This window comes from Barbus barbus (genome assembly GCF_936440315.1).
Source record: "Barbus barbus genome assembly, chromosome: 48".
Taxonomy (NCBI): Eukaryota; Metazoa; Chordata; class Actinopteri; order Cypriniformes; family Cyprinidae; genus Barbus; species Barbus barbus.
This window is the reverse complement of record NC_136726.1, coordinates 23,567,743-23,711,921: the sequence shown is the minus strand read 5'-3', so window position 1 is coordinate 23,711,921 and position 144,179 is coordinate 23,567,743. Positions and strand designations below refer to the sequence as shown.

The 144,179-nt window shown below is 37.4% G+C and overlaps 2 protein-coding genes across 2 annotated transcripts; one reads left to right on the top strand and one right to left on the bottom strand.

Annotated features, from left to right (window-relative positions):
- Nucleotides 1-54,905: 54,905 nt before the first annotated feature.
- LOC306866479 (uncharacterized protein) lies at nucleotides 54,906-74,783 on the top strand. Its single transcript, XM_079411715.1, has 10 exons — nucleotides 54,906-54,933; nucleotides 55,483-55,513; nucleotides 60,249-60,292; nucleotides 60,910-61,053; nucleotides 62,194-62,258; nucleotides 66,612-66,701; nucleotides 66,779-66,891; nucleotides 69,011-69,066; nucleotides 70,011-70,124; nucleotides 73,978-74,783. Coding segments are annotated over exons 2-10 (828 nt in total). The 5' UTR covers nucleotides 54,906-54,933; nucleotides 55,483-55,512; the 3' UTR covers nucleotides 74,179-74,783.
- On the bottom strand, nucleotides 74,683-112,849 carry prickle1a (prickle homolog 1a). The gene is made up of 8 exons (XM_079411714.1): nucleotides 112,621-112,849; nucleotides 84,610-84,792; nucleotides 81,902-82,015; nucleotides 79,967-80,104; nucleotides 79,684-79,887; nucleotides 77,755-77,941; nucleotides 76,801-77,649; nucleotides 74,683-76,130 (listed from the first exon to the last, which is right to left on the bottom strand). The coding sequence occupies exons 2-8, from the start codon at nucleotides 84,778-84,780 to the stop codon at nucleotides 75,310-75,312; spliced, it is 2,484 nt and encodes an 827-aa protein (XP_079267840.1). The 5' UTR covers nucleotides 84,781-84,792; nucleotides 112,621-112,849; the 3' UTR covers nucleotides 74,683-75,309.
- Nucleotides 112,850-144,179: the final 31,330 nt, after the last annotated feature.

Sequence of the window (144,179 nt, the reverse complement as noted above, 5' to 3'; positions counted from 1 at the left end):
TGCACACATAAAAAAAACACATATGCAGACATTTGTAAAAGCAAATATTTTGTCTAAAGCTTCAATAAACTGTTAAATTTCCAAACAAATAAACATTGAAAAACTCCAGAATTAGACAAAAACAACAACGGCATCTTTAGGGTTTACACAGTAAAGGAAGCCTATAGTGAAGAACTGCCTGAATTGTATTTTCTGTGGCTCATGATCTTGGTCTGGTTGCTGTTTTACAGTTGAACTTCTGACTTTTGTCCCTGTTTAATACAATATTAGGAAAGTTTCTTGTACACACTGTGAGATTTAGATTCAGAGGCTGTGAAGGAGAGCATGAATAAATAAACCCCTCTGAGCCGTGCGTCGCTCCCGACACTGAAGTTCCTCAAAAGTTCATCGTTTCAAAATATTTGCAGTTTAATGATTTCAAGTGAGATGTTCCATCACCCACAGAGACACATGTAAGAGAACGTGAATTATTCATGACTAAACAAAACAACAAAGTATACTATGAGATGTGAATGTGAAGATGCTAATGAAGAGAACACACTGAGCTCGCTGTTTATTTACATGTGAACTTACACACTTTCCAGTATTTAAAAGTGTATAATCAGGCCATTCAGAGAAAACATGTTTACTTGCTAAAACATTGGCTAAGATGGTCTGGTTTGATGATTTTAGAGTGGTTTAATTTAGGGAACAGCTAAACTGGTCTTCAGTTCATTCCTCATATTTATGAGAAATATAGATATTTTACTGTATCTCTTAAAACAATTAGGAAAAAAAAATCACCCCTGACTTATCTTTACCTCAAATCTGTATTCTGTTGTCTTTTTTCACTGGTTAGCTGCTAACAGACACTGTTCGGTGCTTAGACTACATTTAAAATATATGTAGGTTTAATTTAAGATTTATTTTAATTGCACATCAAATTCCCACCGATTATACCGTTTTAACATACACTAATAAACTTGATGCAATGCATATTTGTCATTCATAAATGAAACAAGTCAGATTTCTGTAATAATATTAATAAACTGAATGTGTTTGAAACGTGTTTGAATGTGTCATGTTTGTTTCAGTCTTATACATTTTAACTAACTGATTATTGCTTGTTCCACAGCTAGCCATATTATAACACATTTTTATACATTTTTAACTGCATAAATTTGATTGTTTTCGCTATGAACAGATTTATGCTGATTCTATGCAACTTGAATAAATGCATTTTTAAAATATGATTATTTAGATAAAATCATGCAAACAGTTAATAAACTAGGCCGTGATTTTTTGAGTGCAGAAATCGGACCTGTTTCCTTAAAGTATGACTGACAAATATGAATCACATTATTTATTAGTTTGTGTTAAAACTACTAATCTAAATGGATGGGAATTTTATATGTAACTCAAATACATAAAACCTCAATTTAGGCCTATGAACGGGTATTTTGCACAAATCTACTCACACTCAAAAGTCCCTCTGGTTCAAATTCTGGAGAAGCTCTGAATTTAAAACGCGATCATGAAGAACGTCTGACTGTTGAAGTGTCGCAATAAAGCCTCAGTTCTGTGAAGAGAAACACAAAAACAGATTAAAACATTCACAAGAACATGAAGTTAATCTGCTTTTCCTCATCAAACTGGTGCCAGTGTGAACATGCATGAGAGGAAAGTCATTTGACTGAGCTCTGAGGTGAAACTTCACAAAGACTCATCAGAAGGCTGGACGTCTGTCAGAGAAACTCTTGAAAGGCTCGGTTCAACTGCAAGCTGAAGAAACATGCTGATGTTCAAATGCTTCAGGTCAATGATTCAGATGGTGAGAATTCAGATCCTGCGGGTCGGTTTGAAGATGAAGTCAAAGGCTGAAGTGAAGGAGCTCTATGAGGAGTTCAGTTCATATTCACAGTCTCTTTATAAACTCATAAAGGATGCTGGTTAAGTGCTCAAACTGAGATGTGTGCTATGAATGATGAACTTCAGCTCATGACTCCCATCCTCCTCATGTCTTTTGTGTTATCTGACTTTTCATAACATGCCATTTCAGACTAGTGAAAAGAACATATCCAAAATATACATTTAAGTGTTTATTTCACTGCATTTTTTTTCTATTTGCATCTTTAGATTCGGTACCAATCCATGTCTTTAAAAGTGTGTTCCTCCACTTCAGCAGCACTTACAAACACCAATACTTAGAGTTTTATTCTTCTCTATATTCTGAAGATGTTTACTGAAGGGTTTGTTTATATATCATTCACACTGGTTTTATTATTGCACATCATCTATTGCGTCTAAATTATATCTTTAAAGGCTGTTTTCTCCAAATGAGTTTGTTCCTCCACTTCAGCAGCACTTACCAACACCAATACTTAGAGTTTTATTTCTCTATATATTCTGAAGATTTTTACTGAAGGGTTTGTTCATATATCATTCACACTGGTTTATACAACATTTTATGCCTAAAAACATGGTGAAAATCAATTTTTGTCTGGCTGTTGACAGTATTTTCTGATTTATGGATCAATAAAAAGAGAAATCCAAAATCCCCTCTGTAAAAACGATTAACTCTAATATGTCAACAAAATGAAAGAAAATTTTGAACTTGGCATTATCCAGTGTTCATATTTATTTTCTGGAAATGTATGCACATATTAATGAATGCATATTTAATGCTTCGTTTGTGTATTTAAACATGACATTTCAGAATACAATTTTTTTTTGCAATTTTTAATGTAATCAATCTACTGGGGAAGTATAGTGAAAATAACTTAAATAACATTAATAATGCAGTAATACAGTTTTTGACATTTAAATCTTCAGTACAACAAATACCACCATAACCGATCTTCCTGTGCAGAATAACTATTTACATTTACATATACATTCATGCATTTAGAGGATGCTTTTATCCAAAGTAATCTACGATCCGGTCTGTTTCTGATGAGGAACGGCTCTCAGAAACACTGTTATTTTCAGACATGGAGACTCAGAAAGTGAAAGCGCGTGACCATGGGCTCGATGTCTCTGCTGATTGGTTTCAGCAGCAGGTGTGTTTCTTCTGACCTCCGGGGTGAAACAATTTTACAAGGCTGTTTTGTAGCCAGGCCGACAGGATTGACTCATAAAATGCTGTATGTTCATGGACGCTGTTCCATAAAATCCTGACACCTAAATTTGTTTCTCAAATGACGTGCTTAGAGCCGCGCTTACGGCCGAGGGGGGAAATCATCCAGCCAGACTTTCTTCTTGACACGACAAAGAAACTTTAAGATCTATGAGAGACAGTGAGTTTCCTCAAATATGTCTTGATGAAATCACATGCATTCATCAGAAAAGGTTTGTGCATTCGTATGAGCTGATATTGGCTGTTTACTCTGAGTTTAATTTCACTATTTGACATTTATCCATCCATACTGATCAGAGTCAACATGAGACAACATTAAAATATTACAAAACGTCATCTACACACACACAGAGTAAAAAATGGCACTATATTACATAAAATGTCCTCTTTTTTTTTCTCCATTTGTTTTTGCCAAGTCTTTCGCAATTGTATATTGTTTGTCTTAAGTGCTGTTTTTTATATGTTTAAATATGCATGTATGTTACAGCACATACGAAAAAATTGTGCACATTTTAAAGCAGAATACAAAGTTGATTACAAATCAGATTTAATTCATTGTCCTGTCTGAAGGTTAATGAATAAATGAAGCTGGGGAATGAATACCAGTGATTCGTTTGCGTCCTCCTTCATTTTGTCTCTTTTCTTCGGTGACACAGTGATACTGATGAATGAGTTCTTGGTGGGAGAGTTTTGGCTCAAAGCGTTCAGCAGATCCCAGCGTCGAGCTGCTTTATTCCCATCAGCCCTTGCTTATGAGAGCAGGAGAAACTATAATTCATTTCAGATGAGGTTAAAGTCCAAGAGCTCTCACAGAAACGGTCACAGACCAGCAGATGAGATTCAACGCTATATAACCCAAACCCTTCTCACAGAGCGTTACAGACGCGGTTCACACACATATCCACATATCTGCAGAACAAAGACATGAAGACACGCTAGAAACACTGACTTGACCCATTTATTTTATGCTTTCTGCATTGCTGGAGTGCAACGCCAAGGTCACGGGTTCGATTCCCAAGCGATGCATGAACTAATAACATGTGCAGCTTGAATGCTTTGGATAGAAGCATCTGCCAAATGCATGAATGCAAATGTTTTCGTCCTGTGAGCCACTGATCATGATGAATATACTGTATTATGGCCCTGCTCAAATACAAAAGTTTAAACATTAAAAACGAATTAGGCTGGACGGGTTTGAGATTTGTGCACTTTACAGCTAATCAGACTAAACCAGTTTAACTCCAGCTTAACAGGCCATGTGTAAAATTGATGTATATCAAAACATCAAAAAAATGAGGATCGCTGAACTTCCTCACCACTGGTTAAACAAAGATCTGAGACAGCCAATAAACATCCAGCGGTCTCAGCAACAGCCAATCACAGGTCTAGGCTCAGTCATGAATATTTAAATGAGATGGTTTATCACTGGAAAGTGCAGCGGTGTTTCAAAAAAACAATACAAATAAATTTTCAGTACTTGAAATAAAACTGAAATAAAATATAAAGATGAAAATTTAAAAAGATGAAAAAAAAAAAGGAAATGTTGAAACTAACTGTTTTAGTTGAAGTACTACTATTTATATCTCTCACACACACACACACACAGTCTCTCTCTCTCTCTCACACACACAAACACTGTTTAAGAACAAACCATGCAAAACAGTCAACTAAAAAATAAATATAAAAAAAAAATATATATATATATATATATATATATATATAAATGAATAAGCTACAAACTGTGATAATGTGAGAAATGTTGAAGATGTCTGAATACATTTTGGTTGGACTGTATATCCTCTCATAGATGACTCCTTTATTAGGTTTGTTACTCCTTTATTTGTTCTGAATTCATTACAGCAGAGGTTATTCCTCTTCCTTTTTTCCCTTTTTTCCTTTCCTCTTTTGTAAAAATTAATCATTTACACTCCAATAAATGTGTATTTTTGGAGAAATGGTCTTTTTTACTTGACCTACAGCATACACACACACACAGATTGATCATGAAGCCGTTTCTGGCCTGCTCTAGATTTAGTGCTGCTGGTTTTGTCAGTTAATTGCCAGTGCGGAGCGGCCGGGGTCAGAGGTCACGCTCGTAGCGGTGGGGTCTCTGCCAAACGCAGCTAATCGCTCATAAAATGTGTCAACATCCAGATATAGCGCTCGGCGGCGATACGGAGGTCACCTCTGCAGCCGGACACTGGGCTGATGGGAAATCACACACGGTCTGTTTACAGCCCAGCATCACACTGAGAAACACTTCTGCCACAGATAAGAGAGGCCAGTTATATCACACACACACACACACACACACACACACACACAATTTACCAGAATTCAGCTCTGAGTTCATGCAGGATCATCTTAAAACTCAAATATTATCCCAGCATTCAGTTCAGATGAGACAAGCCAAGTCATATTTAAAGTCATTATTATTGTATCTCATGCTCTTAAAACATTAAACATCATTAAAGCAATGCGTTACAGTGATTATATCACGGGTACAGTATGAGGCGTTCATAAACTGCACAAAGAGCATTTTAACTATGTTTTCCAGTTTAGAATTGCTTCAAACAACATGCATTTACTTGAAATTTATTGCAAAATTAATTTCATTCATAAACCTTGTAAATTTATTTTTTTTTTAAACTGGTTTTCCAGGTAAAATAAAAACTTTTTCAAGATACATAAATTATTATTTTTTTCTGATGCCATCGTCAACTTGTTTCAAGCCTAAACCTTGCAAACAAAAATTAACTTATAGTTAAAAAGACTAAATATGCTTAAAATAAGATGCATTTATGAATTTACTGCAAAATTACTTGTATATATGCTATTAGAAAATTGTTTCTTTCTGGTTTCAAGCATAAACCTTTTTTTATTTTTTCGTTTTCCAGTTAAAAACTAAAGACACACAAGGTGCATTTATTTAAGTGAAGTGACATACTGCCAAGTGACCCATACTCGTAATTCGTGCTCTGCATTTAACCCATCCAACGTGCACACACACACACAGCAGTGAACACACACACACACACACACACACACAGCAGTGAACACACACACACAGCAGTGAACACACACACACACACAGCAGTGAACACACACACACACAGCAGTGAACACACACACACAGCAGTGAACACACACACACAGCAGTGAACACACACACAGCAGTGAACACACACACAGCAGTGAACACACACACACAGCAGTGAACACACACACACACACACACACACAGCAGTGAACACACACACACACACACACACACAGCAGTGAACACACACACACACACACACACAGCAGTGAACACACAGCAGTGAACACACACACAGCAGTGAACACACACACACCGTGAACACACACACACCGTGAACACACACACACACCGTGAACACACACACACCGTGAACACACACCCGGAGCAGTGAACACACACACACACACACACACAGCAGTGAACACACACACACACACACACACACACACACACACACACACAGCAGTGAACACACACACACACACACACACACACACACACACACACACACACACACACACCCGGAGCAGTGGGCAGCATTTATGCTGCGGCGCCCGGGGAGCAGTTGGGGGTTCGGTGTCTTGCTCAAGGGCACCTCAGTCGTGGTATTGAGGGTGGAGAGAGAGCGCTGGACATTCACTCCCCCCACCTACAATTCCTGCCGGCCCGAGACTCGAACCCACAACCTTTGGATTACGAGTCCGACTCTCTAACCATTAGGCCACGAATTTGAAATCTATTGTATAATTCATTGTATATATTTTTTCTTATGCCACCGGTCTTGCAAAATTTTTTCATCTTTAAAACTAAATTTGCAAAAATACAAGATTAATTTATTTTAAATTCATTGCAAAATTAATTTCTTATAAATTTTCTTAATATTAACCTTGCAAAATAGTTTTATTTAAATCTGGTTTTCCAGCTAAAACTAAAGATATTTAAACAATTTTATTAATTGTTTTATTTATTAATTTTTTTTATTTTACTATTGTCAACTTGTTTCTTTCGTTTCAAGCATAAACTTTGCAAAAATGACACCGCTTACATTAAAGCTGGAGTATGTCTCTATTTCATCTCATCTGAGCTGCAGATGATGAAGAACTCATCCTCATCCTCCTCTCTCGACTTCATCATCATTTCTGAATCTCGATGAATGTAATCAGCTCTATAGTTCACTCATCATCCGCCCACATCATTATTCTGACAGCATTTGGTCCATTCAAATAAATCACCGCTAGTGATGCTTGAGACAAACACCATTACTAAACAACATCTGATCTGCTGCTCCAGGATCGCGAGTAAATTGCACTGACCTCATGATCTTATCATCCATTATTATGTGAGAAGACACAGTTTTGAAGATGATTCTCCATTGACGCGTTTCATATTTTCATGATTTGTGACAAGTCCAACTTGAGTTCAACCCTCTATGAACGTCTTGTGAAGTCAAAAGGTGCCTGTTTGTAAGAAACAAATTCATCATTAAGATGTTTTTAACTCAAATAGTTAAAATTATAATGAGTCCATAATCCATAATAACGCTTCCTCCAGTGAAAAAGTGCATCTCCTGTTGTCTCTCACATCAAAATCTAGCCACAGATTAGTTTAGAGCTGTTTTGATCTGTGCAGATTTCTCTCCTGATTCAGACCAGAACACTTTTCACTGGAGGAAGAGTTATTATGGATTATGGACTCGTATTATAGTTAAAAACATCTTAATGTTGGATTTGTTCAGCTTTTGTCTTCTCCAGACATTAACTGATGGACTGGAGTGGTGTGGATTATTGTGATGTTTTTAATCAGCTGTTTGGACTCCCATTCTGACGGCACCCATTCACACCCATTGATGAGACAGTGATGCTACATTTCTCCAAATCTGATGAATAAACAAACTCATCCTGATCTCAGATGGCCTGAGGGTGAGCACATTTTCTTAATTTATTTTTCTATTCTAAAAAAAGTAAAAATCTAGTCCTATAAATCTACACTGCCGCTCAAAAGTTTGGGATCAGAAAGATTTTTAATGTTTATCAAAGAAGTTGTTCTGCTCATCAAGACTGTATCTATTTGATCATAAATACAGAAAAAAAATATTTTGTGAAATATTATTGCATATTATATATTTAATATGCAATATTATTTATTAATATACTTCCTGTGACGCAGCGCTGTATTTTCAGCATCATTACTCTAGTCTTCAGTGTCACATGACCCTTCAGAAATCATTCTAATATTCTGATTTACTATGAGTGCTCAAACTGTTGTTTTGCTTCATATTTTTTGGGGACCTGTGATATTTTTTTTAGGATTCTCTGATTAATAAAAAGTTAAAAAGAACAGCATTTATTTAAAAAAGAAATTCAAAAGTTTGGGGTCAGTACATTGTTTTCTTTTTAAGTAATTCATACTTTTATTCAGGAGGAATGTGTTAAATGAATAAAAAGTGATAGTAAAGACTTCTATTGTTAGAAAAGATTTCTATTTTGAAAAATGCTGCTCTTTTTAACTTTGTATTCATCAAAGAATCAAATAAAAAAGTATCACAGGTTCCAAAAAAAACAATATGAAGCAGCACAACAGTCTCAACACTCATAATAAATCAGTATATTATTATGATTTCTGAAGATCATGTGACACTGAAGACTGGAGTAATGATACTGAAAATACAGCTTTGATCACTGAAATAAATTATATTTTAAAGTATATTAAAATAGGAAACCAATATTAGAAATTGCAATAAGATTTCACAATATTACTGTTTTTTCTGTATTTTTGATAGAATAAATACAGCCTTTATGAGCAGAAGAGGCTCTCTTAAAAAACATTAAACATCTTACTGATCCCAAACTTTTGAGCGGCAGTGTATATCTATTCTCATATATCTACCGGCCTGTAAAGGATCCCTTCATTCAACATTTGCTCCATGAATGCTTGTCATCTCTTGTGTTGTTCAGATTGAGCTCTGAATGACTTGAACATCATTGCTTTGTGTTTCTAGAAGAATGCAGGTAGTTGTGGTTTCTCGATTGGTCTCTGCGCTCCTGAAGCATTACACAGGTTGAGCATCTATAACCAAGCAAAGTGCAAAGTGATTCCAAGATGGCGCCGTTGTGTGTGGCCTGCCGTCTGAGTTTTTTAGTTTGTTTATGTCTACGTGTTTCTGGCTTCTCTTTTTACAAGTCGTATCGCCTCTTTTTGTCTACGACCGGCAAACGTTCTTAGATCTTCGAATCTCATCTGAAGTGCTACTTAATCAAATTCAGAAAGGACCGCGGGACTCACCTCCTCCCTTCTTAGGATCCCTGCCGGCTTATCTGCAACGGTCATCGTATCATCTTCCTGTGAAAAAACACGGGAAAAGACGGGGTAAACGGAGAGGTGCGGTCGTCAACTCAAACTTCTGCTTCGGACAAGCCATGTGTGTAGCATTCTTCGGGATCTGCCTACGAGGGAAGGTGATGGCAACCGCTCCATCAGCTGGCGTTCATTAGTGGGGGTTTACTCCTGGAACGTACCCATTCTACCGAGCTTGAAGGATCAACGGCCTCTATACCGCTCACCACGCATCCATGCATCATCACGCCCGCTGCGCAGAACAACGCAGCTGCTTGAAGACTTTCTGCAGATAAAGATGGCGGTGGTCAGCACGAGGTCTGCGGTAAATATGACTTTTATTCTTAAAGACTTCTTTACGTCACAAGCCCTGGATTTTCTATTTATCACGGAAACGTGTTTTCCCAATGGAGATCTAGCTCCTCTCTCTGAGCTATTACCGCCCAAGTGTAAATGTTTTAATTCCCCCCGCTCTGGGAGAAGGGGTGGCGGTCTGGTCTCAATTTTTAAAGATTGTTATCAATGTCGGATCTTGCATAGAACTACATAGAACAGTTTTGAATTGCAGTTGCTAGTGCTGGACTCGGACACTCCTTTAGCTGTTGCTGTGGTCTACAGGCCTCCCAAGCCACATAAAGACTTCTTAACAGATTTAATCAGATTTCTTGGGGGGAATCATCCCCAATTTTGATAGGTTGTTAATTATTGGGGATTTTAACATCCATATATGCTGCCCCCAAAACTCATTTGCAAAAGACATTATTAGCCTAACAGAAGCCTTTGATTTGGTACAGCATGTTAAAGGACCTACACATATTCACGGACACACTCTCGATCTTATTTTGTCTCATGGGTGCTCTATGTGTGATATTGAGCTATGCGATCTCAGCTTTTCTGATTGCATTCCTATTTTATTCAACACATTATTGTCATTGAATATTGTGAAATCTCAGGTATCAGTCCATCGGACACGGAGGATTATTGCTGCTACCTCGGCCTCTTTTTTCTTCACTGTTTGAGGAGATTTCCCATTCTACTGCTCTCGCTTCATCTGAGCTTAGTCCTGAATGAATTGCTTTTTAGTTTTAATTCTGTCTGTACTACTATCTTGGATTCCGTGGCTCCACTGAGGACTAAACATCACAAGTTAACTCCCGAGCCATGGTTGAATAATACTACTCGGATTATGAGACAGGCCTGTAGAAGTGCTGAGAGGAAATGGAAAAAGGACAAATTACAGATTTCGTATGAAATGTTAAAGGATTCACTTATTAAGTATCAGAAGGCGGTGGGAGTGGCTAAATCAGCCTATTTTTCAACTCTCATAGATAAAAATCATAATAATCCTAGAACTCTTTTTAATATCATTAATGCTGTAATAAACCCTGTTGTCTGTGTGTATGCTACAGAGTCAGCTATGTGCGAGCAGTTCTGCCAGTATTTTATTAATAAGGTATCTAAGATCAGACATACCATTAAACCAGTTGCTGGCGATCCTGCAGATCATTTATAATATATAGGTGTCTTTAGTCAGTTTACACCTATTTCGCTCTCCATGTTAAATGATATTGTTAATCAACTCAAACCAACTGGTTCACCCTTAGATATAGTTCCCCCAAGGTTATTTAAACAATTGGTCAGTGTTATGGGTCCGACACTTTTAAACCTGATCAATAAATGCCTTGACTATTTAAAACATGCCTCGGTACAACCCAGACTTAAGAGGCCTAATTTAGATACCTCTGATGCATCTAATTTTAGACCCATTTCTAACCTTCCATTTTTAGCAAAAATTATAGAAAAAGTGGTTTTTCATCAACTACAAAGTTTCTTGATAGATTACAAATTTTTTGATGAATTCCAATCAGGCTTTAGGAAACTTCATTCCACTGAGACGGCTCTTTTAAAAGTGTTCAATGATATTCTTTTAGCTACTGACTCTGGAGATTCCGTAGCCCTGGTACTTTTAGACTTGAGCGCTGCTTTTGACACTGTAGACCACAATGTTCTCCTGTCCCGCTTAGAACAGGTAGTGGGCATTAGAGGCTCAGCCTTAAATTGGTTTCAGTCTTATCTTACGAACAGAAGTTTCTCAGTAAATATTGGCAAGTTTCACTCGTCCTCTGTACCTCTGACCTGTGGGGTCCCTCAAGGCTCTACTCTAGCTCCCATGTTATTTTCCTTGTATATGCTTCCTCTCGGATCTATCTTTGAGAAGTATGGTATAAGCTATCAGTGTTACGCAGATGACACTCAAATTTATATCCCTTTGAAACAAAAGAATGGATTAGACCTGGTGACCGCCTGCCTCATGGATGTTAAAGCATGGATGTCTCTACATTTTTTAAATCTTAATGAGAGCAAAACAGAGATTGTGGTATTTACCCCTTCAGATACACACGGTACACCAAACCTAAATCTTGGTGTTCTGGCACCTTATGTAAAGCCATATGTGAGAAACTTGGGTGTGGCGATGGACAGTGCTCTTAAGCTTGATAGACAAGTCAATCAAATTGTGAAGTCAAGTTTTTATCAGTTGCGAACCCTGGTTAAAATTAAGTCCTTTCTTTCTTTTAATGATATTAAGTCCTGACAGGAGCTTGTAAGTGTGAGCATATTACCCCAATCCTTCAGTCATTACATTGGTTACCTGTGCGCTACAGGATTAATTTTAAAGTGCTCTTACTGGTTTTTAAGTCATTAAATGATTTAGCACCCTCTTACCTCTCGGATCTTTTGATAGACCATCAACCTGCAGGAGCTCTTAGGTCTGCCAACTTAAGGCTCTTCCTAGAACCAGACTCAAGTCTAGGGGTGATCGAGCATTCGCAGTAGCTGCTCTGAGACTTTGGAATAGTCTTCCTACAGAAATCAGAAACGCCCCTACACTATCAATTTTTAAATCCAGGTTAAAACCGTTTTTATTTGAGCAGGCTTATTATTTGTGACTTGCGTCTGCCCGTGTCTTGCTGTTTTTGTTTTTAATTCTGTTTGTGGTTACTTTCTTTGTACAGCACACTGGTCAACGGCAGTTGTGTTTAGTGGTGCTCTGTAAATAAACTGAAATTGAAATTGAAATACTAAACCAGGGCTGTAATTGTGTTTGAGGGATCAAGCAGGGGTTGACCGTCTCATTTCTCAATCGCTGTCTCCTGAAGGAGACGCCGGTCCTCTGACGCTCAATCCCAGGGTTCACTGCTCCTGTCCGTCGCTGCGGTTTGCCCTCTGAAAGCAGAGGAGAAACACCAAACTAACGCCAGGAGAGACACGCTAATGATGACGGTCAGATCTCCAACATCCGTTACCACAGTCGCTCTCAACCCTGAACACAAATATATCATCATGCATGGATAGGAAGGTCAAATAAATAGACATACTGTATTAACCTTTAAAAGGGAGATGTTCAGTCAGCTTGTGGAAGCTCATCATCAAAAACAAGAGATGGGCAAAAAAATAAATAAATAAAAATAAATAAGGGGGTTGGAGAATAAAACTAATAAAAACAGTATTATCTCAAGTATTGAAAAGTATCAACAGACTCTACTGAATATTTATTTTACTCGATATTATGTTTATAATATTTTAGAATAGTTATTAGATATTTTTGAATTTTTATTAAATATGTCATTATTTATTATTATTATTATTATTGTCAATTATTTTTCATTTCATAGTGTCTATAGTGTACATACAGTATATCCCAGTGTCCAGTTTTACTTGGTGTTTAGAGTCTATATTTCTATTTTATATTTGTATCTAAAAGTTGTGTTTATAATTGCTTATTTTCTGCTCTTGACGATGTTTTAAGCTGAGAGTCTCATACAACATTGTGTTATGTGTGATCATAAATGACAATAAAGACTCTTGAATTAATGTGTTTTGTCCTGAAGGATGCATCTGATGAGTCTGACAAATGAGTAAACTTTTCACAAAATACAAATATTAAAAAGAAACTCACCATATAATTGTACTTAATTAGGACTGCAAAATAATTTTAGAAGGGAGAAGAAAACACTTAATAAATTAACGACGGAATGAATGAAAAATAATAAATGAAAAAAAATTAAAATGAAAACACAAAATAAAATGGAGAAATAAGACAAACAAATGCCATTTTACACATTGAAATAAACATACAAAATATTAAATATTTTTATAATAATAAATATATATATATATATATATATTCATATAATATTACAATATTTATTACATATTTAATGAACATTTTGTCCATTTGAACAATTTAATTATATTTATAATAAAAATGACTATTCTTATTATATGACAGATCTTACATGATATTATTTATACATAATATTATTATTGGAAATTAAAATTGGAAAAAAACATCAGTGGAACAAACTGAATAAAATTAATAAAATATTAAACTTTTTTTACTCAAATCTGACTTGACTCAAACTAAAGTCAGAAATCTCAATATAAACTCTTTAATTTCTCATCAAATTCTCCCAGGATTGAATAATCTGATCTAGAATTAAAGTCTGTGTCTGGTTTCTGGTTTCTGCGTCTGTATTTAGACTCAGTCCTGCATTAAATCTGATAATCAGATCATTTCTCTCAGTCTCTTATAAAGACGGATAGCCTGAATAAACGTGATTCCAGAAGAATCTATGCACCTGTTAACATTCATTTATCCCTGCAAACCAGGCTCAGGATACAGGCTTCATGAGCTACTGGATAAATCAAGCGTACACGAGTCAATCCAGAGCAGAACCTCCTCTTTATATATACAGATTAATGTGATAAAGACTCGTGGAAGACGACGATGTGCGTATATATCCAAACAGGATTGTACACATTTATAATTACCGATTTCAAAAATGACTATCATATTATAGATAGCATTTTATTTTATTTTATGACCAAAATATAGTTAACCCTTCTGTAAAAAGCTTTTGCTTAAACCAATTTCTTGATATATTTAAATTAGTCAAATTAATATAAATATTACAAATATTTTAACAAAACAACATTACAAATTTAATATTAAAATATTTTACAAAAATTGTGCATTTTTAAAATATACATATATTTATGTATTTTAATTTATGATATATGCAAAAATATTAATTTAATAAAAATACTACTAATAAAAATGTAAACAATTTTGAAATATTTAATTTATTTTTGTGTATTTTTAAAATATACATATACATTTACATTTGACATTTATTCATTTTGCAGATGCTTTTATCCAAAGCTACTTACAATTGGATTTATTATATAAATAATATTAAAGAATAAACATTATCACAAAAATATATTACAATACATTCCTTATTCATTTTGACCATTTTTATGTTTTTAAATACACATTAAATTGTGGGGTGGAATATTTAACCTGAGTCAGCTTTCATAAGCAGCTTTATCTCACACACACACACACACACTCTCTCTCTTTCTCTCCCACACACACACACACTCTCTCTCTTTCTCTCTCACACACACACACACGGTTTTAACTCACTGACACGCACGCGCACGCGCACACACACACACACTCTCCCTCTTTCTCTCTCTCACACACACACACACTCTCTCTCTCTCTCACTCACGCACGCACGCACACTCTCTCTCTCTCTCTCTCACTCACACGCGCACGCACGCACACACACACTCTCTCTCTCTCTCTCTCTCACACACACACACACACACTGGTGTTCATTGGTCATTCACTGTGACGGTTCAGAGATGTAATTGGTTATTTCACACATGTAAGAACTGAACTAGCAGGTCTAAGGGCCACACAACTAACCTGTCATCAGCTTCCAGCCCCGTCATCAATCAATTACTATCAGCCCATCTCACCACACACTCCAGCCTTCAGCACCGTGTGTGTGTGTGTGTGTGTGTTTCACTCCACATGCTTCAATGACAGGTTGAACAGAGAAAACAGGAGGGAAATGTTCAGAATGAAACACTAGTGTGCTGCATACTGTACATAAACTGCAGTCTGTTGCTGTAGAAATAATAGGTAAAGCTTTCCTGTAGCTTAAATAATAGAGTATGGTGCTGACAACACCAGGGTCACAGGTTCGATTCCTGCAGAATGCATGATCATATTTAATTAATTGTTTATGTCCTCAATGGGTGCATCTGATGAGCCACAAATTAATCTTGACAAATGCAACAAAAAAAAAAAATCATAAATCGCATAAATTAAAATTAAACTTACTATGTAATTAGGACTACAAACCAAATAGAGGTTTCAATTTTTAAAAAGGAGAAGAAAACACTTACATTATCTTCTCATCTGTCGGCTGGTAGAAAATAATCATCAAAAACCTGTAACAAAACTAAAAGAAGAATTTGAAAAATATTACATTTATTTATAAATGAAAAATATTATAATGTATAAATAATTATAATTATACATATTTATATATAAAATAAAATATAATAAAAGCACAGTTACAAAACAAGCAAAAACTGTACTGCAATATTAAAATGAAAACAGAAAAACTAAAGATAAAAACTAAACTAAAGTGTGTGTGTGCGCGTGAGAGAAAGTAAGTGTGTGTGTGTGTTGCGTTTCTGTGTGTGTGTGTGTGTGAGTGAGTGAGAGAGAGAGTGAGTGTGTGTGTGTGAGTGAGAGAAAGTGAGTGTGTGTGAGTGAGAGAGAGTGAGTGAGTGAGTGAGTGTGTTGCGTTTCTGTGTGTGTGTGTGTGAGTGAGAGAGAGAGTGAGTGTGTGTGGGTGTTGTGTTTCTGTGTGTGTGTGTGAGAGAGAGTGAGTGTGTGGGTGTTGTGTTTCTGTGTGTGTGTGTGTGTGTGTGTGAGAGAGAGTGAGTGTGTGTGGGTGTTGTGTTTCTGTGTGTGTGTGTGTGCGTGAGAGAAAGTGAGTGTGTGTGTTGCGTTTCTGTGTGTGTGTGTGTGAGAGAGAGTGAGTGTGTGTGGGTGTTGTGTTTCTGTGTGTGTGTGTGTGTGTGTGAGAGAGAGTGAGTGTGTGTGGGTGTTGTGTTTCTGTGTGTGTGTGTGTGTGCGTGAGAGAAAGTGAGTGTGTGTGTTGCGTTTCTGTGTGTGTGAGAGAGAGTGAGTGTGTGTGGGTGTTGTGTTTCTGTGTGTGTGTGTGTGTGTGTGTGTGTGAGAGTGTGAGAGAGTGAGTGAGTGTGGGTGTTGTGTTTCTGTGTGTGTGTGTGTGTGTGTGAGAGAAAGTGAGTGTGTGTGTGTGTTGCGTTTCTGTGTGTGTGTGTGTGAGAGAGAGTGAGTGTGTGGGTGTTGTGTTTCTGTGTGTGTGTGTGTGTGTGTGTGAGAGAGAGAGAGTGAGTGTGTGTGGGTGTTGTGTTTCTGTGTGTGTGTGTGTGCGTGAGAGAAAGTGAGTGTGTGTGTTGCGTTTCTGTGTGTGTGTGTGTGAGAGAGAGTGAGTGTGTGTGGGTGTTGTGTTTCTGTGTGTGTGTGTGTGTGTGTGTGTGTGTGTGAGAGAGTGAGTGAGTGTGGGTGTTGTGTTTCTGTGTGTGTGTGTGTGAGAGAGAGAGAGAGAGAGAGAGTGAGTGTGTGTGTGAGTGTGTGTGCGTGAGAGAAAGTGAGTGTGTGTGTGTTGCGTTTCTGTGTGTGTGTGTGAGAGAGAGTGAGTGTGTGGGTGTTGTGTTTCTGTGTGTGTGTGTGTGTGTGTGAGAGAGTGAGTGTGTGTGGGTGTTGTGTTTCTGTGTGTGTGTGTGCGTGTGCGTGAGAGAAAGTGAGTGTGTGTGTTGCGTTTCTGTGTGTGTGTGAGAGAGTGAGTGTGTGTGGGTGTTGTGTTTCTGTGTGTGTGTGTGTGTGTGTGTGTGGGTGTTTGTGTGTGTGTGTGTGTGTGTGTGTGTGTGTGTGTGTGTGAGAGAGAGTGAGTGTGTGTGGGTGTTGTGTTTCTGTGTGTGTGTGTGCGTGTGCGTGAGAGAAAGTGAGTGTGTGTGTTGCGTTTCTGTGTGTGTGTGTGTGAGAGAGAGTGAGTGTGTGTGGGTGTTGTGTTTCTGTGTGTGTGTGTGTGAGAGAGAGTGAGTGTGTGAGAGAGAGAGAGAGAGAGAGAGAGAGAGAGAGAGAGAGAGAGAGAGTGTGTGTGTGTGTGGGTGAGAGATCATGTTGCGAGTGTGAGCTGAAGCACATAATAGCAGTCGTCTCTGAGAGCGTCTCTGGTGATGGTGGTGTATCTCAGAGATTAATTAGAGTTTAATGTGACTGATGAAGAGCTGTGTGACGCTGCAGACTCACTCAGGAATCATCGTTCCCTCATCTCTGTGTTAATTGGCAGGGAATCAGTGGCATGCACTCGAGCCCATCTGACGAGTGTGTGTGTGTCGGTGTGATTTCACATTGTTCTCCTGCAGTCAGACAGCACAACGGCTGCTTGCTAAATTTATTATAACTTCTTGTTTTTTCTTAGAACAAATTGCAGCAACATACAGTAACTCCACACTTCAGCTTTAATGTACATTTACACATTCATCCAGCTTTGATTTATAACAATTAAATGAGTTTATAATTAAATGATCCTGGTTTAAATAATATTAGGTCACATTTTCATTCATAAAATACATGCTTGGAAACTTATTTTTTTTCTGGGAAAACAGAATTTTTTTTATCAAAAATGTAACTGAAACATTGTATATAATTGTTATTTTTATTTATATATCTATTTTTATTTTGTTTGCTTGTAAATAAATAATATGGTTAAATTATTGTATACAATTCATCAAATTGCTATTTTTAATCTTTGATTTTGTCATGAATATTGCCTTTGATGCTGATATGGTGTAAAATGGCAGGTAGGTAAATACGGTCTATAAATAGATAAATAAATAAATAATGTTTAAAACAAGAACTTATTTCTTATTTCTTATTTCAAGGGCTTATTTTTCCAAGCCCATTTGCAGATATTTGTTCTTGTTTTCAGCAAAAACTTAATTTGATGCATTTTGCAGAAAACAAGACTTTATATCTTCAGTTATTTTGCTTCTCCAGTAAATGTGTCTTGATTTAAGGATGTTTAGATATTTTTACAGGAAAACAAGACTGAAATACTGAGGAAGACCATCTGTTTAACAGTATGATGATTTACAGTAAATGCTGGTAATGCATCGTGTTTCTCAGGTAATATGCATTCTGATAAATGTCTGTGAAAGCATTGTTTGGATAAAATCAAACACACACACATGCATATATATATTTAAGAAAAATGTTATGTTTATATATTAAATATATTTATATATGATATAATTTATATGAATATATATACACTAAAGTGCACACACATGTACACAAAAACTTTTATTTCAGATGCGATTAATCATGATTAATCGTTTGACAGCACTAATAAAAACGTATGAATAATGTATAAATGTTTTTTAACGTTTTGATAGCGTTATTAAAAACCAGATGACAGAAGAAAGCTCTATTAATGTTACAGCTGGAACATTTGTTCATATCTTTGAGGGAACGATAGCTGGTAGATATTTAAGTCCAACCCTCAAGGTGACACGAGAAAGAGACATAAACGCCTGAAATGGCACATGCAACATTAATGAAGAGTGCAGACCTTTTCTTTCCTCGCATCGCGGCATTTCACTCTGAAGATCAGCGGATGAATGAGACGAGACAGAGAGAGAGAGACAGAGACAGACAGACAGAGACAGAGAGAGAGAGACAGACAGACAGACACAGACAGACAGACAGAGAGAGAGAGACAGACAGACAGACACAGACAGACAGACAGAGAGAGAGAGAGAGTCCTCGGCCCTCAGTGTGCGTCTCTCATGGCCTGGAGGTAATCTGCTCTTAATTGCAAACTTAGCTCATTTAACATCTGAAGTGGTGCCAGAGAGCAATGCATCAGTATTGGATTCACATCAATCTCACGCAGGAACCTTTCCAGGAGTTTATTGTGTGCCGATGGATTGTTTGGGGTCAGTTAATTCAAGCCGCAACACCGGACAATAGAAACAGCCTCTAAATGTCAGAGTATCTTCCAGGAAGATGATTGACTAAGCCAATGACTAAAAGCAAAGTTAAATGAGTCCGTGTGGAGACGTTAACATCGATCAGTGCACAGGAGCGTCATCCATCACACGCCACGCATTTGAGTTCATCAGAGAAACAGTCCTGCTGACGCCACACATCTGCTTTACATCTTATTACATATCAATATCTATACGGTCTTTACAGCAACATATCAAAACACTTCTTCAACTTCATGCATTCACTAATCACATATTTACACTGCAATAAAAAATAATTTATTCCCAAGTATTTCTGTTGTGTTTTCCTGCACAAATATCTAAAAATTCTTAAATCAGCATAGATTTACTGAAAAGCAAAATGACATAAGATTGTTTTCTATAAAAAAAAATGTATCAAAATCAAGTGAGTTTATGTTTAAGAACAAGTATCTGCCAATGGGGTCAGACAAATAAACAAGTTTTCCCTTCTGATCCCATTGACCGATATCTGTTCTTGTTTTAAGCAAAAGCTCATTTCAATATGATCATTTTTAAGGATTAGTTCACCCAAAAATTTAATGTGTTCACGCTCAGTTCATCTGAGATTATGAATTTGTTTCTTCATCAGTTTGGAGAAATTGCATCACTGTCTCATCAATGGGTGTGAATGGGTGCCGTCAGAATGAGAGTCCAAACAGCTGATAAAAACATCACTATAATCCACACCACTCCAGTCCATCAGTTAACATCAGGAGAAGACAAAAGCTGAAATCCAGCATTAAGATGTTTTTAACTGAAATACCATAGAGTCTATAATCCATAATAACTCTTCCTCCAGTGAAAAAGTGTTCTGGTCTGAATCAGGAGAGAAATCTGCACAGATCAAAACAGCTCTAAACTAATCTGTGGCTGGATTTTGATGCGAGAGACAACAGGAGATGCACTTTTTCACTGGAGGAAGCGTTATTATGGATTATGCACTTTATGGTTAAAGTTAAAAAATATCTTAATGCTGGATTTGTTTCAGCTTTTGTCTTCTCCAGATGTTAAGTGATGGACTGGAGTGGTGTGGATTATAGTGATGTTTTTATCAGCTGTTTGGACTCTCATTCTGACGGCACCCATTCACTGCAGAGCATCCATTGGTGAGACACTGATTCAATCACACATTTCTCCAAACAAACTCATCCTAATCTTGGATGACCTGAGGGCGAGCACGTTTTCAGCACATTTCCATTTTTGGTGAACGGTCCCTTTAATTGTGCCAGTGTTGTGGACTGCGTGAGATTTGGGTTCCTCTCACGCTCCCATTACTCTGCGCAGTAATGACTGTGGTGTTTGAGTGGATGTGAGTGTTCGTTTCCACAGCACTTACAGAGGTCAGCGCCACTCCACATAATGTCTGAGGACCTTAGGTTGAGAAGCTCTTAACTGCATGTACTTCATCAAACGCGCTTCTGAAGAGTCAGTTATGAATTCATGAGGAGATTCAGTTCAGTTTAACAGCACAGACGCTGAACAAAGACCTTCATCGCTCATACACTGATATAAAACCATGTACCTCTTTAAAACATCTGATACAAGACCAGAATCCAATGTTATCTTACATTTCACTGCTGGTTATACTCTGTATAATTGTGTATGTGACGAATAAAAATCTCAATTTTGAATGCGTTTAATTCATCTTGCATTAATTTATAAAGCATATAACTGCATATTTATTTAATTCAGTTGTATTTTGTACATACTGAGTGATTCTCACAAAAGCATTTGCATTCCTACTAAAGCAGTTAAAAAAAATAATGTTGAACAAAGCATAATATATATATATATATAATGCTTGCATATATACTGTGTGTGTGTGTGTATATGCAGTACATATTCTCTTTCTTACTGTAACAAATCAACTTTAATACAATGATTTTATTACTTTTATGGTAATAAGAATATTTGACTTATAAATGTATATGCTAAAACACACACACAAAAAAAAACTTGTTAAAGACATTTATAAATAAATATGTATTATGTATATTTATTTATATACACAGTGGTCCAAAAAAAAAAAAAAAAAAAAAAAAAAAAAAAAAGTGCTTCATGATCCTAGTAAATATTTTAAAGGCATTTATACATAAATATTTGTTTTTATTTTGACTTCATTTATTTATTATTCTAGATTTATCCTCAGATTTGCATTATTATAATGCATTTTTGTTTATTTAAATAATTATCCACGTGATTCTCTTGGAGTAACACACTACTTTAATATTTTTTTTTATGGTAATAAGAATATTTCTTTATAAAAACAAGGCTAAAAATGCAAAACCATAATTAGCCTAAAAACATAGGTTTTATTTTCTTAATAAATATGTTGAAGACATTTATACAAAAATATTTATTTTGCCTCCAAATTCTCACGACCATAATGCATTTGATTTATTTAGCTTATTATTCTCAGTGGTGATTCTATTTATTACAATAACAAATTACAGTAATTGTTTTTATGGTAATAAGAATATTTTCTTATAAAAGTAAGGCTACAATACAGAATCATAATGTTTCTTAAAAAACAGGCATTTTTAAAAATAAATGTGAAAGACAAATTTGTTCTTTAAATATTTCATATTTATTAATTTGCAGGGAATATTCAGTTTGATTAATGAATACATAACATGATCAATATGTGCTGATAGTATGTCATCATCAGGTCAGCTTTTTTCTCTGTTTTGAGCCTCGAACTGAACTGAATGTCTTTCTTCTGTCGCTCTAAAGCCCTTGTGGAGCAGATCGTCTGAGAAGACGCTCGTCTGCATTGATTGAAATCACTTACAGTATCTAGACTCACACAACAAACCCGTTTCCTGAGAGATCTGGCAAATCCAGCAGCACTGCATCAGTCCTGTTCACCAGAGTTTGTTAATAGTCCCGTCAGATCAAGGCCAGGCTGGTTAATAGCCATGTCAACTAGCAATCCTATTAACCCCTGACTGACAGATAACACTAGTTAAGGCCTGGAAGGGAAACAGCGAGCAGCATTATAAATGAAATCAAGCAGCCCCTGACCCCTGTGACCTGCTGGACACATCTGGGCTTTCTGGTCACATGACATGCCGGTAAACCAATAAAATCAGCTATGGTTTAGCTAAATGCTTTTTATTTTGAACTGCACATTAACATGTATGCATTTAGCAGATGCTTTTTATCCAAAGCAAATTATAGAGGAACAAAAGCATTTTGTCAAAGTGCCAATAATGTGTGTAATATACAATACAGGTTTATTTGACAACTATGTATGAAACAAGCTAGAAAAGAGGAAAATGTGAATAATAATAATAATAAATTAATAATTCTATTCAATTATTTTTTTTACATTTAATACAATGTATATTACAATATTTATATTTTAATTTGACTTATAATCTATTTTATATTATATATAATTATTTTTTAAACAATTATATGATATTAAATTATTAAAGCTAAATATATAATAATATTTATACATTTTATTATATATTTATTTTAATTTAACATTCTTACATAAAATATACAAAATAAACAAAAATATCATAAAATTATTTTATATTAAATTATTAATAAATTTTAACATGGTATTTATTATCTTATCATCTATTTCAATTATATTAATTTATATATTTCAATTTGACATTTATTTATAATGCATCATAATATTATTATATGAAATTATATATTTTATTAATTATTAGCTTCTTAACTCAAACCCCAGTTTGGGAACCCCTGATCAAGAGCATCTAAGCGCCTGCTATATTACATGTGAAATATGCTTCTGTGCCTACGTGAAAACCATACATCATGTGATTATGTAAATTATGCATGCATGCATATGCATCTCAGCTACAGATGAATACATTTCACTAGTTCATTCTGGACCCGTCACATCGGAGTTGAGGGATCCAGCATAAACACACAGACTAACAGGAATCTGTGTCTGAATCTGTGGCCCGATGGACTCCAGACAGCTGGAGACTGATGCACTCTTATTAGAATCAAGCGTCCAGCAGGAGAGGCGTTAAACACTCATTCATCACGGCCGCTCCTGATGTATTCCTGCAGCTCTGTGAATGCACACTCAGTGTTTCTGATTCTCTCGGGGCAAACGCAAGCGGCCCGCTCTGACGTGTAAACGCTGCTCAAATGAGAGCTATTAGCTGGATTAAACAGGACGGCTGTGACTCGTGGCAGAAACATGCACTGGGCTAATTTGTGTAATGCACACTGACAAAAGAAAGAGGCTGGAGCTCAGAATGAATCTGCCATCCATCATAGAGCAAACGGCCCTCCAGCATCCCAAACCGCATCCGCCATCGGCCATATACACAACACAACACACACAGAGTACAGACTCATTCATAAAACACACGCACCATAGGATCCAAACCTGATAAAAGTGACAAACACATCAGGATTCATAGCCTAAACTCTGAAATGCATACTTTTCTTGTGCTAGACTGTTTTCAGTGCACTACAGACTAAATAGCCTAGTAATAAGATTAATGAATGAATTTGAAACTGAGATTTATGCATGATCTGAAGCTGAATAAATAATCTCTCCATTGATGTATGGTTTGTTATGATAGGACAATATTTGGCTGAGATACAACTATTTGAAAATCTGGAATCTGAGGGAGCAAAAAAATCTAAATATTGAGAAAATCTCCTTTAAAGTTGTTCAAATGAAGTTCTTAGCAATGCATATTACTAATCAAAAATTAAGTTTTCATATATTTACAGTAGGAACCTTACTAAATATCTTCATGGAACATGATCTTAATATCCTAATGATTTTTGTCATAAAAGAGAAATGTATAATTTGATCCATACAATGTATTGTTGTCTATTGCTACAGATATACCTGTGTTACTCATGACTGCTTTTGTGCTGCAGGGACACGTATGGTTTTCGACCATTGAAAATCAGGGAAAGAATTCAACAATTTGCACATGGAGCCACACTGAGATGCCCATATCTCTGGGAATGGAAATTTTGGGGTCTTAAAAATGAAGATACCAAAATAAATATTTGTTAAAAACCATATTCTAAAAGGATATTAAGATATCTTTAATACTTCTTGAGTCACAGGCATGCAAACTTTGGGGAAAAAGCTGTGAAATATGCTTTTTCCCCCATTTTTGAACGGTCCCCATTGGCATAAAACACAACAAAGATTGCTAAAGTCAACAGATTTTACTAACAGACCTACCAATCTCCGTGTGAAAATAACATGATGCTGCCATTTTTCTGAAGTAGTTTTTACTCCTTTACTATTTGGCTCTGAATCTCAGGTGAAAATGGTCATTTTGACCCTCCTCAACACAATAGTGGATTACTCAGTTAATTTACATGCATGCCATTTCATATTTTGGCCTTCTTCATTTCATCAAAATTTAGAATTTTTATAATGGGGCTGAGTCAACAGGGAATGACCCTTGACTAAAAGAAAAATCACATTAATATCAGTTCTGTTTATTCGTCATACTGTAACCAGATGGTAAAGTTAAATGCATTGCATTATGGGATACAGTATCCCATGAAGCTAATTTGCATACTGTACACTGTATGCTTTCCTGTAGCTCAAATAGTAGAGCATGGCGCTAGCAACGCCAAGATCATGGGTTCGATTCCCAGGGAAAGCAAGAGCTGATTAAAAAAAAAAAAAAAAAAAAAAAAAAAAAAAATCTGTAACTTGAATGCAATGTAAGTCGCTTTGGATAAAAGCGTCTGCTAAATGCATAAATGTAAATGTATACAATACAAACTACAATTCATATGGCAATAACAGTAAGAGTATGGTCATTCAAAGGAACATTTAGGAAATTATTGTACATTTACATATTCAAAATGCACAGCTTTAAATATTACTTTTACTGACAACAAATATATTTCTTCACTAAATGATGTGATGCAGCATGAAGTGTGAAATTTGTAAATGCAAAGTCATGGGTTCAGCTCTCTCCGTGAAGACACTAATAGAATATAAACGCAAGGCCTATATCAATTCACTTTGGATAAAAGCACCTGCCAAAAGCAGAAATGTTTTATGCAAAACTCTACTTTGATAAAGCTCTGCATGCACAATATTTCATTCTTCCAATTGTCTTGGTGAATTATCCACGGTCAGCGCAGAAGCGGCGGTGTGTTCCTCCTTCAGAGAGTTGCATGAATTTATTCGCAAATACTTCTAGTGAAGTTGAACTGAACAGCAGCCTCACACACTGCTCATATAAATGAGATTCAGTATGCTTCCTGTGGCTCTTACTAACAATAATAGCATTTACAAAAGCAAAAGTCTCATCTCTCAAAATGCAAAGGAAGAGAATGTCATAGATGTTTTCTTACTGTTGCATTTGCTGCTGTATTTATGCAAACTAGTGCGGAAAACTGCTGGCATCAGCAAACACTGCAAAATAATGATTTTCTTTTTGAAATCTTATAATTCAGGCTTCCCCACCCCCCCACATGATTCTGAAAAGGAAAAGAAAAAACTCAGAAATACTAAATACAAATAAAAAATTAAAATTCTGAGTTTACAGTTCATAATTATGGCTTTTTTTCTGACAGAATAAAAAGTTGCAACTTTTTCTTGAAATTGCAATATTTTATCACACAATTCATGCTTTTATTCTATAATTCAGTTTATATTTAACAATTTGGAGACCAAAAAGTCAGAATTGTCTGAATTGCAATATTTAAACTTTTTATTTAATAAATAAATAAATAAATAAACACTAAAATGACTGAATGAAAACCCAAAAACTAGATTCCGGCTTCTTGTTTCTGACAAACAAAAACAAAACTTTTCATCTTTTCTTGCAACTGCAAGTTTATATCCCAATGCTCAGTTATACAGGTGCATCCCAAAAAATTTGGATATCATGAAAAAGTTCATTTTTTCTTGTAACTTATTTCAAAAAGTGAAACTTTTAGATTCATTACATGTAAAGTAAACCATTTCAAAAGTTTTTTTTTGTTTTAATTTTGATGATTAGAGCTCACAACTCATGAAAGTCAAAAATCAGTATCTCAAAATATTAGAATATTTCCTAAGATCAATCAAAAAAAGGATTTGCAAAACAGAAAAGTTCAAGTTATGTAAAGGTATGTTTAAAAGTATGTTCATTTATGCACTCAATACACAAAATGAACAAACTCCAGCATCAGTGAGGAATGGCATGGAAGCGATCAGTCTGTGGCTCTGCTGAGGCACTATTGAGCCTCGTCTGGATTGTTGGATTGACTGTTTCTCATCTTTCTCTTGAGAATATCCCATAGATTCCATATGGGGTTCAGGTCAGGCGAGTTGGCAGCCAGTCAAGGACAGTAATATCATGGTCAGCAATGCACTTGGAAGTGGTTATGTACTGTGGGCAGGTGCTAAAGCCCTGCTGGAAAAGGAAGTCAGCATCTCCATAAAGCTTGTCAGCAGAAGGAAGCATGAAGTGCTCTAAAATCTCCTGGTAGATGGCTGCATTGACTGTGGACTTCAGAAAACACAGTGGACCAACACCAGCAGATGACATGCAGCCCAAATCATCACTGACTGTGGAAACTTCACACTGGACTTCAAGCAACATGGATTCTGTGCCTCTCCTCTCTTCCTCCAGACTCTGGGACCTTGATTTCCAAATTAAACGCAAAATTTACTTTCATCTGAAAAGAGGACTTTGGAGCACTGAGCAACAGTCCAGTTCTTTTTCTCCACAGCCCAGGTAAGACGCTTCTGATGTTGTCTCTGGTTCAGAAGTGGCTTGGTAGCTCTTTTCCTGAAGACGTCTGAGCGTGGAGACTCTTGATGCACTGACTCCAGCTTCAGTCCACTCCTTCTGAAGCTCTCACAAGTGTTTGAATCAGCTTTGCTTGACAGTATTCTCAAGCTTGTGGTCATCCCTGTTGCTTGTGCACCTTTTCCTACCCAAATTCTTCCTTCCAGTCAACTTTGCATTTAATATGCTTTGATACAGCACTCTGTAAACAGCCACAGCTTTCAGTAATGACCCTCTGTGACTTACTCTCTTTGTGGAGGGCGTCAATGTTCATCTTCTGGATCATTGCCAAGTCAGCAGTCTTCTCCATTATTGTGGTTTCAAAGAACAAGAGATATCCAGAATTTATACTGTAGGGATGGTCATTAATTGAAACTCAAATATAAATATTCTAATATTTTGAGATACTGATTTTACTTTCATGAGCTGTAAGCTCTAATCATTAAAATTAAAACAAAAAACTTTTTAAATGTTTTACTTTACATGTAATACATCTAGAATATATAACATTTTTTAAAAAAAAAGTTACAAGAAAACATTTTACTTTTTCACGATATTCAAATTTTTTGAGATGCACCTGTGTGCGTGTATATATATATATATATATATATATATATATATATATATATATATATACACATAGTTAAAGACAAGATTCTTAGAAACCAGAAGCAAATGTTAGAGGTTTGTATCACCAACACTAACTGTAAGCAATAGTAATCATTTACTTAGCAAACAGAAGCATTAATTAAAAAATATTACACATGAATCTTGAATTGCACAGACAATAAACCATGACAATATTGTTGTAATATGTTTTCATTAAATCCCTTCAGTCCTGTCATTGAATTTGTGTCTCTGATTACAGCTGATAAGGAGTAAAATCAATGCGTCTTAAATCATTAAATGTCACTATAATCACAGCTAACAGTAAATCAATGAGCAAACACTGAATTATCTCTGCAGCGCATTGAAACGCCGTCCCTAAACAAGCAGGAGTGTGTGACTGACAGCTTCAACACTCACGCTTTATATCTCACACCGACACATCTTAGCATGAGGGCATAAGGACAGATACTTAAATGAAGCCTGATATGCGAGTATCACACACACATCACATCACATCATCATGACGGGAGTCACGGCCTTTAATATTATGCTAGATGGGCAGATCAACATGATGTGTGTTCACTCTGTAGAGCCCAAAAGACTCAACACATGAAAATCAATGAGCTGAGAAACACCAAACAACTGATCTACTGACCTAATAATTCATTGACTGTTGTGTTGTGCATCTGCTTAAAACACTTGAATATTTGGACCAATGATTACTTCTACAGAAGCTCAACAATATTCCCTGCCTCAGCGTTCTGGCAATGCTGGTTATAAACAAATGTGACCCTGGACCACAAAACCAGTCATAAGGGTCAATTTTCTGAAACTGATGTATGGTTTGTTATGATCGGAAAATATTTGTCTGAGATGCAACTATTTGAAAATCTGGAATCTGAGGGAGCAAAAAAATCTAAATATTGAGAAAATCTCCTTTAAAGTTGTTCAAATGAAGTTCTTAGCAATGCATATTACTAATCAAAAATGAAGTTTTGATATATTTACAGTAGGAAATTTACAAAATAGCTTCATGGAACATGATCTTTACTTGATTTTTGTCATAAAAGAGAAATGTATAATTGTGATCCATACAATGTATTGTTGTCTATTGCTACAAATATACCTGTGTTACTCATGACTGCTTTTGTGCTGCAGGGACACATATTCTTCCAGTTACATTAACAGAATGATCATTCAGAGTTATCTGGTTGTTAATAATTAGGCCATCAATATAGGCTGGACAAGCCTTCCCCTGGCCACGGGTCGGAAATTAACGGGCACTTGGGGCAAAAATGCCACCAAATTGGACAAATATGCCCCTGTACAATTAAACTAAATCTATTAAGGATGTCACAAAGTGAAAATATAATGAAAAGTGTCAATTGCAGCATCAAATTATGCGTTTTTACAGTGTTCTGCATTATATGGAAGAAGAAGTCTTCCATATAATGCAGTGGGGAATAAAGTGGGGAAGTCGTGGCCTAATGGTTAGAGAGTCGGACTCGTAATCAAAAGGTTGTGGGTTCGAGTCCCCGGCCGGCAGGGATTGTAGGTGGGGGGAGTGAATGTCCAGCGCTCTCTCCACCCTCAATACCACGACTGAGGTGCCCTTGAGCAAGGCACCAAACCCCCAACTGCTCCCCGGGCGCCGCAGCATAAATGCCCACTGCTCCGGGTGTGTGTGTTCACGGTGTGTGTGTGTGTGTGTGTGTGTGTGTGTGTGTGTGTGCATTTGTTCACTACTCACTGCTGTGTGTGTGCACTTGGATGGGTTAAACGCAGAGCACCAATTTCGAGTATGGGTCACCATACTTGACAATACGTCACGACTTTACTTTATATCCAATCACACACGATTCTGTTGAGCTTATGAATGCGATGGCCAATCAGAGGCGTTCAGATGAGTCACCGCTGAAGCACCGCATTGTGTTGAGCACGTGTGTGCTGAATGAACTCTAAACTCTCCTCAATTCTCTCATCGTAAACAACAAAGTGCACTTACAATGTTTTTATTGAATTATGATCACGTTATGTAAAAATTTGTATTAAAAATATTTTGTGACATGACACCCATATCTGGTACTTATGGAAGCCTTTTGAATAAAAAAATAAAAACAGGTCATTGGACTTTCACAACTCTGACTTTTCTTCTCGTAATTGCAAGTTTACATCTCACAGTCTGGCTGACTTTCTCAGAATTTTGTGATATAAACTTAATTTCTGCCTTTTGTTCTTGCAATTGTGAGTTATATAGTCAGAATTGGGAGTTAGAAACTCGCAATTGTAAAAAAATAGACCATTTTTCCTCAGAATTGCACTTTATACGTTGCAATTGTGAGTTCATATAAAAGTCAGAATTAGCTATGAGATATAAACTCGCAATTGTAGTGAGAAAGAGTAAGAATTGTAAGATAAAGTCACATTTAGCTTGTTTTATTTTTATTCAGTGGGTACCATATGTGCTTGCCTAAAAATGGGGCTATGATGTGCGTGTTAATAGATTACATTAGGCACATTTTAGCCTTTCCCTGGAGTTAGGCCTATGGCCTTCAATTAGGCCTTAAATTGGTGTGTCATGTGACCAATTCAGATGTGGTAAGTTTGAATGCGTGGTTCAAATCTGTGCTGGATTTCCACAGAGTTTCTGCGAAGGTTCTTTACTTTATCAGCGTTGATGGCTCCATGAAGAACCTTTAACATCTATGGAATCTTTCCAAGGTTCTTTGTAGCAGAAAAGGATATTAAAGAGGTCATATGATGCGATTTTCAAGTTTTTCTTTCTCTTTGGAGTGTTACAAGCTGATTGTGTATAGATAAGATCTCTGAAGTTGCAAAGACTAAAGTCTCAAAACCAAAGAGATATCCTTTATCAAAGTTAAGACTCGTCTACGCCTCCTAAAACGCCTCATTGCAATGACATGTCTACATCACGGTGTGGGAAGATTTGCATAACACCGCCCAAATGTATACGCAAAGAAAGAAGGCGTAGCTATTATTCTGGCTGTAGTATTGTTTCTGCCGCCGGCGTCATGTTGTGGAGACGCTGTGTTTCGTTGTGAAAGAGAAAATACTTTGTTTGGGCTTCCAAAAGAGGACACAACTAGAAATCAGTGGTTAAGTTGTGTTTAGAACACTGTTCCAGAACAGTTCAACCCAAATATTAGAGTGTGTGCAGCGCATTTTATGGAGTATTATTTCCTGAACCTGGGAGAGTAGCCTACAATGCTGGCTGCTCAAAGACTGTTTCTATAAATTGGAGCAATTCCAACTTTACTTCTGACTCACAGCCTGTAAGTAGTTTCTGCTACTGACGATTCAAACACAAGTTTTGAGCAGTGTAGAGTAGTGCTTGTTGTTTCTCCGATCACAAATGCAGACATGGTAATGTTTATGAGACGCGATACAATGCAATGCGTAAAAAGACAGTATAAGTCATTATATTCCCATCTGGATGCAACAAATGCCTTGTTTATAATGGGTTTTATTGTTGTCTCGTCACGCCAGGACACGGCATTACAATACGGTGAGGAGCATAACATTTCCGTCACACGCTTGAGGTATTCGGCCAATCACAACGCACTAGACAGTTGACCAATCAGAGCACACCTCGCTTCTCAGAACGATGAGCTTTGTAAAAATCAATGTGTTTCAGAACGGCGGAGCATAGAGGAGCAACAATAATGTACAGTATGTGGAAAATAATGTGTTTTTTGAACCTTAAATCACAAACACATTGCATTAAACCAAATACACAAAATAATGTTCTTTTTAGCAACGTCATATGACGCCTTTAAAACGAAGAAAAAAGGTTATTTTAAGAATTGGTCATTGGGGAACCAAACATGGTTCTTCTAAAGCATCAGTGTAAAAAGCCTTTTATGAAAGCTTAATTTTTTAGATCTGTTCTCCGCTGTGATTAAACCTGAACTCTCACTAGCTCTTTTCTTGAATTTTTAAAGAGGCGCTCCGCTGGGAATCACAATCTCCTGCAAGTGCGGCTGCTTCCATCATCCTGATGTAATGACATTGGGGAAAATAATAACTCAATCTCAGAATTGTTAAGATCGATACCTAATCCTGCAGGAGCTCTTCAGGAGCCCAAGCCAAGCTGTGGGTTTATCTCCACGACACGAGGCCAGAGCCGTTCATCAGCTCCAGATACCGGGTGCTGTCCGCTGACGGCCGGAGCGCGATAAGACGAGAGCCGAGCACATTGTTCCTCTGTCTGGACTGGCACAGGAGCGATGGGCCGATAAGAGCATCATGTGCTGGCAGAGGTCAGACACTGGATTTATCAGCTCGGGAATCAATATGACAAGCTCACACTGAAGCAGATGAATCTGTCATTTCTGCTGTTCAACAAGCTCCTCACTGAGTCTCATCTGCTGTAAAACACCAGTGAAAACAGATCATCACAATTAGACCAGATCAACTATAAAACCACTGACCTGAAAACCTGCTGAGATGTTGATTACTGCATGATTTAATAAACCATAAAGATGTCATAACACACCATTACACTAAACGAAAAGCTGGATATGAAGACAGACCGCCTCACATCATCAGTAATAATATATTTTATGCAGATAAAACCAGATGAGTTGAACTTTTAACGGTAATTTACATTAATAATGCCTTATAGTCTGAGTGTTTTGTAATAAAGACATAATTATATCAGCACAATCTTTCAGAACAAAGCATGATATTCACAATGAAGTTACATCGTGAAAATGTTTTACTTGTTTTCTAGTACAAACACCTCAACATACTTAAATCAGAATGTAGTAAAATGGAGAATATTAGAGATGACTAGAGTAGGATGGAGAATAGTATAGTTGAATGAGATGAATGGAGTATACAGGGTAAAAAAAAGAAGAGTGGAACGTATTAAAATGGAGTATTTCTTAGCATGAAAGAGTAGAACAGAGGAGTATAAAAATAAATTAGAGTACAATTCAGTAGATTAGAGTTGAAAAGAGTATAAAAGAGAAGAACAGAAGAATAAAGTAGATTGAAGAATAAAAGTATAGAACAGTAGAATTTATGTATCATGTTAGAACTGAATAGAGTAGAATGGAGTATACAAATGTAGAAGAGTGTAGAATGCAGTAATATGGAATATACTAGAGTTCAGAGAAGAATACACTTAGGATCAAAAGTGTAGAATTTATTAGAATGGAGTATACTAGAGTTGAACAAAGTAGAATGTAGAATGAAAGAGAAGAACAGAAAATAATAAAAATAAAATTGTAAAATAGTGTAGAATGTAGTAAAACGGAACAGAGTAGCTTAAAAAGAAGATCAGAGTAGAATGGAGTATATTAGAGTTGAATAGAGTAGAAAGGTATAAAAGTGAAGAATAGAGCCGAATGGAGTATATCAGAGCAGAATATATAGTGTATTAAAGATGAATAGAGTAGAAAGGTACATAAAAGAGAGGAACAGAGCAGATTGGAGTATAAAAGGGTAGAATATAGAAGAATTGAGTATATTAGAGCTGAACAGAGTAGAAAAGTATATGCTTGTTGAACAGTAGAATGGAGTAGATTATAGTATAATATTATAAGAGAGTAAAAATACTTTTTATCTTATGTCACGTTGCTTCTCCAGTAAATGTATCCGACAAAAATGACTCAGTAAACACAACTAAACATGTTTACTCTGATTCACAGGCTTCAGTTTCAGAAATATGAATCACAGTCCATGCAAACAGTAATGAAGCGCCGCTAATGAGCTGTCACACAGAATTCACACAGAGTCCCGTCCGCTAATTGCTAATTAGAAGATGCGGAGGAGTTCTAAATGAACTAAAGTCACTCGGGCCGTTTGTCACATGCAGCCACATCCTCTGATTAACTTCAATTAGTTCAACAACACGAGAAGAGCAGTGATGTTATCAGTGGCATGAGCTCAGATCTGCAGGTGATGTGATTGTGATTTCCTGCTTCAGGAAGACAATGAGATCTCAGCATCTGATCTCATCTGTCAGAGGATCGCAATGAAAACAAACGCATCCCAACAGGGTCTGAACACAGTCAAACTCAAGTAAACCATCACTGCTGTTACAACTGCTGTATTAAGTTACTACTTAAACAGTGAAATAAACAATAAAATAGAAAATGTAAGACAAGTAAATAAATAAGTTTGTATTATTATTATTATTATTATTATTGCTAATAAAATGATTATTATTATTATTGCAAAAACACATGAAAAATCACAATCAGGTCCCTTCACTTCTTATATACAAAACAGGGTTATTATTGTAAAAAAAATATATTACTTCAAATAAAATAAATATTAACTTAAATAAAATGAAATATTAAAAAAGCATTACATTTATTTTAATTTAGCTAGTTGCAAAGGCAAGATTTCTAATTTTTGTTTAATTTAAGAACTAAAATAACTAAAACTAGAATTATAGACACATTTTTAAAAATAACATCATAAAAATGACAAACACAACAAAATTCCTAAAACTTTAACTGAAATTAAAATCAAAACAGAAAATATTAAAAATAAAATATAACTCAAAATATGAGCAAAAACTTTATATCAATGATATTAAACTATTACTCTGATCTCAAAACGTCAACTAAAGATCCTTCACAAATAAAACATATATATAGCCCCAGAGCAACAGAAAACAGAAGAAAACAAGTATTTGACTGACCAGCCCTGCGTTTGTCCTCGACTCCTTCACGATTAATCCACATAAATGACTGTAAACCCATCAGACATCAGTCAAAGTCCTGCATCATCTGTACAGTATCATTAAGCATTCAGGCCTGGTTTCACAGACAGGGCTTAGACCAGGGCTGGAGGGCCGGTGTCCTGCAGAGTTCAGCTCCAACCCTAATCAAACACACCTGAAGCAGCTCATCAAGCTCTTATACTAGAAACTTCCAGCAGCTGTGTTGAGGCAAGCTGGAGCTAAACTCTGCAGGACACCGGCCTCCAGGACCGAGTTTGGACAGCCCTGGCTTAGACTAAACCAGGATTAGGCTATTGTTCAATTAGGACATTTAAGTATTTGTATAAATGTGCCTCAGAAAAAAACATTACTGGGGTGCATCTAAAGACAAAACAATGGCACTGATATGGTTTAAGATCAATCAGTGCAAGTGTGTTTCAGTTGAAGCAGCTCAGACTTACATTTTAGTCTAGGACTAGTCTTAAGCCTTGTTTCTGAAACCAGGGGAACATGTTTAGATTAACTGCATTCACTCAGGATGCACTTCCTGCTGTGAAGGAAACAGAAAAAAGACTCGCAGTAAACTTCACATTCAGCACAAACAGGCAAGAAACACAACAGAACATCACAGATACTTTTTTCTTTCAATTTTATTTAGTTTCTGTAGTTTATATATTATTTTTATCTAATTTAATTTTGTTTCTGTGTCTAATTTATTTTGATTTGATCTAATTTAGTTTTTCTTCTGTTTCTATTTTGTTTTATTTTATGCATTTTTATTTTGTTTCTTTGTCTGTTTGATGTCTATTTAGTTTCCCCTGCAGGTCTGAAGATGATCTTAATGCTTCTTTATGGTACATTTACACTTCTTGCTATATTTTATTCATAAAGCAGGAAGCATAATGTGGAATAACTGCTGAGTTGTCATGCGCTGAGTGAGATAAAGGCATTTCTGAACTTGCACATCTGAGAGCAATGAAAATGAACACGCTGTCAATTTCACAATTTCAAATGTTAGTAAATTACACAAATAATTGCAAAGAAAACGCAAGTAACACATTATATTGGGAAGTAGAAAGACAATTATCTTTGAACAAATCATTTATGTTTTTCATATTTTTGTTTCCGGGATTCCAGCAGCATTTCAACACAATGTTTGTTTGTAAACACTTCGTGCATTATTTATGAGGGGGCGGGGCCTAACCGTGAACTGGCGCCTGAACAGCCAATCAGCAGCCAGTATTACAAACAGCACAGCTTTATAACCAAGAGACTTAAATACTATGATGATGATGATGGGGCATAAAGTCGTAGCTTCTTTCTTTGTTTTTATCTGCTCTTCTGAACAAATAATCATCAAGCATATCAAGAAACTCATTGAGCAGATGTGTTGAGGTGAACTTTAAGCCACCGTAACCCTCATAACCTCCTCTCATATCAAACATATGCATGAAATCATGAGGAACCCGTCCAATCTTACTGTCCTGCCATGACAACCTAAAGCAATTAAATCCACATCTTATGAGCTTCTATCCATCTCTCTTTCCTCCCACGTCCGTCTGAAGGAGCGGCTGGTCGCTTGGCAACCTTCGCAATAAAACTCATAACTTAAGCAGATATTTGGTCTGTGACGGGGCCCTTGTTATTTATGATTCCAGTGGAAGTTTCCAGCGTGACCAAAACAAACAGAAATGGATGTGAAATGAATTTTTCTGCAGCAAAAGTGCTCACCTGTGCAGAAGTCCTGAAGCTCGAGTCTCCTGATGCAGAAGAGCACATGAACACATGCAAGTCAATAATATTTCTAACACCGCAGCTCTCAGCCTGTGAGACTCGCCGACAGGGGCATCATGCACTCATTAGTTTTGAGTGGGGGGGGCACTTTTTATTTATTTTTTCCTTTTTATTCAAAACATTCCCAAATGCATATATTTGTTACAAGTAACAAATATTAATTTTTTCTACAAGTAACAAATATGGGTGTCTGCCATAAACATATTTTTAATATGACTATGAATTTTATATTGAAAGTTAATGTGAATTAAAAACATTTTAAGTTAGGCAACTTATCATAACACTTTTATTTTACAGAAAGAAAGCAAAGAACATTTACATGATCAAAGCAGTCATTCTTGAGAAGTGGGACAAAACAGAATTGAAAAAAAATAAAACCTTGTACTCAGACAAATGAAACTATATTTATGTATCTTATATGTACTAAGCTACTGAGCTATGATTTGAAACAACCTCCCAAATTTTCTCTTTTTGTAACAAAATGTGCTTTTTACCTTGGACTGTGTAATATAATTTCATCTTTAACAGCATTCAAGATGTTTTAACATTTCAAAACACATTGTCATGTTAGCAGACTGATTCACATTCACACTTTCACATGTGACCAACAATTCCTCAACAAATATAAAATATCATAATGTTCATTATTCATATATTCCTCTGACAGAGGTGACAGGACTAACGGTGGTGATGAAAACCTGAATTTGTCGTCTTTTTAACAATAAAAAACATCGAATCAATAAATTACTGTATTAAAGCAAACACAACAAACGGTGAGTATGTTATTGTTTATAAAACGTTTATTCAAGAGTCACATTTAAGTATTTTGATATATTATTGGAACACAAAATCTGACGGTGTTGACACATTTGGCATTTCTGTCACAAAACAAATGGAGTTCAAGTAGTTCATGCATTTTATTTTATTTTTTCTGTTGATGCTAATGGAACCTGCTTCAGGAGAATAAAATTAACTAAATATTTCAAATAATTTCCTCAGAAATTGGAAGGTGGTGTTGACATATCATGGTTGTGACCAGGAAATATTAACATTAGGATTTAAAATATTCTAAAACTATGAAACTGGCCAGAGTCTGTCTGACAGTGATGTAGTCTGCAGAGGAGGATCGTTTCGAGTGACAGCTGCCCCTGATATTGCCTGACTTTATTACATGTTAATGAATGTCTGACGGTGTTGACAAAGAGTGGGGACACAATGTTTAAACCTTATGAAGCATGTGTCACTGAAAAACAACCTTGTTTTGATATGAAATATTATTAAGTGTTGCTTTTGATAAAACAAGCTCTTTTTTATCATTAAAAACATTTTTATCCATTTTATAGCATATGAATGATGAATGATTGGACACACTGTTTTAGATGTATTTTACATAATAATTATAAAATTAGCTCAAATGGGCTTTCCTGTAGCTCAAATAGTAGAGCATGGTGCTAGCAACGCCAAGGTCATGGGTTCGATTCCCAGGGAAAGCAAGAGCTGATAAAATGTAGAAACTGTAACTTCAATTCAATGTAAGTCGCTTTGGATAAAAGCGTCTGCTAAATGCATAAATGTAATTATAAAATTAAATTGAAGGGGATAATTGTGTTAAATACATTCTCTTATTAATCCCATAACATTTAAAAGTACTTCTAGACATATTAACTCAAGTAAAAGTAATAGTCTGAATAGTTACTTGAGTAAGAGTAAAAAAGTATCAGATAAAAATAAACTGCTCAAGTAGTTAGTTACTAGTTATTTTGGATCATATACAGTATATCTATAGCCTATTTTTATTTAGATATATTGATCAATTTATGTAATGTGCCTGTCTGTCTGTCTGTCTATATACACTCACCTAAAGGATTATTAGGAACACCATACTAATACTGTGTTTGACCCCCTTTCGCCTTCAGAACTGCCTTAATTCTACGTGGCATTGATTCAACAAGGTGCTGAAAGCATTCTTTAGAAATGTTGGCCCATATTGATAGGATAGCATCTTGCAGTTGATGGAGATTTGTGGGATGCACATCCAGGGCACGAAGCTCCCGTTCCACCACATCCCAAAGATGCTCTATTGGGTTGAGATCTGGTGACTGTGGGGGCCATTTTAGTACAGTGAACTCATTGTCATGTTCAAGAAACCAATTTGAAATGATTCGAGCTTTGTGACATGGTGCATTATCCTGCTGGAAGTAGCCATCAGAGGATGGGTACATGGTGGTCATAAAGGGATGGACATGGTCAGAAACAATGCTCAGGTAGGCCGTGGCATTTAAACGATGCCCAATTGGCACTAAGGGGCCTAAAGTGTGCCAAGAAAACATCCCCCACACCATTACACCACCACCACCAGCCTGCACAGTGGTAACAAGGCATGATGGATCCATGTTCTCATTCTGTTTACGCCAAATTCTGACTCTACCATCTGAATGTCTCAACAGAAATCGAGACTCATCAGACCAGGCAACATTTTTCCAGTCTTCAACCGTCCAATTTTGGTGAGCTCGTGCAAATTGTAGCCTCTTTTTCCTATTTGTAGTGGAGATGAGTGGTACCCGGTGGGGTCTTCTGCTGTTGTAGCCCATCCGCCTCAAGGTTGTGCGTGTTGTGGCTTCACAAATGCTTTGCTGCATACCTCGGTTGTAACGAGTGGTTATTTCAGTCAAAGTTGCTCTTCTATCAGCTTGAATCAGTCGGCCCATTCTCCTCTGACCTCTAGCATCAACAAGGCATTTTCGCCCACAGGACTGCCTCATACTGGATGTTTTTCCCTTTTCACACCATTCTTTGTAAACCCTAGAAATGGTTGTGCGTGAAAATCCCAGTAACTGAGCAGATTGTGAAATACTCAGACCGGCCCGTCTGGCACCAACAACCATGCCACGCTCAAAATTGCTTAAATCACCTTTCTTTCCCATTCTGACATTCAGTTTGGAGTTCAGGAGATTGTCTTGACCAGGACCACACCCCTAAATGCATTGAAGCAAATGCCATGTGATTGGTTGATTAGATAATTGCATTAATGAGAAATTGAACAGGTGTTCCTAATAATCCTTTAGGTGAGTATATATATACACACACACAGTGATTATAGTACAATCAAAAATATCTATCTATCTATCTATAATCAATCAATCAATCATCTATCTATCTATCTATCTATCTATCTATCTATCTATCTATCTATCTATCTATCTATCTATCTATCTATCTATCTATCTATCTATCTATCTATCTGTCATCTGTCTATCCAACTATCATGTCTATCCATCCGTCCATATACAGAACATTTATTTTATTTCAACCATCATTTGTGACCCTGGACCACAAAGTCATAAGGGTAAATTTTGCGAAATTGAGATTTATACATGATCATCATCTGAAGCTGAATAAATAATCTCTCCATTGATGTATGGTTTGTTATGATAGGACAATATTTGTCTGAGATACAACTATTAGAAAATCTGGAATCTGAGGGAGCAAAAAAATCTAAATATTGAGAAAATCTCCTTTAAAGTTGTTCAAATGAAGTTCTTAGCAATGCATATTACTAATCAAAAATTAAGTTTTGATATATTTACGGTAGGAAATTTACTAAATATCTTCATGGAACATGATCTTATATCCTAATGATTTTTGGCATAAAATAAAACTCAATAATTGAATATAATTGTATACCGTTAAGAACATCGACTCAGAATAGCATCAAAGTCAAAGAGGTTGTGCAGATCAGTTGATGTTGTGTATCATTATCAGTATGAAGAGAATAATTCTGATGATTCAGTGAAATGAGTCTCAGGGAAACACTATTATTCTCCAGCTCGTCTCTGTCCTCTGTGCACCGCAGTGTAAATGATTTGGCATTAGACAGGATTACTCATTAAAATCTCTGTTAACCAGCGCATAAACTCCATCTCTCCTGGATAAATGTGCGTCAGTAACCAGATGGGTAATGAGACTCGGTCTGCTCGCCGTTTAATTACACCGTCAGAAACACAAAGCCGTTCTCTCGTGACTTCAGGAGTTTAAACTGCAGTGTGAGACACACAGATGACCTCTGCTGACCTCTGAGTGTTTCTGAGGATGTTATGATTATGTTTGTGATGGAGACACAATGTCTGAACGTATGAATTTATGAATGTTGAGGAAGAAGCAGTGAGCGACGTTTTGACTTCTGTTTTACTTTCAAGGCATGAAAGGCTTTTGCTGGAGGAAAATTACTCGAGCAAACAATATAAAATCTAAACAAATCTTACAAAATATGTGATCGATTCGTGCGTAAGACTTTAGATGAAGTGTTGAGCTTCATTATCACTGTATTAGATTAGTGGGCGGAGCTTCTGCTAAATGCTCTAATGTGATTGGTCAGCCACAGCTTCTGAAAATATGATCACAGATGAGATGAACTGGTATTAAAAATGAGATCTCAATTTATCTGGACAAAGAAGCATTGTGGAGGGCATAACGTTTGCATATAAACTGCAGCATTTTAACATATCATTCAGTTCCATATACTCCATCACTGTACGTGTGCACTAACCAGAAAAATAGTCAAATATTATTAAATATTTCAATATTATTTGAAGTTTTGTATAAAATGTAATATATATATATATATTATTTAAAAATAGCAAAATCACTCACAGAGTAAACATCATTATCCACCGGACATCAGGAATTTAAGGGAATGAACTTTTCATGATCTCTTAGTTAATTAAAGCTCAATTTGATAACTAACGGTCTGTAAAAGAGACTATTAATAATAATAATATAAAAATAGTAGCAAATAAAAGATACATTTTTGTTGCTCTGTTATAATAGTTATAAATTGTTAAGCACAGAAAAAATAAAAACAAATAAATAAATATTTATATATATATATGGTTTAAATTTACAGTATAATAAATATAACATAATACAAATATAAAAATAAAAATTATATTGATTTTTTTGTTGATATTGTAAGATAAATGCTGTTTCATATGCCTTTCAGTGGGAAATAAATATAAATAATATTAAATAATATATATATATATTAGTGCTGTCAAATGATTGATCACGATTAATCGCATCCAAAATAAAGGTTTTTGTGTTCATAATATATGTGTTTACTGTGTGTATTTATTATGTATATATAAATACACAAACATACAGTATATTGAAAATATTTACATGTATTTATATGCATACATTTTATATTCATATAATTTATATTATATATATATAAATATATTTAATATATAAACATAAAAAAAATTCTTAAATATATGCATGCATGTGTGTGTATTTATATATACATAAACATATATTATGAACACAAAAACTTGTATTTTGGATGTGATTAATCGTTTGACAGCACTAATATTAATATTATATATACATATACATATATATATATATATGAAAACCATGTAAGAATGCAATTAAAAAATGAAATAATATAGCTGATGTTAAATGAAATATATTAATATAGAGTTGAATCTGTATTGATTGCAGAACTGAAGCTGAATTGCTATTAGACTAATATATCTCTGTGTGATTGACTGCTGATGGATGACGGGACTCCTTCAGAAAGCCTGACCCGGCCGGCCGGGCTCTGATCTGTACTGTACTGACAAATCACACGCCACTAAATGGGATCTTTGCTTTTATGGCCGGATCGCGGAGAGATTGATTTGATTGCTTTGTTAACCTTGATAAGGACAGAGCGGTGTCTCTGTATGCTTCATTCTCCTGGTTATTGGGTATTTTGTCATATTGCTGTTGTTGGCAACTTATAAAATCAATAACGCACTGGAGATCGTGTGTTTCTGAAACACGTCACATAATGCATCTGTCATAAAAACAGTGTTATTGCTTTCTTCTATCAACTAGTTTCACCAATAATCCAATGTTTAAGCATTCTTTCTTATTTGGATATCATTGTTTATCATATTAGCGGGTATTTGAAGAATTGCACACCATTATTCCAGTGAACAAGCAGGTTGTCTTCACTCTTTAACCTCATGAAGCATATGTATTTTAAAATTATAGTTTGAAAACTTTTATGCAAACTCTATGGACTCCCTTGACATTTACTTATGTTCTCATTTAATAACATCTAGTGATATTAGCCTTTGGCTTGTTTACTTGGGGTTTAAATACTTAATATGTTAGATTTCATGCACAATCAGATGAAAACAAAACTTGAACTGATCTGGATTATGACTGATGAACTTCACATCATTAACAGTTATTTTTCTGTTTATTACTGTGAAGCTGCTTTGAAATGATGCGTATCGTACAGAAATAAACGTGCTTATACTCAGTAAGTAGTATAAACATAAATAATCAGTATCAGTAATCTCTTAAAATCATAATCAATATCAGACGTGTTTTCTGATATTAGAATGTTTTGAGAATGAAACTTTATTTTAAAGCTAAATAAGGCTTTCAAAGTGATCCCAGCTGACAAATATGTTTAATAACATTCCCATGAAGTTATTAAACATTATTTCTGAATGTTCACTAAACGCTCATCCATGTTTTAAAACATTTATTTCTAGTTTATGTGAACATTAAGAGAACATTCCATTGTATTATCTTGCTAACATTGTTACTTCTGAATGTTCTCTGAAGATTCTAAAACAAATAGCAACATTTAAACAATTTACAACAAATGAAGACGAACAACTACAATGTTTCAGCAAAAATATGCTCCAAGAACAAAGATCACATGAGACGAGCACTAAAGCAAGCTCTATCAGCCTCTGTCTCGCCTCAGAGAACTAATAAATGTGCGTTATGTGTTTCATAAAACACTGGAGTCAAACGCACACGTGTCAAACGCACAATAAAGCCTCACTTTGCATGGAATCCTGCCTTAATGGCTGCAATTAATTTGATACAGCAATCTAATTACTGACTCTTAAATAGCAGCTTTATATGAGAGCGCTGCACACAGAGATGCTAGTTTATGACCGCTGCTGCTAAAGAAGACAATGTGGCATATTTTAAAGAGACTTTATGAGTTGTTTAATAAAATCTCTAAAATACAAAGCATTTAATTGTTTATCTAGAGAATATTTTTTATAACTTGAAATACACCAAGATCACATGTAGTCTACATTTATGCATTTAGCAAATACAACATAAGATATTCTACCAAACAAACTGATATTTAAGCTCAATAACCAGTAATTGGTTCTGGCCAGCTAGAAACTAAAATACATTATAGACTTAATGACTTAAAATCATTATATTGAGATATTGAAAATCAATAATGAAATGAATAAATTCAATAATGAAGTGAATAAATAAACAAATACATTTGATTAAAAAATAAATGAAATGAATAATTAAATAAAAATAAAGGGTATAAATTAATAAATTAAAACACAAGTATGGAGGCAAATCATTATTAGGCTATTTATTTATTCACTCACATCAGTGTTTAATTATTAATTTCGTTGTTTATTTTATTTAAAATCAAATAATAGCTAAATTTATTTATTCACTTATTTAAATTACTCATTTAGCTATTTTATTTTTATTATACTTAATTATTGATTAATTTTATTTATTTATTAACTTCATTATTTATTGATTGATTTTACTACTTCACTATTTAATTTTTATCAAATTTATGTACTTTTTAATTAATTTATTTCACTGAAGGAAACGTTATTATTATGGACTTGTATTTTAGCCGTAAGGAATGGTTTAAGTGAAAAACATCTTAATGCTGGATGTGTTTCATCTTTAGTCTTCTCCAGATGTTAACTGATGGACTGGAGTGCTGTGGATTATTGTGATGTTATTATCAGACTCTCATTCTGACGGCACCCATTCACTTCCATTCATTCTCTTGGATGGTCAAACTAATTTCTTTTTTGGCCGAACTGTTCCTTTAAAAACACCACAAAGTCAAAGTCAGCTAAAGATGAAGCTTTTGCACTAAAAGCTCTTTCCACAGCTCATGCTTTATCTCTGGCGGCGCTGAGAGCAGATGCTAACATGCTAATCTCCCGAGCGCTGCGGTCTTTAAACGGCCGTAAAGCCACGGCTCCAATCTCGCAGCACATAAAAACTCACCCGGAGAGTAAATCATAAGAGCTATCAATAAATAATTACCTTTAAATGTCTCTTAATGACCAAACTTTGCTGATGCTGCTGTAGTTTATGGCTCTGACGAGGCCGTGGTCGTAAAGAGAGGCCTAATGACACGCCGGCTTCATGATAAAAGCACAATAACAGCAGAAAACATCACTGCTGGGCCTCCATTAGATGGGAAAATAATGCTCTCTGGTCCCATGAAGACAAAACGGGCGTTTTTCAACCGAGAAGACAGAGAGCATCAGATCTGATCGGAAAACAAAGAAATTGTTCATTAAAGAAGTTCAGTCAAACCAAAAAGCTTTTTCTTTTTTTTTTTACTAGTGGGTGCAGGACACTATAGTTGATTTCTGTAAGTGAGGAGAGCAAAATAAAGTAAACTGTGACATATTACACCCAAAAATTCTTCATACAGTGGACTACCAGAAAAATTGATTAAAAAAAAAAATGGCACGTCTGTCCTCCAAACCCGTGTTGATGTTTCTGCTGTTTTAGAGGACATTTCTATTCTTTGCATCATGTTTTGTTAACTTCGAAGCACAATTAAAGCTTCTGAAAGCTGAGGCAGCTCTAATATTGCTCATTCTTCAGATCTGTGCTGCTAAAACTGCTGGACGGCACATAAACGAGGGGCTAATCGAGCCCGTTACGACCCAATAAACCCATCAGCAGACATGTAAGATGAGCGTGTGTGAATCCTCCAGGAGCCGCTGCGTGTTTGAAACATGTACGATTAATTATTCATGACAGCTTCAGTTTAATGACTGTCAAAACACACAGAAACAGAAACACAAGACGCTCGTGATCCTACAAACTCAGTCCTCCGCCTCTAATACAAGCCTGTTGGTAATTATTGAAGTTTTCATTAGATTTATTGATTCACTTATTTTTATTATAATTCTTACTTTTTTATTAAATCTATTTATTTATTCACTGAATTTATTTAATTTTTTATCACTTTATTCACTTCATTATTTATTTTACTTAATTTCATTAAGTTTATTAAATGCATTTATTCACTTCATAATTTTACTACACTTATTTATTATTACATTTATTAATTTCCTAGTTTTTGTTTTTATTAATTTATTTTGCTTAATTTTGTATTAAATGCATTTATTCACTTCACTTTATAATTTGTCACATATTATTTATTTTTATTTTGTTACATGTTATTTACTTTATATCAACTGTTTTCATATATATATACTGTATATTTATATATATATAGTATTATTTCTTTTTTATTCATATATTTTGCTTATTTATGCAAGTTATTGTTTATGGATTGATTTTACTTAGTGATTTCACAATTTAATTTATTACTTATTTTTGTATTTTATTACTTAGTTGTTTATTAATTCTATTTATTTATTCACTTCATTACTTATTTTTATCAAATTAATTTATTCACTTCACATATTTAGTTATTTTATATAAAAAATATATTTTTTTGTATTTTATTAATATATTTTGCTTGTTAATGCAAGTTATTATTTATGGATTGATTTTACTTGGTAATTTCATAATTTAAAACTTAATTTAATAAAATTAACAATTCACAATTGACTCCCAGCCACCCAGACCATGCTGAGCCTACCATCCTGGAGAGCCAAGTAAGAAGGGCAGTTACAACAAGCCCAAAAGCAGAAGCAGCAGGAGATGACGGTATTACAACCGAAGCCATCCTTGCCTGCGGTGAAAATGGCATTAAGTGGCTCACCGCCATCTTTCAGAAAGCCTGGGAAGAAAGGAGAGTACCAGAAGACTGGCAAAACGCAATAGTGGTGCCAATATGGAAAAAGAAAGGTAGCAAGAAAGACTACAGCACTTACCGTGGCATCTCACTACTCAGCCACGTAGGAAAAATGTAAGCCAAAATCCTAGAACAACGCGCTAGAGGAAAAGCAGAACATCTAATCAGTGACTCTCAGTTTGGCTTCAGGAAGGAAAGAGGATGCACGGATGCAATCTCTGCACTCAGACAAATCTCCGAGAAGACTATAGAATACAATCGCGATCTCTATCTAGTATTCGTAGACTAGGAGAAACATTTGATAGAGTGAACAGAGACGAGTTGTGGCAGGCCCTTGAGCAGTACGACAAGGGAAACTGCTGGATAACATCCGGGCCTTCTACGCAAACAGCAGAAGAGCAGTTCACACCACCAGTGGAGCATCGGACTGGTTCCCGGTAACATCTGGTGTCAGCAGGGCTGTGTGCTCTCCCCCCTGCTCTTTACCATCTACATGGACCGGATCAAAGGAGGCCAATCTAGACTACGAGGCATTCAACAAACTTCTGTTTGCTGATGACCAAGTAATTAACAAATCACAGCTAAAAGAGCACATAGACCAGCTCAATGCAAGCTGTGAGAAGTATATGAAAATCAGCGTCAGCAAAACTGAGGTCATGATTGCCAGCAGAAATCCTGACAAACTGGACATCAACATCTGCAGAACCCCGTTGAAACAGGTCAGGGAATTCAAATACCTCGGCAGCATCTTCACTGAAGATGGCAAGCTAGACCGGGAAATAGAAACCCGATGCCAGAAAGCTAACGCAATCACCTGTCAGCTTGCCCCGCTCCTTAAACACCCCAACATCTACAAAGACAAAACTCATCAACACCATCTTATACCCACTCTCACCTACCAGTGCCAGACACGGCCCCTAACAAATGTCTACAAGAGAAAACTGACCACCTGTGAGATGAAATGTTTGAGGAGAGCAGTTAAGACGAGACGAGACAGGGTCAGAAATGAAGAGATCAGAGACATGGTAGGAACAACAACAGTCCTAAACTGATGTCACCCAACCAGCTAGCACTCCGAGCTTACAACACCAGATACTCTGGAAGGAGAGCTAGAGGAAGACCAAGACTACACTGGATAGATGCGGTGAAAGACACACTAACAGCTCACCAGATGAGCCTAGCAGCTGACCGATGTCTATATCTCCCCACCACACCCCCAATATAAGAGGAAGAAAGATTCAATAAAATTTATTTATTTACTCGCACACTGTTTATTAATTAATCCTTCATTATTTATTTGTTTTATTTATCCATTTCAATATGTGATCATTGAACTTTATGTATTTATTTATCCATAACAGAACTGATGACTATTATCATGGCAAGATCTAACAAACATTCAGGTTTCTGCTGTTCTTGTGAATGACTGATCACTGAACATTATTATATGTATAAACATCTGATTCATGTACTTGAGTATTCTTCAAGCCTAGGGTCAGAGAGAGGACGGACAAACTCAATGGTTTTCATAATGTATGCCAATAAGTCAAAACAACACAGAATGCCATTAAAGATTATAAAGAGGAAATGTGTTCTTCAAGAGAAAGAGTTGCCTGAGAGAAAGCCAAAACACACACATTAAAATGACAGATTCTCCCACTGGAGACCATGAGTGTGACCTTAACTTTAAACTCAGCCTCACTCAAAGTGCTTCTGTGAAGTAAGCATTCAGTGTCAAACACCGTTTTGGACAATTCTAGCTTTAAGTTCACACACTGACCTATGACCTCCAGAATAGAGGTCACTAATGATGATGTATCAGCTTTATTTATGAGATTTGTGTTAGGCAACACACTAGAGTAACCCTCATCAGTGAAGCGCATCATGAAATCATCCTCGTTATTAATTAGCAGGTTCATTTAAAAGACAAAGATCTGTTGAGTAACGAATCAAATCATTCTGCATGAACACAAACACATGGAATAACCTCCACAGCGCCAGCAAACAGAGAGATCCGCTGCTAAAATCAGCTTCAGATGCTTTTATCTTTTCTGACACCTTTTAAAATGTAAAACCTCAGAAAACTACAGAAACTACCACAGAAAACATCCAGCATCTCCTTCAGTTGTGAAGCCTGAGGAATGAACTGAATCATATTTGAGTGAAAGACCAACACTGACATCTGCTGCTGAGACTCAAACACCGCAGGCTGAGCATTTCCTCACCGGACCTTCATAACCTTCTGAAGCTGTAGGAGCAGGGCCGGCGCGTGCATATAGGCCCGCAGCACAGTCAGGGCGGCAAAAAGACAGATATTTAATCTTTAAATTTTTTGGGCATTCGTTTGGAAATATTGCACACATATCAACAAGTTATCACCCCTAAGTTATTCTAAACCGAAATGAACTTTTCTTCATAGTAATGCCTTTTCTTATAGTGTGCTTAAACTATAAAAATCACGGTTATTTTATTGCAACATGTTTTAGTGTTTGGGTAGTTTTTGTGTAACCCAGAGTGAGTGCGAGCAGATATATATTCTCTTCAGGTGAGAGCAGTTCTCAGCGCCGCTCACTGACTTCTGTGGTCAAATATAGGTTTGTTTCATTTAATCTATAAAACAGTAAACCATTTTATTTTATGCAAAGCAAACCAAGTCACCTAAACGAGCCACATCTGTCTTTTTGCGACTATGAAATGTTTTATTTTTACTTCTAAAATGCTTGTTAAATGAGTTTAAATGTAAGAAATGTTGTATAGCCTTCATTTTAAAATGGTCAAATATGTTGTATTAAGAACTGTAGGCATATTTGACGAAAATATAGGCATTTAGGCAAGAAAGAAAGAAATAATAATGAAAAAAAATTCAAAATAAAAGAAAAGCTAAAACTAAACGAAACCAACAGCAACTAAATAAAATAATCAAAAATAAAAAAATCAATCTCAGCATGCTTTAATTTTGTGTCGCTAAATGGTTTGCGTCAATGAAGTGTTACCTAAAAACTATAAACTAGAAAACTGTTCACAAAATAAAAACTAAACTAAAATCAGACCGGGTTTGTTCAGATTAAGCCCTGAGTACTAATATATCTGTGCTGCTCACCGGGAATTCTCCCAAATCTTCCCATGGCCACAAAAGTCACATCTGCATTTATGTACATATGACCCACAAAAGAAAAAAATTAATAGTCTGTTCCTCAATTCATCAGAGATGATCTAACATTCAGAGTCATGAGAATCAGCTAGAAGAGAAACTTTTATTTTTCAAACCGGTTCAGAAGCAGATCACAGTATGGCCAGACAATGCCACCTCAGCACTGCAGGACTGCTTCCAGGACACAGACTGGAACATGTTTAAAGAGGCAGCCACCTACAACAACCACACAGACCTGCAGGAGTACACTGAAACTGTGACTGCTTACAACAAAAAGTGCACTGATGATGTGACAGTCACCAAGACCATCACCACACGTGCAAACCAGAAGCCATGGATGACAGCAGAGGTTCGTGAAGCATTCAGATCAGGAGACAAAGCAGCCCTCAAAACAGCAAGAGCCAATCTGTCTCATGGCATCAAGAAGGCAAAACATAAAAAAAAATCAAGAACAACTTCACAGACAGTAAAGACACTCGGACCCTGTGGCAAGCCATTCAGACCATCACTGACTACAAGCCCCCGCCACAGGCCTGTGATGATGACACATCCTTACCAGATGCACTCAACCACTTATACTCACTATTTGAGATACAGAACGACACACCTGCACAGAAACTACTCACATCTCCAAACGACCAGGTACTCTGTCTCTCTCCAGCCGACGTAAGGAAGACCCTGTCCCGGATTAACCCACGAAAGGCTGCGGGCCCTGACAACATACCTGGACGTGTTCTGAGAGACTGTGCTGCACAGCTGACGGATGTCCTAACAGACATCTTCAACACCTCGCTGAGCCATTCGGTCATCCCCACGTGTCTCAAAAAAAGTGTCTCACGTGCCTCTTCATTTCTCTTCAATAGGTAGGAAATGAAATGAAATGAAATGTGGATGATGTTAACGGTGACAAGATGATTGACAGGGCAGTTTAAACAGTGACAGAATGCATGTAACTAAGCAAAAGAGTGTCCGTTAAAGACGGAGCTATGAAGTAGTATGTTCCAATTTAAGCTTACCTACTACTCTGTTACATACTCAGAAGTATGTACTTATTATTCACAAACAGAGTACATACGCTCAGGACATAGTATAATAGCTTGAGGTGTAGTTATATACATGTATAGAAAATGCTCTAAACAAATGTGACATTTATTTTTTCCTCATAGTTTGTGCTTTTGCATCTTAAATTAATCTTTATTATTGGTAATGGCTATTTACACTAATTAGACACTATTTAAACTGTAAAAATAACATTTTCTTTGCAATAAGTGTAAATAGTATTTAGATGCTATTTATAGGCCTTCCTTTATGCAAATAGTGGCAGATATATTGGCACTTCAGTATTGTAGTACAGTATGTAATAATAACATATTGAGTGTAGCCTATATCATATTCTTGAAAATTATTAAAAGGATGCTGCCTTATTGGAACAATATAGCCCTCTCTATAACCCATACCTGATAAACACCTGTAAGCTGCCCTATTGCTACAGCTCTGTTTTGATGTGAGAGACAACATGAGCTTTTTCACTGGAGGAAGTGTTATGGTTTATGGACTCATATTTGAGTTATAAACATCTTAATGCTGGATGTGTTTGAGCTTTTGTCTTCTCCAGATGTTCACTGATGGACTGGAGTGCTGTGGATTATTGGACTCTCGTTGCATCTGCTGAGAAGAAAATATGTTCTTCAAGAATTCAGTGAAGAACAGGTAAAGAAGTATTTATCCAAAACAATACTTCCTAGATTTTTAATGACCTTTAACTGTCTGACCACTTCTGACACGCAAGACTGAAACGGGAAAACAATTCATGCAGGTTCATCTACAGAACATTTTCTTCAGGAGTGAACTTGTTTTGGCTTCAGTGCATGACGGACCGAAGTCTGTTTTAAACTTGTTATTGTTATTGAAATCAGAGCCTCGAGCCTTTGGTGTTTTCTCTTTCTCTCTCTCATCTGTTTTCTGAACTGTTGAGATGCGATACGTTTCATTATGTCACAAACGTTTGAACTTGAATTCTACATAAATAAATAAATAACTCTTGTATGGACTAATGCTAAACCATATTTTAATCAGTTTATAAATGAGATAAAACAATATGAATATTGAATGGTGTTAGAAACTATATTTTTTTCTTTAATTTGATGTAATTTATCCCAGAGACAATTTATAATTATTTTTGATGACATCAGTTATGTATTCAGTCTGTATACAGTTTACAAAAAGTCAACAAACCTATTTAATAATAATAATAATACACATATACATAATGATCCATACAATATTGGCACTACAAAATATTCAGTAATATGTACTTTGCTAGAGTATATTTATTTCTGTCCTCTCTTTTCTAGTTTAGAGCTGATAATGTTAAAGTAAACTGGATGAAATCACTGAAAGAACAAATGAAATCCTCACAAAATAAAAACATTCATGCATGTGTGATTTAATAAATGTAAGATAAAGAAAAGGCGTTGTACAATATTTACATATGAATGACCAGAAACAGGAGATGCATATAATCAAGCTCTTTTAATAAATGCATTGTATATTGTTTTTAGGAACCATTTTACATTAAGAGGCTGACATCAGAAGAGAATACATCTTTGAATTATATTACATGTGAACCCACTGCATGAATGTATTTATGTGGATTATTGTACTGAAATGCACTGAACTAAATACATCACTGACTCTGGTGCTGAGGCTTCTGCATTAGAGCCAAATTATCCATCGACTGAGTCCTGGAAATGTCCTTATCTTCTTCATCACCTCTATCTTCAAGATCAGGGTTAAAAGGCATAAACCCACCTGGAATGTTTTTCAAATGAAGGGTCAGTTAGTGTAAGACTATAACAAGTCTATAATAACTTCAAATAGTTGTGTAATGCATACATTTGCGGCTAGGAAATAAACAATCATCCTTCTCCTCTTTGCTGTAGAAACCTGATGAGGAGCCTCTAGCTGTGAAAGAAACACAACATGAGGAGCAGCAGACACCACTGAATCAGCTTCACAGAGAGATAAAGTATTCCTCATTAAGACTAAATGATGATTTTTCTTCTCAAATGCTTTAGTCTGAGGTTCTCACTTGATAAGTGAGATAAAATGCAGATTTTCTTCATGTTTATTTCACCATGTGATAAGATAATGATGTTTTTAAATGAATTACAGAAGAACATAACCACAGAAACAACACTGAAGTGCTCGACTTACAAGGCCTTACAAGTTTCTCCTCCTCAAAGACTTTTCTTAACTTTTTAACCCTGATGTTCTTGAATTCCTCCTTATCTTTGGGAACGAGTTTTCTGTCTGTTTCTCCAGTTCTGCTGTTCTTGAATTCTTCCTCTGCTGTTGACACAGATTCTTTTATTTCTGTACCATGCTTTAAATCTGCAGAATTGACCTGAAAACTCATTTTGAATGACCTCCAAACTTTCCAAATTGAATGTAGAATTAAAAGTGAGCGGATCTGATGCACACGGGCGTAACACTGAGGTTAGTTTTCCTTTCGTCTGCTTGAAGAATAATGCAGTATTCAGTAGTCTCCGTCAGCAGAGCTTTGGGTAAAAAGGAATGTTTCGAGACGCTCTGTCGCTTATTTTCCTGCACCCTGTCACAGTAAACTGACCTGACAATCATCTTATCACAGCCGCATCTCATGTAATTTAACTTCTACTGGATCAGAGAGAGATCTGCCAGCCGTGGGTCTTTATGAGAGAACTATGCTCAGATTGTTTTTGCATAATCATGCACTCAAATGTAATGGCCAAAGGGATATTTATAAGCTCACATTGTTGCTGCAGATGAATATATAACACAACATTAAATACATGTTTTTTTATTTTTGTTTGTTTTTTTACCAGGTTAAATGGTTATTAGTATTTATTTTTTTATTGAAGACAATCAACACATTCAATACAATTACATTTTTTTATTAAATGCTAGGGGGATATATAAACAATATAATAGGAATACATAAAAAAGAGTGCACAAGTTTGCAAAACTTAAATAGCTTTTTGTTTCTTTGAGGGCAATATGGACTCGATATAAAGATTCACTTCATTTTAAATGCTATAAAACATTTTCCTTAAATTTACATTTATGAGATTTAGCCATTAAAATGAAAAATTCAATAAAAACAAAAGTGTGGGTCTGTTTGTATTTAGAGTTTTCAATAATGCCTAAAAGAACATCTTTCTACTGTAAAGTAACATTTTCGTCAACATTGTCAACAATAAAATCAAGTAAACTTTGCCAAAAAAAAAATAAAAAGACACATAAGTGCGGTGCCAGAATACATGAACAGATGTCTCTGGCTTCTTCACTCACAAATTGATTCCAATATGCAAATACATTTGGTTTCAAAGCAACATCCTCTTATGGATCTGCTATAATTATTATATTTTATTATTATTACATATTATACCTAGGAGAGTGATTGGGTGAGAGTTGCGGAAATTGCTGATAAGTTAATCTTTTTTGGTGTTTAAACAACATACATATTTCAGGAGAGACGGTGCCAAAAACAGTTGTGAATTCCTTTGGTGGTATGGAAAATTATATTTTGCTTAGAATTCCTTGCATGCAGTGGCGGCGCTAGGGCGGGGCAAGGGCGGGGCTAGGGCGGGGGCAAGGGCGGGGCTATAGCCCCCCCCCCCCAAGGATTTCCAAATTATTTTCCTGTTTTTAACTCTATAAATAAACATTAAAAACCTAAAAAATTGCCTAATATGTGGCCTATAAACAATTGATATTATGGGGAAGGGGTCAAGCAAACTGCACAAGAGTTATGCCAGTGTTGTGCCCATTTTCAACCCCCTGCCAAATTATTACCCCTCTCCTTGAAATCACTGAAATCACATCTAATTGCCTAATCCTAACAAATCTACTCTAACATATGCTGATAACGGTATATAACTGTCTTAAATTATTCCCTTAATATTACTCTTGTGGCTCGTATAGTGAAAAACATGAGAAGAAACAGGTTGTTTTTGAAAATCATGAAATAAAGCTGATCTGAATTTTAATAGATGACTGTAGTGTTAATAATAATTAATAGACCTGTTTAAAAAATCTTTTAAAAACAATTTCAATGAGGAGTAAGCTAATAGCCTGTTTTATTATCCTCACAGTGCATCATGCGAGGCAATACTTTCATGCAATTTATGAATAAAAGTCATCTAATAATAATAATAATAGGCCTAATAATAATAAGAAGAAGAATGAAACAGGCCTACATTAATTGGAAATACCAAATACTCTTAATATTTAGCTATTTTTGATGCTCATCTCTGGCTATATCTACACATGATACCATGCAAATCAGCCCGTGTGGAATAGCTTTATGAATTGTAAAAAAAAAAAAAAAGTAGTTTTTTTGAACAATGATGAAACATATAAACAATTATTAATGTAAAGTTTTAATTTAAAATTTCTCCGCGCGACACTAAATAATCCAGACCAAAATACAGTATTTTATTATTTTATCATAGACTAAATGGTTATTATTGTAATGCTAAATGTCTGCGCTCCTGCAGAGGGCGACAGTGATTGGCTGATTCTCATTAATCACGAGTCCTTCTGAAGAACAGCATCATCAGGTTCGACACGTGTTTAAGATTAATTACGATTATTGATCGATATTAAAATTGACATCGAACATTGACGAGGGATATGCATGAAGTGAACTCATGTAGAATAAATGCATAGAGTTGTGAACTGTGTAGAGGATATAATAATAATAATAATAATAATACAGCCGCTAAACCTGGTTTAATTGTGTCATTAATCATCTAATTATAAATCATAGCATAATTTTATGTAATTCGCTGTCTGAGAACACGCAAATCTGACCGTTTACATTAAAATGACTGTCAAAAGTGACACATTTTACCTGAACTCATGTTTTATTGTTTATTAAATTCTCCAGTAAACATGTTTCAACACACCACAGATAATGCAGTCTCTGTATTAATGGATGTATTAAACCTCACCATCAGCTAAACACAAACTAATCTTAGTGGAACACAACATTAAAACTTCTTACAGTGTCTGAAGATATTAATGCATAACTGTATAATAGAATTAATACATTTGGTTACTATGATATGTGACGTTAAAAATGAATCCAAACGTGTCTTGTGTTCTAGATCAAGCTGTCGTTCACAGAAAGAAGAATCAGTGAGTATTGAGTGAATGCGGCTGAAATATGAGAGAGATATGAGTGTGTGATTATGAATGTGTTTCAGTGAGTATTGAGTGAATGCGGATGAAATATGAGAGAGATATGAGTGTGTGATTATGAATGTGTTTCAGTGAGTATTGAGCGAATGCGGCTGAAATATGAGAGAGATATGAGTGTGTGATTATGAATGTGTTTCAGTGAGTATTGAGCGAATGCGGCTGAAATATGAGAGAGATATGAGTGTGTGATTATGAATGTGTTTCAGTGAGTATTGAGCGAATGCGGCTGAAATATGAGAGAGATATGAGTGTGTGATTATGAATGTGTTTCAGTGAGTATTGAGCGAATGCGGCTGAAATATGAGAGAGATATGAGTGTGTGATTATGAATGTGTTTCAGTGAGTATTGAGCGAATGCGGCTGAAATATGAGAGAGATATGAGTGTGTGATTATGAATGTGTTTCAGTGAGTATTGAGCGAATGCGGCTGAAATATGAGAGAGATATGAGTGTGTGATTATGAATGTGTTTCAGTGAGTATTGAGCGAATGCGGCTGAAATATGAGAGAGATATGAGTGTGTGATTATGAATGTGTTTCAGTGAGTATTGAGCGAATGCGTCTGAAATATGAGAGAGATATGAGTGTGTGATTATGAATGTGTTTCAGTGAGTATTGAGCGAATGCGGCTGAAATATGAGAGAGATATGAGTGTGTGATTATGAATGTGTTTCAGTGAGTATTGAGCGAATGCGGCTGAAATATGAGAGAGATATGAGTGTTTGATTATGAATGTGTTTCAGTGAGTATTGAGCGAATGCGGCTGAAATATGAGAGGGATATGAGTGTGTGATTATGAATGTGTTTCAGTGAGTATTGAGCGAATGCGGCTGAAATATGAGAGAGATATGAGTGTGTGATTATGAATGTGTTTCAGTGAGTATTGAGCGAATGCGGCTGAAATATGAGAGAGATATGAGTGTGTGATTATGAATGTGTTTCAGTGAGTATTGAGCGAATGCGTCTGAAATATGAGAGAGATATGAGTGTGTGATTATGAATGTGTTTCAGTGAGTATTGAGCGAATGCGGCTGAAATATGAGAGAGATATGAGTGTGTGATTATGAATGTGTTTCAGTGAGTATTGAGCGAATGCGGCTGAAATATGAGAGAGATATGAGTGTGTGATTATGAATGTGTTTCAGTGAGTATTGAGCGAATGCGGATGAAATATGAGAGAGATATGAGTGTGTGATTATGAATGTGTTTCAGTGAGTATTGAGCGAATGCGGCTGAAATATGAGAGAGATATGAGTGTGTGATTATGAATGTGTTTCAGTGAGTATTGAGCGAATGCGGCTGAAATATGAGAGAGATATGAGTGTGTGATTATGAATGTGTTTCAGTGAGTATTGAGCGAATGCGTCTGAAATATGAGAGAGATATGAGTGTGTGATTATGAATGTGTTTCAGTGAGTATTGAGCGAATGCGGCTGAAATATGAGAGAGATATGAGTGTGTGATTATGAATGTGTTTCAGTGAGTATTGAGCGAATGCGGCTGAAATATGAGAGAGATATGAGTGTGTGATTATGAATGTGTTTCAGTGAGTATTGAGCGAATGCGGCTGAAATATGAGAGAGATATGAGTGTGTGATTATGAATGTGTTTCAGTGAGTATTGAGCGAATGCGTCTGAAATATGAGAGAGATATGAGTGTGTGATTATGAATGTGTTTCAGTGAGTATTGAGCGAATGCGGCTGAAATATGAGAGAGATATGAGTGTGTGATTATGAATGTGTTTCAGTGAGTATTGAGCGAATGCGGCTGAAATATGAGAGAGATATGAGTGTGTGATTATGAATGTGTTTCAGTGAGTATTGAGGGAATGCGGCTGAAATATGAGAGAGATATGAGTGTATGATTATGAATGTGTTTCAGTGAGTATTGAGCGAATGCGGCTGAAATATGAGAGAGATATGAGTGTGTGATTATGAATGTGTTTCAGTGAGTATTGAGCGAATGCGGCTGAAATATGAGAGAGATATGAGTGTGTGATTATGAATGTGTTTCAGTGAGTATTGAGCGAATGCGGCTGAAATATGAGAGAGATATGAGTGTGTGATTATGAATGTGTTTCAGTGAGTATTGAGCGAATGCGGCTGAAATATGAGAGAGATATGAGTGTGTGATTATGAATGTGTTTCAGTGAGTATTGAGGGAATGCGGCTGAAATATGAGAGAGATATGAGTGTGTGATTATGAATGTGTTTCAGTGAGTATTGAGCGAATGCGGCTGAAATATGAGAGAGATATGAGTGTATGATTATGAATGTGTTTCAGTGAGTATTGAGCGAATGCGGCTGAAATATGAGAGAGATATGAGTGTGTGATTATGAATGTGTTTCAGTGAGTATTGAGCGAATGCGGCTGAAATATGAGAGAGATATGAGTGTGTGATTATGAATGTGTTTCAGTGAGTATTGAGCGAATGCGGCTGAAATATGAGAGAGATATGAGTGTGTGATTATGAATGTGTTTCAGTGAGTATTGAGGGAATGCGGCTGAAATATGAGAGAGATATGAGTGTATGATTATGAATGTGTTTCAGTGAGTATTGAGTGAATGCGGCTGAAATATGAGAGAGATATGAGTGTGTGATTATGAATGTGTTTCTGAAATATGAGAGAGATATGAGTGTGTGATTATGAATGTGTTTCAGTGAGTATTGAGTGAATGCGGCTGAAATATGAGAGAGATATGAGTGTGTGATTATGAATGTGTTTCAGTGAGTATTGAGCGAATGCGGCTGAAATATGAGAGAGATATGAGTGTATGATTATGAATGTGTTTCAGTGAGTATTGAGCGAATGCGGCTGAAATATGAGAGAGATATGAGTGTGTGATTATGAATGTGTTTCAGTGAGTATTGAGTGAATGCGGCTGAAATATGAGAGAGATATGAGTGTGTGATTATGAATGTGTTTCAGTGAGTATTGAGTGAATGCGGCTGAAATATGAGAGAGATATGAGTGTGTGATTATGAATGTGTTTCAGTGAGTATTGAGCGAATGCGGCTGAAATATGAGAGAGATATGAGTGTATGATTATGAATGTGTTTCAGTGAGTATTGAGCGAATGCGGCTGAAATATGAGAGAGATATGAGTGTGTGATTATGAATGTGTTTCAGTGAGTATTGAGTGAATGCGGCTGAAATATGAGAGAGATATGAGTGTGTGATTATGAATGTGTTTCTGAAATATGAGAGAGATATGAGTGTGTGATTATGAATGTGTTTCAGTGAGTATTGAGCGAATGCGGCTGAAATATGAGAGAGATATGAGTGTATGATTATGAATGTGTTTCAGTGAGTATTGAGTGAATGCGTCTGAAATATGAGAGAGATATGAGTGTGTGATTATGAATGTGTTTCAGTGAGTATTGAGTGAATGCGGCTGAAATATGAGAGAGATATGAGTGTGTGATTATGAATGTGTTTCAGTGAGTATTGAGCGAGTGCGGCTGAAATATGAGAGAGATATGAGTGTGTGATTATGAATGTGTTTCAGTGAGTATTGAGCGAATGCGGCTGAAATATGAGAGAGATATGAGTGTGTGATTATGAATGTGTTTCAGTGAGTATTGAGTGAATGCGGCTGAAATATGAGAGAGATATGAGTGTGTGATTATGAATGTGTTTCAGTGAGTATTGAGCGAATGCGGCTGAAATATGAGAGAGATATGAGTGTGTGATTATGAATGTGTTTCTGAAATATGAGAGAGATATGAGTGTGTGATTATGAATGTGTTTCAGTGAGTATTGAGCGAGTGCGGCTGAAATATGAGAGAGATATGAGTGTATGATTATGAATGTGTTTCAGTGAGTATTGAGCGAATGCGGCTGAAATATGAGAGAGATATGAGTGTGTGATTATGAATGTGTTTCTGAAATATGAGAGAGATATGAGTGTGTGATTATGAATGTGTTTCAGTGAGTATTGAGCGAGTGCGGCTGAAATATGAGAGAGATATGAGTGTGTGATTATGAATGTGTTTCAGTGAGTATTGAGTGAATGCGGCTGAAATATGAGAGAGATATGAGTGTGTGATTATGAATGTGTTTCAGTGAGTATTGAGCGAATGCGGCTGAAATATGAGAGAGATATGAGTGTGTGATTATGAATGTGTTTCAGTGAGTATTTAGGGAATGCGGCTGAAATATGAGAGAGATATGAGTGTGTGATTATGAATGTGTTTCAGTGAGTATTGAGCGAATGCGGCTGAAATATGAGAGAGATATGAGTGTGTGATTATGAATGTGTTTCAGTGAGTATTGAGCGAATGCGGCTGAAATATGAGAGAGATATGAGTGTATGATTATGAATGTGTTTCAGTGAGTATTGAGGGAATGCGGCTGAAATATGAGAGAGATATGAGTGTATGATTATGAATGTGTTTCAGTGAGTATTGAGCGAATGCGGCTGAAATATGAGAGAGATATGAGTGTGTGATTATGAATGTGTTTCAGTGAGTATTGAGCGAATGCGGCTGAAATATGAGAGAGATATGAGTGTATGATTATGAATGTGTTTCAGTGAGTATTGAGTGAATGCGGCTGAAATATGAGAGAGATATGAGTGTTTGATTATGAATGTGTTTCAGTGAGTATTGAGCGAATGCGGCTGAAATATGAGAGAGATATGAGTGTATGATTATGAATGTGTGTTTCAGTGAAGAACAAGGATCTCAGCGTCAGACACGTGCGAGGAACACCAGTAAGATCATAACAATACATACATTTACTGAATATTAACTCTATAAAGCTACTCTATTATATTTGATACATGCATAATGATCTAAATGATCAAATAAACCTGTTTCTCACTCAATCTCCTCATATGTTCTGTTATCTTTATGCAGTAAAAGCTCTTTTAGTGTGACGGTCCAAACATCCAGCTTCTAATCGTGTCTTTCTGCTGGAGATCTTGTCTGATTTTCTCAAGAATAACTGCAGTCATATCTCCAGATGAACACTGTCTGCACTGAAGCAGCTCAGCTTTACTTGATTCTTCCTAAGGGGTTGCTATGCAGTTGCTAGGGTACTCTGGGTAGTTGCTAAGGTGTTGCTATGTGGTTACCAAGGTACCTAGGTCAGTTACTAGGGTTTTGTTATGTGGTTGCTAGGGTGCTCAGGTGGTTGCTAGGATACTCTAGGGTGTTGCTATGCGGTTGAGCTGTTTTTTCCTCCGTATTCTCCCTCTATCAGATTACACGAGTCATAAAAACCTGATGATCAAATATGATACTCAACATAAAACACATATGCAAACGTTTTTATATTGTGTCGAAAGGTTGAACAAACTGTTTGATTGTAAGAAACGGTCATTATCAGGTGATGTGTCGGACGGTGCGAGTCGTGCCCAAGCGTGCGTCCGGCTGCTGGCCGCAGGAGCGAGACTACAGACCAATCTGTTACAGAGGAGATCATGGATTAATTCATCACAGCAGGAAGCTGCAGGAACACCGGAAGCAGCGGGTGAGAGTTCAGATAATCTATAACAGCACACCTATATATCCAGCTGCAAGTTAGGAAAAATGATCAAAAAAGAGGAACTGCACAACTCTAATTATTACAATTCTAAGAATTTGATTATTCTGAAGAAGAACGTTTGCTATCATAATCTTTTATTGTAATGTAATATTTTGCTTCACCTCTAAAATGACTACGCCCAGTTATTTTAGTATTTTTTTATATACTATTATAATTTCATTCATATTTTGAATTGTCTTTCTTTTTTGTATTTCCAGTTGTAAATCTGTATTTGTTTTGTATTTTATATTTAGTTTTTATATAAAATATTTAAAAAAGCAGTTAGTTTTTTAGTTATATTTTTTTAAAGTTTTTATATATTTATTTTAATATTTTTATTAGTGCTGGGCAACGATTAATTGCATCCAAAATAACAAGGTTTTGTTTATATAATATATATACGTGTGTATATTATTATGTATTTATAAATACACACGCATACAGCATATATTTAGAAAATATTTACACGCATTTACATGTATATATTTATAATCATAGAATTTATATTATATATAAATATATTTAATATATAAACATAACACTTTTTTCTTAAATATATATACATGCATGTGTGAATTTATATATACATAATATATGTGTCTGTGTATATGTATTATGTAAACAAAAGCGTTTATTTTGGATGTGATTAATCGCGATTAATCATTGCTCAGCACTAATTTTTATATAATATGCTTATTTATATTTTATATATTATATTTTTAAATATAATTGTAGTTCGGTTTTTCGATTTTGATTTGTGCTTCTGTCAGTTTTATTAGTTTTTGCTTTTTATAAATATTATAATTTAGGTTTCATTTTTGTATTTTTTATTTCAGTTTTAGCTGATAATTTTAGTGCTTCTACTTAAACTTATTTCAGTTAATTGCCAAGGCAACATTTCCCATTTTTCATCCAATATTAAATTAATAATAATAACCCTGCCTCTTATTATCTAGCAGATTTATATAGAGACACTTTCACCATCAAATCGATTGCTAATGGATAAAATCATAGTCCCGACCTGGCTGAATGTCTGGTTTGATTGCAGCAGGTGTAGTCTGAGTGTGACCGTGTGTTTTCCAGCAGGAGGCGCTGTATTTCTGTAACACACAGCGAGAGGATCGTCCAGCAGGACCGCAGGTGCATCTCAGGTGAGAAACCAACCGGCTCTCATGACTTCTGACCATCAGCATGCTGTCTGATACACTTACACAGGGAGAGAGCGTCTGATTGACAGGTGCAACGACCAATCAGTTTGCTTTGCTTCAACTTCCCGTTTAAAGCTAAGTTGATCCGAACTAGTTACCACAATAATAGAGCAGCGTGTAAGAATCTAATTTAGATTTGTGTAATAATGCATGTTAACAGTCATACATCATCAGATACTGAAGTGAAATGAATAGCACAGCAGTGTCGGTCTGTGAGCAGCTGTACAGATAATAACTCCACAATAGACTAGTTTTTAATCTTTAATATTTTTTTAGTTTAATTTTAGTTAAAGTTGTAGTAATTGTGTTTGTTTTCTTGTTGTTGTTTTTAATAACTGTTGACATTTTTATTATTTTTAATGCAAGTCTATATGAATTGATTAGTTTTTATTTCTGTTTTAGTACTTCACAATTAACTGAAACTAACTGGCAGCTAATTCAATAAAATAATTTGAAGTTCTTTTTGTATTTTATTTTAGTTATGTAAAATATGTTAATTGTATTTCAAGTAAGGAAATGTTTTAGTTAATGATAATCACCCTGGGGGGGGGGGGGGGGTATGAAACTGTTCTATTAATTCTAATTAAACGGAAAATATTTTAATGTCATGATTTTGTACACATAGCAATGTTGCCAAAGCAGTATTACACAAAACAAATCATTTCAAGAACAGTAAGTATATTATATGTATGAATATATTTAATATCCAGTGTCTCCAGCAGGTGTCAGTAGAGCTCTGCTGTATTTCTGTGCTGTTCTAGTCACTGTTTTAACTGGAAACGGCTTCTTAAAAACTCTTACAACATGAGGCAGTGAAGAAAAACAAAAAACACTGAAATGTGAAGTCCATCTGAAACTACATCTGAGAGAACTGGACTATGAGCTTGAGCTCAAAGGGGCGTTTAAGGCGGGATTTATGTAAATTAATTTGAAGGGGTGGAGACTAAGCTCTATGCATCAGTTGTTGATTGTAAGTTAAAAGTATCTCAAAAGTGGAGGTGAATGAGTGTGAACTTGAAGGGCGGGGCTTAGTTATATGAGCTTGAAGGGGCGGAGTCTAAGGTGTGACTTAGCTCTTTGCGTCGGTTGTTGATTGGATGTTGATATGTGGGTTTGGCTCTCAAAATCGGAGGTGAATGTTTTAAGGCGGGGCTTAGTTATATGAGCTTGTAGGGGCGGAGAGTAAGGCGGAGCCTAGATATTTAAGCTTGAAGGGGCAGAGTTTAAAGTGTGACAGTTTTATTAGCTTAAAGGGGCGGCATTTAAAGCAGATCCTAGATATATGAGCTTGAAGGGGCGGAGTTTAAAGTGTGACTTAGTTTTATTAGTTTAAAGGGGCGGAGTTTAAAGCGGATCCTAGATATATGAGCTTGAATGGGCGGAGTTTAAAGTGTGAGTTAGTTTTATGAGCTGAAGGGGTGGAGTTTAAGGCAAGGCTTAGTTTTATGAGCTTGTAGGGGCGGAGTTTAAAGTGTGAGTTAGTTTTATGAGCTGAAGGGGTGGAGTTTAAGGCAAGGCTTAGTTTTATGAGCTTGTAGGGGCGGAGTTTAAGGCTGGATTTACTTATATGCGTCAGTTGTTGATTGGTTGTTGAGATGTGAGCGTGGCACTCAAAAGTAGAAGTGGATGAGTGTGATCTTTAAGGGGCGGAGTGTAAGGCGGGGCTTAGTTCTATTAATTTGAGGGGGCGGGGTTTAAGGCAAGACTTCAATAAGTAAAAAAAAAAAAATATTCATAAAATAGAAAATAAGTTTCATGTCGACTCATCATCAATATCTTGCTTCATCTAGTATAGTCACGTACTTGAGTGTTCAAAATAATTATTTATAACAGCTGTAAATAAGTGTGGGTTTTCAGATCTTCAGGGGTTTGTGATGGATTCAGTCCAGACCTCACACACAACTGCGCTTTATTCACCGATTCAGTCTCAGAGCTCTTACTGAGTCCTTTACCGGTGCTTTTGGGAATCGATTCGAGTGAATCATTCAGAATGATTCATTTGCTAATGGTTTACTGTGAAATGATTCACATGCATCCAAAAATGACGCGCTCTATCTTTGGTTTTAATGAATGATGAATGGCAGATAATGAGCCAAAATGGCATCCTGTCAGGATTGGTCTGCCGGTGTCCTGTAAAAAAGCAGCGTTTGGTGACCTCACCCTCTGCAGATAAACACTGCGGCCGTCAAACGGGCGTCTGATCGTTGCACGAAAGAAAAGAGAGAAGCATGATGAGTGAATCTCACAAAAGAAAACGCCCAAGGCACAGTTCACCCTGAAATCAAAAGGAACATTTTTTTTTAATAATATCTTACATTTTGTATAAAGAATATGGAGCCTGTTTTTAGGAAGATTTTCATTGTAACATTATTTTCATGAGGCATTCACACCTGTTTCTCAATGATCCTCGTTAGTTCATACTACTATAATAGCCCGTTTGGAATGTATCGTTAATATAAATAAGCAAAATATAAAAGATGAGAAAGACGTAGTTCTTGTAAAAATATTAAACACATTTAACAATTGATTTTCATTGTTTTAGCTCTACTTGAAAAGAAAAACAAACATAATGCTGTTATAAATTACAATAATAAACTACAAAATATATTCCTGTTGTAAATGTAAATTGTTCTATAAAATAAAATAAAAAAAATATTTATTTTAATTTATTTAATTTAATATACTTAATATCATAAATTCTTCAAACACTAAATTCCCCAGATTTTGTTTTTGTCGTAATATTGGAGAAATGCTGTAAACTTTGATCTACAGAAATGTTGTAAATGATGGGAACCTAGCGCACATTGCATTGCATTATATTTATTTATTTATTTGCTATTATTATATTACTGTTTTAACTCCAATTATAGAATGAAGGTATAAATGCAAATTGCAGTCGGTTACAATTATAAATGATAAATGTATTACAGCAAATTAATAAAAAATTAAAATTTCATAGTTGAATAATTATTTTTTTTTTTTCCAGAATTACAATAATATGTCTTAAATTCGTCATTCAAATCCTAAAGCTTTTATTTTGGTGAAATACCGGAGAAATGTTGTGAACTATTTGCAGAAATGCCATAAATTATGCAAATGTGTAAATAAACAGTGCACATTGTATTATATTTATATTTTATTAGGCCTATTTATTTGTATTTTTATAAATTTTATTTATATATCGTTTTAATTTGATTATTTTAGACAATTTTTTACAATACAGCAATTATAATATTTATTTATCATAAAAACAGAAGTCACAGTGCAGTTTCTGGTGTTGTGTCCTGATTGCGGGTGAATTATGAGCTGAGCATCAGGTCTGATGAGATCCACACGCTGGTTTTTGTGGTTTGGGAGTGTTTATACGTGGGGCTGTTTGTGGCTCGGACCCGAGCAGTTGTCCGTCCTGCTGTGTGTTAAAGAGCCTGATGTTTGCTTTACTGTGTGTGTGTGTGTGTGTGAGACTCCCTGCAGAGCCACGGCATTCAGATCCTGTTTGAAGTCTCCTGATTCATCCACACACACACACTCACACACACACACACACACACACACACACACACACACTCACACTCACACTCACTCTCACACACACACACACACACACTCACACTCACACACACACACACACACACACACACTCACACACTCTCACTCACAGTCACTCATGCAAAAACAAGAAAAAATGAAGCTAAATATAAAGACTAAGAGACAAAAGGGGAGAGAATGCATCTGGGTCCTGAAGCAAAACCGTTTGAGAAGCACAGATCTGAACAAGACCCAATGCAGACCAAGAACCTGATCCAGAGACGCCACATCTGCGTCTCATCCAGCACAGAGGTCAGAGGTCAGCGTCCCGGAGCCCGACAGACTCCACCGAAAACTTAAAGGCCTAAAACAAACAATTCATTTAGAGCTTGAGGAGAAATTGAGGGATTTCTCCTGCATTGGCCCTGCTTAACCTGCATTAGCCACAGACGCACCGCTCCTGACTCATTACACTTTAGCCACTTAAGAACTGTTATTCCTCACAGAATGCCTCAGCAGCGTCTGATTCACTGATTTGTCAATATTATCACTCGACCAAACACTTGTAATGAATGGCACAGATGCGTTCTCACATCTGGAGAAGAGTTATTCTTATTATTGTTAACTGAAACTAAAGCTATTAAGAAAAGAAAAATCACATTTACTATTAAATGAGCTCCTTAGAACAGAATGGAGATGTGAACATGCTTCACGAGCGTTTTTAGGAGATTTCTATAAACACTCACCCGGTGATTTCTCATTGTTCAGGGTTGGTGGCGCTGGGGTCAGAGGTCAAAGGTCATCCAGCAGAGCAGGAGAGGATGCGCTCCTGAAGGCCATCATGAATCTGAACAGAGAGTGAGCCGCACCTCAATATTCACTGATATGAAAGATGACGTGGTTTGAGACGCTAATGAAGCGCTGTGTGTGATCAGGGTCGATGGCAAAGGGGTCAAGCGCAGGACTGTGATGACCTCCAGAAACACCCACAGCATCAGCATCAGAGGGTCGCTCTCACCCGCTCCACCCAAACACTGCACTCCAGCAGGTCAGACAAAACCACATCACTTCTCAAACCACTCTTTACACATACATTCAGGGTTAATATTGTTAACTAAAACCATTAAAAATATTTGATTTTTGTTACATTTGTAATTATTTTAGCAGAACCTCAGTAATAAAATGACTAAAGTGAAATTAAAATTAATAAAAACTATTTAGACACATATAAACATAACAAAAGCATCAAAATTATTAAAAAATATATGTGAAAATAAATAAAATAATATTATTGTTAATAATATCACTGAAACTAACACTGTTTCAGTTTAAATAAAATTGAACAACTTATGTATTATTTAGTTTAATCATGTGTACAGAAAATAAAAAAAATTATCCAAATTATTAATTATAACTATAGTAGTATATTAATAGAGCATTGTTTCAGTTTAAGTCAAATTGGACAAATTAATTATTGCTTATTTTTTAATTTAAATAAATACATAAAAATAAAACCAGTTTTTTTAACAGATTGATTTAAATGAACCATCTGAGACATGAATCAGACTTCTTATCACTGTTAGTGAGCTGTTTGTTGGACCGATTCCTTGAAACAAACCGCCCAAAGCATCCAGGTCAGGAAAATGAATCGCTGTTAGTGAACGAACGAGAGATGAATTAACTGACTCTTCTGAACTGAGTCGATTCCCTTTGATGGAAACGATTCTAAAGATTCATAATGCCTCAGAATAGATTCTTTTTGGAAATTAGTTCAAATCAGAAAGCTGAAGCACCTAAAGCAGCCAGAAAGGTGTTCTCGTTGTGTTGTACTCGGCAGCTTTAGTGCTTCAGGTTGGTTGGAGTGGGTTTAATTGGAGACATCCAGTCGATCCGCTCCAGGCTCTGTGAACTTTAGAGCCATTATTTATTTGGTGTTAAGAGGGTCGGCTCACAACAGGCCTGTGATCTGTTCCCGTCGTCACTCAGACGGCTTCACTTTTACAGACACAATAAAAGCTGTTTCTTCTGTCAGACCTCATCACTAATGAACCAAACCTGATCTGATCAGGAAGCAAGAAAATACTGCTGCAAATATAATCTCTCTCTCTCTCTCTCTCTCTCTCTCTCTGTCTATCTTTCTTTTTTAGAAATAAAAATAACAAAATAAAAATTAATTTTTAGCTACATAATTTGATTAATAATGTTTTATTTATTACAGTGGGAAACAACAAACAAAATTAAATTTAAATTGTTTAATAATTATTCATTTAAAATTAATTTAAAACTCACAGATTTAGCCCATTTAACAATAAAACTTGCATGTAAATTAAAATCTTTACTGCTAAGAATATACCCTTGCAAATAAAATTATACATAAATTAAATAAAGTTTTCATCACCCTAAATGATCATGAATTCAATGGTAGTTAAAAAAATATATATATATAAACTTTATTAAATGCAAGTGTATATGTATGTATATATATATATTATTTTTTATATTTTTTTACATTTTATTTTACTACATTTAATATATATATATTTATGTGTGTGTGTGTATATATATTTATATACTTGCATTTAATAAAGTTTTGATCATGCCAAATTATCTTATAAAATATAGAATAAAAATTGAATGTCAGTGAGTTTCCTGGTTTTAATTTGACGTGTTGAAACCTTTTCCGTGCAGATAAACAAATTCATGACTTTAATATTTGATATTTGCCTAATGATTTAATGAGTAATAATAAGTGTTTCCAGACAGGTTTCTCAAGCACTCGTACAGCTCAGGCGAACAGCAGTTCAGTCAGAAGCAATCTCAACCCTTTCTTCTCTCTCAAGAGTTTTCTCATTGCCTATTCAATCTAATTAAACCAGAAATAAACATCATGCTGTTCATTGTACCTCGGAGCCTTCAACTGGAAACCGCTGGAATCCGAACGAACGTCGAGTTTGTTGTTTGTAGACAGAAACGTCTCAAAGCCGCTGTTGTTCATTTCTCCTGCGGGAACATAAACATGCTTCTCCTTCACCAGAACGTTTCCAAGATGACAACTGAATTAAACAGGGATGGATCTGATATGGTTTTGGGCGGATTGCTTTTCCATTCTGCTCAGTTTGACATTTAAAGTTCTTCTAAGAGCGCTTGTTTCTCCTCACGCTCTGCAGATGAACACCGTGATCTCTCTGGAGGATCTGCGCACGCGTCTGCATCACCCAGCAAGGTATCCATCACTTCTGATCCAACACACTGAGCTAGAACAACATCTTCATTAACACTTTCAGAAATAACCAAAGAGCTGGAAATCCTCTGATGTTCTCTCCTTCATGTGCTGGAGCTAGAACCCAAGCTTCAAGAACCCTAACAGAGCAAACCTGACTCTTCATATGCTCAGAAATAATAATAAATACTCAGATGTAGAGAATCTGAAACATCAGTCGACATGAAACACTGCTTTCAGTCCATTTACTTCTGTAAGTTACAGATTTCTTCGTCAAACTAGAATAAAATGCAATACTGGACTCGATTTGATCCATCATGAATTAATCAGATGGTAAACAATAGACACATGGACGGATAAAAAATGATAACTAAAATAATTATAATTTTAATTACATCAAATTTCAGAGAGGCACATCAATTACTTGTGAGGCTTTAGGCTTATTATAAAGTTATATAATTAATTAATTTCTTACAGTGGGGGAAACAACAAACAAACAAAACTAAATAAAATAAAATCCACAAATTTTGTTTTAAAAATACGAAGGATTGATTATGTAACTGTAAAGTTATTTTGACCTGTTTTCCAGTATAAATATCTAAATATTTTGAAATTAAAATACATTAACTTGATTTATGTGATACAGACACAAAATTACTGAAAAACGTCTCAATATTAAGAGAGTTTATGCTTAAAACCAGAATCTGCCAGTGGGGTCAGAAAAATGATTTTAATTCAAAGGGAAAACTATATTATAATATTATAGTTTGCTTAAGTAAATTTATTGTGATTTAAGAATGTTTTCTGAAAAGTGATCATTTGTCTTGGAAAAGTCCAAGTCGCACAAATAATGCTTCTTGAAATCACTAGAAACACAAACACGACTCTGTTTATGGCGGTGTTTACTGCCTTTAAAGATAAAACTGAACCAATCTCCTCTTCTGCAGATATTTTTCTCCGATCTGGATGAGATTCCAGGATTGGGCGGAGAACCGGAGGAACCGACACCGGAAGAGTATCGTACTCAAGCCATCAGTAACAAAGCTCTGGAGATCCAGAAGGTACGGCGAAGGAACATTACTGAGGATTACAGCCCATTACAGATTACATAATGAACGATATAGTTAGCAACTATAGATAATGAACTAGATAATGTAATCTGACTACATTTAGATTACTTTTAATCAAACTTGTTTTAGACTTACTGTAAATGTAACACACTGGTATAAAAAATATATTAAAAAAAAAAAAAACAGAAAGAAAATGTATTAAATTTTTGACCGTCATCATCATAAAAATGATATTTCAGGTAAATATTTTATTTTAAGGGGTTGGGCTGAGCAAAAACCATTTTGGAATCCCTGCATTATATGAATAAGAACTAATAAACATGAAAACGTTAATAATATTACACGACCAACATCTTCCATTTTTTAAATGTAGCTTTACATCACCAGGGTTTAGTAACTGATTTCTTTAAGAGGTGTTTTTCAGAAGCATGGGTTTATTTATTTAAACTACACTGAATGTGAACACGGTCCCTGCCAGTCGAGTCTTTCTCTTCTGCTCGCCAAGCCTGCATGAATTTAATCCAAAATACAGCAAAACAGTTTTATTATTATTATTATTGTCAATATTTAAAACAGTCATTTTTTTGTAGTGTAAATGCTATGACACACCATTTAGAAAATAAATTTAAATAAGAAAAAGGGTAACGCTTTAGATTAGGGAACACATTCACTATTAAATAGTTTTCTCTCAATAAAAAAACGTTTGATGTTTTACAGTGTGGTTACGTTATCCAGATTACATATAATCAGTTACTAACACTTAGACTAAAACTAAAGTGTGTTTCAGCTGCGTTTCATGAATGACTTCATCCATCTCTCCATCCACCCAGACCTATTAGACCCTCAGTGATAAAACGCCTCTAATATTCTCTAATGTGTCCCAGCCCTCAAATAATTGCCCCGTTCTGTGATTGCAACAGACCAGCGTTTGTTTGAGCACGACTCGCTGCCGTAGCTGTGTGTTGTGTTTGTAATGTGTTACAGACCATTGCCTTCCCACTGTACAGTTCAGCCCTGTTTGTGTGGTCCTCGGCTATCATACCTTCACATCACGTCTTTATTTCCCTCCAACTGGGGGTCGAAACGACCTAAACACTGCCACAGCAAACAAAGAGCAGCGGGGTCAAGCGTTTCCTCCACCTTCCCAGCATTCACTCGTAAATATCAGCACTATAAATACAGATCCTCTCGGGTGGAGAACTTCCTCCGACTGTCGCCTGTGCTTTCGTTTTTCTGTCATTGTGGCCTCACTTTGTGGTTAAGAACCTGTAATGTTGGGAGAAATAATTCTAATTTAAGTTGAGTTTATTATTGCTGGCGTTTCTAGACTTCTTTGGACAGAGAGTAACGTCATTTGGGGAATGACAGAGAAAATGCAATTAATGTCACATTTGAAGAGAGAAAGAGATTTTGCTATGAAGTTTTTGAGATAGCAGGCTATTAGATCATTTAAAATAGATACATTTTTGCCATCTGATGTTCATTGTTTAGCTCTTAAAGGGATAGTACACCCAAAAACTACAATTTGCTGTTCATTTACTCATCCTCAGGCCATCCAAGATGTAGACGTTTTTTCTTCAGTAGAACAGTAAAGAAGATTTTTAGCTTGGTGAAGTCAATGGCTTTTGGCACTTTGAGAGTAAAAACAAAAAGCATATCAGGCAACACAAAATGAATACCCATGACTCCTGATGATATGAAAGTTGATCTGTGCACAAAACTGAACTTTATTTACAACATCCCCCATCCCACGCCTTCGTCGCTTCATCCTGTCAGTGATAACGGGTCTGTGTGTTTGCGCTGTAATGGCTGCAGGCCGGATGGCTGTTTCGTCTGAACTAGGATTACTATGCAAGTTATGTTCCTGTGTTGACTGTGCTTTATGCTGAGGTTTTTGTCTGTTCTCACACTGCACTCTCGTCCAGGAGCGTAGTGTGAGGACAATTTTTTTCTCCTCTCTTTCCTCATGTTATGCTGTATTTCTTCTTCTTTATTGCATTTCGTTGCCTTGTACCTACATGTGCAATGACAATAAATTGAATCCAATCCAATCCAATCCAACATTATTACCTGTAATCAGAGTTGGGAAGGTTATTTTGGAACTGTAATAGGTTACAGATTACAGATTTAAAATGTTTTGGTCATATGGCCCACTCATAATCGTGTTAAATAATCCTGATTACAATATTGACCCAAATAATCATGATTATGATTTTTGCCATAATCGAGCAGCCCTAATGTTAGCCAACTACAACAGTTGTGCACAGTCACCGCTTGTATTTTCTACATTTCTAAGCATAAAGTGAGACACTGACTGCCAAAGATGTGCAGAAATATCAGTGTCTCGTTCATGTGCCGCCCCTTAATTATACGAGCTCCAGGACACAGCATTTACAGCAAACATGAGGATTTCAGCTCATGCAGGGTTACAAGGGTGTGTTTGTCAAACCTAAAGCTCCTGAGAGCCAAGCAGCATGGAGCATCTGAATGCTCGCTGGGATCTGGGAAGTGTAATAACTCTTCAGACGTCGCCAAAGGCTCCAAGAACAAATGTCCTCTAATTGAGTCTGGAGTCGTTATTGGCAGATGGGTGGAAACCTGCTCATTACGACCTTCTGGGACGATTGTGGGAATCTCCAGCATTTAACCAAGTTGAGACAAGTAACTATAAGTTCCCTTGGACGAGTGGAGAGATGTTTGCTTTGATGACAAAATTGTTAACTTTGTTGGAAATCGTTTTTAAAAAAAAGAACTTAATTTACTTTTAGAGTCCTATATTTACTAAAAGACATTTCTGATTATTCCAAAGGAAAGGTCTTCGCCACTGATCCAAATTTACAATCTTATCTATGAACCAGCTTCATATAGAGAAACTGTGACCATCCAGTCAAAACCTCAGTTCCTACTTTTATTGCTACAAAACAATAATAATAATAAAAAATAAAAAAACTCAATTGTAAGTTGTAGATCCAAGTTCAATAAACTTGCATTTGAAGTTTAAGTTACTATATACATTTATTTTTCCTGTTGTAAACCTTCATGTCTTCAAGAGCGAGATGATTTCTGCTTGGAACGTCTTCATTTGGACTGAAAAACAAGAGCAAACACAGAGGATCTGTTTTCACCGAAGTTATATGACGCTTCTTCATGCAGATTTATTGCAGTTCTTCTGTAAATAAATTGCGGTTCTAACAAGCTTCAACACTCTTCCTGCTTTTAGGTCTCCATGCAAACACCTCACACACCTGTTGCTGGACAGTTTCCCATAGTCTCTGGCCTCCAAACACACGGCTGTTAAGTTTACAGCCAGGTGACTTATTCGCTGGAGGTCAAAGTGTCGTTTAGTACACAGTGAAACTGCTTTGTCAAGCTCTTAAAAAGCTATGCTTAGGTTAGAGAAACCACAGCGAGACGTCATCACCTGCCAACAAACAGTTTATCATGTGACTTGAGTAATGATGCTAAAAATTCAGGTTTGAAATCACAGGAATAAATTACATTTTAAAATATATTCAAATAGAAAGCAGTTATTTTAAATAGTAAACGTATTTATCAATATTACCATTTTTGCTGTATTTTAGATCAAATAAATGCAGGCTTGGTGAACAGAAGAGACTTAATTAAAAAAATATTAAAAATCTTACCTCTCAAAAACTTTTGACTAGTAGTGTATTTTCACCTACAATCATCTTTGAAAACGCTGTTCATTCTGTGCAGGTCCATCATAGAAATGCCCAACAAATCGTTTCCAGACATGTAATAAACTGTAACTTGAGAGTTTTTCTGTTTAAAGTGCCTCACTTTCAAACCTCAGATGAGTCCAACAGCTGTTCGTCTCTTCCAGTTGTACAAACAGGACTGCGAGACCTTTGGAATAGTGGTGAAGATGCTTATATCCAAAAACCCAACTCTGGAACCGATGCTGCTGTCAGTGCTGCATAAGAACCTGGTTGAAATCGGGGAAAAATACTTGGAAGACCTCAGCCAATTCATCTCCGAGGTGAATGCATTGGTCAAACCGGCCAAACCTAACCATGATCCATAAACTGACCATGAAGCGCTTCATCATCATGCTTACTCAACACACTATCCAGAAGTAATGTTTGTTTAGTTTTTGCACATCTTGTCATGTTATTCAGCACAGCTGTCCTAATCACATTTGTTAAACGTTTAATTCTACAACCACACTAACAGTTCATTGTTTACCTTCAATTCTGTAACTATAATTAACCATGCTCAAAAAAGTTGGATTTTTGCTGTTACGAGATGAAAGAGTTTTGTAAGGAGACCTAAGAATGCAACATGTTCATCATTAAATAAAGTATATTCATTTCCATTGTTGTTTAGTTTACCTGTGTCACGCTGTATATACAGGCTCACTGTGCATATAGGGATTTGAAAGCTTTAAAAAGCTGTGCTCATGGCATGAGACACTAAAACAAATGTGATACAGCATTTAAAGATGTCAATCTACATGTGCCCAGCCTTTAAAATCCCAGATTAACAGACTCGGCCACACAATGCATTGATGTGGACACTAGATAGATATATATATAGATCTCATTTTTTATTATTAGCCTTATTGTTCCAGTTTGCATTTATACAGATTACAGTAATCTGTCTGTATGACCCATCAATAAAACGACACCTGAACAAGCTTGGGATAATACGTAACACAATGTTTTGTGATCAATGTTTTAATACAAATTGAGGGACAATGCTGACCAATGTTACATACTTATTTTTAAAACCCTGATTAACAAAAGTGGAGTTGCTGCAAACCTTTGTTCTTTAGTACTTTGTCCTTAAAAAAAAAAAAAAATCTTTTGAAACTCAGGGATATAAAAATATTAGCTTTAACTCAACATTTTACAATATATACACATTCATTTTTGCAAAGTTAAATTATTCTCTCCTTTAGTCTCTAAAAGCGGCTTCATAAATATTATATTCTTCTGGTTCTTTCAAAGACTATAGTCACTTGTCACCTAACATGCATTATTGCAGCAGTTAAGCGTGGTTTAGATACTGCGTTGGTCATCAACTTCACTGCATGGCAAGACCACTGCAATATATACAAAAGTTGTATTCTAATTCCTAGTAACAGCTCTAGAAAGGCAGCTTGAGAAAGGCATATTAAGATGCAGATCAACTGTTTCAAACTTCCTTCCCAGTTCTATGAAATGATACAGTTTTTGCCCTTCCGTCCTTTCTTCTGTTTGGACTTTGTCCTTGTGCCAAAAGGAAGTTCATCAGCGTAATATTGGTACCGAGGTTGTCTTGGTTGTGGAATAGGCTGGCCCAAGAAAAAGCCTTCCTCCTCTGATTCAGATGAAGAAGAGGAGCAGGTAGAGCACCAGTCATCTTCATCCCCATAAAGACGTAAAAACCTCTCCGCCGCCTGGTTGTGCAAACCGTACTCTGAGTTGGCGTGGGCATGGGATGGCTGTCCGTATTGAGAGTTAGGACTTGGCCCGTGCTGGCTACGGTCCTCCTTGAAACACATACGGGCCTTTTCTTTGGGCAACATGTGAAGTGCGTTGTCTGAACGAGATTTACGACTTCTTCTTCTCCTGTGGTGATGACGAGGACGCTGCTGGTCTTGCTCGTCAAAGTGGTACGCTCGTCTCCGAGTGCGTTCGCTCATGGGATGCTGCCGCACCTCAAGGTCGTCATATCGTCTGTTATCCACTACATCATCTGAGAACTTCACCTGCTGTGGTTTGGACTGGGACTTGGACCTCCTTAGAACAGGTAAGTGAGGTGGTTTGGGCCTCTCCTCTGGGAGCGGAACCACCTGCTCCCGTTTCTCCTCTTCAATAACCTCCACGCGCTCGAGCTCAGAGGTGAGGCTCTTCAAGGAGTTGGTGCTCCTGTGCAACATTGATGAATTCAGCGTCCCCATGTTGCTGGCGTTCCCGCAGCGTTCGAGCTCGGAGAACTTTTGTAAGGAGTAGAGCAATGGTTTGTCTTTAATATCCCCATCAACTGAAGCACCTGAAAGAAAGACACAAGTTCATCTTAAACAACAGCGCAAAATATACATTCAATTTAATAGTCCACCAAAGATGCAAAACTCTACAGAAAGTTTCTAGTTCGAACACTATTTACCATATTTACATCTATTTCTCTGATTCCCCCCCCCCCCCCCCCAACTCCCCCCAGTTTGCACTCAGTGTTGGGGAAAGTTACTTTTAAAAGTAATGCATTACAAGATTTCGTTACTTCATAAAAAAGTAACTAATTGCGTTACTTACAGTAGTTACATTTTATGGAAAGTAATGCATTGTTACTTTTTGTCACCTGGGCTGGGCACGATTATTTATTTTTAATAACAGAAAACCCAAAAATTATTTTTTTGGCGACTGTAAAGGCCCTTTCACACTAAGAGTGAAATTAATAAGCCTCAGGCTGAAGAAAATGCGTCTGCCCTTACTCCCAATTTCTCTTAACACAGGGACAGGAAAGGTATCAGTGAATAAGTACGAAAACAAAGTAACTTGCGTTACTTATTTGAAAAAGTAACTGATATTTTCTTGTTAATTTAAAAGTAGTGCATTACTAGTTACTTTAAAAAAAGTAATCTGATTACGTAACTCGCGTTACTTGTAATGCAACACTGTTTGCACTCAAGAATATCAATTGCACATTGATCCTTTAGTCTAACCTGTGATGTTGGAGAGTGCCAAGGAGTCCATCGAGTCTCTGATGTTCTGCTCTGCTTGCTTCAGTTCATCTGTGATGCACTCCAATGAATCATTATACCACTGTTTATCGTCATGTTTAAAGCTGGCTCCATGCTCCAAATCGAGCTCCTGGAGCTTTCTGCTGCTTGCAGGTCCAGGGTGGCTTCCGTACGCAGAGTCACCTAGTCCATCCTGGGACTGTGCCCAGTACATGTCTGCCTTGTATTTTTTACTGGCCAGATTGCAATTTCCACTACTGCCTGGGATCCTTGACTCAGTCTTTGTTTTGACCTCTGAGTCGGTCGTCCAGAGGTCAGTTGGCCTAGTGTCGTCCGGCTGCTGGAACATCCCATGTTCACAAAACTTGAGGAGGAGCTGGGTCATGTAGTCCTCATGCTCAGCCCATTCCTCGTGGTCCTCGGGTGCTTCCTGCTCCTCCCTGTTCCTCCAGAAGTGGTTTTCTGCAAAGCTGAGCTGTGACAGCTTGTTGGACAAGGTGTCTTCAGCGTTCCCTGAGACTCCGGGGAACTTGTAGTTGCCTGCAGGTGAAAAGAGAAGAGACTGTCGACACTGGTCTGCAGAGCGACTGCTTTTGCCCATCTTCACGCTGCGCCGTGATTCCCGAGATCTTGCGGATTGGAAGGCTGAATCGGAAGAATCCGAGGCATGGATGTCCTCCCCAATGCTGCAGGCCTTGGAACAGTAGATCCTGCCTTGTCTGGGTAGAAAGGGACAACCGAGCAAGGAGCTCTTGCACTGAGCACAGCTAAAACAAGCATCTGTGGCGTGCCAATGAAGGCCATCATACGTCATTTGGGCATGGTCCACCCCTACAAGAAAATAAACAGATGTTAAAGGTCAGCTTCTCAAAGGCAAAAGCGGAATGTGGTTTGTGGTAAATGACGTCGAGACATCAGAGAGACATTTGTGCTTACCGATGTGTTCACCGCAGGCCTCACAGTACTCCGCGTACAGACACTCGAAGCAACCGCAGCAGTAAGGCCGACCATCCTTCATGATGTACCGCTGACCACCCAGGACGGTCTCGCATTCAAAGCAGGAAAAGTGCTTCATATGCCAGTGACGACCCTCTGCTTCTGTGCACTCGTCCGCAAAAATGATCTAAAAGGACAATGACAGCATCAAATGAGTGAGGGTGTCTGCGATATAGTGATGTAATCAGGGTTTGAATTTACTTTTTCACTCACCAGCCAATTTGGGTACAAATATTTTAAGTTACTGGCCATTCATTACTACTACTATTTGTCAGTTATGTTCAAGTAAGCTAGATGTGCTCACATGCTGCGCAATTAGGCTGTATTTAATATATCATGATGACTCACGAGTTCAGTATTTGTGCTAAATCTGCACAGATTTGGCTTAAATGAACTTGCCCAAGAAATTAACGAGTGAACAATTTACGAAAAGTAACCTGCCAAATTGGCTAGTGATTTGAGAGAGTAACAATGTAATAAAGTAATAATACTTTGTTAGAGTACCTAAGTATTTTTTGGGAGAATCTGTACTTTACTTGAGTTTTTATATTCCTGTCAACTTTCACTTTTACTCCACTACGTTTCCTAATTAAAATGTATACATTTACTTCGATACATTTCCCCAAAGCATATTCGTTACTCACTACAAATAAACACAGACTGCAAGAAAGCAGGTTTGACCAACCGCGGATGATTTCATTTTCCACTCTAGTCGAGGCTGGGTGTGCGATAAACATTATATCGTCTGTGATAATATGGTAAATGTTGTTTTATCAATGTGCAAACCGACATGATCAAGTAACGTTATATCATATATAAAGCATATGAATTTATACAAGTTTAAACAGAATCAGAATTAGCTTTATTGACAGGTATGTTTGCACATACGAGGAATTTGTTTTAGTGACGGTAGCTCCACAGTGCGACAGAATGACAGCAACAGGACACAGATAATATAATTATATAATAATATAATAAAGTTAGCATTAAGTGACTTACATTTTAGATACAATATTGCATCAGTTTTACCAACGAAGATAGTTCCACACAAAGATCAGAGCACTGTTTTGTGTCTTGAGCAACACGCAGGACGGTGTTTCCTTATAGTATGAATCAGCTTTTTGAACAAATCGGTTGAATGAATGACTCAGTGACTCACTCATTAACACAAATGCTGAATTCCTGAATGAATCTGCCGTTTGAATGAATCATGTGAATCTCAAAGTCTCACTCTGTCACTTGCTGCCACCTGGCAGTTTTAATTTCACATTTCAACTATTTTTCCTGTTTGAACTCCTTTCAGATATCAGTATTCAGTGTTTTATGTTTAAAACAAAGCATTATTTATGCATCTGTAACTGCAGGTTAAATGCATCCTGAGCTACATTAAACTGTGTAAATGCATCTAAATGCCACTTCAGATGCATATTCCAGAAATATTTTCTTATGTTGGGATGAAAGAGACTAAATACCGGGTTAAGTGCCTCTTATGGTTACCCAAAGATACAAAATGGAAGAAAGAGTAAAAACCGAACACATCTTGCTGCTCAAACTGTTTAAAAACATTTTTTATATATATTTATTTGCCATTTGGTATTTACTTTTACTTTCAATACTTAAATGCGTTTAATATATTCAAAATATGTTTCATACTTAAATACAATATATGACACATACTTTAAAACTTGTACTCAAGTAATATTCTAAATGATGACTTCAAGTTCTACCAAAGTCATTTTCTGGTATATGGATATATCTGTACTTTTACTCAAGTGTGGCTTTTAGGTACTTCATCCACCACTGCTGCAATACGACAGGCCTTGTTTCATGCACAGAACAATGAGCATGGCCTGGAAAAACAAAACTCACCTCATCACAAGAGGAACAGCGTGGCTTTAGCAATTCAGCATGATGCCGTCCACAGTGGACCTTCCCGTCTTGGTAGAAGTAAATGAGATCAACCAGGAGCTCATTGCAGGTGGAGCATGTGAAGCACGCTGGGTGCCAACTCTGACTAGGTCCTGCCCGTGAAGCAAACACCACGATCTCCCCTCCACTGATGTTCTCTCCACACTGAAGAGGCAAAATGTATAAGCAATCAGCATCAAACAGTCACTTGCTTCAGTGCAAAACTCTTGGTTCAAACACCTACGTGTTCACAGGACGCATGAAGCATCGTCCTTGGCAGCAGTTTTAGAGTTCCTCGCCCGAGGGCCTCTTTCTTTCTCTGCACGCTAAACATGTGAAGCTCCTTCTTCTCTTCTTCGCTGAGAGACTGGCAGTATCGCACCTGAGGGAGACATTTAAAACGTGTTTGCTGTCAATTCAGAAAGAAGCCCTTGTGGACCACATGCAGATTTTTTGAGCAAGGAAAAAAGCATTGATGGAGAACTAGAGAAAGTATTGATGGAGTTGCATAAAATGTGTTTTGAGAGTGTGGAAAGAGACAGTCAGTTAGAAAATCAACTGGGAATAAAGTGAATACATTTTTCGAAAACTCAGCTGGATCCAATCAATCAGACTGCACTGCAGCAGAAGTTAAAATTCTCTTAACTGTTGGTTATATAACAGTGTGTCTGTTTGGCAAACCTTCTATGCTCATCCCCATTGAAATCCAAGCATTCTTAACCTTTTATCCTTCCCTCGCGTTTTGTAACAAATCTTTCCCTCACGGGTGACCCAAAGCCCTATTTTCTTTTTTGTCCAGAAAGCTTATATTGATCCATTTTTTAATCATTTTTTCCCCTTAATTTTTTGGTGATTTTATTGGTGATTTTTATTTTATTTACCGTGTCATGCGTGTTGTAATGTGTCTCTGTGTGTGTGCATGTACCATGTATGTGTGTGTACGCGTGTGTGTTTTTTTGGGGGGGCATGTAAGTGTTTTTTGCCTTGTGAATATTCTGGATTGTGTGAGATTTTTTTTTTTAATCTAATAAAAATGTTGTTTCGACATTCCATTCATTCCTATGGTGGGTCAAATTGGTTTTTTACACCCACATAAAGTCCTCCAATCCACTAATTTTTTTGTGTGTGATCTATGTTCAAGTGTGACAAAATGAACTTTAAAAAAAGTTTTTTGTTTTTTTTCTACATTTCATTAATTCCTATGATCTGGTCAAAATGACACACGAGGAAAGGAATTGTAAAGAAAAATGTAATAACACCCACATAAATCCTCAAATCCACTAAATGTATTTTTTTTGTGTGTGTGTTCCAAGTTCAAATGGAACAAAAGTTACAAAGTCTTGTACCAATCAGATGAACCCTCAATTTTTAAAAAGAAAATTGGGTAACACTTTACAATAAGGTTCATTATTTAACAACATTAGTAAACATGAACAATACTTCTACAGCATTTATTAATCTTAATGTTAATTTCAGCATTTACTAATGCATTATTAAAATCACAAGTTGTATGAATGCACTGTGAACTAGCATGAATAAACAATGAAGAACTTTATTTTCATTAACTAATGTTAACAAATAACACCTTATTGTAAAGTGTTACCGAAAAAAATAAAAAATAAATTCTGAGTCAAAATGACCCGAGGGAAGGATGGATGCTCAGAAACTTTTGCTAAGACCATCTCTTACTTTGGTGAGTGCTTTTGTTTAACAATACTTTAACATAAGGAAAAGGAACACCTCTTGATTTAAGTCGCATACTAAAAAACACAAGCAATGCATGTTCAAGCTGTGGTACCACAGATAACAATGAAACAGCATGTTATGTGACTCAGAGCAATGTCTCAAGGCGTTCAGACAGCAGCAATTCTCTGCGCCACATGTCAAATCGAATCTCCGCAAGCAGCATCATACAATCTTCCGCTCAAAAGTCTCATTGTACACGCACCCACAGAGATATGAAGTGACAAAGCTTCTTTCTGTGATGGCAGGGGATGTGGTGAAGCTCTAAACCCATGACGCTAAATACACCCACACCACGCTGAAGCTAAAAAGCTATTTGAGGGGGTTTTGAAATGTGATGCGTGGGCATTTTGGACTGCAGCGATGCTGGGGAAACAATAGGGGCTTTCATGGCTGCTGATGAAGCTCCTGCTTGCCTTTGTTTCTATAAACTCACCTCATTGTCATGAGGAGGGAGCTGGTACAGGAGCTGTTTGATGCGGTATTTCTCCCCGGGGCTGTTCACATAAGGGACTTTGTCCTCAGGTAGGCAGGAGAAGTACAGCTGGACCTGGAGGTGAGATGGAGACAGATCGGGTCAGTCAGAGTATGTGCAAAGTCCAAAAGGAAGTTACCAACAATGAACTAGCTTAGAATACACCTACACTACTAGTCAAAAGTTTTTGAACAGTAAGATTTTTTGGTGGCTGGAGGCGCGCTGATGTGGCACTGATTCCAGCCGGTGTCCCACACGTCCCCCGGCTGCCCTCGAGAGCACCCCTGAATAACTTCTGAAGTGACGGCTGAGGGAAAAGCTCTAAAGCAATTTGGAGACCCCTAAAATCCCAGTGCAGCTTTTGTGCTAAACAGTTATTTTAAATGGTAAAAATATTGTTTTTGCTCTACTTTGGATCAAATAAATGCAGGCTTGGTGAGCAGAAGAGACTTCTTTAAAAAAAAACATTACAAATCTTACTGTACAAAAACCTTTGACAGGTAGAGTACCATCATAAGTGATCAGATCAGAAAGTGTGTTTTTGTTGTGGGTCATGGAAGGTGTATCAGGTGTACCAGTCTGATTTTTTTGGTCTGTCATTCCTGTGTATCTGTCAACAAAACCCTGAGGACTAAGCTGACCCTTGAGACTTGAGACACCAGTTTTGGCTTTTTACTGTACTCCATTGTGCTTCTTTGACACTGTGACCTATGCCTTGTGAGTGGGATCTCTTTATGAGCGCTGGTCGTAACAGCCCACAGATGAATAGCTGGATTGAGCTCGTCTTTTCCTGCGTAAAGAGTGTCCTGCTGCTGTCGAGTCAGTCTACTGGAATGCCATTTAGACCCGTTGATAAGCGGCACCATAAATCACCCTCATATTACCTCTGCTACTGAGCCTTAGGCCCTTGAACAACACTATTCCTGAGTGTTTGTGTTCTTCCCCACAATGATCACCTATAATATGCAGGGCAATTCACAGAACGGCTGCTATAAAGGCATTACAGTTGACTCTTGCATTTAGCACAAAAGCTGCACTGGGATTTTAGGGGTCTTCAAATTGCTTTAGACCTTTTCCCTCACCCGTCACTTCAGATGTTATTTAGGGGTGCTCTCGAGGGCAGCTGGGGGAAGTGTGGGACACCGGCTGGAATCAGTGCCACATCAGCGCGCCTCCAGCCACCAGAGGACCACATTGCGGCCAGCGCCAGGAAAAAAAGTTGTGGCTGCGAGCTTGGCTGTTAGCGAGCCGCTTTTCCTCATCGTTTCAAGCCCTTTTGTCTGGCAGCTTGAGATAATGACTTGCAGATTTTCCATGAAGTAGTTTGTAAATAAAAAGCAGCATTTCCTGTTCCCAAATGCCTGTGGGGTGCTTCCTTCAGTGTTTAGCTGTGTCTGCAAAAATGCAGTCAGGTCCTCTAAATCTTAGTGACTATGACTAGCTCTTCTGACAAAATTATTGACCAACAGTTTGAAATTTTAATAAAGATCACATCTGGTGCATTTTTTTGTATAACAACTTACACATCACATCTTGAACTGCATGTTACGATTCAGTCAACACTGAGCAGAGTCCTTCCCTGAAACTGAAGACATGCGACCTCTTTGCATTTTGTGACACGGCTTTTCGTGTTTTTCCCCCTCAAACAATGACTTAATTTTTCTAAAGAGGTTTCCATGTGGCTTTAGGCTGCCTCTAACTATTTGCTAACCCAAATGTGTTGTTCTGACAAAAACACCAAAGCATTGAGGCAAGTTCTCTGTTAAATGCAACCTGTGCTGGCAAAATGAGTCACAATGAGCAAATTTTCAAAACCGAGTTATTTTTAGTTTCACATTCTCCATTTGAAAGACCTTCAAAATGATGTATGATTTGTTGGAATCGGATGTAAAATGACTGAGCTAAAGTTTTCTGAAGGTTCCAAAGCAAAATCACCTAGAAACGTTGCATTTTATCCTACAGTTCTTGTCTTAATTACTATGTTAATAATCACAATATAGGATTTTTTTTATTTTATCTTTGTTATTATAAATAAGAACAGATGCAAAAAAACAGTAGAACAAATAAGAAAAATAATGCATGACCTTTTTCATTTTACATTTAAACAAAAGCATTGACGTCAGAAAAAGAAAACAAAATCAAATTTAAAAATCCCTTGTAATCATTACAAATAAATTGATTATTAAAACTACAAAAGCAGTTCAATCGAGCAGCCCTCTTTTATTGTTAGGTTAACATTAATGAGACAGACGGCCTATATATTAATACCTACAGTAATACACTGATCTAATATAATGTTACACATCAGATGTTTTTTCCCAACAGTTAACCACACGTTCACTTAAGAATTGAATACTTTAATACTACAATTCTGTGTATATGTGCATATTTATTGCAATCGCGCACACTTCGGATGAGAAGCGAGCGGAGAAAAGGTACTCCTCTCAGAAAATGTACAAATAAAGAATTTTAGATGTTTACTATTTGGAGCATTGAGATCACTAGACGAGGGCTTAAATGAGCTAATTTTTGTGAAAACCTAAAACTTTTTTTTGCCTGTAGCTCAAAATTAGCCCGTGCCCCTATTTTGCCAGCACAGGCCACATATGTTGTAGAGGCAAGATTCTAGACTGTCATAGACTGTCATAAGCCCATAGAGATGGTTTTACCTGCTCTGGTCGAAGTCCCGGCGGCACCCAAGCGTACTCCTCCAAGGCGCAGCCAGAGTCGTCATCCGAGGTGGAGCTCCGCTGGAAGCCGAACGCCAGCTTGTTGACCTTCGGCTCCATGTCCAGCGGCCTGATGGCGCCGTGGAACCCGCCGCAATTCTCCAGGTTCATCAGAAAGACCTCCTAAAGAGGGAACAGTGTGTCATGGATCACAAAACCACATGATAAAACGCCTCGTAAGACGCATTGTATTGGGATGAGAACAGAAACACAACTGGAATAAAGCAGCATCCTAAAACATTTAATACCAGTTACGATGACTTCCAGCCCAGGGTGGAGGCCTGTTAAATAGATTCTGCTCATAAAACGATGGCAGTTTTATTGTTACTGCTATTGTGCCGAGTTTTGCCGTGATGTGGTCAGACATTCCCTTCAAACTTAAACCATCCTAACTCTTTTACAGTCTATTTACTTTAATGCATTTTCCTGACTCATCACCACCGTGGAAGCTTTCTGGTATTTTCCATTTCCTTCTACTGGGACTCTCTTCTGGTTAAGTTGAGCACTTATGCATACCATATATAACTTTTCCCAACAACAGTTTACTTCAGAACTCTTTCAGACTGAAACTTCTCAAGACAAGATCTCTCGCGTTCTTCCCTGTCACTCCTTTGAAGTCCATTCAGGACACAAAGCATAAAGCCATATGGTAATGCTTGGAAAGCATGTCTTTCTTCTGCTGTTTGTTGAGGACGGTGTTTTAGAAGCTGCCACACCGCATCACGTCCTGCTGAGTGACACATCATCTGACGCTTTGATCTCTGGAGCTGCTGCTTTTGGAATGAAAACAGGTGAGATGGATGGACTGAACAAGCTGACAGGTGTTAGTTCCTCATGTACAGCAATTTGGACTGCTTTGAGAAGATAAAGTGCATCAACACTGAAAGGATGAATCTAACAAAAAGTGCCAAGAAGTGTCAAATCATATTTCACACCAATGAGAATGAGTAGATCTTATTTATTTGGCAATGTTGTAAGATTTACTAAGAATTAGGAAGAGGGAAAATGTGCTTACTTTTCATGAAACTAATGCCACAATGTGGAAAACTGGCTTAATTATTAAAAAAAAAAATACTGCATGCACGCTTAAAATAATTAATCGTCCATGTTATGACTATCCAACCAGATCAGATGCATCAGTAAAATCCCTCAAAACTGATTCACCATAGTCAAATTTACTACAGTTTCACAAAAACACACATTATCAGAAGGCTCAACTATACATTAGTGCTCGGTAAGCGTATTGCACTGCAATTAAATTGATGTTTTATCTGTGCCAATTCACATTTGAGTTTTCGGAGCAAATGCAAGACCCCCTCATGATGGGGGAACAACTGAAACGACCCAACATGGTTTTCTCTGTTTAGGCTTTTCAGCTGGATTCTGTGGTAATCAGACACCCTGACAAAACCACCACAATGTGAAGTGTTTGTTACCCAATTTTGGGTTGTTAAATACCCCAAACTGTTCTCAGAATAACCTTTACATGGCTCCTCAATCAGTAACCTGGTTATGTAATTTTAGCAAAGAGATATATTCCCTGTCGTGTTACAAATGCTCAAGTCCTCCTTCCGGTGGTGCAAAATCCACTAGGACCTGATATTTTCTTCAGAGGAAGTCACTGATAGAGGAAAGGAGCTCAAAGTGGCAACACCCATTCTGCTAAACAGTCTCCTTAAGTATGCTAATTTCTGTCTTAGATGCCATCAGCATCACTTCCTGAGTGAAGAGAAACTGCAGTAATGTTTCATCGAAAATAAACAGCTATTTTACGATTGAGTGGTTCTGAGAGAATCGCAGGGACCTCGGGGAACCCAAGGCAGTTCCTGTCTGCGCCGCTCGCCCTGAAAAAGCCCTCCAGCCCCGAGTGTTTAACACCTGCTCTCTTGTAGAGCTGCTTGTTAACATGACTTTGGAGGTCTGAGATGCATATCTGTTAGATCCACCCACGGGAGGTCTGAATGGCCCTCAATAGGGGGTAGATGGGTGGAGGGCGAGTTGCCCGGGGAGGGGATGGACCCTGGGTGATCACATAGTGGAAACTGCCAGCAACTCATATGGTAATTTACCCTCAGCATAGCAAAGAACAGTCTGACTTTTAGGGAATGAATGCATTTTAAGCACCTTTATTTTTACTTTAAATTATGCATTACTTCACAAGGCTAATGAAAATCATACGACTGCTGAACACAATGCAAATGAACGCTCTGACAGAATCATTTGCATGCGTGTTCTGAGGATACCAGGTCAAGACCCAACAAATTGCATCTTGAATAGCTCATTTCCACAACTTTAGAACAACTGTAATTCTCACAGAAATAGCCTGTGTTAAACCAGGTTCGATTACTGTAAGCATAGTATTAGTTAGGTCAACAGAATCACGTTTTTAGAGACAGTAAATGAGACCATAACCTGACAACTATCGGATTTTTTTCAGCGAAATTAGTCGGAATGACGCTCATTATAGGTGCATTAAAAATGATGTGGTTGATGAGATGATTATGAATGGCGTGTGTTTAAAAACAAGCCCAGTAAATGTGGAAATGTTCATGTTGCTGCCAGTTCGGCAGATCCTCTGGCACCGATGTCGCTCCATTAGTCCGGCCCGTCAAGACCTGTTTGATTTAGCCCAGTCCAGATCTGAGCCAGTGCTAGAATTCTGTCTGTGGGTTTAATGTTAAGAACAGCAGAACTGGCAGACGATGAGAGCGATTCCTGCGCTCCACAAATGAGGAGTTTCTCTCCACGGCTGTTGTGCCAGTAATAAAACTGCAATCCAACAAATACAGACGTCTGTTATGGCATGCCACTTCCAAAAACACTTGAATACGCATCTTTGAATCTCCTCAAACAAGCAAGTCCAAAACTACAGCAAACTAAAACTTAAGATAGAACTAAAACCCTCATATGGGCAATTGGCAGCAACATGAACATCAAACTGGCAGCAACATGAATTTTTCCACATTAAATTAATTAGATCTGTTTTTTACTAGTGGCCAATAAATCACAGATAGGTAGAGTGGAGCCAAAATAATACTGATATATTATAAATGATCCAATTTAAAGATGACAAATGAGATGTACATAAAATATGTATTAAATTAAAGCACCATTTAACACTTAAAATATTTAGGCTACTCAAAATGTATTAATTACCCAAAGAAAAAGTTGGAAAACATTAAAAATTTAGTCTGCATTGACAAGACTGTCATTAGAATTGACCACTTCTGTTAATTAACCAACTAGACATGGATATCAGTCCAATTACCAATTATAGTAACTAATTACTAGCTTTTACCCCCTAAAGTCATACAACTGCTATCTGAAGAAGCATATTTATGAACATATTTCCCATTAAAATGTAATCATACAAAAAAAAAAAAATCCAGAAATGGGACAAAAATCCCAGTGAATGTTTTACTGAAAGTGCCATCAGAGAATACTAGATGTTGGAAACAGGAAGGATGGCAGTGTTGACTCATTTTTGAGCATTTGGGTGATCCTCCCAAACTTTTGGCCAAACTTTGTAGACCTTGAGTGTTATTCCAGGACCAAATGGTTTCAAGGCTTGTCCCAACAGACTGAAGACCACCTGCGTTCTGACCTGCTAGAACCAGATTACTGGAAGCGTCTGATATTTACCCACAACACACCTCATTGACACCTTTTTCTTTTCAACAGACCATGCAGAGTCTGAGCTGCACTTACAATTAGACCTAGATATTGAGAAGTTTACAAAAGCTTCCAAATATAACTAGAAGTAGGACGTGACACAGCAAAATATAGGTTAAATGATTCACTCCAAGCCCCAGTAAGAGAGACTTTCAATGTGATATACAAACCAAAATCCCAACAGTGACCTTACCTTCTCGCTCAGCAATGTCCTCAACCTGTTCAGTGCTTTCCAAATTAAACCGTGTTCGCTAAAAGTCCCATGCTTCCTTGACTACATGTTCTCAGTTTTAGCCTCATCCCATCTAAATCCAAAGCAGACGTCGTCTCGTAATTCTCATGCACGACGTGTAGAGAAGAGTGTTTGGAGAGCAACTCCAGCAGATGGCTCTTCCATTTACTGCAGTCCTGTGGAGACACTCCCCCAAAAACTCAAGCTCGGCCCTCAGCGTGGGCTCCAGACCCTCTAAACCAAACCCCCTTCACTTCAAACAGAACAGCAGTGGTCAGTTTCACACACCCCTTCCTCAGGTTCCTTGAGCAACTCTTTTTCTTCTTAAGTGTGAAAACACCCAACAAATCACTCATGTTCTTTCTTATACATGCAAATGTCATGTCAATGTTATCAAGATCTGGTCTTACAGAGTTTAGAATTTAACATGTTGTTGTAAGGGCTAGAAATGTTAAATAAAGGGCTCAAATGAACATTTAACATTTTCTTCCTCAGTATCTTTGACTTGTTTCCCAGTACACATTTCTAAACATTTTTAAATCAAGACACATAAGAAGTTGTCTTCAAAAAAATAAAAATAAATAAATATATAAATACATACAATCACAAGCATGTGAATTTATTGTTAAAATAGAATAAAATATTTGCTAGAGGTGTCCGAAAAATAAACCTGTTTTCACTTTGAATTAAGTTTATTTTTCTGATCCCACTGACAGATTTATTTCTTATTTTAAACATAAAAAAAATTCAAAATTAGCTGCGTTTATTTAAAAAAAAAAAAAAAAATCCACTGATGAAGTCAAAAGAATGAAATTAATTGAATGGAAAAACAAAGTTTCTTTTTTGGACACCACTGGATCATATTTGATCTTATTTTGATCATAAATTCACTTAATTTTAAATAATTTCTTAAAAGACCAGACTTATTATCTTATGTCATTTTGCATCTCCAGTGAATATATGCTAATTTAAAAAAAGTTTGGATATTTAATCTGGAAAAAAAAGAAAAGTATTGAGTGATAAAATCACTTTGCTGTAAAAAGTAATACATAAAAATTAATATTTAAGTATTTGTTCTAAAAAAAACCCAAAAAACAAAAAGCCAATATAGACAGCAAAAAAACCCTATTTATATCATCGTCTGCTAAAAATCTCAATTTTATTTTGTCATTTGGCACTTTTAAGCAAAAAACAAGTGACAAATCACGAAAAAGTGTTTATAAACTGAATTTAGCTGGAGTGGTCCTTCATGCATTAATACAGTTTCAGTCAAACGTCTCTCTTTCACTTCTCAAGTCAACAAAGATGTCAGTGGGTCCAGACCACAACACCTGAAAGACTCCACATGGTACCTTACAGAGCATTTACCATGCAAATTAAAAAGGCTGTCCCTATCAGAGCCAATCCACTTCCATACCAATGTTTTGATGTTAGTATGTGCACCATTTGGGGAAATACACTTTTTGGGAGGCTACTTCTGAAGTCCAAACTAGAAATGCAAGAACAGTTGCCAAACCACGAGGAGACCCAGAGGAACGAGGCTTTTCCTTCATACATGTGACAGAAAAACAAACCTACAGGAGTTGTTTGAATGAACACAGCTGGAAAATGACGATGACTGCAACGAAATGCCTTAAAGAATGGAAATGAATTATCGCTTTATGAGCGCCGTACAGTCAGCTGCCCAAGTACTGACCCCAAAAACCTCAGGGTCCTGCCTAGAGAGACAGTTTACCTCATTCTGCCTTCATTTCCTGTGGAATGTGCTAAAGGTGAAGACCTTCCTGATGTTTAAACAAACAAAGCCCAGAGTTTGCGCTCTGTCCAGGAGGACGAGGCCTTGAAGTGAAGTGAAGTGACACTGCCAATACTCGCCAATACTCCAATACTAATATGCCAATACCCATACTCGGAATTCGTTCTCTGCATTTAACCCATCCAAAGTGCACACACACAGCAGTGAACACACACACACACCCGGAGCAGTGGGCAGCATTTATGCTGCGGCGCCCGGGCAGCAGTTGGGGGTTCGGTGTCTTGCTCAAGGGCACCTCAGTCGTGGTATCGTGGTACCGGCCCGAGACTCGAACCCACAACCTTTGGATTACGAGTCCGACTCTCTAACCATTAGGCCACGACTTCCCCATTGGTTTCCTGAATGAGGGATGCTTGAGGAAGTTGAAACTGGATTCTTCTACTCAGGGTGGTCTTTGTTGTAACCTCAAACGGTGAGGTACAAACCAACAACTTTGTGCTCATGAAATGGAAACTTCCCTTGTGGTGTGCAAAAAGTGTCGGATTCAACAGCTCGGTTAATTGGCCAATGATGTTGGCTCCCCCTGTCGAACCAAACAGGGCAACAACTGTGGCTTAAATCTATCGTAATTGTCTTTGTCCAAAACCAAATCTAACCTACCAATGCCTATAACAGATCCCGAATGCTCACTAAGCTTTTTACGACCGCTAGCTTGAATAAAAGGGCTGGTAATGGGATGGTGCTCATGGAGGTTTTTTGGAGGACAACGCCATTGTTGCGTTCAAGGCCACAGAGGTGCAAACACAGCAGGAGCCGGTCCAAAGCACAGCCCTTTGTGTTAGAGAAACAAAGAGGAAGAGGGAATTCGCACCCCCTCGTATTAGCGGCTCGCCGAAAGATAAACAAACCCTCAGACTTACTCAGAGGCTTTTCATGCATCTGAAACGTTGTGTCACATCCTGAAAAACAGCATTTCAATTCCTCAGTGTCAGACTGTAGATGGAAAAGGAATTGCTTTGGGGTCAAACTGGATGATAATTAGCTTTCAGAGGTACTTTGAAGAAGCTAACAGCTACATTTTTGGTTCTCTATTCAAATTCACAGCTTCAGAAACTGTAAAAAAAGTCACAACCTCTTTGTCTTTCAGGCAGGCCTCAAATAACACAGTTTTGGTTCATTTGGATCTTCTGTGTTAGTAAATGAAGCAATACATTCACCTCAAAAAGTGTATATTTGTCTTGTTTCTCAGTACAATAGACATTTTCTACATACATTTACTTCAGATGCAAAATGACAAAGTCTCATTTTCTGAGAAATGTATCAAAATTAAGTTTGGTTAAGGTCATTAGAGTCAGAAAAACAAGCGTTTTCACTTTGGAATTTAAGTTTATTTTTCTGACCCCATTGGCAGATATTTTTGATAACTTTGATCAATTTCTCAGAAAACAAGACTTCTTGTGTTATTTTGCATCTGAAGTAAATGCATCTAAAATCTTAGATATTTGTCCTAAAAAGACAAAAATACTGAGTGAAAGTGTCACTTTTTCCAGTGAAATGGTTAATAAATAGTGTAACATAAATAGTAGAACATGTCTGTTCTAAAATGATATTTTTCACTCAGAATTGCCATAAATTCAACCAAAAAAGAAACTATAGACTGGAAAAAACTTAGCTAAAAATATTTATTTTGTTGTGTGGCACTTTAAGCAATATTGAGCAAGGAAGCGCCAGATAAATGAGCTGTAGTGTGTCGAATCCCAGGTCAGTGACCGCCACAAACACTGACGGATGTGAATTAACTCATTTATACAAACTCCTGAGCCAAAAATACCAAAGGTTTCCCAAAACCCTGGAGAAGAGCCCTTCACATGAGAACTCTATCTGTCCTGGTTTTCAGGACGACCCTGAAAATAGGCCAATCCATCACGCTAATGCGCCAGCCGTACGGCTTTAGCTCTTCTTTCACAGTTCAGGGTTGAACAAGGATTCCTGTGGAATATAAAACAGGAGAAGTCACACATCCCTGACCCAGGATCCTATCTAAGCACAAGAGGGGTCATAAATCTCATGGTCACAGCGATTCAAACAGCACCTCACACCTGGCTCTAACCTCTCGGGCTGTAAAACAGACAGGCCGCTTTGACCCGGCGAGTCACATTCATACTGAAGAGCCTCCGCCATTAGCAGCCAATGCTAAGCCCCTTTCACACAGAGATTCCAGAAAATACACGGGTCATGTGTTCCGGCAATTGTTCCCGGGTCGTTAGATTTGCTGCATTCACACTGCCAGTGATTTCCAGGAATCTGTGCGTGCGTTCACACACAACCCGTAAAAGTCCCGGAATGACACGTGTCGTCATCATGTGACATATAAAGTACGAGTCGAAAACGCTAGACAGCCAAGAAACAGGACGAACGTCAAGAAGCAAAGCGGAAGTGTTTGTACTGCTTTAGCCCCAGGCAGCTGATAAGCTACTTGGGACGTTGTTATTTATGTGTAATATGCTTAATGCTCAAATTACAACAAGTTTTGCGATACTGACGTCTTTTCGGAGAGTTGATGAGGTAACGCATACGCTGGAAGCTAAATTGGGCGAGAGTAGAAAACAATATGAAGCAGCGAGAGTTCGAGCACGGAGGCGCCATCGCATGCTAAAAGCTACAACTCTGTTTAAACGGCTCATGCAGCTGGCAAACGATCTCGGCTTCAGCACGGATACTGAGGAGCTCCGTGGCCTCTGCTGCAGTCCAGTTTGCGCACATTTTTTGTATTTTATTTCGTTATTCACCGCTCTCCGAGTTTAAAACACAGACTAGTCCCTCCGGCACTGCAGGGCTGTATTATTGAAAACACCCGCTCAAAGAGTCGCACGATAACTACGTCATCACTACGACACATCCGTTACGGCATTGGCTCCGGCTTTTGTTCACACAGCGCTCGTTCCGGGACTGAACCCGGCAATGTTACTAGGTCCCCAACCCGGGATAGATCCCGGAACAAATCCCGGGTCGTGGTTGCGTTCACACAGAAGGCACTCCGGCATGTTTCCGGGATCAACGTGCAGTGTGAAAGGAGCTACAGTCACATTCCACTTTAACACCATCTCAAGGGCCCTTGTAGGACTCGGGCCCCAAAGGATTGACCCATATTTGACAGTGTCCTAAATTCAGACTCTTAATGTGGGCTAATTATCACATGTGCTCCTGTAGTAGACCGTTAAACGAGTACATATTGACATACAGTCAACCAACATTTATTCAGACACCTTCAACATTTTCACATTATCACAGTTTATTCACTATACACTGAAAACAAATTATGCTCTTTTTTTTTAAAGGTAAGTGGTTGCAAACTATTTACTTTAGCTGCATTTCTTTTTTTAAAGTTGAAAGTTAGTGAACTAACATTTTTTTCAGTGTAGTTTAGAAAATGGTAATAAAATATGAGAAGAACTCATAGTTAAACTGTCAGAACAAACTCATCTTGATGATGTCAGATAACTGATAGACAGGTATGTAAGGAATTGGGTTGAATAGCTGTCAGATGTTACATTTAAGCACACAATTAGATAAAACCAATTTAGCTCAACCAATCACCAAGCAATGCTTCATTTTGTTCAGTCTGTGCTGGAAAAACATCACATTAGCAATTAAAGAAAAACACTTAAGAAAAACATGATCAGGTCAAAGTGTCTGAATCATTTTTGGTCCCAATCTTTTATCAGTTTTACTGCAGTCCACTGTATGAAGAATATTTGGGTATAATATGGCACAGTTCACTTTATTTTGCTCTCCTCACCTTACATAAATCAATTATAGTGTCCTGCACCCACTAGTAAAACAATAAATATCAAAAATGATATCTGTGTCTGAATAACGTTTGGTTTGACTGTATAAAACAGGGATATAGAAATATTAGCATGGCCTTTTGGATTTCGATGTACTTTCAATTAATAAAACATTTAGGCCTAAATTTAAGATTAGGCCTATGTCTTTGAATTGCATATAACATTTGCATTAATTTGAATTATACATATCCATTTTGTTTTTACATAAACTGTGTCATTTTGAATCACAACTAAATGCATCTTGATTTAAGATGTTAGTGTTTTTATTGTTTTCTATTACAAAAATCTGAGTGAAAATGATTTAATATTTAGGTACTTGATCAGAAATTATGTTTTTCACTCAGAATTGCCATAAAATCAACCAATAAACCAATATAGACTGGAGGGGGGGGGGGGGTGGATTACACATGTCCATTTTGTTTTAACATAATCAAACCAATAAAATCAAGATTTCTTATGCCATCTTGCGGGTCAGAGCTCTCGGATTTCATCCAAAATATCTTAATTTGTGTTCTGAAGATGAACAAAGGTCTTACGGGTTTGGACCGACATGAAGGCGAGTAATTAATGACAGAATTTTCATTTTTGGGTGAACTATCCCTTTAAAATCGTAGATATTTGTAATAGAAAACAAGACAAAAAATGAGTTTGTCCACGGAAAATTATTCATAAATACTTTAATATTTAGTTATTTTTTCTCAAATTTTTCCCATTAAAAAATGATCAAAAAACCAATATAGACAAAAAAAAGAAAGAAAAAAACACTGCAAAATTATTCCGAAATACTTGTTCATAATTCTTTTCATAAATACAAACATTTAGACATTTGTTTTGGCAAATGGCATGTCATTCAGAATTGACAAATTCAACCAAAAACAAACTCATAGTCAAGTCAATATTATTTGTATAGAGCTTTTAACAATGCAAATGGTGTCAAAGCAGCTTTATATCATCTAGGTGTCCTGCTGTAGAGGTCATCTCTAGGTGCTGACCCACCATCTGATAGATCAGGTATTTTGGGAAGTGTTCCCGGAAATCATTAATAAACATAATGTGATGCATATTTAGTCACGCATATATGAAACATGTCAGATTTCTGCACTCAAAATAAATCATTTTGAATAAAATTGTGTAAAGAATTACATTTATTCAGTTAAAAAGTATGAAAATTGGTTAAATTATGTCTAGCTGTGGAACAAGCAGTTTTCAATGGGTTAACATTTCTGAGAATGAAAGAAATTGGATTTATTGATATTAAATATAGAAATTCAGTTTATTAGCAATATTACAAAAAATCTGGCCAGTTTCATTTCTGTAAATATGCATCACATGTTTATGTTAAAACTGTGTAATCCAAATGGATGGGAATTTGATATTCAATCTCAAATTGAAGCATTAATATTTTAACGAGTGTTGGGATACATAAACATTATTATATACAAGTATGGTGATTCAATGATCCACTCAAATTTGCTCTAGATATCCCAGCATGCTTTGAGGGTCAGACTGGTGCGATGGCCCTGAGTTTGGCTGCTATTTATGACCGTTAGACCTCAGTTGTGTCCACTCCTCATCATAAAAGCGAGGCTGTTCTGGGACTTTAATGACGCGCCAATGGCTGTTATCAGAACACAGGCCTAACAAAGGAACGGCCATAAAGAACAATAAAACACTGTTATCCTGTAAAAAGCAATGGCCGCGATCAACTGCTGCAGCCTGATATTGACTGAGAGATGATCACTGTCAAACGCTGGTCAGACACCCACAGAAATCCCTTTATTTAGTGTAGAATCCAGCAAAACTGAATCCAAATGATACCAAAAGTCATCTTTGGTCGACCACCTTAAGGTTTGCCAATAATATTTGACCTTGCTAAGACTAATTTCATATAAGCTCCAACTGAACTGCTGAAAAAGGCCTGTTTTGTTGGTATACATTTATGTATATTGGTTGCTTAAGTGATTTTAAATGATATTTTTTTACTTTAAAATCACTTTTATCATTTTTAGATTACCATTTTTTTTCCAGTGTACTATGAATGCAGGGGTTTTAATCGTTAAATAAATCCATAAAAATATTTGTGTTACTTGAAATTGAAACGAAATAGTAAGTAAAATAAACAACAAAAAATATACTTATTTCAGCCGGTTGGCAAAGCAATATTTCTGTTTAGCTTATTTTTGTTTAGCTTAAAATTATAGATTTTTTTAAAATTACAAAAGCTATACAGCCATTAAAAAAAGGAATAAATTAAAAAACGACAGTAAAAATGACAGAAACAAGAAAGTACTAAACATTTTACTACAAATATAAAAATTAAAAATCTCAATAATATTAACAAAAACTATATAGACATTTAAAAAACTAATACAAATAAAAAACTATATAAAGATATTTACAAAAAAACTAATAATAAAAAAAACAAGAGTACTAAAGCTTTTACTAAATATATATATTAAAAACCTCATTAAAATATAAAAAATATACATTTTAAAAATTAAATCTAAAACTAATAAAAATGACAAAAACACAAGAAAAGTATGAAGCTTGTTATAAGAATTATACAAATTGTAATATATATTAACAAATTCAAACAAAAAGCTATAATAGTATCTCAGTTATATTGAAATAACACTGACTTCAATTCAGCCAAAGTCTTAAACAGAAATAACCAAGTAATACTTGAGATGAAACTTGATTTTGGAGTTCAGGAGATGTTCGATCTCCTAAAAATTCATCAATAATGTTGGCTTTATCATACAAACAAACAAATGTCCAACCAACAATCACTATGCATCTCTACATAAAGCCTAAATCACCTTAAAAGACTTTAGGCAGTTTTAAAACTTTCAGATTAGACTTTGTCAAACATATATCACAGTTTGTCTTGGCAAACCTTATTTTTCTCATTGACTCAGACTCATATTCATTATCAAGCTTTATTTGAGAGTGTCTAGGAAACCAGCATGCAGAGATGTCCAGAAGCTTTAACTCTACAGACGGCACATCTCCGGCGTTAGGAGCAGAGCTGATGTGAACAAAGAGGGCTGGACACAGCAGCACCCCGGGGTGTTACGAGCAGGAAGCTGTTTTATAGAGGACACTAGAAGCACACAATGACCGTGTGGCCGTCTGCACACACACACACACACACACACACACACGGTCAGAGAGGCCAGCGAGGTCGAGTGGGGTTTTGTGCTGACAGTTTAGTGACAATGTAACGGTTTACTCGCACAACAAAGACAGTAATTTACACACAATCCCACTATTCAGTTCATCTGTGGAAGACAATCAGATGCTCTCAAACTGACATTCTCTAAAGTCACAGCAATTAAAGGAAACCTGCAGGTTATTTCACCAAGAATCAATTCTATTTCGTTCAAAGAAAATTAAGCCTGTTGTACGTCCATTACGACAACAGAGTACATTTACCTTCAATTTTCAAGGTAATGTTTTTAACAACATATAAATATATTAAACTAGATATAAATAATATATAATAAAACATAAAAAGTATTTATACAGCATGGTCATACTTGTTTTTAAATGTATGCTTGTTAAATACATTTTTATTGCCTTTCATTTATGCCACTTTAAATTATTTTTACCCTCAATTTTGTAAAAATTAATATTGAGAATAATGATGATGACAGTAACGAAAAAATCAATACAATGACAAATCACCACTGAGAATAAATGAAAATGACAAAAAAAAGGATATATATACAGTGCCCTCCAAAAGTACTGGAACAGTGAGGCCAATTCCTTTATTTTTGCTGTAGACTGAAAACATTTGGGTTTGACATCAAACATCCTCTACAGGGTTTAAGTGTGGAGATGGACTTGGCCAGGCTAAAACCTTCCACTTCTTGCCCCTGATGAACTCCTGTGTTGTTATGGCACGATGTATCTTGCTGCATGATGAAGGATCTCCTAATCAGTTTGGTTGCATCTTTCTGTAAATTGTCAGACAGAATATTTCTGTAGACTTCTGAGTTAATTTAGCTGCTGCCATCATGTGTTACATCATTAATGAAGATTAATGAGCCTGTCCCAGAAGAAGCGATGAAAGCCCAAGCCGTTACATTACTTGTGTAATGTGTACTATAATGTACACCTGTGTACACTGTGTTTCAGATGAGCTCGTATGTTTGGGATCATGAGCAGATCCTTTCTTTCTCCAAACTTTAGTCTTTCCATCACTTTGGTCCATAAAATCAGTCCATAAAACCTTGTCTCAGAATTTTTGAGGCTCGTCTCCTATTCTTCTTGCTAATGAGTGGTTTGCATCTTCTGGTGTAGTCTCTGTACTTTTGTTCATGAAGTCTTCTGCGAACAGTAGATTGTGATGCCTTCACTCCTGCCCTCTGGAGGTTGTTGCTGATGTCACTAACAGTTGTTTTAGGGTCTTTCTTTACAGCTGTCACAATGTTTCTGTCATCAACTGCAGATGTTTTCCTTGATCTACCCGTTTGAGGTGTTACTTAGTACACCAGTGGTTTCTTTCTTCCTCAGGAGATTAATGGTTGTACTTGCTATTGCCAGTGTTTGTGCAATGGTTGGATTGATTTTTCATCTTCTCTCAGCTTCACAATTGCTCGTTTTTCACCCATAGACACCTCTCTGGTTTTCATGTTGGTTACACATCTAACTATAAATGCAGTCTGCACGGATCTGAAACGGAGCGCAGACATTCAGTGCTATTTATTGTTTGAATAGGACACACCAGGGCAACAAAACACACCGGTCAGTCACATGTTCCAATACTTTTGGTAACATGAAAAATGGGTGGGTTCAAACAAAAGGTGCTATCTTCTAAGTTGTGTATCAGATTTCAGAGGGCGGGGCCACAGGGTTTAATTGACAGCCCTGCGTTGCTATAGTTTCCGCCCTCAGCAGTTACACTGTCCTTCAATTTCTCCGCGCTCGAGCAGATGTAACGTCAACAATGTCTCGCAAGCAATCCCAATGCTCTGTTTCATTTTCTCCCAACATCTGAGCTGCTGAGGACAAACATCTACCTAAATACGTGCATCACTCCAGACTCCTTTGTGAACGTCATATCGTTAGTGCTTAGCGTTTTAACCGTATTTGTGTGTACAGTATTTAGTAGTAACATTAAATATTAAAATAAAACACTATATACATCAATTATACATTTTTTAAGCAACTGTATTAAAGTTAATCAGTCATGAGCAGTGAGTGATTTCTCTTTATTAATATTAAAGAAATAGTTCACCCAAACATGAACATTCTGTCATCTGTCTGTCATAGTGTTTTATTTTTATACCACCATTTACTCACTCTCAAGTTGTTTTAAACCTTAATTAGTTTCTTTCTTCTGTTGAACATAAGTTATTTTGAAGAATGTGGGTAACCGAACAGTTGCTGGTCCACAGCCACTTCCATAGAGTCAATGTGTCAATTAATGTAACATTAATACAGTAAAAATCACTACTACAGTATTGAGAATCAATCTAATAACAATCACCACTCAGAATAAATGTGAATTACAAAAATAAGTAAAATATTCAGATGGGTCACAGTAATGAGAATTTTGGTGGTTAACTATCATGAAAATAATGATAGAATGCAAATATAATTTCATTTTGCCGTGAAACGTGAGCTGAACATAGGGGTGTGCGATATGACGATTTTTGATCGTGGACGATAAAAATGTCTCCACGATCTGCTTTTTAAGAAATATCGTAGTATCGCGCTACCGCACACATTGTCAAATACAGTTCTGGCGCCTCCGTCTCTATATACTGTACAAAACGACATACAGCAGTAGAGTTACTCAGACAGGACACTGCACTTATTCGCGATCGCAAAAGTACATTATTTGCACACAAGCCTTGCTGGTTAAATTTTTAATTCGCGCGCTGGTCTGACGTGCGCTTGTTCTGAGCACATACACCTGAAGCACGCGCACTAAAACGCCTGTCTAACAGCGCCTGATTACTCAACTAAGTTATATTTTGCGCTAATACTGTCAAAACACACAAGGTTTACATACAGACTGAGTTGGTTATCTCTAAAATGAAAGTAAATAGTTAAGAGAGAAACGGATGCATGCCTGTATATTAGATGCGTGCAGCTCTTAAAGGGACAGGACACTAAACATGCTGTCGACTGTCATTAAAGGGATAGTTCACCCTAAAATTGAATTTCTGTCATTATTTACTCAGTGGAAAACCAAACAGTTGCTGGTCCACATTGACTTTGATAGTAGGAAAGAAAAATCCTATGGAAGTCACTGATGACCAGCAACTGTTTGGTTTTCCACCTTCTTCAAAATAGCATTTATAAATGTTCAGCAGAAGAAAGAAACTCATTCCGGTTTAAAACAACTTTTGAGTAAATGATGATATAAAAATACAACATTATGACAGAATTGACAGACAGATGACAGAATATTTATTTTTGGGGGAACTATTCATTTAACGTTAACAAAACAACAAAACGCAAAAGAGAAAAATCACTCCCTATTCTTGACTGAAACACTTTAATACAGTTGCTTTAGGAATCAGTCTATCTAGTGTTTTATTTTTATATTTGTTCATTCAATTTCATTGAATGCTCTGCTAAATACACCTATTGTACCTGGAAATAAAGCACTGTTTGTTTTATTTGTATATTATGTGTATTTGTAATGTGTATCTTTGTTCTTATTTTTTAATAAGAAAAATAAAATAATGACAAAGATTTTTTATCTTCGCCCACTTTGGCCTAAATATCTGCCATGCATCTTTGTCTTTCTAGTTTGGCTGTAATGCTCAGACAACTTGTAAAACCAAAATAGTAAAACTAACAAAGAATCGTGATAAAAATCGTGAATCGTGATATTTCTATAAAAAATCGTGATATGATATTTTTCCCATATCGCCCACCCCTAGCTGAACATGTTGTTTTCTTGAGGTTCACTGGTAAATGAGCACAACACACACTCAAACTGTTACATGTGAGTGATATCAGCCACAAACTTTGAGCAGAGCATCAAAAAAAGGTGGAAAAGACTTTCAAAAGTTTTTGACCTCTTCCCAGCGTGGGCTCATTAAGATTCCTGGGAGAAGTGCTCCATCATACGCTCTTAATTGAGCACATGAAGTCATTAAAGCATGCACTTCACGCTGCAGTTGAGACGCACTTAATAGGACAGCATTTAAATCATTAAGGGAAGCTGTAAAGCCAAAACCAAGAGGAAAAAGAGGCCTCCCAAAATGCCCCTCAGATCTCTGATGCAGACGTCGCCCTCAGGTACGGCCTAAACTACCCACAATCCCCCTCTAAACCAGCATCGGCGTCATTAAACGGGGCTCGTAATGGATTTGACCCAAAGCGGCGACACACACGGACTGACCATGGCAATGGTTAAGAGGTATGGAGGTGTGACAGCCTGTGACCTTTGACCTCTGGTCCCATAGTGGCCCTTTAGAAGCAGGTTTGATTGCTGCTTACCAGCCCCCTCATGTGCTTTTGAGTTATATTTCAATTTCCTGAGCCTAAAGGTCAGCCGTTCCCAACCTTTTGATCCAAATTCAAGTGTGAATCGATGGAGAATGAGCTTCCACTCCATAAAAACAAACGGCTCATCGGCTCCTGCGCTTGCAATACTTTGAGTTTTACACGGAAAAGCTGCTGAGGAGATTTTAAAGAGCAAACAATGATGGCATTAGTTCATACAGCAGCTCACATCTTAATTTTATAAACCTATTTTAACATCCAAAGTAATTTGATTCTACTTTTATGCCATCGCAGGCTATATCAGAAGCAGGGTCATTATAGTGAACTAAAACCATATATACACATTTGTTTTATATATAAAAGCCACTTAAAATATAAAAAACCCTAAACGTATTTTATATTAGCTGTTTTTTCATTTACATTAACTTGGTGTACTAATATAACTAAACCTAAAACTGAAATAGAAAATAAAAACTATACAGACATATGTATTTATTTAAAATACAAACAGAAAATAGAAAATAAAAACTAATTCAAAATATTAATAAAAACTATAATAGTATCTCATGGACACTAAAATAACACTGATGAGAATGTATTTAAAGAAAACGACAAATAATTTTCATAAATCAACACATTTGTTTTTATAAATGACAAATTCTTATATTTCAGAAAAATAAGTAAAATATCTATTGAAAAAAAAATATTGATAAGTATCTGCAAAATGTGAAATATAATAGTAGACAACTAAAACAAAAAAACAGGCTTCCTTCAGGCAAATGCAAAATAAACCCCAATTAGCCATTGCTTATATTTCCATTACATAATTGATTATTTTTGCATTTGCATTGATTATTTCGATTGAATTTTGCATTAAAATTAAAAATTTTTTTTTTTTTTATATCTTTTCCCCACATAATTTAAATACGGCTATTGCAAATGCATAGAGAATTGCATTTTTAATTGCAGAACTACAGTATTAAAATATGTGTGTGTGTGTGTGTGTGTGTGTGTACATCTGGTTTTCTGCTGTTCTAATGTTTTCTTTTAGCCTTGAGCAGGAAGACAGTGCGAGTCTTCCAAACAAACTCCTGCGCTTTGATCACCTCCGTCTGTCTGTCTGTCTGTCTGAACACACACACACACACAGTCTCACTGTTCTCACTGTGTCACTCTGTCAATATTGACCCACCTGTAGCGTGATCTTTGACCTCACCTCACCACATCCTCCATCAAACACAGTCAGGAAGCCACATACAGTATGAATACACACAACTCAACATATGGACATAGTAGTCAAACGAAGCGGCATGTTGATTATTTCCCACAATTCTAGCTGGCAGGGAGGCCTCAATATCCACATCCGCTGCATCATGCGGCACACGCTATGAAAAAGAAACCAGCCTGCTGTAATCTGAGCAGAATAATGTGTAGCATGCATCGGCGACCGCAGGATCCCGTACGCTCGCCGCGGCCAAATATAATCAGTCTGGGATTGATCCTGTGCTAATGAGGCCTGAACACAAATCAGACTTTTCACTGCCAAGTAATCCTTGAGAAAGTCGCAGCTAATGAGGTTATCACTTGCTCGTGATAGAAAACTACATCAGACGTGCAGCAGACTTTGATTTAACAGAGCTGATTAAAGTCAACATGAAATGCATTTTATTTTCATAATCTAACATATTTCCAAGAGAATTCCGCTTCGATGGCAACGGCGGCGGCGCGTCTCTGCCGTCCAGCGCGTCAGGAAGCAGCAGGCAGAGCAGCGATGATCCTGTAATCACCGTGTCAGAGGATGAGGTTCGGAGGGCACTAAAGAAAGTGAACGTCAGGAAAGCAGCCGGACCTGATGGGATAACCGGCCGTATTCTGAGGTCCTGCGCCGATCAGCTCGCTGGTTTGTTTACTTCCATCTTTAATGAGTCCCTTGCTACCTCCATGGTTCCAACCTCATTTAAAAAATCCGTCATATCCCTGTGCCAAAGAACAATAGTGAAGTGAAGTGACATACTGCCAAGTATGGTGACCCATACTCTGAATTTGTGCTCTGCATTTAACCCATCCAATGTGCACACACACAGCAGTGAACACACACACACACAGCAGTGAACACACACACACACAGCAGTGAACACACACACACACAGCAGTGAACACACACACACACAGCAGTGGGCAGCCATTTATGCTGCGGTGCCCGGGGAGCAGTTGGGGGTTCGGTGTCTTGCTCAAGGGCACCTCAGTCGTGGTATTGAGGGTGGAGAGAGCGCTGGACATTCACTCCCCCCACCTACAATCCCTGCCGGCCCGAGACTCGTACCCGCAACCTTTGGATTACGAGTCCGACTCTCTAACCATTAGGCCACGACTTCCCCAATAAACTCTCTTGCCTGAATGACTATCGCCCAGTTGCCCTCACATCTATAGTCATGAAGGTTTTTGAGAGACTTGTAAAGAGCCACATTTGCTCCTCCATCCCTGATACTTGGACCCTCTTCAGTTTGCCTATCGCCCATATAGATCTGCTGATGATGCCATCTCTCACGTCCTCCACTCTTCCCTCACACACTTGGACAGCAACAATGGGAATTATGTAAGGCTGCTATTCATTGACTATAGCTCAGCTTTCAACACTATAGTCCCCATCAAGCTGGCATCTAAACTCACAGACCTCGGCCTAAACTCCTCACTCTGTGACTGGATTCAAGACTTCCTCACCGGCAGACCTCAAGTGGTGAAAGTTGGCCAGTTCACCTCAAACTCCATCACTCTGAACATAGGAGCCCCACAGGGCTGTGTCCTGAGTCCCCTGCTCTACTCTCTCTACACGCATGACTGAGTGTCCTCTCACAGCTCCACATCTATTGTCAAATTCGCTGATGATACTGTGGTTCTGGGCCTCATCTCCAACAACGATGAGACCGCATACTTGGATGAGGTAGAGAGTCTCACATCATGGTGCCAGGACAACTATCTCTCTCTGAATGTGAGCAAAACTAAAGAGCTGATCATGGACTTTATGAAGAGACAGCAGCGGCCCTACTCTCCTCTTATGATCAGTGGGACCCCTGTGGAGAGGGTGAGTAGCTTCAAGTACCTCGGTGTAAACATCTCCGAGAACCTGACTTGGACTACACACATCCAAACACAGGTTAAGAAAGCCAGGCAAAGACTGTACCATCTGCGACAGCTGAGGAAATTCAGGGTCTCACCAGCAATCCTGAAAACTTTCTATTCAGGGACCATAGAAAGTGTATTGACTCAGTGCATCTCAGTGTGGTATGGAAACAGCTCCAATCAGGACTGCAAAGCACTACAGAGAGTTGTGCGCTTAGCTGCGCGCATCTCAGGGTCTGCTCTCCCCTCTCTGCAGGACATCTACCTCAAACGCTGCAAAAATAGAGCTGTCAAAATCATCAAGGACTCGAATCACCCTGGTAACCATCTATTCACTTTGCTTCCATCTGGTAAGCGCTTCCGTAGCCTGATGACAAAAACTGAGAGACTTAGGAGGAGCTTCTTCCCCCAGGCCATCAGGCTCCTAAACTCTAACTCTGTGTCATAACATCACATGACTCCATGTAAATATCACTACAATCAATAAATTATTCATAATTCTTTCTACCTCGTATTGCTGCTATGTTCTGGTCTGAATCAGGAGAGAAATCTGCACAGATCAAAACAGCTCCAAACAAATATGTGACTGGATTTTGATGTGAGAGACGACAGGAGATGCCCATTATCACTTGAAGAAGTGTTATTATGGATTATGAACGGTTTGAAGTTAGAAATGTCTTAATGACAAGATTTGTTTCTTACAAACACGTAGCTTTTCACTTCTCTAAAACAGTAAATCAGTTTTGATTTCATGTTGAATTTAATAGTTTAGTCTTGAATGTCTTGACAGCTATCTTTCAAGCACTTTAACCCTTTAAGACCTGAGGTTAAAATAGGTCATTTTCACGTTTTGTTTATGTGACTGTAAATTTACAACAGAATGCGCTATTTTTCGAGTGCAAGGTGTCATTTGTTTCAGAAAACAAATGGCTTTCAAAAAATTTAAGTTGTTGACCATTAAAGGGGACCTATTATGCAAAAATCACTTTTATAAGGTGTTTGAACACAGTTGTGTGGCCACAGTGTGTGAAAACAACCAGCCTATAATGGTAAAAATCCACCCACTAATTTTTTTATAAAACCAATAAATCATGAACAGTCTTTCAGAACAAACGGTTTCAGATTCTCCCTCTGTTCATGTCACCGAGGGGAAAAAGTCCCGTCCATTTGTGACGCTCTCTGCTCTATTAGCATAAACACAGCTCTGAGTGAGAAGCTGTGGTCCACCATTACTGGAGATATATACAATGTCAGCCCCAAAGAGGCTTTACAAGTGTTGTGTTTTGGGATGCACTAATGAACATAGGAGTCTCCATAATCTCTCCCCAATCTGAGCCGAGGACACTGTGGTTAAATTTCATTTTCGAAGGAAATATCCCAGAAAAAAATCGGTAATGTCCCCTAAATGTTTAGGAATTAATACCAACACTTTGTGCTCGAACGTCAGCTCCAGACAAAGAAAGCATCACGCGTTTGTTTTCCAAATAGTTTTTCTGAAAGAGCTTCTTGTCAGTCTGTTACGCTAATTGCTAAAGCTATCATTGTCTCTGTGTGTTTTCACGGATGCTGCCTTCAAGTGCTGCCAGAATGATCGTGAATAGGAATGTGGTCATTAAAAGTTGTGTGTGAAAGCAACATGAGTCGATCACTTGAAGTTGTCGAGCTCATAATCAGAAGAGGGACTTATAAAGTTTGTGACAGCATGAGACCAGCTATGTTGTTATTTTTATCCCATCTGTGTAATTCATAAGCGCAAATTTATTATGCACAGTATAATCAGATGACTGACTTTGAAACCGAGTAGTTTTCTGTAAAGATAACAGGCTTGTATTAATAGTGCAATGTTTATTTTCAAAGACTAGAACTGCTAATGCGGACCTGGAGCTCGAAGCTCCGCCCTCTTCTCCGGGAGCAACAGCTCATTTGTATTTAAAGCAACATACTCAAATTCAGCGTGTTTTGGCTCATACCCTAAAAGTGGCAATTTTACCAAGCTATAAAAATTTATCTGTGGGGTATATTGAGCTAAAACTTCACATATACGCTCTGGAGATATCAGAGACCTATTTTACATCTTGTAAAAAGGGGCATAAGATGTCCCCTTTAATGTTGTTGGGGAGTTTGTTAACAGAATTTAAAGACAAAAAAAGACAGAAAAATCACGATGCACTTCATACCTGAAAATTTTGTGACCCTGGGTTGGGCAGTTTTCATTCAAGAGGCTTTTTTGCTCATACACGCATACATGCATATGCACCCATACATTTATCACTAGTACAAAAAAGCATGCGGATTATGTAGATAATCTATGCTTTGTTTGTATATCTATATAAACAGGCTGAAGGGAATCTAGCTGCACACGCCTTGTGATGAACCAGCTAAAAGATTCTTTTTATCAACACGTTTCCAGGTGATTCTTCATCAACACACAGTGTTGGGGAAGCTACTCTGAAACTGTAGTTTGACAAGCTACAAGCTACTCGTAAGTTAAAGTAGTTAAACTACAGTCAAGCTACCCTTTTGGAAAAGTAGTTAGCTACACTACAAGTTACTATCAAAAAGTAGCTAGCTACATTGAAACTACTTTTGATTTTTTTTTAACAGCGTATATTATAAATAACTGAATAAGTGTCTGAGGAATGTTTTAAGTAAAATATTTAGTGTTTAAAACAATGCAATACAATTATGATTTCAAAGAGTGTTGTTTTATTACACACAACACTCAAATATCTCAGACTGTTACAAAAAGTGTAACCTTTACTTGTCGTTTCTTTGAGAGACATGAACTTGGACAAATAAGGCCATGGGTAATTAACGTTAGTTGTTTCTCCATCCTCCAAATCTGCCGCCACGTCTTGCTCCATCATGGATAATATGGGTGTGTCAACCCACTTCTGTACGTCAGTGAACCGTTAGCCGCAAGATGCGTGATTAAACAACAGGTGGCGGTAATGGCAAAAAATGAGTTTGTAATCTAACAAGAAGAATATCCTTGCACCGCGCTGATTCGCGCAGGCTCGACAAAACGCAATGTAGCTTTTGCTCGCGCTACACCGCTACTTGCTGCAAAAAGTAGTTAGCTACTGGAAAAGCTACACTGTTTAAAAAGCAACTGAGCTACTGCCAAGCTACTGAAAAATGTAGTTAAGTTAGTAGCGTCGCTACTTGTAGTTAACTACTCCCCAACACTGTCAACACATAATGCAGATAAACCAAGTCAACATTAATAATGAAAGCGTAATTATGATTAAGCATCCGCCATTACAGACACACCTCAACTTAACAAAACCCCTCATATTCCCTGTGGCCCTGCTGTTCATCCATAAATCCCATGGTTCTTACACGATCTGAATGCATCAGCAGTCCTGCCGTCTGCCCAGCACTCGTTCGTGAAAGGCGCTGTTATTCATTCTCGAGGAGTCAGTCAGTCGACTCTATAAAAGCCTGCCGGAGCGGTTGACATGAGCGCAGAGCTGTGATTCGTTCAGCTGGACACAAGCAGCGCTCTGTGTTTGAGGCATTAAATCAACACACACAGGCACGAGGACTTAACGCTGGAGTCTTATGGCCGACTGCCACACACCCTCACAGGGAACGCTCCATCTGTGTACAAGTAATCTCACGCCAAACACACACATTAACACCATCATACACAACTCCTACATGACAGGTGAAAAAGCCAAGCGTTTGTGAGCAATGGAAAACCAGCAAAGTTATTATTTGGACTATTTGCAGTTATAAAATCTCCTAATAGCCTTGTTGATGCACATTTTCTAAGAAAACTGCGATTACTAACTATTATTTTTCTAATAATTTATTGGAAAGCAGAACAAAAAATATTTTTCCTTAGACATTATTGCCTTATTATAAAACAAAAAAATCAGACATGCAACATCAACTGAATGGACCAAATAAAATAGAGAGAAAAATAGATAGAAAGGTTCTTAGCCTTTCTGAATCTGTTCAAAGGCCCCTCTAAAATGACATAAACTAATTATAATTAAGATAATTAAATGTTATGAGTTCCAGAAGTTTTTGGAGCCGTTTCAGGGTTTAACAAATTAATTGATATGATTACCTTTTCTACCAAAAAATAAATAAAAATTATATATCAATTTCTTATTTTTTTTCACATAAATACCAAAATGCATATTTGTAATAAAGAATGATCAGAGTTATAAGACTTTTTTAATTTCCTTTACTTTTCCAGGTTTCTTTACTTGTTTTAACTGGTTGCGTCTTAATTTAAAGCATTTTAAGTCATTAAGAGTTTTGTCCAAAGCAATATTCAAAGTCAGCCTAAAATAATTACATTTCAGAATTCCAAAAGATTTAGAAGCTTTTTGAATTGACAATGGCTTTCTGTTTTTTACTCAATTTATACCTGATGAAAGTCTTTAGATCTTGATATAACTACAAAAATGTGTATTCATTATAAAAATGCTAAAAGTAATAAGATTTTATTAATTTCTGTGATTTTTCCAGGTCTAGAAATCACACTTTAAAAATTAGGTTTAGTGAAGTGACATACTGCCAAGTATAGTGACCCATACTCGGAATTCGTGCTCTGCATTTAACCCATCCACACAGCAGTGAACACACACCCGGAGCAGTGGGCAGCATTTATGCTGCGGCGCCCGGGGAGCAGTTGGGGGTTTGGTGCCTTGCTCAAGGGCACCTCAGTCGTGGTATTGAGGGTGGAGAGAGCGCTGGACATTCACTCCCTCCACCTTCTTGTTCTTCAATATATATATGTGATTGAAAGCATCCTGACCAACTGTATCACAGTCTGGTATGGGAACTGCTCAGCTGCTGACCGCAAGGCAGGGTGGTGATGCGCAGTGGATAAAACACATGCCTTTGGTGTGGGAGACCCGGGTTCGAATCCACTGTGAGACACCAATGTGTCCCTGAGCAAGACACTTAACCCCTAGTTGCTCCAGAGGCGTGCGACCTCTGACATATATAGCAATTGTAAGTCGCTTTGGATAAAAGCATCAGATAAATGAAGTAAGGCACTGCAGAGGGTGGTGAAAACCGCCCAACGCATCACAGGGACACCACTTCCTGCCATTGAGGACGTCCAGAGAAAACGCTGTTTACGTCGAGCTCGCGGCATTCTTAAGGACTCCTCTCACCCTGACCATAGACTGTTTAACTTACTGCCTTCTGGGAGGCGCTTCAGGAGCCTCCGAACAAGGACAAGCAGACTCAGGAACAGCTTTTTCCCTACAGCTGTTTCCCTACTAAACTCTGCCCGATGATACCCCCCTCACACACCACTACAAACTCTTCACCCCTCCACATCACTAAAAAAAAATTAATTAATTAAAATCCATCTACACACCGAGTACTATGTACTGAAATTTTTATTTTCTATGCACTTTCAGTGTTCATTGCACTAGTGTTTATATATCTTAATGTATAGCTTATTCATATCCATTTGTAATTATATTCATAGTTTTTGCTCATAGTGTACATACATTTACTGCACAACCCATCTGTATAGTATGTTCATATCACCCATCTGTATATCATACTGATAGTATTTAAAAATGTGTAAATTATGTCCATAGTACTACTGCCTTATCTGTATATTTCTGTACATATGTAACATATTGTAGGCACTGTATATCCTGTACCTCTGCTGATTGCACTTCTGGTTAGATGCTAACTGAGATAAGAGCTGATAAAATGTAAAAACTGTAACTTGAATGCAATGGAAGTTGCTTTGGATAAAAGCGTCTGCTAAATGCATAAATGTAAATGTCACTGCATTCCGTTGCCTTGTACCTTACATGTGCAATGACAATAAAGTTTAATCTAATCTTATATATATATATATATATATATATATATATATATATATATATAAGCTAATTAAGATAATTAAGAAATATCTATATGTTTTGGTTATTTTAGATTTATTTAAAGTTTTTGTGTTAGCTTTTTAAGTTCAGAAGCAAAATAATTGGAACTCACAGGAAGTTTTGTCCACAACTATATTCAAAGCCTGCCAGAATATCAGAATGATATTAATGACAAAAATGTCCAAAGATTTTATTCATGACTTCTCCAGGTCTAGAAATCACACTTTTGAAACTAGTCTTCCTCATATTTCCAGGTTTTCCTCATGTTGATTCATTTTAAGTTGAGAAGTTGAATCATGTTCAATCACTGGAGGTCTAGTGGGCCTGGTGGAAAACCAAAAGGACTTTATCCCAGAAGAAAAACCCCACTAAAGGTGTACTACAGTACACTAAAACAAGGCTTATTCATCCTTGACTTCAGTCGGTCACTAAAAATATCACTCCGTTTCCCTGCAGGTGTGCATGCGCCTCTTCACACCAACACTAGAGAGCGCCACCATCTCAACTACTTCACCTCACGCTGACCAAGTGTTAAATCATTAAGACTTCAGACTTTCAAGAACCCGAGCTTAAATCAAAGATCACTTACTGACCAATAACTATGTCAAGCACACATCAATGCCAAGAACAGATGTGTCAGTTTCTCCTGAAAGCTTTTGGGCATCGTCTCGATCTCATTTCAATGGGGCGAAGAGAGAATGTTTCTCTCAAAGCCTTGTGTTGGTGAACGCGTCTCCATATGGAAACTGAGTCCTGCTGACATTTGTGCTCCCCTGTGGGGGCCGATCTCTGCCAGCTGGCACCCGAGCAAACGGCTTCATGACTGCTGTCATAGATATCAGTGAAGATAAACTCCTACTGTACCACGCTAAACCTGATTTCAACTTCCCTTCTGGCTCAAACTGGTAAAACGGATAGAATAAACAGATATTTCATGGAAAAATGAACATTTGGCCTGTTTTTTCCAGTCCAAACCTTTTGGCCAGCCGTTGGAATAGAAAAGAATAGATTCTGAAGATTCTTCATGCAGCACAAAAATCCAAGTCTTCAGAAGTCATATGATGTATTTACATGAGGAACAAACTTAAATTTAAGTTATCTTGCATTCAGATTCATAAACAAATGCATAAGCAATTATTTACATCCAAAGTAAATGGTAAAATGTACTTTTGGTCTGTTTTTCATGCACAAATATTATATGAGTTCGAAATCTAGCAAAACATAGCTTATGGACGACTGTTTTGATGGTCACTATGAACCGTTTTTGGTTCCCCAAAGAACCTTTCAGTGAACAGTTCTTAAAAGAACCATTATTTTCATAGTGTAAAGAATCTAAAGTATTTTCTTCCACTATAAAGAACCTTCTGTGCAATGGAAAGATCCATACATGTTCAAAGTTCTTCATGAAGCCATTTTTGGTTCCTCAAAGAACCTTTCAAACAAAAGTTCCTAGAAGATATTTTAATAATCTAAACCATGTTCCACTATAAAGAGCCTTTTGTGCAATCAATGGATGTTAATCTCTTCATGGAACCACTGATGCTATGAAGAACCTTTATTTTTTAAGAGTGTCTATAAAAAGGCAGCGATACCGATCAGTGACGTGAAGTAAAAAGCATGAGGAACTTAATGGAAAAACTCTGAAGATTAACATCAAACACCTTCTGGTTAAGCTGGAGATGGTAGATAACCCGCATTTTCTGGGTTTCAGACCAGTTGTCACTGAAGTGACAGGCACAGCTGAGTCGGACACACATGCAAGAAAAGCTTTTGTACACAGTGTCTCTAGCCCTTTCTTAAAGAATGACCTGGATAATGAGTTTAGAAATAGAGCAGAAGCTCTTGGGACACTTTCCCTTTGAGCTTTTCCAGAGTTTCCAGAGTCTCTGAATGCGAATATCACAAAAAGCTAAAGATGTATGACCACTTTATGTATCATTCAGTCTTTCACACACTTATTAAAAGCCACACATCAGAACTTACCCTAATATTTCGACCCAAAAAAATCCCTTTTCCAGCACAGATCCTGTTTATGAGCAGAGCAGATCCGCGTTCGCGCTCATTGGCGTCGGTCACTGCTGATCCGGAGATTTAAACCGCATATCTGAGCTGAAACACACGCACACAGATGAGTGGGAATGAGTGTGTTTTTGAGAGAGTGTGTTGGGGAGGTTTGGGTCCCTCCTGCGCGCAGTCACACCGCTGCGCACCCGCGTGCGTCACGTGAGCGCGCACAGACGCCTGCTTCTTTAACACTATGTATTCTGTTCACACAAAATCCTGTGTATGAAATACCCAGATATCTTACTACATTTGCTAAAGTTTAAGTATTAAGTATTAAACGGTCCGTGCTTATTAGTCTATAGTAATTCTTTCCAGCTGAGCATTTTCTTCCGGGTAGGCAAGGGAGGCAGTGTCTATTAAAAAATAAATTGGATGAGAAATAATTTATATTACAAGAATAAAACAACGCAAATATGACTAAATGTGACATTAAAAGTATAAAATTCACTCGTTTTTATAAATTGACACTGTCCAACAGCGACACCCGCAGGTAAAGTTACAGCAGAGGTTTGACTCCCCTCAGCCCATTGACTTTTATCAGAGAGAGACCCCACAGCATCAGGCCTGCTCCAGAATCAAATCACTGAGGGTGCTTCTTAAATTAGTGAGGGTGCTGTAACCTTAGCATAATTATTTGTGCTGTCCAAGCATCACTCAGTTCATCGTGATCTCACAAAGTTGTGTGATAATTAATTAAATTCTCTACGCTGCACAATGAATCTCTTATACACATTGCGTCGTTATAATGAAATGATTCGAGCTGAACAGAACACCCAAACAAAAACTCTGGGATTCTGACTTGAACGCAACAGCGGATCAGTTAGAATTACCATTTAAGAAATAAGCAGATATGTTTGTGATTAGCTACATTGCTTACCGCTGCAAATAAATAGAAACCGATCTCCCAGAGCACTGGATAGTTTGTCAAATCTGCAATGAAATGCCATTAATACAGCTTAACTGAGGGTGCTATTGATTTCATCTGCTTTGGGTTTAGTGGGGGGTAATTGAGAATGAATAGGAAAAGTCACATGAGAGGAGGCAATGCCTCCATCACACTATAATTGGATATGATCGGTAATATAGCTGTTTATGTCGTCATCTGGATGTTGGCAACTCGGTGTTGTGATTGCTTCATCAGAGTTTTTGCCGCTGAATCTTCCTCGGACTTCTGCTGCATCTGGTCTGCAAGTTCTGGATAATAATTATTATGCCCAGTTTTCCTCTGGACTCTTGAGTGTCGTCCAATATTTTATCAAAGGTATGCCGTTGATCTCCCATTGAACTTCTCTGGATCTACACGGTGAGTGGCTATTCTTTATGCGACACTTAACCATGAACTTATACTCCGTCTTCTGTTTATTTCTGACTGTTCTGGGAATTATCGTCACTTCGAATAGTGAACGGAACTTCTCTGATGTCTTCCCATTTCTACCAACTATGGCAATTACGTTCACTTCATCTGAACTTATCCAATTGAATGATCGGTCAGTTGTTCTACCATCAGATACTTTTCTATGATGCGCTGGTCTGGGGATTCTTCATCGATCACGATATATTCACCGTGGCTATGACTGCAATACCAGGCAATATTCCTGTAATATTGTCCAATGAATGACCATCACGGCGACGCTGTTTATCCCCGTGCGGGGTGAACTTGAATCACCTTCGCTCGTTATCAGAGGCGTCTCAGCATGACTTTTCATCACAAGAGTCAAATCAGCTTGTGATTAAAATGGCATTGCTAAATGCAAGATCAGTATTGAACAAAACATTTTTACTGAATGACTTCTTTTTATCAAATAATTTAGACTTCTTATTCATTACTGAAACCTGGCTTACGGCTGATGATCCAAGCCCTTTATCTGAACTTTCCCCTGTACACTGTAACTATTTTAGCTGCCCCAGAACTTCTAGTCGGGGTGGAGGATTTGCTGTCATTTTTAAGGACCTGTTTAAATGCAAACTCTTGCCTGTTAATGTCTATTCTAGTTTTGAGGTTTTAATGTGCAAGGTGGAGCTCTCCAGTCCTCTACTTTGTGTCTTGATATACAGACCTCCAAAAGCTAACAATTAATTTTTAAAGGAGTTTTCAAAGACTTGGTTCCAAGTGCTGATAACCTCTTGATTGCTGGTGATTTTAATATACACCTGTGTTGTCCTTCGAGACCACTTTCAAGAGATTTTGTACAACTTCTGGACTCTTTTAATCTTACGCAATATGTCTCAGGTCCCACACACAAGCTGGGTCATACTCTAGATTATGTTTTCTCATCAGGTTTCTCTGTCAGTAATGTAACTGTTAGTGAGGCCGGACTGTCTGACCACTGGCCGGTTTTGTTTGACAGTGTGATTACTTGTTCTTGTTCTGGTTCTGTAAACCAGTCTTCTACTTACCTTTCTCGATCTATTAACTCCTTCACGGCCCTGCAGTTCACCGAAGCTTATATAGCCCTGCCAGCTCACAGTAGTGTCCTGGCAGCACAGAGTATAAGTGTTGATGAGTTGACAAATAGTTTTAATTCCTCTTGTTTAGAAATCTTAAATGTCGTTGCTCCTCTCAAATCCAAAAAGACTAAACCAAAAAATCAGCCATGGTTTAATCACAACATTAAAGCTTTAAGGAAGGATTGCAGAAGGGCAGAAAGAAGTTACAAATTTCATATCAACTTTTGCAGAGCAGCTTGTCTAAATTTCAGGAAGCTGTCTCTTTGGAACGGGCAAAGTATCTTTCTAATTTAATTTAAAAAAATTCTCATTGTCCAAAGATTTTGTTCTCTACATTGAATTCAGTGTTAAATCCATCCAGACCAACTGGCCCTGATCCTAGCTTGGAGTTATGTGAGAAGTTTTGTAACTTCTTCATTAACAAGATTGCTTCTATCAGGGTGCATTGTAATTTATCCCAGAATATTCAATATGGAAATACTAGCTCCTCTGTGTTTTCAAATTTTCAAGCTATTTCTCTTTCTGAGTTATCAGACATTATTTTAAATATGAAATCAACTACTTGTTCTTGTGACGTTGTTCCTACAAAGCTGCTGAAGGATGTTCTGCCCTCTGTTTTGCCTAGCTTACTCTTTATTATTAATGGTTCTGTACAGACAGGCATTGTCCCTTCCTGTCTTAAAAAGGCGGTGGTCCAGCCTTTACTCAAAAAAAACAAACCTTGATCCCACTGAATTAAACAATTATAGGCCAATTTCATAACTGCTGTTTTTGCACAAAGTTTTGGAAAAGGTTGTATTAAACCAGATTTCCCTTTATTTAAATTCTAAGGATATTCTGGATCCTTTTCAGTCTGGCTTCAGAGCAAAACATAGTACTGAATCAACTCTTTTAAGAGTAGTAAATTATATTTTGTTATCTGCAGATTGTGGTAACTGTACTATTCTTTTATTATTGGACCTCAGCGCTGCCTTCGATACAGTAGATCACTGCATCTTGTTAAAAAGATTAAATCTTGAGGTTGACATTTGTGGTATTGCATTAGACTGGTTTGCATCGTATCTCACAAACAGGAGTTTTTCGGTGGAAATTGGTGAATTTTCATCAAGCTCAGTTCCCATCACTTGTGGGGTACCCCAAGGCTCTATTTTGGGTCCAATTTTATTCTCTCTGTATTTGCTCCCTCTTCGTTTTATATTTGAGTTTCATAAAGTTTCATACCATATTTATGCAGATGATACTCAGCTTTATTTTCCTCTAAAATCAGGTTCTGATTCAGTGTCCTCCTTGCTGGCTTGTTTAGAGGACATCAAGAATTGGATGGAAAATAATTTCCTACAGTTGAATCAAAATAAGACCGAAGTTATTTTGTTTGGTCCTTCTCACCTTTTACAAAATCTAAGACCTACTCTGGGCCCTCTTGAAGACAACATCCGTGAGAAGGTTAAAAATCTGGGAGTTTTCACTATCACGTTTACAAATGGTACAGAATGCTGCTGCTCGCTTTTTGACAGGGACAAAAAAGAGGGAGCATATTACGCCTGTGTTAGCGTCACTTCACTGGTTACCTGTTAAATTCAGATTTGATTTTAAGGTTTTAGTTTTTGTTTTTAAAGCACTTCATGGTCTTGCTCCAATTTATATTTCAGATCTTCTCCATTTCTATTCTCCTGTGAGAACGCTTAGATAGTCTTCTCAGAAGTTACTGATTGTACCAAAATCTCGTTTAAAATCTAAAGGGAACAGAGCTTTTTCAGTCCTTGGTCCTATGCTCTGGAACTCCTTGCCTTTATCCATCAGATCATCCCCTACGTTATCTTCTTTTAAATCATCTCTTAAAACATATATTTTTTCTCAGGCTTTTGCTTAATTTGAATTTACTTTTTGTTTTGTCTCTGTTTGTTTTTTCTTTGGTTATGTTTTGTATTACTTTTTGTATCATTTAAATGGTTTTAAATTTTAATATTGTCTTAATGCTTTTGTTAGTTGGTATTTTTGATGTATTGCCTGTGCAGCACCTTGGTCAGCACTTGTTGCTTTTAAGGTGCTATATAAATAAACTTGACCTTGACCTTGAAACATGAATACGTGAACACTGAGCTGATGCGGAAACATGAATACGTGGCAAGATTCTGTGCGCGTATTGAGGGACTTCACTTCAGAGTTGACGACACTCCTGAAAACATCTGGGCTGAGCTAAGAGGTTCCATGACGGAGGCTGCATCTGAGGTCTTTGGCCTTTGTAGTAGGAAACAGCCGGATTGGTTCCTTGCAAGCTCTGCTACTCTGCTCCCGGCCCTTGCTGACAAGCGTGCTGCCCGTCTCAGTGTTCTCCAAGATAGAAACGACTCCACCATCGCTCACTATCGTAAGGCCAGGAATGACGTTAAGCGTATCACACGCCAGGCCCACGAGCAGTACTGGCAGGACCTTAGTGGGAGGGTAGAACGGTGTGCAAGTACTGGGGACATATGCGCATATACAGCGGCATCAATGAGGCACTGGGTCCTACAGTGAAAAAAACAGCACCTTTGCGAGCCAATGATGGCACCATCGTCAACGACCTTCCAGGCCAGCTTGGTAGATGGGTTGAGCATTACAGCTTGCTGGATGGCACTCCTGTGGACGCCGATTTGAACGCTGTTTCTGCTGCTGTACCACAACTAGCTGTCTTTAACGAGCTGGATGCGGAGATCTCAACAATGGAAATCGAGTGTGCAATTGCAGCTATGAAGGATAACAAGTCACCGGGCAGCGATGGAATTCCAGCGGAGTTGCTGAAGTGTGGCGGGGCAGTGTTGGTCAGGCGTCTTGTTTCGATGCTGTTGGCAGAATAAATGCATCCCTAGCAAACTCAAAGATGCCAACATCATCACTCTTTATAAAAATAAGGGTGACAGGCAGGACTGCAACAACTATCGAGGCATCTCGCTCCTTAGCCTTCCAGGAAAATGCCTTGCCCGTGCAATCCTCCCAAGACTGCAGCGTGTTGCTGACCAGGTTCTGCTGGAGAGTCAGTGCGGCTTCCGTGTTGGTCGCTCGACCTTGGAGATGATTTTCTCGGTATGCCAGCTTCAGGAAAAGTGTGTGGAACAGCAACGCCCATTGTACATGGTGTTTATTGATCTGACTAAGGCTTTCGATTATGTGAGTCGCTCTGGTCTCTTCCACGTTCTGCAGCGACTCGGTTGTCCGGCAACTCTTTCGGCAATGCTATATAAGGTTATAAATATAAGGTTTCCATGATGGGATGTGGGCAACCGTACAGTTCAACGGTGCCCGCTCAAACGAGTTTGATGTCTGCTGTGGAGTAAAGCAGGGGTGTGTCCTCGCTCCCACCTTGTTTGGCATCTATTTCTCGGCTGTGCTGCAATGGGCGTTTCCGGATCCAGGTGGGGTTCTGCTGCACACCAGGTGTGATGGCAACTTCTTCAGCCTGGCTCGTCTGAGTGCCAAAACCAGGGTGAAGCGCGTCGTTGTGCGCGAGTTGCTCTACGCAGATGACGCTGCCTTCGTGGCTCACACTGAACAAGAAATTCAGGAGATGTACAATTCTTTTGCCGCTGCCTGCACAGAGTTTGGACTCACCATAAGCCTCAGTAAGACAGTGGTGATGGCTCAGAACATTCCTGCTCCCCCTCACGTCACTATCAACGGCACAGTGCTGCCGGTTGTCGAGAAATTTGTCTATCTTGGCTCAACTCTGACAGCAAACAACAGCCTTGATGCTGAACTGAATACCAGGATCGGTCGTGCCTCAACAACCTTTAGGCGACTTCAGTCTCGTGTCTGGAACAACAGCCACCTTTTTCTCAAAGTAAAGGTGCGCGTATATGAATCCTGTGTGCTCTCTGTTCTACTATATGGAAGCGAAACATGGCCTACATACCGGCGGGAGGAGCACAAGCTTAATGCTTTTCACTTCCGTTGTCTACGACAGATCCTTGGCCTGTCATGGCAGGATCGGGGCCCGAACACCACTGTGCTGAAGCTCACTAATAGCAGTGACATGTACACCGCGGTCCGGAGGAGACGTCTTAGATGGATCGGCCATGTGCGTCGTATGCCGGATGAACGTATCCCAAAGTCCATCTTCCATGGGGAGTTAGCTGTTGGACACCGCCCTCGTGGCCGACCCAAGCTCCGCTTTAAGGATGTCGTCAAGCGGGACATGAATGCCTTTAACATCAACACTGGCCGATGGCATCATATTGCAGAAGACAGGGCAGCTTGGCGGTCTGCGCTGACAGAGGGCACGACTCTGTCATGCCAAGCTTACATCAGCTTTTGCACAGAAAGACGGCATGTTAGACATCGTTTAGATCAACGCTTGCGCTGCGAAAGACCGTGATGATGCTGTTCCAACCAAGTAAAAATGATTTGATCAACCCAAACTAAAGAATAATAATGTATCAGATATAACTGCAGTACAAGATTATAAGATGCATTATGTGAATGCTTGGCTAAAGAGGTGTGTCTTTAATCTAGATTTAAACAGAGAGAGTGTGTCTGAACCCCGAACGTTATCAGGGAGCCAAATGCAAAAAAGCTCTACCTCCTTTAGTGGACTTCACTATAGTTAAAAGTTGCGTATAAAAGCAACGTGAGTCGATCACTTGAAGTTGTCGAGCTCATAATCAGAAGAGGGACTTATAAAGTTTGTGACAGCATGAGACCAGCTATGTTGTTATTTTTATCCCGTCTGTGTAATTTATAAACGCAAATTTATTATGCACAGTATAATCAGATGACTGACTTTGAAACCGAGTAGTTTTCTGTAAAGATAACAGGCTTGTATTAATAGTGCAATGTTTATTTTCAAAGACTAGCACTGCTAATGCGGACCTGGAGCTCGAAGCTCCGCCCTCTTCTCTGGGAGCAACAGCTCATTTGTATTTAAAGCAACATACTCAAATTCAGCATGTTTTGGCTCACACCCTAAAAGTGGCAAATTTAACAAGCTATAAAATTTGTCTGTGGGGTATATTGAGCTAAATCTTCACATATACGAGATATCAGAGACCTATTTTACATCTTGTAAAAAGGGGCATAATAGGCCCCCTTTAATGTTGTTGCTGTGCCTCGATACAATCCTTTCTCAGAGGTCTACAGACAATTCCTTGCACTTCATGGCTTGGTTTGTGCTTTGACATGTACTGTTAACTGTGGGACCTATTATAGACAGGTGTTTGCCTTTACAAATCATGTCTAATCAACAGAATGTACTACAGGTGGACTCCAATCAAGTTGTAGAAACATCTCAAGGATGATCAGTGGAAACATGATGCACCTGAGCTCAAGTTTGAGTGTCATGGCAAAGGCTGTGAATACTTATGTTCATGTTGTTTTTTTTTTATTATTATTATTTTTATAAATTTGCAAAGATTTCAAAAAACCTTCTTTGACATTTTCATTATGGAGTATTGTTTGTAGAATTTTTATGGAAATAATAAATTTAATCCATTTTGGAATAAGGCTGTAACACAACAAAATGTGGAAAAAGTGAAGCGCTGTGATTATATTCCAGGTGCACTATACTGTCATAATTATGACAAAAAAGTCAAAATTAAGTCATGAGATGAAAAATCTAAATTATGAGCTGAAGTCAAAATTATGACATGCAGATTAATGATCTTGTGAGTCAACATGGACTCTCTCATAATTTAGAATTTTTATCTCACAATAATGACTTAAAGGGAAAGGGAAGTGGTGTGTGGCCAAGTATAGTGACCCATACTCTGAATTTGTGCTCTGCATTTAACCCATCCAAGTATACACACAGTAATGAACACACACCTGGAGCAGTGGGCAGCCAATGCTGTGGCGCCCGGGGAGCAGTTGGGGGTTTGGTGCCTTGCTCAAGGGTCTCACCTCAGATGTGGTATTGAGGGTGGAGAGAGTGTTAGTTATTCACCCACCTACAATCCCTGCCGGACCTGAGACTCAAACCCACGGCCTTCAGGTTACAAGTCCGACTCTCTATCCATTAGGCCACGACATAGTATGTCTTATGATGTTTTATGTTACAAAAAGTCCCAGTAATCTCACTTATGTCTCTTCTTGAGTTTCACAGGAGATCTCACTCAAAACTCAAAGATCAGAGTCTGCAATCAAAAGATCAGAGGTCTCAATATAATCTGATGATTTGTTCTTATTTCAAGCATAACTCTTAAACTCTGACTTTATATCTGGTCATTGTGCATCTCAAGAAAAACCATCTTGATCGCACATTAATATTTTGTGTTAGGTCCACAGCTGCCTAAAGCAAGAGAAACAGTCCATTCGAGTTTTGTGGTTTGGAAATGCGAGTTATTCCTGCATCTCTCCTGCAGTGAATCAGCAGGGGCTCTTCAAGGCGTTGGGTGAGTCGTTCTGCTCACAGATATCATATCTTCAGACCTGATTTACCGCGGTAAGCGTGCCTGAAGACATGCTAAACCATTACCCCCAACCTGCCCCTCGCACTTGCTCTTATCTACTCTTTCTCTGTGGCTTATCTGCGCTTTATCTGCCCCAATATTTATGGCCGAGGGTCGTAAAAATGCTTTCAGCAACATGATTGAGTTGTAAACTATCAATGGCCTCCACTTACACTGTTTTTTAATGGACTTTCCTTATACTATGTAATTTATCTTCAGATTTATGGGCTTCTGTGGCAGGAGAAGGACTAGTAACAAATTTATACATAAACCACATCATAACACATCATAACATAACACACGTTTTGTGTGCCGTCATCCATTGGATATTTGAGGTACATTCCCACCATGAGCAGAACATATTTAGAGCCAAAAAAAGCCTAAAATAAAAATGTATTGCTCAGATGTTGCTTTTTCATAGCCCATCATGGCAAAGCATCAACTTGGCAGACATAAATGAGAGAACTGTTGACATACAGCTATAAAAGAGTCTCAGTTTGCTTTTCATCCAACAATTGAGATATTAAAGAGCTCTGCTTTGGAAAGTTATTTGTATAACTAGACACAATTATTCAACATATAAATAATTTTAAATTACATTTCAATTGCAAAAATATCTATATTATGAATATTTGGCATTACTCTGATATAAATTATTATTATTTTTTGGTCAGAGTTCTTACTCCATATAAACTGCAAAAAAAATTAAAAAAGATTTTCTTAGTATTTTGACTTGCTTTCCATTACAAATATGTAAATGTTCTTAAATCGATTTATTTAGTTGAGAAGCAACACAGAAGGTTCTCCTAACGTTAGTTTAAAGTTCCATTTGCGTTATTTTTGGAGAATCAATTCTTAACATTCTCGGAGTGTTCTTCTTAGTTTTTTGTTTTTTTTGTAACATAAACGAACATTCCAGAACTCTGCAGCAGGGTTTTTATGTACTCATAAGAACATAAACAAAATGTTCTCCAAACGTTCTCTAAAGGTTATTTTTAGGATTTAGTCTTACAACCATAAACTAACCTCCACAGTATTTCATGTTCATGTTAGAATAATTCATTTTCAGACTGAACCTACTGCCTTTCCTCAATTAGCCGGTTAGGATTAGCATGGGTCGGTCAGCAGGAGCGTGAAACTGTTGAGCACATTTGTGCTAATGACACACTGGCCTGTGAAAGCGTGAGCGAGAACTTCCGCCGCCCTGCACTCATGACGTGTGGACCGAGCGTTTAATCCTTAAACAAGATTGAGAGCTCAGTTCGCCTCCCGCAGGCTAAGCGCTCCAACAAACACTGCTAATTAGGCAAAGATGCGGTTTTGCCGTGGACCACTTCCGAACGTCCCAGCGGAGAACCAGCACAAGTTCTTAATCTCCTGCCGGGATTCTCTTCCCTCCTTTTCCTTCTCTGGATGGATTTTGCTCTTTGAACGGAACTCTAAAGCAGTTTTTCCCCTTTTTGTATCCATTCTAATAATTAATTGACAGGCTTCCGGTGTGAAACAGGCTCTTGGTTCAAGGATAATGGCATTCAGATCTTCCACAATGACTCTGCGCCCTGTGTTTGTGCTGTTAGAAGAACATTCAATGCATTTGTTCTTGTTTTATGCAGAAAGTCACTTAATTTTGGATTTTTTTCCAGAAAATAATGCTTTATTTGCCATTTTATGCCAGGCAAAATAATATTTTTTATAAATTACATTTATATACAATATTTTAAAATATAATATTATTTAATAATATAAATTTATTTTAGTTTTTTTTTTACACAAATGTCAGACTGATTTATTTATTTGATACAAATAGAAGAAAATCATTTTAAGCAGTGTTAATAAATCATTCGATGCAATTCCCTAAAAAAACAAAAAACAAAATTAGCTTAAAGCTCACTTTGATTTAGCGTAGCATGGCAGAAAAACAAAGCCTCACTCAACAAATAAACCGCTCAGTAGATTTGATGTAATTGACCGAATTCTCCACTGAAATAGAGCGATCCTGTCGCGCTGCGTTTGCACAGGAAATCTCTAGAATAAACAAAGGCAGGAAGGCAAACAAACAGAAGAAAGGATCGAACACATACGCCAGTCACCTGGCTTCAGTGCATCGTCAAACATCAGCCAATCAGAGCTCAAAACCCGATCCTGACAGGCCTGGACTTCTGTGTGCTCGAGCTGCTGGCGAACAGTGTGTCGCCGACTGACAAACCAGTTTGTATTACTAAAGCAAACATACTAATGCGGACGCTACTTTAGCTTTACTGCAAGCTTTAATTCAATACTAGCACATTAACTGCTGTGTTTCATTGCCGACTGTGTCCTGCAGCAAGATTTTCTCTGGTGTTAGTCTCAAGTTCTGACTTTGTTACCAGAATTCAGATTTTTGCATCTCGGAAATTCTGACTTTTTTCCCAGAATTCTGATTTTGCATCTTGGAATTCTGACTTTTCCCCCCAGAATTCTGATTTTGCATCTTGGAATGCTGACTTTTTCCCCCAGAATTCTGATTTTGCATCTTGGATTTCTGACTTTTTCCCCAGAATTCTGATTTTGCATCTTGGAATGCTGACTTTTTCCCCAGAATTCAGATTTTGCATCTTGGAATTCTGACTTTTTCCCCCAGAATTCTGATTTTGCATCTTGGAATGCTGACTTTTTCCCCAGAATTCAGATTTTGCATCTTGGAATTCTGACTTTTTCCCCCAGAATTCTGATTTTGCATCTTGGAATGCTGACTTTTTCCCCAGAATTCTGATTTTGCATCTTGGAATGCTGACTTTTCCCCCAGAATTCTGATTTTGCATCTTGGAATGCTGACTTTTCCCCCAGAATTCTGATTTTGCATCTTGGAATGCTGACTTTTTCCCCAGAATTCTGATTTTGCATCTTGGAATGCTGACTTTTCCCCCAGAATTCTGATTTTGCATCTTGGAATGCTGACTTTTTCCCCAGAATTCTGATTTTGCATCTTGGAATGCTGACTTTTCCCCCAGAATTCTGATTTTGCATCTCGGAATTCTGACTTTTTTCCCAGAATTCTGTTTGCATCTCTCAATTTTGACCTTTTCCCAGAATTCAGCATTAGCATCCTGCAATTCTGACTTTACCCCCAGAATTCTGTTTACATATCTCAATTCTGACTTATTTCCTCAAAATTATGAATATAGATCCTGGAATTCTAACTTTTATTCTCAGAATTCTCTAGCAATTCTGACTTTTCTCACAATTCTGTGTTTACATCTAGTTTTTTCCCCCCTCGGAATTATCTTGTAACACTCTGTCACAGAATTGTAAAAGTTCAAATTGAGAGATGTAAACAGTGTTTCTGTATTGTTTTTCTGTGTTTTTTTGTTTTTGTTTTTCTCACAATTCTAACTGTTCCCAGAATTCTGCATTTACATCTTGCGATCCATATTCCATGGCAGAAACAAGTTTCCATATTTTAGCATCCATCTCAGGAAAACATGTCTGGGTAGCATTTCAAAATTGAATCAAAAATCAATTTAACATCAATCAAAAGGATAAATATTCAAAATGATTTGCACTTAGTATCCTTTCAGTGTTTTGCATTCTGACATTATTTTCATGACATTTAACCACATTTCCCTCATAGTCTTGACAGGTTTCCTGAGATTAACCCAGCACTCCCAGTACAGGAGGGTCTTTATACTGTCCCGCAGCATTTAAAGCAGCTATTTAAGGACATCAGGCCATGAGGAATATGCTGTTGTGTCTGTCACATGTCATTTGCTGTCTGGGCTGTGAATGAAGAGAGAAATGTTTGCTAACCGCCCCAGGAGAATGAATAATAGTGATCAGTGACAGTTAGAAATAAAATGAGAAAGAAAGTCTAAAACAAACCTTTAGTTTCTGTAGGAAGGAGATGTGGTGCAAACTCTTGACAGCAGTTATATAACTGTTTTTGATTATTTCTCCTCCTGGATTGAAGCTTAACATCAAAGACCATCCGCAGCTGTGTTTTGTACTCAATCAATTCGTTTTGAGGCTCTCAAGATTCAGAAATCTGTCAGAAGGGCAAACAGTGTTTTAAAAACATCAAGTGTATGTAAAGGTCAATGTTTAAATGAACATAAATTAAGACTCATGCTCATACTACACTGCAAAAACAAAAACTATACATATATATACTATATATATATATATATATATATAGATTAGTGCTGACAAAATAGACGTTTTTGTTTGCATAATATATGTTACTCTGCAGCACAAAACCTTAAGTCTTAAGTCTCTGGTGTATATTTGTAGCATTAGCCAAAAATACAGTTTTCAAAATTATAGATTTTTCTTTTATGTCAAAAATCATTAGGATATTAAATAAAGATCATGTTCCATGAAGATATTTAGTAAATTTCCTACTGTAAATATATCAAAACTTAATTTTTGATTAGTAATATGCATTGCTAAGAACTTCATTTGAACAACTTTAAAGGAGATTTTCTCAATATTTAGATTTTTTTGCTCCCTCAGATTCCAGATTTTCTAATAGTTGTATCTCAGACAAATATTGTCCTATCATAACAAACCATACATCAATGGAAAGATTATTTATTCAGCTGATGTATAAATCTCACTTATATTTCGAAAGATTTATCCTTATGACTGATTTTGTGGTCCAGGGTCACATATGTGTGTGTATTGTGTATATTTATTATGAATATATAAATACATACACATGCAGAAAAATATGTTATGTTTATATATTAAATATATTTATTTATAATATAAATTATATAAATATAGATTTTTTTTCCAAATATATACTGTATGTATGTGTATTTATATATATATATATATACATAATAAATATACACAGAACACACACATACTTGAGTGAGCTCTTATCACATTATAGTCCTTCACGTCCATTACGTTCTCAAAACTCTGGCCATTTGATAATACCTAGAATATCAAACTCAACTGCGGGCGGGAGATCGTTTTCCTATTTAGCACCCAAACTCTGGAACAATCTACCTAACACTGTTCAGGAAGCAGACACACTCTGTCAGTTTAAATCTAGATTAAAGACCCATCTCTTTAACCTGGCTTACACATAACACACTAATACGCTTCTAATATTCAAATCCGTTAAAGGATTGTTAGACTGCATTAATTAGGTCAACCAGAATCAGGAACACTTCCCATAACAACCGATGTACTTGTTACATCGTAAGAAGATTGACATCCATGCTAATATTAGTCTGTTTCTCTCTTATTCCGAGGTCACCGTAGCACCCGTGCCGTATCCAGCAGTCACCAGATCCAATTCGTATCCAGATCAGATGGTAGATCAGCACCCAGAGACGACCTCTACAGCCCTGAATGTCAGCGGAGACCAGGACACTTTGGCGCTTTTCCACTGCGTGGTACGACTCGGCTTGGCACAGCTCAGAACAGCACGACATGGCTCAGTTCGGCTCGGGTTGTGTTTCCACTGCAGTTTAGTACCGCTTTAGAGTGGGTGGGATTATTCACGTGTCGCTAGTCGCACCGCCTCTACTGCCGTGAGTCCTGAAAAGCTTTTAAATTTTGTGTCGCTTCACGCTCTCGCTGGATCCGCTCCTCGGCTATCAATGAGAGGATCATCTGTACTTCCTCAACAGACAACGAAACAGACATTTTTTGGTTATTAAAAGAAAGGTGCGCTCATTCAAAACAGTTGTATTCGGTCCTTCACTGGCTGTGCTGATTTAAATCTAGCGGGTCTGTTGGGTCTCGTGCCGCAAGTTCAATGACGCAAGCAGTGACGATTTTCTCCGGCCAATCAGTGATCAGCAGAGTTTACATGTCACGTTTTGGTAACGGTATGGCTCGCTTGGAACCTCGGCCGAGGTGGTACTAAAAAAAGTACCAGGTACTGTACCGAGCGGAAAACCCTCCAAAAGTGAGCTGTATTGAACTGTACCTTGCTGTACCATGCAGTGGAAAAACGCCACTAGATGAGCCCCAGAGACAGATCCCCAGTGAGGACCCCGTCACCTAGACAGCCATCAGGAAAAGACCACTGGAACCAGTTGAGCCTTACAATCTGACTTTGCTGCAGTTGGAATTGAACTGCTGGTTCGTTTGGCCAGAGGAGAACTGGCCCCCGACTGAGTCTGGTTTCTCCCAAGGTTTTTTCTCCATTCTGTCTCTGATGGAGTTTTGGTTCCTTGCCGCTGTCGCCTCTGGCTTGCTTAGTTGGGGACACTTCATTTCCAGCGATATCGTCGACCTGATTGCAAAGACACTATTTAAACTGAACTGAGCTGGATGATGACATCACTGAATTCAATAATGAAATGCCTTTAACTGAAAATCGAGTGTTTAATCTTGTCATTTTACATTATTTACACACTATTTTCCTATTTTGATATTGTGCAGTTGCTTTGACACAATTTGCATTGTTAAAAGCGCTATATAAATAAAGGTGACTTGACTTGACATATATTATGCAAAAACATTTTTTTTTATGTGATTAATCGCGATTAATCATTTGACAGCACTAATACATATTTAAGATGCAAAATGACTTAAGATGTGTTTTCTGAAAAAGCACATCAAAATTAAGCGAGTTTTTGCTGAAAACCAGAAAAATATCTGCAAATGGGGTCAGAAAAATAATATTGTTTTCCTACTGAATTGTGTTCTAACACAACTGACAGATATTTGTTCTTGTTTTAAGCAGAAACTCACTTAATTGTTGTAGATTTTGTAGAAACATGAATTAATTATCTAATAAATCTAATAGTTATTTGACTTCTCAAGTAAATGTATCGTGATTTAAGAATGTTTAGATATTTTTATGGAAAACAAGACAAAAATATACAAAAACTACATTTGGTTAAACATTTGAAATCACTTTTTTTTTCTCTTACCTAAACAGTTTTTTTTATTTAACTTGAATAGTTTATGATTTTTCCCTGGTAAAAGGAAAGATGCTTAGCATAATCAGATTGAGCATGTAAAACACTGAACGTTTCTCTTTCATTCTAGCGGATGGACTGAATGTTTTCCTGAAGCTCCAGGTGAGCGGCTCTCGGTTCTGCTGGACAAATTTCCACAATCATTGGGGTTGTTCTGGCAGCGAGTTCTGCATTCCCTGCTTTGATCCTGAAGTCTCTCAGATTCCTGACGTGTGGAGAGCGATTCACAGCCGGAGGGGGAGGGATCCAGACGACACAATACTCCCCCTGTGCTGCTGCGTCAGACTCCATCGGTCTCAATCAGTCAATACAACTGCACAAGAGCATTGAGTTAATTGCAGAAAACTCGAGTGTGACTGAATTATGATGTGCTGCACTGCAAAAGTCCTGTTCAAAATGAGTAATTGTGTCTTGTTTTCCAGTTACAACATCTCAAGATACTTATGAACACGATTGCATAAGATATTTAAGACTTGCTTGTCCTTTGAATATAACTGTATTTTGTCAGATTTTCTCACTTGTTCACACTGTTGTCAGAGAGTCACCACAGTCACCGCAGTCTCCACCAATGACACTCACCAGATCCCAATCCCCTGATTTCTGATCACCGCCACCTGTCAGCACTAATCAGCAGCACTATATCCCTGCACTCCCGTTCACTCACTGTCTGGTCTCAAACTTTCCATGTTGACTAACCTGACCCACTTACCTTTTGTCTACTTACCAGTTGCTGCAGTGTTCCTATCCCTGATCTCCACCGCTCCAGTTCTCCACCGTCTCCATGCTCCACTGTTACCTCCGGATCCCCTGGAAAAGGAAAAAGGACATTCACACTCAGATAAGCCCCTAGAGTCATTCCCATTCCCCACCTGCTTACCTGGACATTCTGCTCATCTCCTTTCCCTCTGCTACTAATCCATAAACCAGTTGATTTTATTGCACTTACCTCTGTGTCCTGTATCTGTCTGCTGACAGAAGACCAGACTAGAACTGACCAGAGATGGAGTTCCCGAACCCTGCCACTGCGGATCCCCTCGAAGAACTGGTCAGCGCTCTTCGAACAGCTCTCTCTCCGGTCACACACCCTCAGTCTGCCTCTGCCAGTCCCATGGCCATCCCTGCAAACTATTTGGGTGAGGCGGTTGAATGTAGCGTTTTTTTTACTCCAAGTTTCACTCTACATAGAGATGCAATTCCATAAATTTTCCAGCGAACGGGCTAAAGTTGCCTTCCTGATCTCCCTGCTAACCGGATGGGCATTGCTCTGCGCACGAGCCATCTGGAACTCACAGACCACTATAATTAACTCTTTCGATGCTTTCTCTTTCTACTTCAAGGAAGTCTTCGGCCTATCCACCGGCTCGCTCTCCATTGCCGACCAACTCATCCGCCTCCGTCAGGGAGATTCTTCGGCCAGTGACTATACTCTGCAGTTCCGGACTCTGGCGGCCTCGTGTGGATGGTACGGTCTCGAGAGCTTTATGCAGAAGGCCATTAAGATCTCCCAACGTCTTACGGCTTGTCAGCCGGACATAACCGCTCATTCTCAGTCCTCACCAGCTGCCTGTCCTCCGGTACCAGAACCTATGCAAATGGATACTAATCGCCTCTCACGCACTGAGCGTGCTCGACGTCTCGCCACGGGACTGTGCCTCTACTGTGGAGTTCCGGGGCACTTCATTCGAGTGTGCTCCTCTCACGCCCAGCGGCGAGTACCCTCCAATTGGAGTCTGCTATCTCTGCCCTACCACTGCTAACAGTACAACTGCTATCCCCACGTCATTTCATTTCCGTACCTGCCCTCGTGGACTCGGGATCCTCAGGCAATTTCATCTCACAAGCCCTCCTAAAACAGCTTGATTTACCCTGCCAGAGACAAGCCGAGCTGAAGATCGAGACCATACAGGGAAAACCGTTCGGGCATGGGCACATCAAGTTCCGGTCTCCGCCGATCACTCTGCAAGTAGGCTGTCTTCATCAGGAGAGGATTTCCTTTCTGGTACCGTCGATTATCATCTCAATATTCCCCCGAAGTCCGATGGGATACCAGCGAGATCCTCCAATGGAGTAAAACCTGCATCCAAAACTGTCTTTCCAATGTTCCTGTGCCCCTGGTTAGTAACCGTAAGCTTCATGTTCGTTCCACCCTAGTGGAGAGCCCCGAACCTCGTGAGGTTCCGACGATCCCATCTGACTACCTGGCGTTCCAGGATGTGTTCAGCAGACAGGCAGCCACGAAGTTACCACCGCACCGGCCATGGGACTGTGCCATCGACCTGCTGCCTGGAGCTATACTCTCCAAGAGTCGAGTATACCCCCTCTCCAACCAAGGCAGAATAACTTGGACAGAAGCTATTCAGACTTGATTTTGTGTGTTATATCTTGAATCTGAGTGTATTTTGTCAGTTTTCTCACTCATCAGCTGATCGGTTGGTGTTCCTGTGCGTCTCTGCTGTTGTTCTGTGTCTTTCTCAGACCCGTCTGGTTTTTCTGCCATTAATTCAGAGCGCTGGAGCGAAACCGCATCCTCCACCTGCCCTAAAGACACCCGACACGCAATCCCAGCAGGCCGCTGGGCTTCCACTGTCTCTTCCTCATTTAAAGTCAACATGAAATCACTTTATAGACGTCTCTGGTCTTAACGTGTCTTACAGTTTTATTTTTTTTATTTTTTTTTTTTTTTTAACAATCATTTTTGCACTAATAACAGAATCGTCATGTCATTTTTCAGAACTCTAGACACATAATTCACAAACGATGATCAAAATGCACATTTTTGAAAACACAACACTTTTTCTAAATGCTTGGATACAATACACATGAGCCAAGGATCTTTTGTTAATTGAACTAAAATCAGCAGTTCAAAATTACACAACATCAAAGTATTACTATTTCAAAATGCATCTCCCATATTACATCTGAATTGAGTTATAATGATCTAACTATCAATTGATACAACTGCTCAAAATGCTACGTAACTGTTGCATTACACTTGAAGCATAGTTTTTATGTAAACTGATTAACAATATTAAATGTTTAGATTATGAAAGCAACTGAGGATTGAGTATGTTCAGGTATGTATCAGTTTCAAGATGCCTGTTGTTGGGATATGCCTTTCCTACTGTAAATGTCTTTTTAGAGGGTGATGGAGCTGGAAGCTGATGAAAACCATTCACATTTTTGGATGAGGCAGGCTTTACCCTGGCCATGACATGGAGGAGCGTTTGAGAGCCCAGCGGTGGAGAGAAATCAGTGCAAAGGGCCCAGAATTCCTAACAACAGCACTGAGAGCAATCACCGTTTCAGGCCCATCCACAGTTTATCACCTTGTATTTACCCCATACTCTCCTTTCCTTACTGTAACCCGACTGAGGAGTTTTTCTCCACATGGAGGTGGAAGGTTTTCAAGAGGTCCCCTCACATACAAGTCATGCTTCTCCAGGCCATAGATGATGCCTGCAATGACCAATGTCAGGCCTGTATTTGCCATGCCGGAAGATTTTTTTTTCCAAGCTATTGAAAACATCCATTATGATGTGGATGAGATTCTGTGGTCAAATCCACAAGACAGGGTTGATAAAAACATAGAAGAGCAATGAGGAACTGTGACTTTTCTAATCTAATTTTTTCTTATTTAAAGAAAATAATGATTTTTTTTTTTTTTTTTTTTTTTTTACCTGTTTTGAGTTTTATTATTGAATTAATAATTTTCAAATGTTTAATGATTCCAGTGTCTGTACTTTTCTCTCTAGTCTATTACAATGATGCATGAATGTAGAACCATAATGAAAGCTGCATCATGTGTTTTGAACAACTATATTTAATGATTGTGCTAACAACTAAATAGTGAAATTAAAGTAATGTTCCTGTGATATTTAAGTATTTTGAACCAATGCTTCTGCAAATGCAAGGCTTCTTTAAAGATATGAACGCAATATGCAAAGTTTTGACCATTGGACAGCCTGTGTTACAATTAATGACTGTTTTGAGTTTTGTGTCTAGAGTGTTGAAGAATGACATGAAGGTTCTGTTATTAGTGCAAAAATGATAGTAAAAAACTGTAAAACACATGCAATGTCTCATCCGAGGCCTAAACGATGAGAAAATGTAAAACAATAATTCATTTCTCGTTATGTGAGGTAAAATGCCAACATTAGCCGTAATATCCATCACATAATGACTAAAAATATATGGTAAGCTGTAAAACGCTGTCACAAATGTGTGTTTATTCCTGCAGACCGAGTGTTTCATGCACTCAATGTGTCTAATAATTCAGCGGGGTTTATATGTGATGAATGTTAACGCTCTGGAACGACTGAAATGCTTTCAAACATTTTTCCGGCCTCGACGTCTGAAAATAAACAGCAGTGCTTTTGCCTGCTGGATTGTGTGTGTGTGTGTGAGAGAGAGAGAGTGAGTGTGAGTGTGTGTGTGTGTGTGAGTGAGAGTGTGTATGCAGTGATTATTATTTTTATTTTTGTTTTAACTTATTTTGATTATTAGTTTGATTTATTATTTTCACTGCACACTTATCTTTCTTTATGTATTTTGTAAAAATAGTAAATATAAGCTTTTATTATTTTACATTTATTTTATTTATTAATTTTTTTATTAATTTTGTTTGTTTTATTTTAACCAAGTAAAACATATCAAACTCTCGGCCCTGAAATACGTGGAGAATGTCCCTCTCTCTTATATTTGGGCAGCAGCTGTTTTAAGCATGTTTTACACACGCCTGTGCTGTCATTACTGACCTGACGCTCGGGTTATGAAATCAATTCCATAAACATCAGCGTTAAATATAAGAGAGGCCACATGATTCCCCTATTAGAGCGCGAGCCGAGCTGGCCAGATGTACACCACAGATGCATAAAACACGTCGACTGAGTTGCACACGCTAACACCATCAAAAAAGCACTAAACATACACAGAAACCTGTTAGAAAACAGGCTAGTGGCTTTCAAACTGAGCGCTTGTGACCCGAAAACAAACAAGACGCAACTCTTGCCTTCTTTGGTCCTCGAAGCATCATCTGCATCAAGCTCGCTCTGGTCAATACGTGTTTGTCTGTGATCTGTTTTAACTCTGTCCCGGAGCTCCTGCATTAAGATGCTAATGTGGAACTCGTCTTGCTGCGCTTGGTTTCTCTCATTGTGCTGAGAGCAGGCAGAAGGGCGACGTTACCCAGCATGCTCGTGGCTGTCATTAACTGCATGATTCATGTCACACTCATGAATCATGCAGAGCAGAAGACATGATGGAGAGTGACATCTGGGATCAGACGCGTCTCTGGAGGAGCTGAGAGGATGATTCAGTCAAATATAAGTGAGTGTTTGTCACAGAATCAACTCAGAACATTACAAACTACATATATTCTATTTATTATGCGTGTATTGATGACACTTTATTGATTTCATGTAAGTCATGAATATAAAAAGCTAAATAATTTGCCCAGTTATTCACACTGTGATCCATAATCAATACTTTTAATCACATATTGGCATAAAACACCCTCAGGAGCGTTTCACTCGTCCAGCTCGGCTGATTAGCTTGTAAATTACCTGGAGTGTAAATTTACATTTACCTTCCTCTAACTGATGCTTTCTGACCACAGTGACAGATGAACACAGGACACAGGAGAATAATTTGATCTTATAATGATCTATCTATCTATCTATCTATCTATCTATCTATCTATCTATCTATCTATCTATCTATCTATCTATCTATCTATCTATCTATCTATCTATCTATCTATCTATCTAATCTAAATATTATTAAAATATTACTTAAAATAACGCCTCTGTTCATCAATCTGCTCTGGCTACCAATAGCTTGTCGCATTAAATTCAAGGCATTAATGTTTTCCTACAGAACCACCACTGGCTCTGCACCCCTTTACCTAAATTCATTACTTCAGACTTATGTGCCTCTAGAAGCTTGCATTCTTCAAGTGAACGGCGCATTATTGTTCATCCCAAAGACACACAAAAACACTTTCACAGACTTTTTCATGAACTGTTCCCATCTGGTGATGACCTGCTCAACTCGATCCGAGCAGCCAAATCCTTACCATCTTCAAGAAACGGCTAAAAACTCATCTGTTCCATCTTTACTTGACCCTCTAACTCTAGCACTCGCTATTCTAATTTTATTTTAACGAGAATTTTATTTATGTCTTTTTATAAAAAAAAATAAAAATAATAATAATATTTATCTGTACTTCGTTAGGCTAAACAAGACTTGTAATAGCACTTGCACGTTGTTGGTTTTGATTGCTTCTTATGTCCTCATTTGTAAGTCGCTTTGGATAAAAGCATCTGCTAAATGACTAAATAAATAAATAAATAAAATACTAATTAAAATAAAACATTCAAAATAAATATTATTATGGATAAAAACACTATTTGTATTCATTTAACTTATTAATTAAATTTAAAACAATACATTTAATTATTATTAAAATATTACAATTTCTTTACAGTTTTATTAAATATTAATTCACCATCCTGCATAATGTTTTCTCTCTAACACTTGTGCAATGCATTCTATAGAAATGGGTTAAATATATTAAATTATAGTATAATATATAAATATTAAAATGAAGTATTAATATTAATTATTAATTATCATATTTAAAAAAATAAAATATATTTATTTTATTTTTAATTACTTAAAATGTCATTTTAATTATTTAATTTATACATTATATATATTTTTAATTATTTTTATTTTAATTATTTAAAATTAAAATTTCATTAAACTTGTATTATATATTAATTTAATGGATTATATGCAAATAAAGATTAAAATATCAGTTTATTAAAATAAACATTAATATTACATATTTTGAATAAAATTATTTAAAGATGTTTATTAAAGATTTTTAAACTTAAAAAAATATTAGTTTAATAATTGTTATTTTTTTATTTTAATTATTAAATTTTTATAAAAAATAATAAAAAAAAATATGTGAAAAGTAGCTTTCAAATAAGGAGCGCAGTCTAAGTAAGCAGCACACTAGGGTTTGGACCAGAGCACTAGTGTTACAGGAGTCGGTGTAAATATACACACCCTGCTTTTAAAGTGAGCATCCATCACTGCCGCTTTCCCGGGAACGAGTTCCTCTCTTCCTCACAGGACCGTCCATCATAGAGGAGACAGTCTGTCAGCAGAATAATAGAGCAGCGATTAAAGTTACACTCGTGTCGGTCGGCAGCGTGTGTGTTTTCACGCTTTAATACGGCCGTCTCTTTCACCCGCCGAAATCAACAGCAGAATGTATGAATGACGGGTCAAGGGTGATCCGGAAACATGACTTCCCTGCAGCTAGATCCCAAACACTCTTAGGCTTTGACATTGATGCAGTATCGTCTGAAAGCTGAACTGAATTCACCTCATCAGGACGTTCAGTGAAGAAAATCCTTCTGGATCTGAAACAGAAACAAAATCACACAGAAAATATAGTTGTAGATGTAGAGAATTCATTTTTAAAAATTACATTATATTTTTGTTATATATATATAAGATAAGATAAGATATCCCTTTATTCGTCCCACAACGGGGAAATTTCTTTGTTACAGCAGCAAGAAGAAATTGGAAAAAAAAATAAGGAAAATACAGTGCATAAATACAAGAGAAAAAATAAAAACAGAAACAATAATTGCACTTCCAAACACACAAATTGCACTAATTTCAACAAGTTGCACAGAGGTAATATTGCACAGGTTAAAAAGTCATTATTACCAACATTGCACAGTTTAAAATATTTTTATTGCACGGTTCTGTTGCAATGAAATAATTATATAATGAAGATAATGTTGTAGTCTCAAATGGTGTTATTGCACAGTTGCTATTACACCCAAATCTAAGACCAAAAACTGGTATTGAAAGATAGTATTGTAATATCAAATGTAAGATATTGTAATTATTATATTATTGTGTTTCAAGGGAAAAGCCCAACCTCACATGAAACTAATATTATTTATAATATTTCACTGTAATAAATAGTCTACTGCAATCAGCTCTAATTATAGTCTATATTCTGGATTTATGAACTGAAGTGAGATCGAGTCATGCATGGATTCAGTCTTCCACATGTAGGCTATAGTTTGGGAAAAGCCTATCTAGTCAGTGTTGGGCTAGTTACTCAAATAATGTAATATATTACTCATTACTAGTTACTCCTTTCAAAAGTAATATTGTTACTTTATTTATTACTTTCTGGCAATAGTAATTAGTTACATTACTGTTTCTTCACGCCCCACAGAAGTTGTAACTGTGTTTCTTCCACATGAAATTCTTCTAGAATGTTACTAATAACATATTTCTGCCTCATCATTTGACCAAAATACACATTGGATCGCAGTCAGAAGTGATTACAAACACTCAATAGTGATTAACGGTGACATTGAAGTAGAAGTGTTGTATTAATCTCATTAATTGTCACGTGTAGCTGGAAGCTAATTTGGATCCAAACAACCTTTGGATTACGAGTCCGACTCTCTACCCATTAGCCCACGACTTCCCTAACTAAGTAACTAAGCTGTTTTATAGATGGTAACTAATATTATTACTGAAATCTTGTTAGTAATTAGTTACACTACTAGTTATAAAGTAATATTATTACAGTAACTAAGTTACTAGTAACTGGTTAGTGCCCAACACTGCATCTAGTAACTGAGTTTATGTAACTAATGATTTTCTCATCAGAAATTACATCCTCCAAACATTCAAACAAATATTAAAGCATAATCTTTTTGTTTTTGCCCATGAACAAAAATACAAAAAATGTAGGTTAAATTTTGTTCCGAATTCCAACTATTTCTCAATTCTCTTTAAGTAGAAAATCAAATGACGAGGTACACAGACCCTAAAGCAGTTCATAATTAATCACACCCATCTCCAAGAAGCATAATAAAAATCTAACTTTGTTTCTATTTTTGAAGTTTGACAGAAATCATTTACAGTATGGAAAAGAGATGCTTCAAAAGGTGTTGAATGTTTCACAGAGAAAAACCGCACACAGGCTGGGAATGACATAAGCAATGAATCTACAGCGGACGGAAACTCTGAAATCTGTTCGTTTCTGTGGGCAGATCTTGATATGATTCACAGGTCTGCGTGCAGCGGATATATTATCTGTCCTGTCAGAGCGAGAATGGACGTACCGGCGCTTTGTTGTGGAATGAAACACCTCCATCCCTCCGTCAGTCTCACATTACTCACAGACGAGAACAAGAGCTGCATTCAGAGAACAAACGTGTGCTGATCAAATCATAAACACAATCAGATCGGATCTGTCCTGTCGGCCCATATTTGTCTAGTTTAGGAGATGATTCCTCACAGATCATCAGTGACTAACACTCATGAAAATGCATGACATCAGCTGAAGCATCAGGAAGTCATCTTGGTTCTGGGTTCTGATTGACAGCTACTCCCTTCTTGCCATTTGACCTACATCTAAAGATGGAAAAATGTCTGTTCCTCATTTTAGATGTTACCTTTTTTTTTAGAAAAGCAAAAGCAGGAGCTCAATGTGAAAGGTTTGAGACATGCCAATGAGAATAAAAGGTGCTATGAATGTCCTAAAACTGGAACACCTAACAGCTACATAACATAAAACTACAGGAACTGCACAACAAATACCTTAGCAACCAATCAAAACACAACATGACAACATTTTTTAGAGCATTGACCTCTTAGCACTTCGTTTCATGTGTCGCCTGTGGTTTGTGACTTCTAAACGACAAGGTTCAAAGCCACGTGAACCCTGGGACCGGCGGGGTCAAAGGTCACGCTGTGAGGGCAGCAGAAATCAGAGACGTTTAACAGCTCAATCAGACAGTTTGACTCCATGCTTTACCTCAAGTGGGATTACAATCTGATTTTCATGGTACTTCAGAGATACCAAGGTACACTGTCAAAAATAAAAAAATATATAACGATAATACAATGGTACAAAAAAAATAGTTTTGTGAGAGATAAATATTATTGCTAATAATAATACTTTTATTATTATTGTTATTATTAGTAGTAGTAGTATTAATATGTATTTATATATTATGTATTATAATGTATTTTATAATGTATATATACATACTTTTTTTTTTGGTGACAGATAAATAATAATAATAATAGTAATAATAATAATACACCAAACCAAAAAAAAAAAAAACATTACAGAGGTTAAATAAACAATAAAAATTCAAATGTAGACTAATAAAAAAAGAATTAAAAAAACCAGTTATAAGTAATTTCTTAAAATAGTCCAGTGTAGGTGCGTTTTTATTCCAATATTTATTAATCAAAATTGTAATGGAGCATTTTTTTTTATCATGCATTAGACGAGAAGACACACAGTTTGAGGAATCTTTTATATCTGGAGCAGTTTAATTGTGTTTCTTTCTTTAGCAATCACACTAACTCTTCCACGTTTGTTTTTCAGCAGCTGTAGATCTGTGATGAATGCTGTGCATAAACCTGTCACTAAAAAAGACATTTTCATTTAAAGGGCAACGACCAAAACACAATGATTCCGTGATGCACGTGTTAACCCCGGGGTACAGCGAACATTACATATGCCCTTCATGACTGCAGTAATTACCCAGCCACCCCTGGGGCATCTTCAACCCACCTTCAGAATGACACTCAAAAAACTAAATGATCTACTCACTCTACAGAAACAAATCCTCTCAGTGTTAAAAGTTGAACATTTTCTCAGAAATGATCACAAACACATTTTACGTCACAAGGCGTCATTCTGAGCATGCTGTGTCTTTTGAAGAACACCGAATCTTGACATTTTAAAGCCTAAAGGTAAAGAATGTTCCACTTTACAAAGTTCAAATAAAAATCCCTTAGACATAGATATTCAAGAAGGTGATTCGCACAGATTTATGCCAATAAGAAACTGCCTAGTAACACCCTAGCAACCACTCAGAACACGTTAGGAACATCCTAGCAACATGGACAAACACCACTTAAACGTTCTTTAGAAAACATAAAAACTGAGTTTGATTTAATAAAATATTATTCTTAATGGATGACCATTATCTGAACAGATGACTGACAGCCTAATTAAACACTTAATATAATAATATATAATAATCCTCATGTGCAAGGTTTAAGTTGGAGTACTAAAATATCTGAAACGAAACTAAAAACAAAACACACTCACACACACACTTATTTGAAATGTATTTTACGTACAGTTTATTCAACTTCACTTTCTTTTTAGATTTAATACTAAAATATGCTCTTTCATACCTCATTTGAGTTCTCAGTTATATTTCATTACAGTATCAACTTGGTCTCAGACTCTTCTCCAGAATCATTTGAGACATTAATGAGATCTCACCGGTACAGTGTGTTCTGTGTTCACTGCTCTGCGGTCTGTATATTTCCCTCGTTCAGTGTTGACAGAGAGCATTCTGGGAAGGCTTTAATGGCCACATGCCTTGATGGATGTGTGTTTCGATGGCCCTGCTTCTCCTGGAAGACCGACTCCATACATCATGGTAATTGAGTTCGTCAAGACTCTGACTGCTGACGATTAAACACTAAAAGTCCAGTAAATGAGCTGCTTCTGTGAAACACAGACACTGTTTAGTTACTGCGGGGGATCAATTAGCCGCCACTAATGAAATAATCAGACATTACTGGGTCTTAACCAGCACAAAAACTCACTCATACTTAGTATACGGTAGTAATAAACAGCATACAATTACAGTTTTTTTCAATCGCTAACAAGCGCTTAACCATACTTCAGATACTTTTTCTAAACTCTTAACACAGACTCACAGCAAAAAGCCCAGATAAAGGGGGGGCTAAAAAAAGCACAACATTACTGTATCTAATCTCTGCGATCTTCAGGGTTAGGCCACATGTTTTCATCAACATCACATCTGATGTTATCCAAGGCGATGCACCTGGGATAAGACCGCCTGGTATGTCGGATCCACCCTTGGCAATCATCAACTGTGATGTCCCTGCAGCCAGCATCCATGGCTTCAAGAAGGGACATCGGGTCATGTGGCTGATGGTCATAAACCATCCACCTCCATGCAGAAAAGAACTCCTCTATGGGGTTGAGGAAAGGTGAATAGGGTGGAAGGAAGAGACTTACTGCACCTCTCACCTCTCACTGCATCTCTCACTGGGCCTGCTCTTCTCGCTGGGCCCCTTGCTCTTGCTCTTCCTCGTCCAGACATTGCAGTGTTTGTCCTAACCCAGTCAAAACTTCCTTGCAACCACTAGAACACCCTAGTGACCACTCAAAACACCATAGCAACCCCATAGCAAAAACCTAACAACCAGTCAAACCATCTTTGAAACCACATAGCAACACCCTAAGAATCAGTCAAAACATCTTTGAAACTACATAGCAACACCTAAAACCAGACAAAACACATTAGCAACCCCATAGCAACAGCCTAGCAACCACCAAAACACATTAGCAACCATATTAGATTCAACTATATAGCAACATCCTAGCAATCAGTCAATACATTTTTGCAACCACATAGCAACACCCTAAAAATCAGTCAAAACACATTAGCAACCACATAGCAACACCCTAGCAACCACCATAACAAATTAGCAACCATATAGCAACACCCTAGCAACCAGTCAATACATCTTTGCAACCACATAGCAAACCTCAAAAAAGCATTCAAAGTACATTTGCAGCCACATAGGAACATCCTAGCAACCAATCAAAATATTGCTGCAACAACCAGAAAACCCTAGCAAGCACATAGCAACACCCTAACAACCAGTCAAAATACCTTTGCAGCCACCAGCACCAAAAACTCACTCATACTCAGCACAAAAAAACCTAAAGTTTGGATCTGAATGTAAAATGTAACAGCTTTATTTTTCTGCTCTTCCCAGTCTCAGTTTCTCTGTTAAAATATAAATATTCACCCCCTGCTGGACTATAATAATCCTACTGTGTTCAGTGTGGGTCTGTATGAAGTCAGCGTCACGTCCAGGTCAGCGGTAGTGAACGCGCACTGAATGAACGCCCTGGTCACCAGACTTTATGAAGGCCTGTTTATTAAAGGTGCCATAGAATGAAAAACTGTCTTTACCCTGGCATATTTAAATAATAACAGTTCTGTACATGGAAATGACATACAGTGAGCCTCAAACACCATAGTTTCCTCCTTCATATGTAAATCTCGTGATTAAAAAAGACCACTGAAAAACAGGCGAATCAGAACATAACACCGACTGTGACGCAACAGTCGGGATCACTACGCCCCCAACATTTGCATAAACCCGCCCTTGTTCTAAGCCGGCCGAACCATCAGAAGCTCTGCAGGTATTGTAAATAAACAAGCGCGGACAACAGCGAAAATAACACAATAAATGTTATGTTCCAGGCCGTGCAGGGGGTGTGAAGTGCAGGGATGGGTTGGTGTCTGTATTCAGAAAGGCACAGAAAGCAAATAACGCGAGCCACTAAAGGGACATGGTTAGCTCCTTGCTAGCGGTAGCCTGTTACAGTACATAAGATTTCACTCTCAGTAAGGAGAGATGAGGATGATGGCGAATGACTTACAGATCCTGAGCACCACTGACAAGCATCTGATCTTGTGAAATGTGTGGTAAGTACTGTTGCTCCATAATGTAAACATAGTTTGTGTGATCGCGTCTCTTGAAAGTGAACTATAACGCGATCGATGGATCGTTCAAAAGCAGTTTCAGTGCCTCGCATATTAATAACGGCTCCCTGATGCCCGCGTTTTATATACAGTATAATTACCCGACGATATAACTGCGAGAGAAAGTATTTAAATATATATTTCCCTCCCTGTGCTTCCTTCTTGCTGATGAGCCGTACTGTGAAACAGCCAATCAGAGCAGAGCTCATTATTATTCATGACCCTGCCAAATAAGCCAATAACAGGCCGTTTCATTCTAGGCAGAAATCCTAGGGTTGTAAATGGACATGTAAAATCGTTTCTGGAGATTTTTTGCCCTTACCTAAGCCACATACCTTCTGTGTAGATATCAGAGAACAATTTAAAATACTGTATCAATGCATTCTATGGCACCTTTAAATATTTTCTTTAAGGAAGGAAAGAAAAGAAACAACACCTCTTCCAGGCCGATTAAAAACTGCAGGTTAACAGCTTTATGAGCAATTAAATGTATATTTGAGCATGAAGAGAGAACTGGAAATGGACACATAGGGCGAGATTATTGCCTCGGTTTGTCATGTCGTACAGCATACAGGAGTCTAGATGCTTATTATAACTCTAATGTTCATAATAAAACAAACACAGTGTGTTATTGAGTCCTCTGTGCTCAGATACAGATGTTAAACACGGTTGAGTAGAAAAATCACAAAATGAAACTTCTTTAATATCTCAGATTTTTCTCATAGACAGCAATGAAACTGAACGGAGAAACAGAGTCTCTAGATGTTTTTATTTCTCTCTCTCTCTCTCTCTCTCTCACACACACACACACACACACACACTCTCTCTCTCTCTATATATAAATACAGCAGCGGATAAGCAGTTAAATGTGTTGGTCTGTGTTCTGCTCTCTTGCCTTATAAGGACTCGGGGTGATGTGGAGTCGTAGAGATCTGATCTATAACAGCAAATGGAAAACAGTCCTTAATCCTGAACTAACCAGGGGAACAGAGACCTGACCTTCAGTCAATAGACTTCAGAACTAGCCCTGCTGAACTAGCGCCAAATAATAAAAAGTGTGCAATCTGTGCAACCAGTCAAAACACATTTCCAACCATCAGAGCACCCTAGCAACCACATAGCAACACCCTAGCAACCAGTCAAAACAGATTTATAACAACCAGAACACCCTAGTAACCACATAACAACACCACAGCAATCAGATAACACCTCTGCAACCCCCAGAACACCCAAGCAAACACAAAGCAACACCCTAGCAATTACATAGCAACACCCTAGCAACCACATCAACGCTCTAGCAACCAGTCAAAATGCCTTTGCAATCACATAGCAATACGTGCAAACACATAGCAACGCCCTAACAACCACATAGTAACACCTTAGCAACCAGTCAAAACAGATTTATAACCACCATAATGATCATGCATCCACTCAACACACATTTACTGCTACCAGAACACCCAAGCAACCACACAGCAACACCCTAGCAACCACATAACACTATAGCAATCAGTTAAACACCTTTACAACCACCACAACACTCTGAGATATATATATAAGAATTATAGAATTATAATTAAATTCTATTTTTCTTCCCCTAGGAAGATTTCAGCAAATAAGTGTCTTTTTTGGTATTTTGTCCATATTTGTAAATAACCATAATTGCTATTGTAGATGATGATAAATAATCTTATTTACAGAATCTAGTCACTTGAAACTTAATTTGAGTGAAGCTGTGGTCCGGCTCCGGTCATACAGAAGATCAAAAGAGAAAACACTGTATGATTCTTTCCCACAAGATGAAAGGATGGAATCTGTCCGTCCTGCAAACTGTCGACAGACAGGTGCTTTTCCAACCCCAAAACACACTCATGTTACATCAGGACCTTTTCTGTCTTCATTAAAATACTCAGCCAATCAGAAAGCTCAATGCACAGCTGCACTGTAATTCTGCTCCAATGATATTTGACAGTGGGCGGCGCTAATAGATGACAGCAGCAATATAAACTCATATTAAC

Coding starts and splice junctions, on each gene's coding strand:
- LOC306866479 (XM_079411715.1), top strand. Junction 66,702..66,778: donor ATCATGAATCTGAACAGAGA/GTGAGCCGCACC, acceptor GTGTGTGATCAG/GGTCGATGGCAAAGGGGTCA. Junction 70,125..73,977: donor AAGCTCTGGAGATCCAGAAG/GTACGGCGAAGG, acceptor CGTCTCTTCCAG/TTGTACAAACAGGACTGCGA.
- prickle1a (XM_079411714.1), bottom strand. CDS start 84,780: ATGAACCTGGAGAATTGCGGCGGGTTCCACGGCGCCATCAGGCCGCTG. Junction 77,942..79,683: donor GCTGTTCCTCTTGTGATGAG/GTGAGTTTTGTT, acceptor TTGTCCTTTTAG/ATCATTTTTGCGGACGAGTG. Junction 77,650..77,754: donor GGCCTGCGGTGAACACATCG/GTAAGCACAAAT, acceptor ATTTTCTTGTAG/GGGTGGACCATGCCCAAATG.